At 44.9% G+C, this 144,179-nt stretch overlaps 2 protein-coding genes, 1 long non-coding RNA gene and 1 pseudogene across 4 annotated transcripts in view; all 4 read right to left on the bottom strand.

Moving 5' to 3' along the window:
- The window catches only part of LOC309559445 (class I histocompatibility antigen, F10 alpha chain-like), a 587,461-nt gene extending 570,150 nt beyond the window's left edge, over nucleotides 1-17,311 (bottom strand). Inside the window, exon 1 of the mRNA XM_082262705.1 lies at nucleotides 17,283-17,311. Coding sequence (XP_082118831.1) covers nucleotides 17,283-17,307 — 25 coding nt within the window. The 5' untranslated portion in view covers nucleotides 17,308-17,311. The remainder of the gene's footprint in view (nucleotides 1-17,282) is intronic.
- A 36,739-nt stretch (nucleotides 17,312-54,050) lies between these two features.
- On the bottom strand, nucleotides 54,051-109,388 carry LOC309560444 (class I histocompatibility antigen, F10 alpha chain-like; the record flags this gene model as incomplete). Its single annotated transcript, XM_082264077.1, has 10 exons — nucleotides 54,051-54,071; nucleotides 65,571-65,659; nucleotides 74,202-74,477; nucleotides 75,595-75,870; nucleotides 80,071-80,334; nucleotides 85,183-85,299; nucleotides 89,887-90,027; nucleotides 98,455-98,568; nucleotides 105,547-105,648; nucleotides 109,358-109,388. The coding sequence occupies 10 exons, from the start codon at nucleotides 109,386-109,388 to the stop codon at nucleotides 54,051-54,053; spliced, it is 1,431 nt and encodes a 476-aa protein (XP_082120203.1).
- Nucleotides 109,389-111,679: 2,291 nt separating this feature from the next.
- Nucleotides 111,680-121,471, bottom strand: LOC309559456. Its single transcript, XR_014225471.1, has 3 exons — nucleotides 121,389-121,471; nucleotides 120,539-120,598; nucleotides 111,680-111,690 (listed from the first exon to the last, which is right to left on the bottom strand). It is a non-coding gene; the product is annotated as an uncharacterized lncRNA (long non-coding RNA).
- A 14,976-nt stretch (nucleotides 121,472-136,447) lies between these two features.
- LOC309560443 lies at nucleotides 136,448-137,393 on the bottom strand (annotated as a pseudogene). The gene has a single exon. The product of its transcript is annotated as an uncharacterized misc_RNA (transcript).
- Nucleotides 137,394-144,179: the final 6,786 nt, after the last annotated feature.

The following is a 144,179-nucleotide window of genomic DNA, read 5'->3' as shown; positions in this document are numbered from 1 at the left end:
AGGACAGAGGGAAACCCAGGAGTGCGAGGGTCCCACCGTCCCAGGGAGAGGGCCCGCGTCCACCCCAAAATCCACCAGGGAAGGGGGGGGGGGACATTTACTCACCATCTCAGGAACACAGGCGGGAGCCAAATAGGAACGCTGCGACATCAGCCTAGACCCTGTCGTGTGCGTCCTGGCGAGACGTTTAACTCGCTGGGCCAGTCCCCGTCCAGTGGGACTATGTCGCGGTTGACCCAGCGCGGAGCTAAGGCCTGCATGCGCTCACTGGCCAGACTGGGGTGACCACTGGATATGGGGGTCCAGTCTGTCGCCCAGCCCGGCATAAGTGCTTGAATATCTCACAGGAAATAATTTCCGGAGAAAAAAAGGCTAGCTAAAAAAAAAAGAAATCTACATAAAAAAATACTTTTATGCCAGGACCAGAGATCCCAGCAAGGAACTAGGTCCTTACTCCTGACTAGGCAGATTAAAACTGGGACTGACATCCTATGCAGGATGAGAGAGGGTGTACCCTCCGTGACTGCCCATAGGCGTAGCCAGAACTTTTTCCTGCCTAGTGTCCTACTAATGTAGGGGGCAGTATAACCCTACTGATATGAATCAGAGAGAACTGCATCCATCAATGAACGATAGAGAAAATAATTATTTGTATCATACGTACTTATGGTATTTAACCACTTTCCACCCAGGCCAATTCTGACACTTCTCTCCTACATCTAAAGTTCATCATTTTTTTTTGCTAGAAAATTACTCAGAACCCCCAAACATTATCTATCTATCTATCTATCTATCTATCTATCTATCTATCTATCTATCTATCTATCTATCTATCTATCTATCTATCTATCTATCTATCTATCTATCTATCTATCTATCTATCTATCTATCTATCTATCTATATATATATATTAGTTGGTTTTGTTTCAACTTTTAGTGAATAACCCTGAATCCTTTATTGTTTACTTGTTTGTTTATTACTGTTATATTTCTGGCTTTAATAAATATAGAGACGTTTGATTTTTTCTACAGTCTTTATTTTGTCATCTTTGCTAATAATATTGTTTCCAGCATCAACAAAAGGGGTGACTGAAAAACATCTTAAAGGGACAGCGTTTGTAAATATTTTTGTTAAATGAGAACTAGTAGAACTACAATTGCCTACATAAGGAGAATCAAATACATAACTTGTGAATATGTAACCTGTGTGTATCTGGCTCTGATACTAACCAGTGCCTCGCCAACCACTGACCTCACCGCAAGTCCCTGGTGCCCCCATAACAGGCTGCTTGCTCTGGAAGCGCTTGGCAAGAGGGAGCTCCAGCGGGGGACCTGAGAAGAGGAGGATCGGGGCTGCTCTGTGCAAAACCAACTGCACAGAGGAGGTAAGTATGACATGCTTATTTACAAAAAAAAAAAATATATGCCTTAATTATCACTTTAAATTCTGCTTTAAGGCCCTGTTTACATCTGTGCGTTTTCTGTTCAATTTAGGTGTGGTGCATTAAAAAATGTTCTGCAGTGGATTAAAAAATGCTGCATTTTTTATGTGTTTTCAGCAAAACACATGTTCTATCGAGTTCAATGGTAACGCACATAAAAAGCATGTCAAATCACCTAAAATACAATGCACCAAGCAGATGTGAAAAGGCCCTAAAGATACAAGAAGGATAAGTGTTATGGTTACAGCAAGGATTAGTATAAAGGTTTCAGAGTGGGCCTGTGTTAGGGTTCAAGGCGGATTAGTGTGAGGGTTACAGGGAGAGTAAAGCCCCGTACACACGTACCGATTGTCAGCCGTAAATATTCGGCCGCCGAACGATCGGCCGATTGTAGGCTTGTTAGTATGATGCTTCCGACAGCTGACAGTGCATTTTCGGCCGAACAGAATATGTCGTGCAGACTTTAAAATATTTGTTGGCCGTCACCAGAACGGCCGATTGTTCGCCAGTCAGTACAGATTTCGGCCAACAGACAGCAGATTAGCAAGACTGGGCATGCTCAGAAAAGAAAAAAGACAAGGAAAGTTAACCATCACATGACATCACTTCTGCAGTCGGCTGTTGTTGGCCGACAAAATTCGTGTGCAGTCTTTTGCAGTTTTCAACAGACACGACAGCCCTGGACAAAAGATGGCCGATCGTTCGGCCGACAATCAGTACGTGTGTACGAGGCTTTAGTGTTGAGTTATAGGGTGGATTAGTATTAGGATTACAGGGAGAGGTAGTGTTATGGTTGGAGGAAGGGTTAATGTTAGGGTTATAGGGAGATTTGTTATTATGGTAATAGTTAGTGAGGGTTAGTGTGGCGGTTACACAGTGGGTTAGTGCATAGGTGTGCCCAGCCTATTGCCTTAGGGTGTATACCTCAAAACTCAAACACATACAGGTATGTGTGTGTGCATGTGTATATATGCTAATGGTGTCTGTAGAGCAGTGGACGGTGTCAGTAGTTTTAATTTGTATTACCGTATATACTCGTGTATAAGCTGACTTTTTCAGCACATTTTTTATGCTGAAAAAGCCCCCCTAGGCTTCCACTCGAGTGAGGGCAGTGGTGTCGGGAGGGGGGGGCTGACCGGGGCTATAGCCCCGAGTGGGCACCCAAAAAGCCCCGGGTCTCCTGTTGCTTATTTAAAATTATTAGCCCAGAGTCCCAAGGGGTTGGCCGGGAACTCAGGGCTACATACCTCAGCAGTGTAACATTTATAGAGCATCCAGTGATTGGTGGGCGATCTGGGGCAGCCACAAGGAGAGTGATTGTCAAGTTTAAGCATTGATGTCGGGTGTGGGTGGGGCCGGAATGTGGGGCTCTGCCCCTTTGTTCCGTGCATAGACAAACAGCAGCTGGCTGGGGAGGAAGGTGGCAGGGGGCGGGACCAATTGTAACTACTGTATGTGCACCCACAGTGGTGTATATTAAAACTGAATTACGCACCGCTGTGGATGCACATACAGTAGTTACAATTGGTCCCGTCCCCTGCCACCTTCCTTCCCGGCCAGCTGCTGTTTGTCTATGCACAGAACAAAGGGCAGAGCCCAACATACTGGCCCCGCCCACACCTGACATCAGTGTTTCAACTTGAAAGTTCCAATCACTCTCCTCGTAGCTGCCCCTGGATTGCCCACCAATCACTGGCTGCTGCATAAATGTTACACTGCTGCATGTCCTACTATAGGCTGCATTCTATGTTCCATCTGATGCCGCCATTCTTCCCTTGGCTCTTGTGTGCTGCTAATCAAGATTTTAAGATAAGTGTGCAATATTTAACTAATTGGTGTCTTTGCAGTTTAACTAATTCCTGAACCTTGCACCCTGTACAACACATTCCTGAACCTTGCACCCCATACAACGCACTCCTGAACCTTGCACCCCGTACAATGCATTCCTGAACCTTGCACTCCATACAACGCACTCCTGAACCTTGCACCCCGTACAATGCATTCCTGAACCTTGCACTCCATACAACGCATTCATGAACCTTGCACCCCATACAACGCATTCCTGAACCTTGCACCCCATACAACGCACTCCTGAACCTTGCACCCCATACAACGTATTTCTGAACCTTGCACCCCATACAACGCATTCCTGAACCTTGCAGTACCCGCCAGCATTAACATTTAACCTACTGATGCCTCAATTAATGTAATTTTATTGGTACCTATTTTTTTTTTTAATTTACCAGTAGCTGCTGCATTTCCCACCCTAGGCTTATACTCGAGTCAATAAGTTTTCCCAGATTTTTGTGGTAAAATTAGGTGCCTCGGCTTATATTCAGGTCAGCTTATACTTGAGTATATACGGTATTTTATTTTTTATTATTTTTTAAATTTTTTTTTATTTTTTTTTTTTTTTTTTTTAGGGGGCTTTGGTGAAATATCAGGGGGTTAAACAGGGGTAATCTGCGCCATACAGGGTGATTAGGATGTGCCTAGGCTCACCCTGTACACACGCCTATGGGTTAGTGTGAAGGTTAGAGCAAGTTTTGCATAGAGGGTTAAAATTAGGGTTGAAGTTACAGAGAAAGTTAGGGTATGGATTACTGGTAGGAAAAGAGTTAGGTTTATATGGAGGAATGTGTGAGGGTTATAGAGTGTATTAATGCTAGTTACAGGGAAAATTAGTGTTAGGATTACAAGGAGACACAGGGAGGAAAAGGGTTATGATTATAAGGAGAGTTTCAGGAAGGGTTGGGTTGAGGAAACAAACCAAGAAAAAAAAAAGCTAGCAGGATTTTTAATGCAGCTGAGGTTTCCATGTACAAATAAACATATACAGAACCAAATGACTACATCACACTACTTATTGTGAAGCTTTTCAAAATTTGCATATAACATAGTCATTAAAGTGATTGTAAAGTCTAGGTTTTTTTTTTTTTAGTTAAAAATGACAAACATGTCAAACTTACCTGCTCGGTGTAGCAGTTTTGCACAGAACAGCCCCGATCCTCCTCTTCCCGCATCCCTCTTCGGCTCTCCTGGCCCCTCCCTCCTGTTGAGTGCACCCAAACCAAGCTGCAGCTCCCTTTGTCAATTCAGATGCGGAGCTGTTGCTAAGCCCCGCCCCCTTTCTCTCCCCAGTGGCTGACTGCCTTTGATTGCCAGCAGCAGGAGCCAATGAGGAGGGGAGTCCCGGGCAGCCGAGACACTTCTGCAACATCGCTGGATAGAGATGGGCTCAGGCAAGTTTTAGGCCTCATGCACACTGGACGTTATCAAAGTGCCAGTAGAAAGCTGTAGCTGTAGAAAGAGAGTTTCAGCTTTTTTTGCAGTAGCATTTTTCAGCTTTTTTTTAGCTTTTTTTCAGCTGTAGCGTTTAGTTCTTTTTTTTTAGCAAAACTATACTCCCACAAAAGCGTATGGCTCAAAAATTTTGATGGCCGAAGAGCCGCGTTTTTTGGCAGTTTTCAGCGTTTGTCAGCTTTTATCAGAGTTAGAGTGTTTTTACAGCTTAAGTGTCCTTTCACACGGCCGCTCCGCTGCTTTAGTCCGCTGCAGGACATTTTTTTTTTTTTTTTCACGGAGCGGATGACATTTGTGTCATCCGCTCCGTGTGCCCGCATATCATCACATCCGTTTTACGGATGATATGCGGACATAATGTAAGTACAGTGGGTACGGAAAGTATTCAGACCCCCTTAAATTTTTCACTCTTTGTTATATTGCAGCCATTTGATAAAATCATTTAGGTTCATTCTTCTTCCTCATGAATGTACACATAGCACCCCATACTGACAGAAAAACACAGAATTGTTGACATTGTTGCAGATTTATTAAAAAAGAAAAACTGAAATATCACATGGTCCTAAGTATTCAGACCCTTTGCTGTGACACTCATATATTTAACTCAGGTGCTTTCCATTTCTTCCGATCATCCTTGAGATGGTTCTACACCTTCATTTGAGTCCAGCTGGGTTTGATTATACTGATTGGACTTGATTAGGAAAGCCACACACCTGTCTATATAAGACCTTCCAGATCACAATGCATGTCAGAGCAAATGAGAATCATGAGGTCAAAGGAACTGCCTGAAGAGCTCAGAGACAGAATTGTGGCAAGGCACAGATCTGGCCAAGGTTACAAAAATAATTCTGCTGCACTTAAGGTTCCTAAGAGCACAGTGGCCTCCATAATCCTCAAATGGAAGACGTTTGGGACGACCAGAACCCTTCCTAGAGCTGGCCGTCCGGCCAAACGGAGCTATCGGGGGAGAAGAGCCTTGGTGAGAGAGGTAAAGAAGAACCCAAAGATCACTGTGGCTGAGCTCCAGAGATGCAGTCAGGAGATGGGAGAAAGTTGTAGAAAGTCAACCATCACTGCAGCCCTCCACCAGTGGGGGCTTTATGGCAGAGTGGCCCGACGGAAGCCTCTCCTCAGTGTAAGACACATGAAAGCCCGCATGGAGTTTGCTAAAAAAACACCTGAAGGACTCCAAGATGGTGAGAAATAAGATTCTCTGGTCTGATGAGACCAAAATAGAACTTTTTGGCATTAATTCTAAGCGGTATGTGTGGAGAAAACCAGGCACTGCTCATCACCTGTCCAATACAGTCCCAACAGTGAAGCATGGTGGTGGCAGCATCATGCTGTGGGGGTGTTTTTCAGCTGCAGGGACAGGACGACTGGTTGCAATCGAGGGAAAGATGAATGCGGCAAAGTACAGGGATATCCTGGACAAAAACCTTCTCCAGAGTGCTCTGGACCTCAGACTGGGCCGAAGGTTTACCTTCCAACAAGACAATGACCCTAAGCACACAGCTAAAATAACGAAGGAGTGGCTTCACAACAACTCCGTGACTGTTCTTGAATGGCCCAGCCAGAGCCCTGACTTAAACTCAATTGAGCATCTCTGGAGAGACCTAAAAATGGCTGTCCACAAACGTTTACCATCCAACCTGACAGAACTGGAGAGGATCTGCAAGGAGGAATGGCAGAGGATCCCCAAATCCAGGTGTGAAAGACTTGTTGCATCTTTCCCAAAAAGACTCCTGGCTGTATTGGATCAAAAGGGGGCTTCTACTAAATACTGAGCAAAGGGTCTGAATACTTAGGACCATGTGATATTTCAGTTTTTCTTTTTTAATAAATCTGCAACAATGTCAACAATTCTGTGTTTTTCTGTCAGTATGGGGTGCTATGTGTACATTCATGAGGAAGAAGAATGAACCTAAATGATTTTAGCAAATGGCTGCAATATAACAAAGAGTGAAAAATTTAAGGGGGTCTGAATACTTTCCGTACCCACTGTATATGGCACTACGGATGTCAGCGGATGATACCGCTGACATCTGATTTTCCTTCCTTTCCGTTTTTTACACGGATGAAAAAAACAGAATTTTTGTAAAATCTTACCGTAAAATTCCTTTCTCTGAGTCCTCCGACAGTCGCCGCCTCCTCTAAGTCATCACAATGGGGTATTGTCCACCTGTCCGTAGGACCAGCTAGGCATATAGACTTAGTCAAAAGACAAAAAGCATTAGCATATACACACCCACGGGGGCTGTCCCATCTGGCCAATACCCCCCCTGCATCACCACTCCCAACTCAGTTTGGTAGCATAGCAGTAGGTAATAAGAACCCCACAAAGCCAGGTACCCAGAGAAAAAAACTCAAGGGTCCATCATGGCACAGCCGCACTGAAAACTTTGCGGCCAAAAGAAGCATCAGCTGATGCCAGAACGTCTACTTTGTAGAACTTGGAAAAACGTGTGCACCGACGACCAAGTCGCCGCCTTGCACACCTGGGCCACCGAGGCCCGATGCCAATAGGTCCAAGAAGTACTCAAAAACCTGGTAGAGGGCGCCCTAACAGGGAAGGGCGGAACCCGTTCCGTCAAGGCGTAAGCCTGTTCAATGGTCTGTCTGATCCTCTTGGCAATAGTCGCTGCGGACGCAGCCATGCCCTTCCGAGGTCCCTCAGGAAGGACAAAGAGGGAATCCGTCTTCCGAAAAGACTCCGTAGACGACAGGTAAACCCTGATCGCCCTGACAACATCCAAGGAATGCAAGGCAATCTCCTTTGGATGTATTGTCTTCGAACAAAGCGAAGGCAGGACAATGTCCTCATTAAGGTGATAATCCGAGATCACCTTGAGAAGGAAGGATGGGGGTGGTCGCAAAACCACCTTATCCCTGTGAATTATCAAGTAAGGGGAGCGGCAAGACAACGCCGCCAGCTCCGACACTCTGCGAGCCGAAGCGATCGCCACAAGAAAAGCAACTTTCTTCGACAGCAGAGGCAACGACATCTCCCTGATATATTCAAAGGGAGCCCGCTGCAACGCGGACAGGACCAAGTTCAGGTCCCATGGAGGTAAAGGCTCCTTCCTGGGAGGAGCCAAATGTCGCACACCTTGAATGAATGTGCGCACCAAGGAACGAGACGCCACAGGGCGTTGGAAAAGGACCGCCAGTGCTGACACCTGGCCCTTTATTGTGGCCAGCGCCAGCCGCTGATCCACTCCAGACTGGAGGAAAGCCAAGATTCTCGACCCCGAGTAAGAACGAGGGGAAAACCCCCTGGACTCACACCAGGTGAAGTAGGCCTTCCAGGTACGGTAATAGATCTTACCAGAGGAAGATTTCCTAGCCTTGATCAAGGTAGGAATAACCTCAGAGGATAGACCCTTGTCCTTCAAGACCTGGGTCTCAACAGCCAGGCCGTTAAAGCCAACGACTGTAAAGATGGATGGAAGATCGGACCTTGAGGCAGGAGATCTTCCCGCAGAGGCAGGCGCCACGAAGGCGCCACTGCCAGGCGAACAACATCGGCGTACCAGGACCGGCGAGGCCAGTCCGGTGCCACCAGAATCACCATGTGCGGTTCCGAGGCCAAACTGCGAAGAAACCGGGATAGCGACTGAATCGGAGGAAAGGCGAACAGCAGACGATACTGATGCCAAGGGGCCACCAACGCATCCGAGGCGTCTGCCAACGGACCGCGCGGTCTTGCCACGAAGCTTTCCACCTTTCGGGGTAGCCGGGATGCAAACAGATCCACATCTGGGGATCCCCAATTCGCACACAGCATCTGAAAGATCTCCGGGTGAAGGGACCATTCCCCCTGGTCCAGGGTCTGGCAGCTCAGATAGTCGGCCTGCCAATTTTTCACACCCGGAATGTATCGCTCTTAGTTCCAGTACATTTATCGGGAGGGAGGATTCCTCCTCCGACCAAGTGCCCTGGGCAGATAGGATGCCCAGGACTCCACCCCAGCCCGCCAGGCTGGTGTCCGTGGTAACCACTGTCCACACCACCGGGGCGGAAGGACTTGCCTTCCGCCACCGACGGGGACTGGATCCACCACAGAAGAGTCAATCTGGTCCGGCGACTCAAGGAGACATCCACATCCAAGGACTGAGGAAGTCTGTCCCACCTGGCCAGGATCTCCGTCTGGAGAGCCCGCGTGTGGAACTGGGCAAAGGGAATCGCCTCGAAGGTCGACACCATCAACCCCAGGCCCCGCATGCAGGTCCTGAGTGATGAGGACGGATTGTCCCCGAGGGACCCGAGTACGTCCCGCAAAGTCCGGAGCTGTCCTCCGGCAAGAACACCTTTGCCTGAGCAAAGTCCAGAACCATTCCCAGATAGGGAAGACGAAGCGACGGAGACAACGCTGATTCCTGAACGTCGATGGTCCATCCGAACTCCTGGAGCGTCTGTACCGTGATGGACAGATCGCGCACAAGGTCCTGGCTGGCTCTCGATCTCAGAAGCAGATCGTCCAGGTACCCCAGGACCGCAATGCCCTGGGCCCGTAGCAGGCCCAGGACCGGTACCAACACCTTGGTAAATACCCTTTGTGCCGAAGCGAGACCGAAAGGTAACGCCACAAACTGGTAGTGGTCCTTGCAATAGCAAACCAAAGGTACTGCTGATGACCCTCGAAAATGGGGACGTGCAGGTACGCATCCTTCAGATCTATCGAAGCCAGGAATTCTCCCGGCCTCAAGGAGGCCACAACCGAACGGAGAGACTCCATTCGAAGCCTTCGAACTCGCACGAAGCGGTTCAGTGCTTTCTGGTCCAGAATGGGACGCACTTTGCCCACTTTCCTGGGCACAGTGAACAGATTTGAATAAAAACCCCGAAACCTGTCCCAATGAGGCACCGGGACAACCACACCCTGAGCAAGCAGGTCCTGCACCGCCCGACGCAAATCCTGCAGACGCCCCGGAAGTAGATGGAGATTGGAGGGAAAGAATCTGTCTGCCGGCCTTGAAAGGAATTCGATTTTGCATCCTGATCGAACGATTTCCTGGACCCACCTGTCCGATATCCGGAGCAGCCAAGGTTTGGAGGAAACCACGCAAATGTCCCCCCACCCCAGAAACGGGTGAGGGCGCCCATTCAGGCAGAGGCGGAGTGTCCCGCCGAGCCGGTATTGCCGGCTTTCTGCTTACCCGCCCAGGGCTTCCTCTGGTTGCCCTGGGCCTTGAAAGGCTTGCCCATGGATTGGTTCCGAAAGGCACGAAAGGACCCCTGATTAGACCTAGGCGCAGAACCCCGCTTGCCTCGGAAGGACTTGTTCTTCGGGTTCTGGGGCAGTATAGTGCTCTTGCCCCCCGTGGCGCCTTTTACCAGGGTATCCAACGCCTCGCCAAAAAGACGAGAGCCAACATAGGGAAAATCAGCAACAGTTCACCGTGAGGACTGGTCGGCCGACCAGCTCTTCAGCCATATCAGTCGCCGGTTAAGCACCTCGACACTCGAGAGGCGAGCCACCAAGGGGGCCTCATTTAAGGCTGCATCACACAGACACATGACTCCTTGGTGGACCTGATCCACCATTTCCAGTCGGGCATGCGGCACGTCATCAGACACCAGGTAGCTACGACGCACCTTGATCCAATCAGCTACCGCTTGAGCCACCATAACGGACGCGAAAACGGGTTTGAGCAACGAACCCGCCACCGTATAGGAATGGCGGGCTAGAGACTCCAACCGCCGGTCCGTGAGATCCCGGAAAACCGGAGTATCCTCGATAGGAACTAAGGTAGCCTTGTTCAGCACGGCCACATGTGATCTACCTGTGGAGGCACACACCAACGCGAGTCCGTAGCCGGCGCAAAAGGATAAAGCAATTTGAACCGACTAGGCACCACGAAACGGACGTTTTAACGTGCGCCACATTTCATTAACAGTGTAATGAAAAGCAGCTGGGCAGGGAAAAATCTGCGCAGACTTGCGGGTTCTGCGCGTCCCAAAAGAGGACACAATGCCCGGAGGATCGGGCTCACCCTCTAAATGCAAAGTTTCTTTTACAGAAAACAATTAACTCATCCATGGTCGCCCGTTCATCAGGGGACCCTGGGGAGGATGTGTCAACACCCTCAATTTCAGCCTCCCCCTCAGACCCCGGGGGGTCCAGGGATGAGCGGGACCCTGAAAAGGGCACGCTCGCAGCAGCAGCAGCATCAGCCATATCCCCATCTGAATCAGAAGAGAGAGACAGCCTGGGCCGTTTTCTCGCAGCCCGTTCAGACATCAGCATTTCCACATTTGCCACCAAAGTCGCAACTACAGCAGCCAGATCAGGTCGCAGCGGGGCCACAGGAGAACTGGGGCCCCCCACCAAAGCTGGAGGAAACTTGTTTTCCTGAGAATCCATGGCTCAATACAGTAAAAAATTACAGTGCAAAAAAGATGTGTACTGATTAGATGTAAATAGCGCTGCGGAGTGCGCAGCCCACCGCTACTGTCACAGCAATGAAGACCCCCAAAGGAGAAAGAAAAACTGAGCCAGAAGCAGTATGCAGAAGAAGACTGAGAGGGATACACTGCAGAGCCCGCAGATCGTTGCTACCTGTGCCTGTGCTGTCGCAGAGAAAAAAGGAAATGCTGTTGGGAGGGGCTGGCTATAAGCCAGACCTCAGGGAAAATGGCTGCCCCATAGGGAAGCATAGGAGGCTTCACTAAAATGGGCGCCGACATGCGGCCGAACCGATCGTTCTCCCGCCCCTAAAATGGCGGCGGATGGCGCCAAAAACGAGCGGTATACTCGCCCCAGAGGGGCCACACAGTGTGCATAGTAAAAAACATGGTGGACCGCGCAAATTTTCGCCCGCAGCGGTTGCCGCACCAGACACACAGCTGTATCCCCAAACATGCACCTAAGGTGACACAGGGACAGGGACCCCCAGCAATCAGACATATCTGTACAAAGGCACAGACATGGGGACACACAGCAACACAGACTGCCACCCCAGACAGAGGCCCCACACAGAAAAGTACTTACCTGTACCCGATGGCGTGGGGGAGCCTCTATGCACGGATAAACCTCTGTCCTCATCTGACAGGGAGTGCCGTGAGCCAGGGACATGACGCTGCAATACGGCAGACGAGTCCTGTGAGGTAGCCACCTCACGGCTGCATCCCTGCATCGAACAGGGATGGGTCGTTCTTAGTGCCAGGGCGAACCATAGCTGAACGCTCGATGGCGGGCTGGGGGTCCATCTGACCCTCAGTGCCCTGGAGAACCAGGGCGGCCAGTCCGAATCCCAGCACCGCATGATCCATCTTCATCCGAAGACTAAACTAACACTAAAGCTGACAAAATAAACAGCTAGTAAAGTGAGAGAAAAAAACTGACATTTTCAAAGAAAATCAAATAAAAGATCAGGAAGGCTGAGACTAAAGTCCCAGCACAAGGAGAGCCTAACTAGTCCTGATGCTAGGCAGATTAAAACTGAGTTGGGAGTGGTGATGCAGAGGGGGTATTGGCCAGATGGGACAGCCCCCGTGGGTGTGTATATGCTAATGCTTTTTGTCTTTTGACTAAGTCTATATGCCTATATGCCTAGCTGGTCCTACAGACAGGTGGACAATACCCCATTGTGATGACTAAGAGGAGGCGGCGACTGTCGGAGGACGTAAGAGAAATAGGGTTCTGTTCCATTTGAAAAAACGGAACAGAACTGAAAGGAGGAAAATCAGATGTCAGCGGATGGTATTCCGCTGACATCCGCAGTGCCATTCACTTACATTATGTCCGCAAATCATCCGCAAAAAAATAGGATGATTTGCGGACACAAGGAGCGCCCGTGTGAAAGGGCCCAAAAACTCCTCTCTAAACCCACTAGTTCTGGGGTTTTTCCAGCCAGAAAACGCCCCTGCCAAAAACTGCTGATAACAGCCTATGTGTGTATGGACATATAGGATAACATGGGGGGAGTTTACTGGCTGCAGAAAAAAAATGTCTGATGTCAAAAACAGCCGTTGTAAAAATGTCCGGTGTGAATGAGGCCTTGGGGAGGCTGCTGCACACAGGTTTTTTTTTATCTTAAAGTAATTTTAAAGTATTGTTTTTTGTATTTAAAAAAAGAACAAACAAACATGTCATACTTACCTCCTCTGTGCAGTTGGTTTTGCACAGAGCAGCCCGGATTCTCCTCTTCTCAGGTCCCTCTTTGGCTCTCCTGGCCCCTCCCTCCTATCGAGTGCCCCAACAGCAAGCAGCTTGCTATGGGGGGGCACCCGAACCGAGCTGCAGCCCTGTGTGTCTATTTATACACAGAGCTGCTGTTTGGCCCCACCCCTTTCTCTCCTGATTGGCTCACTGACTTTTACAACTGTGGGAGCCGATCAGGAGGTGAGTCCCAGGATGGCCGAGGGACTCGCGGACATTGCTGGACAGAGAGGGGGCACAGGTAAGTATTAGGGGGTGCTGTGCTGGGGGGGCTGCTACAGACAGAAAGCGTTTTTTCTTAATGCATTGAATGCCCTCAGATGAAAAACCTTCTGCCTTTAAAACCACTTTAAGCATCAAATTACCTTCTTCTACAGCGTCACTTGTTACTTGAACCAGTACAATGACGCTCCATCGCTTCTCTCTCACTGCTGATTTCTATCCTCCATTAATCCAGGAAGTGACATCCATTAGGTAAAGTGGCAGTTCTACCAATTCTGCTGCTAGTGTGGGATTAGCTGAGTGAAATGAGTCATAAGAGTGTTCAACCGCAGGGATCAGAACATTTATTTTTAGTGATTTAGGCTCCATGCACACTGAGACTAAAAAAATGCCAGTTCCCTTGGCAGAAAAAAACGATCATATAGAGCGTTTTTTGTACAGAGTTTAGATGAGTTTTGCATTTTTTCTGGCAGAAAGCTCCAATGAGAAACGTAAACCAATAGAGTTTTTTTCTGCCTCTAAACGTTGAGCTCAAAATATGCCTCTAATCATCCTAATGTGCATGGAAACATAGGATAACATCAAGCTGCGTCTACAGGAAAAACACTAAACTCTTGTAGAAGCACTGATTTTTAGGCCAGTGTGCATGGAGCCTGTGTTTTTTTTTTTTTTTTTTTTTATAAAACCAAAATAAAAATTTAAATTGAGACAAAGCTTTGTTGTTGGTTTAGATATATTGGGGATGGTTCTAAGCACTGTGTCTTCCTGTACCGGAGACGCCCATCCCCGTCCAGTGTCTGCAGTACAGAAAGTGAGGTTAAATCACCCCAATGGGCAATATCCCCGCTCTCCCATCTGTTGAGTTACTGGAGGTGCTGAGAGGTCAAGATCACCTCAAACTAAATTCTCAATTGTATGATATGCTGGGGGTTAAACAGGTGACTGATCTGGCATTTGGTGTTCGGGCATCCTGGTTGGGAGATGTAGAGGAGCTGGAGGAAGAGGACTGGAGTGATGCCTTGGAGGCCTGCACGCTGGTTTCCCCAAATCTGTCGGACCGGCTCACACAAATATACATTACCCACAGATCGTACCTCACTCCGGTGAGGATTTAACCCCTCCCGCTCCTCTGCATGCCCCAAGTGCCTGCGCTCCTCGGGAACGTTTGGCCACATGATCTGGCATTGTCCAGACGTGCAGGGATTCTGGACCCAGGTGGTCCGGTTCCTCCATGACCGCATGGGCTGCCCAGTCTCCTTGGACCCTAAGTTGTGTATTTTTGGGATTTTCCCAGATGAAGACACGGACAAATACACGTTGCACTTTCTCCGTGAAACTATTTGTTGCCAGGAGGTTGATGGCTCAAAAGTGGATGCAGCCGGCTGTGCCTACTCTGTCCTCATGGATGGCGGCCGTCAATGCCACTCTCCTGTACAAAAAAGTCCTCTATGCTAATAGGAGGTGCCCAAAAAGGTATCATAAGATCTGGAACCGATGGCTCGAAGCCCCTGGGGTCATAGTAAGCAATAAATACCTCAAGAAGTTTTAATCCCTCTGGACCCAAAACTAAATGAAAAGGCTTTAAATCTCAATCCCCAATCACCCCCACAGCTCTCACTGATAGATTCATCCACACCTCAGTCTGAGTAAAATCGAAACTGTTTTTACACGATCAACACACTCATGCATAGAACAATCAGAGTCTCTTTTTTTATATAAACCATTTGACCCACAAAGTCCTAATAGGCAGAATCATCATAAACAGATTTGTGTTCTGCCTCCCAACTTTGAGGAGGGATAGCTTTAGGCTAGACTCATACCTGTGTGTCTGCCTTTTCATGTGTGCCCATAGTCTATGGGGCCACAACTGTCACAATAAAGAAGCAACTACTCCTTTTTCCAAGTCACATGGAAACACATTGCATAGATGTGAGCAAGCCATATAGACAATAGTGGGATTCCTCTAGTCTGCATTGTCACATAGGTGTGAATGGAGACTTTAGAAAAATGATATATAGGAAAAGGGCACACTCCAGTCATGCACCCATTTTACATGGGCCACAATGTATTAATACTCAAAAATAAAATGATTGGCTAAACCAAGGGTCCACAAACTTTTCAAGGGGCCAGTCTACTGTCCATCAGACTTTGGGGGGGGGGGGGGCGGATTGTAGCCAATGGGGGTAGAAAATGTCCCAGGATCATTGAGAATAAACATGGCCTCAGTGTTGGTGGTCAGTAGGAGTAGAGGAGTAGCACCCCATCTTTGGTATTGGTGGGAGGAATAGTGACTCGTTGTTGGTGTCAGAGGAAGGAATAGTGTCTCGTTGTAGGTGTCAGTGGACGGAATAGTGTCTCGTTGTTGGTGTCAGTGGAAGGAATAGTGTCTCGTTGTTGGTGTCAGTGGACGGAATAGTGTCTCGTTGTTGGTGTCAGAGGAAGGAAAAGTGTGTCTTGTTGTTGGTGTCAGTGGAAGGAATAGTGTCTCGTTGTTGGTGTCAGTGGAAGGAATAGTGTCTCGTTGTTGGTGTCAGTGGAAGGAATAGTGTCTCGTTGTTGGTGTAAGTGGAAGGAATAGTGTCTCGTTGTTGGTGTCAGAGGAAGGAATAGTGTCTCGTTGTTGGCGTCAGTGGAAGGAATAGTGTCTCGTTGTTGGTGTCAGAGGAAGGAATAGTGTCTCGTTGTTGGTGTCAGTGGAAGGAATAGTGTCTCGTTGTTGGTGTAAGTGGAAGGAATAGTGTCTCGTTGTTGGTGTCAGAGGAAGGAATAGTGTCTCGTTGTTGGCGTCAGTGGAAGGAATAGTGTCTCGTTGTTGGTGTCAGTGGAAGGAATAGTGTCTCGTTGTTGGTGTCAGTGGAAGGAATAGTGTCTCGTTGTTGGTGTCAGTGGAAGGAATAGTGTCTCGTTGTTGGTGTCAGTGGAAGGAATAGTGTCTCGTTGTTGGTGTAAGTGGAAGGAATAGTGTCTCGTTGTTGGTGTAAGTGGAAGGAATAGTGTCTCGTTGTTGGTGTCAGAGGAAGGAATAGTGTCTCGTTGTTGGTGTCAGTGGAAGGAATAGTGTCTCGTTGTTGGTGTCAGTGGAAGGAATAGTGTCTCGTTGTTGGTGTAAGTGGAAGGAATAGTGTCTCGTTGTTGGTGTAAGTGGAAGGAATAGTGTCTCGTTGTTGGTGTCAGAGGAAGGAATAGTGTCTCGTTGTTGGTGTCAGTGGAAAAAATAGTGTCTCGTTGTTGGTGTCAGAGGAAGGAATAGTGTCTCGTTGTTGGTGTCAGTGGAAGGAATAGTGTCTCGTTGTTGGTGTCAGAGGAAGGAATAGTGTCTCGTTGTTGGTGTCAGTGGAAGGAATAGTGTCTCGTTGTTGGTGTCAGAGGAAGGAATAGTGTCTCGTTGTTGGTGTCAGTGGAAGGAATAGTGTCTCGTTGTTGGTATCAGAGGGAGTAATAGAATATCGTTGTTGGTGTCATTTGGAGGACTAGTGCCCCCAGGGCTGAATAAAAGTTAGCAAGGGTCTGCAGTTTGGAGACCACTGGGTTAAACCAACAAGTCCTACTTTTCATCACTACATTTCTACTATTTTTGTTTTTTTAAATAAATTTGGACATTTAATGTTTAGTGTGCTATTACATATCTGATTGTTAAATAGTACATTTTTTAGAGGTCTGCACATCAGACCAAACAGAGGGACAGCCGAGGAAGAAAGTGGGACCGAGGGGTTAAAGGAGGTCAGAGATAAATCAAAATCGGTCTGGTTTAGCAGCGACCACCCAAATTTCGATCAGTGTGTGACCATCTCGGTTCAACAGAATGCTATCGTTTGATCAACTTCTGTCAAACAAATACGTTGAAAAATGCTCGTTGATGAGTGTACGGTCAGAGGGGAGTCTCGCTGTCAGAATACAATGTCCTGGTGGGCACATCGTTTGTGTGGATGGAGGAATCTGTCAGTTTTTTATTGTGTCCAGCCCATTGGCTGAATAAAAGAAGCTACTTATCTATGGCCAGCTTTAGTCACTGGGAGCTGTGCATTTATCACCTATCATTTGAAAAAAAATATTTTATGTATAGTAGTGTGTAGAGTACTGCCAATATGATAGATAGAATAACTCATACATGGCATGACAAAGACCCCCCCATATACAGATACTGTACTCACCAGAATGGACGCCTATGACAATCATAGAGATGAGTGTGAACAAAATGAGCCCCATTTTCTTCATTGCACAGAACACGAACTGTCCTATCACCTCACCCACTTCTACTGAAACTCTTTACAGGGGGAGGCGGAGACTCTATACACAGGACACTGCTGATTGGGTGAATATTACCTCTTATCCAATAGGAAAATTCATACACAAATGATCAGCAGTTGCTGGGCAGAGGCAGTGTGAAAAGGTTGGCTAGTTGAGCAATATAATGAGAGAAAGTGAAAGTAAAATGCTGAGATGTCAGACAAACATGATAACAGAGGAGTCAGTGTGGGGGAATTCCAGATCCTGAGCCATGGTCACTGTGCGGGGAGATGTGATTGGTTGGCACAGAAACTGAAGCTGTGTTACTAGCAGACATTTTGTAATTCGCAGTTCAGAATTCTTTTCAAGAAGAAAATATTATTTTTTTCATTATCATAACAAACACCTGAAGCCCAAATACAGACACTTTTTTTAGGTACTGGACAGGAAAAGAAGTTATGTTTAGGTTAGAAGAAGTGAAGTAAAATCTTCTGCTGGAGCTCTCAAGTGTCCCCATGTCCTCCCCCACCCCTCTATTGCTTCCTCTATCCCAGATAGCAAGGATAACTTGCCACACATTTCTAGCAGTGTTGAATTGTAAGTATTAATAACTTGCTGCACATTTTCACTGGCAGGTTGTACACTTACAGAGCACTTCAAGCACGAGTTCTAGTTCAGGGGTCCCAACCACCGGGCTGCGGCGGGTTGGCGAGCAGGACCTGCCAGCATAGAGATGACATCTCTCACCACCCAATCTGCATCACCACAGTTCCGCTGTCAGACATCCCAAGTCTCCCACGACTTGCGGGAGTCTCCCGCCTTTGGCCGGCTGCTCACGGACACCAGCAAATGCTGTGCAATCTCCCAGCTGCTGCAGGAGACTTAGGATGTCTGCAGTTATTAGCAGGGCCGGCGCCAGCATAAGACAGCTCAGGCGGCTGCCTTAGGGCAGCAGGAGAGAGGGGCGCTAAAGCTGAGGGTCCCTCAAGTGCTTATGCTTGCACCGCCCTGCTTACACCTGCTCAGCACAGCCGACCGGTGACAGGCAGCACAGAGCCCGGAACTCCGCTTTAACTCATGGAAGGCATAGGTTTTACACTGTTCTCTCAACTCAAAGACCTAAAAGCACTAATTGAGTTCTGGCAGGGTGTCTGTTCTTCCAACCAGGCCTGTCGTAAAACTTTGAACAAATCCATTAAGGCCCCTTTCACACAGCCCGTCCGTCGGACGGACTCCGTTTATCTAAGCGGGGGATCGATCCGCCGATCCCCCGCTGAGCAGGAGGATGACAGCTGTTCTCCGCACGGAGACACAGCTGTCTGTTCCCCATACATCTCTATGGGGGATTCGGATGGGAACGGACCGTCGGACGGATAGAAAATAGGGTTTCCATCCAGATTTGACAGATCGGATCGGATGTCCCATAGGGATGCATGGCGGATCCATTCAGATCCGCCAGAAAAATGAACAGGCGGATCTGAACGGTCCGCCTGTGTGAAAGGGGCCTAAGGATAACCAGAACTATATGGGTAGTCGTAAATAGCAATCAGCAGTTCTGCTCATTAAAAACTTAACAAATACACACATGATTCATAAATGCAGACAGGAACAGGACACATTAACAATAAGCATATATTTGGATGAGAAATGTCATACTGATCGAATTAAGACCATGCATGACCACCCTATCACATATAGACTAGAAGAAAGCTGCCAGATATTCCCTGGGTGAGATATTGTGTGTGGTATCCCTGGATGCAAAATTACATGCTGCATGCTGAATGATATACTATCAGTTTAAAGAATGTAACCAATACATATTTAGAGATATGAATAGTGGTATAAAACTGTCCAAAGAGGAGGGATCTGATATTGTCATAACCCCTAGACAGCCCATTTTAATTGGTCAGGGGCATCTGTCAACACCCCTTTGGTCCCAGAGAAAAAATTGATTTTTGTAAAATCTTACCGTAAAATCCTTTTCTCTTAGCTCATTGACAGACGTAGTCCTCGGTGATTCAACACCCTCGGGTTATGCTGCCCTCTACAGGAGTAGGACTAGACAGGAAAGAAAACGTTCTGGCCACACCCTAAGGGCAGTCCCAGAGGGTATATCCTCTCACTTCCTGCCCTAGCACATCAGTTATGTCACAAAGCAGTGTTTAGAGAATTTAACCCAACCCAACTCAAAAACAGAGGGGCGGGTACTACGTCTGTCAATGAGCTAAGAGAAAAGGATTTTACGGTAAGATTTTACAAAAATCCATTTTTCTCTATCGCTCATTGACAGACGTAGTCCTCGGTGATTCAACACCCTCGGGACGTCCCAAAGCAGTACCACAAATGAGGGTTGGGAAAATGGAAATCAAATCCAATCTAGAAGGCCCAACCGGTGCCAACTAGAAGTGTACAATGCTCATCCTCAATGATGAGACTCAACAGAAATCTTTCAACAGAAAAAAACCCCAGAGGTAGACCACCGGTCTCCTCAAATTGCGGCCTGCAAAACCCTGCGGCCAAATGAGGCATCCGCCGATGCCATCACATCAATCTTATAAAATTTTGTAAAGGTATGTACCGACGACCAGGTGGCCGCCTTACATACCTGGACCACTGACGCCTGATGGCGATAGGCCCAGGAAGTACTGAGCGCTCGAGTGAAGTGCGCCCTAACAGGGAACGGAGGATTCCGACCCTTAATAGAATAAGCCTGTGTACCACCGTCTGACTGATCCATCTAGATATGGTCGCGGCAGACACAGGCAATCCCCTTCAAGGGCTATCCGTGATCACAAAAAGTAAGTCCGTCTTACGAAAACCACTTTAGGAAGGAAGGATGGATTCGGAAGAAGAACCACCTTATCCCTATGAACCACCAGATCTGGGGAACGACAGGATAATGCGGCCAGTTCTGACACCCTGCGTACAGAAGTAATGGCCACCAAGAAGGCCACCTTCTGGGATAATGTAAGCAAGGGAATCTCCCTAATATCTTCAAAGAGAAGTTTCTGAAGAACCGACCACACTAAATTAAGATCCCAGGCGGTAAGGGTGCGCGCACTGGCGGAGCCAGATGTCGCACCCCCTGGATGAAATTCCGCACCAAGGAATGATTAGCCAAAGGTTCCTTGAAACAAGATTGCTAACGCCGAAAACCTGACCCTTGATGGTGCTCAAGGATAGTTTCTGCTCAACCCCTTGTTGCAGACAGACCAAAATTCGGGTCACCGAATAGGTATGTGGGGGAAATCCAATAGATTCACACCACGCAATATAAGACTTCCATGTGCTGGAAGTCGCTTTCCTTGCTTTAACTGCAGGTAGGAATAACTGAAGCTGACACTCCCTTGTCCTTCAGTACCTGGGTCTCAATGGCCAGGCCATTAAGCCAGCGACTGTAAAGCAAGATAGAAGATCGGTCCCTGAGACCGCAAATCCTCCCTGAGAGGAAGTCTCCAAGGAGCGTCCGCGACTAGCCTCACCAAGTCGGCGTACCAGGCTCGACGAGGTCAGTCTGGAATTTCCAGAATAACTGGAATTCCCTCCACCTCTATCCTGCGAAGAAGTTCCCTCAGCAACTTAAGAGGATGGAAGGCATGCCGTAGCTGATACTGCCCCCACGGGGCGATCAGCGTTTCTGCTGCGTCCGCTAGAGGATCGCGGTGCGAGCTACAAACCTCCGCACCTTCCTGTTGAGCCAAGGTGCCAACAGGTCCACATCCGGGATGTCCCAATGAAGGGACAATGAAAAAACAAGAATATCAGCGCAAGCATGAATAAATAAATGGATGGAAATAGATAAAAGCAGCTGACACCAAGGTAAAAAATATGTAAAACCCAATGTAAAACTGATAATGAAAAGTGCAGCGCTAAAACAATAAGACAATAAAAACATCAATGGATAAATGAAGAGTCTATGAATGGCACACAGTAGTCTTGTAAAAAAGAGGAGAAAACAATCCAATAAGAAATCCCAATGAAAGTGCTCAGTGCTGATCAGTAAACAGGACACAAGTGCTTGTTCAGTGCAATCCTTCACCAGAGGTGCTAGCCTCTCACCTGTAGGCTGTGAAAAGACAGCCTTAAAAGTACACTCCCAGCAATGTGAAAATCCTGACCAGGACAGCAATCACAGAGGGCATCTCTCCTTTTTGTTAAGGTGTTCACAACGATCCCCATTTAATAGAAAGGGGGCAGACCATAGTGCAATATGTTTCAAACACCACAATTTATTGATAAAACAAATGGACAGCCTCTTACTTCAAGGTAATGCAAAAACGAGCAGTACAGCAATCCAGCTGGTCTCCAGACAGAGCGGAACGCTCTGCTGACAGGGGCTACGAGTGACGTCACGATCTCCTCTCCCTTGCGCACGCGTATCGTCCGTGGGTGGGACTTCCTCAGCGTGAAGGGACAGCTAGTGAAAAACCTCTGGATGAAGAGGCCATATGCGATTGGATCCGAATCGGGCTGCTCTAGAGCTGCTCGATCCAGTAAATCAGACAAAATCTGATCGCTCTCAGTTCCGATACCCTTATTGGTAATCTGGATACTATCGGAAGAAATTACTTCCCCTGGTTGAGCATCGGAGACTTCCTGGTCCGCTCGCTCAACCGGATCCGATTGTCCAGGGAATCGGAATTCTGATTCCATTAAAAAAGAATCTCCTTCAGGAGAATTTGGGTATAAGACTGGGTATACGGTACTGCCTCTAAGAAGGCCACCATCAGTCCCAGCCAATTGATGGACAGCAACATCCGAATCGTTGACTGAACCTTCTGGAGTTTCTCCACAAGGAGAAACTCTCTTGCCCAGGATGTATCCAACCTTAGGCCCAGATAGTTCAGTCTCCTGGTGGGAACCAGGGATGATCTTTGGGAAAGCGAAAAAACGCTGATGTCCTGCGATGATGGGGATATAAAGATAGGCCCCCTAAATGTCTATGGACGCCAGGAAATCCCCCTGATGCAGGGAGGCCACCACTGTACGGATGGACTCTATTTCTTCCCAAGTCCAGATTTGGACGCACCTTGCCCTCTTTCCTGGGCATTGTGAACAGGTTCGAATAGAACCCCTGAAACCATTCAATGTTAGAAGGGAAGAATCGCATCGGTGGAAGTGATCGAAACTCGATCCTGTGTCCTCCAGAAACCGGTGAAGACATCCCCCCCACCCCAGGGATGGGTAGGGGCGCATCAGGCTGTATTCTTCAGGCTTGGCTGAGCCGGACTTTTTGTTTAGCCGACCAGCGCCCTTTGAAACCCCTCTAAAGGGGCTTTGGAGGGTTTCGCCTTATCGCCCACCCTCGCGGAACGAACAACTCTTTATGAGCAGAAAAAGAAAGGTCCTCGTTAGTTACGAGGTCCTTTTATCCTAACAGTCTGTGGCAAGACAGCAGGTGGTACCGTCTATCCTATAAAGAGGAATTCCTCAAACGGATAGCACCTAGCCATGCGTATGGAAATAACAGGGGTTTGTTTCAAAACGACCCCATTTGGGTAAAGGAAAATCCTTCGCCCTTTTGGTAGGCTAACAAGTACCAAAAAGGAATCTCAGTCTCAGCTACCTCTGCCGGTGTAACCTCAAGACTAAAGGTTTCCCGGACGGACACAACGAGTGCATCCACCACTCTTGTGCTATGGCGGAGGCAGAAACGTTCTCCTCACTGCTGAGGAGACATTACCTGAAACAACAGCCCCATAAGAGGGACCTGCAGCTGCATTGACCAGCTCCGAATCCGTATCTGAAGTATCAGATAAAAAATAGAGGTAGGCGGGGGTCGCTTTTTGACCCCCGTCCCTGACAGGCCACCTCCACCCGGGATACCAAAGACTCCAAAACTGCCGATAATGCATTAAAAACAAGTGGGGTACTGCGGCCACCTTGAGGGGATCAGGTGGGGATACCTATGCGGCAGGGTCAATGATTATACAAGACACTTGCCAGCGACAAAAAATGACAAAGTAAAAAACTTTTTTTTTTTTTTTCCCCCCCAGTCGCAACAGCGCCCCTCAGTGTTACCTGCCTTTTTGGACCCCACAGAGAGAGAGAGAGAGACCCCAAGGCTCATCCCTGATGCACAGAAGTTTTCATCAGCTTGCTCAGTGCTGTCCTGTTACAGACAGGAAGTCTTTGGCCCTATTTCCTGGGTAAAGGAGGCGGCTCCGCCCCTTAACACGCCTGCCGGCGCCTCCCCCTGGCTCCACGAGGTGTTTGAGTCACCTCAAACATGGCCGCCCCCATGATGGAGACACGAGGCTACACCAAAATGGCGGCCTCGTGCGATCTACCAGACAATGGTGGCGGCCTGCACAGAATAGCGGCATGTCTGCAGAAGGATCTCGGCCTCACAACCCTTCACCCTCATGGTGGTCAGCATGGTCGGCGGTACCGGACCCTGGCGGGCCGTATGCGGTCCGTGGCCGTCGGGAGGCATCTGCTTAGCTGGAGGAATGATCTGGAATGCAGTATACATGTATAGACATCGCCCTGTGGCTTCTGACAGGTAGGATACCTTATACTATCACAGTAAAGTTCTAGTACTGCCACTGACTACAATCATTTCCACATTTTTACAATTAGATTGTCAGCTCCCAAACCAAGCCTCCTGGCTTCTTGTACACAAAAATCACACTCAATTAGGGGGATCTGTGACATGTTATAGGATAGAGGGGAACCTATCCTTACCATTACAGAGAGGGGCCCGCGTTCACCACAAGACCCGTCAGGGGAAAAGGGGGAACATACTACTCACCATACCGGAACCAGGCGGGCGCCAACTCCTGACAGTACCCCTCTCCACCGAGGTAGGAGGGCTGTCGACCAATACGGACGCCGTGACATGGTCTTTGGCGTTTCAGCGAGACGTTTAACTCGCAGGGTCAGTCCCCGTCCAGTGGGACTATGTCGCGGCCGACCCAGCGCGGAGCTATGGCCTGCACGCGCTCGTAGGCTGAACTGGGGTGACCACTGGATCTCAACATCCAGCCCGTCGCCCAGTTCAGCTTTCTTGCTTGAAGATCTCACAGGAACACTGGAGAAAAAAAGCTGTCTAAAAAATCTTTTCTAAGAAAAAAATCCTGCCAGGACCGAAGATCCCAGCAAGGTATGTAGGTCCTTACTCCTAACTAGACAGAAAAAAACTGATGTGCTAGGGCAGGAGGTGAGAGGATATACCCTCTGGGACTGCCCCTAGGGTGTGGCCAGAACATTTTCTTTCCTGTCTAGTCCTACTCCTGTAGAGGGCAGCATAACCCGAGGGTGTTGAATCACCGAGGACTACGTCTGTCAATGAGCGATAGAGAAAAGGGAGACTCCTAACCAGTGATGAGTTCTCATGGTAACATCAAAGAAGGAACATCTATCAAGTTTGAGAACCGATCACAACTGGCTCATCGATTGAACTCTGATAACCCAGGACATTGACTGCAAGTATTCTTCCTCCTCAATTCTACCTTATTTTTCTAATTGCTGAATTGTGTCTCTATTTCTTTGAACACCTTTTTTCTGTAAATATTTTATTTGCACCAACTTTGACCTTTTCATTATTAAAACTTTATGTTGAAAAGTGTAACCTTGTCCCTAAGCTTCTAATGCACGCTAACAAAGAACCTGTCTCTTTAAGAGTGCTACTGTATAGAATAAATCCTATGAGCATTCCTGTCTGTGGTGACAGTGTGTGTAACAGATGATAATTCTAAAATCATAATTGGTATTTCTAAAATTATGAGCCTTCTCCCGCTCTGAACGGAGGTGGTGGCATTGAAAGGGTTAATTGCTTAATTAGCCCAGTGACAATCGCTCTCAGCCTGCTGGTACCTAGATTGCGATCCCGCAAGCTGGAAAATCTTTTGTGCAGGGTGCAGCTGAGAGTGGCATTGTTACGTAAGTGACGGCAGGGATGTGGGATTGGCTGGTCCTTTGTCATGAGTTAGTGAGAAGGACAGGGATCTGATATCCGTGTCCATCACAGGGGTAGTTAGAGAGTACATGGGGGCAGAGAGCAGAGGAGATGGGTCAAAAAGACATCAACATTAAGGCCCCTTTCACATAGGACAGACTTTGCTTTGCTCTGAAGGGAATCTGTCTGCTGATCTCCCCCCCCCCCCCCCCCCCTGAGCAGAGCAGGAGGTTAAAGATCCGTGTCCACTCCAATAATGCCATGCAGACACAGCCCACTTTGCTCTGTGGGCAGTCAAATTTAAATGGACTGCCTGTCCGTTTACACCTAACTGGCATCCGTCCTGATCTGCTAAAAAAGAGGGTAACGGATCCCCCTTCCATTTGTTTTTGTCAGATCGGATTGGAGGTAGGTGTGATCCGTTGCCCTCTTTTTTGGCAGATCAGGCTTCAGTGTATCATCACCAAGACAAAGCACAAACCATCTGCTTACCAAAAAATGTGACTCCTAAAACTTATGAAGTGATATACACTTGTCATCTGCCAGATATTTACAGCCGCGTCACTCAAAAGTGACAATGCATGAATAGTATATATAAAACGTATTGCTGCGCTCAACTTAATAAATGACAATATCCCTTTAAAATTGAAAAGCAGCTGACACATGATCCTGAATGCAAAAGTAGGTCAATCAACAATTAATTAATTGTGTAGCGCTGATCCAAAACATGTGCAAACAGACGCCCAAGTCCATATATGGAAGGAAGAAAGTGCCAAATAAAGTATCCACTCCACACCGATAAATTGCTTAGGGTGCAACCAGAAGAGCCACCACCAAGTTCAATAACACTGACTCAGATAACCAAGACCCTCCTCACAAAGGTCATGGAAAGCAGAGATCTGTAGTAGTTTGTAGTCCTTTCTTATAACTGAAGTCCTCCAATCCACTTAATACAGTGGTTCTCAAAAAGTTTAGACACATAGCGGGAGGGGGGCCGCAGGAGGAGCAGCGGCGATTGCCGCTGCCCTCCCGCTATCGTCAGAAAAAACGAGAGAAGACCCGCCTGCTTATGTAAACAAAGTAGGTGGATCTTCTCTCAGACAGGCAGGGACAGATCAGCAGTTTCAGCTAAGCTGAAACTGCATCTCTCTGTGCCTGTCACAGAACCCCCACACACAGTCAGTAAGCATATTAGGCATACATTTGACCCCTTTGATCACCCCAGTATTAACCCCTTCCCTGCCAGTGTCATTTATACAGTAACAGTGCATATTATTTAGCACTGATTACTGTATTAGTGTCACTGGTTCCCCAAAAAGTGTCAAAAATGTCAGTTAGGGGTCCGATCTGTCCCCTGCAATGTAGCAGTCCCACTAAAAATCGCTGATCGCCGCCATTAATAATAAAAAAATGAATAAATAAAAAGTCCAAAAATCTATCCCATAGTTTGTAAACGCTATAACTTTTGCGCAAACCAATTAAAATACGCTCTTTGGGATTTTTTTTACCAAAAATATGTAGCAGAATACAAATTGGCCTAAACTGATAAAAAAAATTTAATTATTTAAAATTTTTTATTGGGAATGTTTTATAGCAGAAGGTAAAAATATGGGTTTTTTTTTTGTTTTTTTTCAAAATTGTCGCTCTTTTTTTATTTATAGCGCAAAATCTAAAAACCGCAGAGGTGATCAAATACCACCAATAGAAAGCTCTATTTGTGGGAAAAAAGGACATCAATTGTATTTGGGTACAGTTTAGTACGACCGTGCAATTTGCCATTAAAATAACGCAGTGCCGAATCGCAAAAAATGGCCTGGTCATTAAGGGGGTAAAACCTTCTGAAGTGGTTAATATGGGAACCATACCTGATTGTATTGTGTGTGTTCTGCCCATATTGGTCATAGTAATGTGCTGTTACAGATTATACTGCAATGTTGTTGATTTTGCTGCCATCTAGTGGTCAGAGTTATTATAGTTATTATTTGCCAGAGCTTATAGGAAGTAATGTTTTCCCTCATAGGAAGAGGCTGTAACCTTTAACCTGGAAGTGTATTTGCTAGAGCTTGACAGGAAAAGGTATTCCCCTCAGAGGGAAGGGCAGTAACCTTTAACCTGGAACTGTATTTCCTCCATTTCACAACTGACTCCCTGATACTGCAGACTGTAGCAGAAAAGCTCATATCTATTCAGGACTAATGGTGGAATCGTCTGTAAGTACATTCACTGATGGAGTGAGGCTGCTGTATAATGTTTAATGTACTGACACATATGTTTTGTTTATGCTTATGTTGTAGTTTTACAAAGTTATTCAGAAAAAAGAATACATACAGATTTGATGTCTCACGTTTCTTGACTTCTGAATTATTGTTAAGCTGTCTGACTAGTGTTATACAACAGTTCAATAACGCGAAGCAGAACAGTAAAAAGACAACCACGTCCGGTCTGGAATAAACTGAGACGCCATTACTGCAGCATGAGTCTAAGATCAGGAACAAAGTACAAGGCTGATGTCACGACACAGCCGACACAGCAAGGCAGAGAGAACATTCCCGGCGCCCAGCAAGACGATGCACAATCGCATGCATCCAGATCTTCACGGGCTAGCAAGATGTCCTCAGCGGCTAGAGCTCGTGCCAAGGCAGAAGCTGCCCGTGTCCAGCTACAGTACGCAGAAAAAGAAGCAAAGATGATGCAGGAGTTAGCAGCAAAGAAAGCTGTCATGGCACAAGAAGATGCGGAATTAGAATCAAAATTGCTCATCCTGCAGCGACAGGCTGCAGTTGCAGTTGCTCAAGCAGAGGCCGATGCCTACATAAGAACAAGTCGATCAGGAAGTGAAAAATCATATAAAGGCGCAGAGGTTCCAGAAAAACCTCTATTCTCTGCAGATCGTACAAGTGAGTACATCCAGAACCTTACTGATGCACACACAAAGGAACAGTCTCTTAAACCTGAAGCAAAGGAAGTCAGGCCGAGATCAACAGAGCCCCTGAGCAGGCCCAATCAACCACATGAGGTCAGCGGCTGCCAGCAAATCAAGAATGAAGCATCAGAAACCCCTAACAACAAAAAACAAGTGTTCCCATCGCCTCAACCTATAGATTACATGCGCGAACAACAATGTGCAGTGGACGTCACCAAATATCTCATCCGCAAAGAAATGGTTAGCTCAGGCTTTCTCCAATTCGATGACTGTCCTGAAAACTATTGGGCATGGAAATTTTCCTTTCTGAATGCCACTGAAGGCCTGAACTTATCACCAGCAGAAATGCTTAATTTAATGATAAAATGGCTTGGTACCGAGTCAGTAGAGCATGCGAAGAGGATGAGAAGAGCAAACCTCTTCAATCCTGAAGCAGTACTCAACATGTCCTGGAAAAGACTAGAAGAAACGTATGGATCCCCAGAGGTAATAGAAGGAGCACTGTTGAGAAAACTTGAAGTCTTTTCCAAGGTGGGCTACAGAGACAACGTGCGGCTACAAGAACTAAGTGATCTTCTACTAGAGATAGAATATGCCAAAGAGGATGGCTACTTACCAGGACTTTCATATCTAGATACAGCTAGAGGCACTAATCCCATAGTAGAGAAACTACCCTCAAATCTGCAAGACAAGTGGATGTCTGTGGGAGGTAAATTCAAAGAAGATTATGGAGTTGCCTTTCCCCCTTTCTTTGTGTTTTCTAGGTTTGTCTGACAGCAAGCGAAAATCCGAAGTGATCCCAGTTTCGCCTTCACCACCAGTGGCAATCAATCACACAGACCTGAGAGACCTCACAGACCTCACGGTAGGACCTCTGTATCCACACACAAAACAACTGTATCTTCAGAAGTCACAGACTACCAAAGCACCCACAAGGTACACACCATAGAAAACCCTGATAGACATTGCCCAATACACAAAAAAACACATCCACTAAAGAAATGCAAAGGCTTTAGAAGCAAACCCATTGCAGAGCGGATGTCCTTCCTTAAACAAAACGGCATCTGTTTCAAGTGCTGTGGATCTACCTGTCACATTGCCAAAGACTGCAAAATACCAGTAGAATGTACAGAATGTGGCAGTGAGAGACATATTGCAGTTTTACACCCTGGCCCTGCTCCTGCTCCACTAGAGACTGTAGAACCCAGGAAAGATCAGGGCAGGGAGCAACAAGAGACCCCACTCTCCTCAGTAATGTCTAATTGCACTGAAGTATGTGGACAAGGCAAGAGTGCACGATCATGCTCAAAAATCTGTTTAGTGACTGTGTATCCCACTGGCAAGAGAGAAAGAGCAGTGAAAATGTATGCAGTGCTAGATGAACAGAGCAACAGATCCCTTGCAAAGTCAGATTTCTTTGATATCTTTAACCTTAAGGCAAGTGCAGTTCCATACACTCTAAGGACATGTGCGGGGACAATTGAAACCACAGGGAGAAGAGCTACTGACTTAACCATTGAATCCTTCAATAAGAAAGTGCAGATCCCGCTTCCTACCCTAATAGAGTGTGGCATGATACCTGACGACAAAACTGAGATTCCCTCTCCAAAAGTAGCCCATCACCACCCTCACCTCCGCTCAATTGCTCACCTTATCCCAGCTGTTGAGCCAGATGTTTCTATCCTTCTACTTCTTGGGAGAGACATCCTTCAGGTACACAAGGTGCGCCAGCAAATAAATGGACCTTATAATGCCCCCTATGCACAGAGACTGGACCTGGGGTGGGTCATTGTAGGAGAAGTTTGCCTGGGGACAGTGCACCAGCCTGACAACATTAGCACTCTGAAGACGTCTGTGTTAACAAATGGACGCACATCCCTTCTCAGTCCCTGTCACAACAGCTTCGTTGTCAAGGAAAGCTTTGGCGTGTCAACACAACACTGTGACTCTTTTACACTATATGGTAAAGAAGAAGTCAATTCCAACATTGAAACAGACAGTCTAGGGATTACAGTGTTCCAGAAAACTAAAGATGATGACAAACAGGCCCTCTCTATAGAGGATCAGACCTTCTTGCAGATTATGGATAGAGAGGCTTACCAAGATGACAATCACAGTTGGGTGGCCCCTGTCCCCTTTCGCACACCCAGACGTGTTTTGCCTAGTAACAGGGAACAAGCCATGAAGCGTTTGCATTCACTCAGCAAAACACTGCAGAGAAAGCCAGAGGTGAAAAGAGATTTCATTGAATTCATTAAAGGGATGCTAGACAACGATCACGCTGAAGTTGCAGAACCACTTGAGACAGACAGGGAACACTGGTATCTACCAATGTTTGGTGTCTACCATCCACACAAACCTAACCAAATCAGAATAGTTTTTGATTCCAGAGTATAAAGGAGTCTCTTTAAATGACGTACTGTTGAGTGGCCCTGACCTAAACAATACTTTGCTAGGTGTCCTCATGCACTTCAGAAAAGAGCCTGTTGCTTTCACAGCAGATGTGCGACAAATGTTTTATTGTTTTCTTGTCAGAGAAGACCACAGAGACTTTCTACGTTTTCTCTGGTACAAAGACAATGATATAGACAAAGAAATTGTCGAGTACAGAATGAAAGTGCACGTATTTGGCAATAGCCAATCTCCTTCTGTCGCTATATACTGCATGCAAAAAGCTGCCCAGAAAGATGCAGAGCGCTATGGACAAGAAGCCAAACGCTTTGTATTGAGACATTTCTATGTAGATGATGGACTCGCTTCTGCTAGCACACCTGAAGATGCAATTTCCATCCTCAGTAAAGCAAAGCAAATGCTGGCAGAATCCAACCTGTGTCTTCATAAAATTGCTTCCAATAGCCAAAAAGTAATGGAAGCCTTCCCTGTAGCAGACAGAGCTAAGGACCTTAAAGATCTTTGCCTGGGTACAGACACTCTTCCCTGCAGAAAAGCCTAGGCCTAAGTTGGGATCTAGAATCAGATAGTTTTGTTTTCAGAGTTTCCTCAGAGGAAAAGCCTTTTACGCATAGAGGCATTCTATCTACCGTAAATAGCCTCTATGATCCCCTAGGGTTTGTATCACCTGTGACAATAAGAGGTAAGGTCCTAGTTCGGGAACTGTCATCTGGGAAAAGTGAATGGGATGCATTGCTTCCACAGGAGAGACTAAGTGAGTGGGTTCAATGGACAGAATCCTTGCAAACGTTAGAGCACCTAAAGATAGCCAGATGCTATGTGCCCGTATCTCTATCATCAGCTTGCAGGAAGGAACTGTGTATCTTTTCAGACGCATCCACCACAGCTATAGGTGCAGTAGCTTACATGAAAGTAATTGATGCAGAAAATGTGTGTCATGTTGGATTTGTCATGGGAAAGTCCAAATTAAGCCCTAAACCAGCCCACACTATTCCTCGTTTAGAGTTGTGTGCTGCTGTACTTGCAGTCGAAATGTCTGAGCTAATCACAGATGAACTAGACACTGACTTTGATGCTGTGAAATTCTTCACCGATAGCAAGACTGTCCTAGGGTACATTTGCAACACCACTAGGAGGTTCTATCTGTACTTGAGGAGATTCTTCTAAATTCGTGGCCCAGCAAAACTGCTCAGTTCTGACAGAGGATGTACATGGGTCTTTAATCCTCCACACTCCTCACACATGGGTGGTGTCTGGGAGAGACTTATAGGTATTGCCAGGCAAATCTTGGACGCTATGTTGCTACAAACCAAACCTGCTAACTTGACCCATGAGACTTTAAGCACCTTTATGGCAAGGTTAGAAAGGTAGAGGTCAAGATTGTAAAAAATGAGACTGCCAGAATTTATCTCAGACCTATAACTGACATTATAGTTTTGATTTCAGACTAACTATGATTCCATTTACCTGTTTATGTTTTTTCTGCATAGCAGTAATTGTTTGAGTAGTGACATAATAAATTATGCCAGACAGGGAGTGTTCTGCCCATATTGGTCATAGTAATGTGCTGTTACAGATTATACTGCAATGTTGTTGATTTTGCTGCCATCTAGTGGTCAGAGTTATTATAGTTATTATTTGCCAGAGCTTATAGGAAGTAATGTTTTCCCTCATAGGAAGAGGCTGTAACCTTTAACCTGGAAGTGTATTTGCTAGAGCTTGACAGGAAAAGGTATTCCCCTCAGAGGGAAGGGCAGTAACCTTTAACCTGGAACTGTATTTCCTCCATTTCACAACTGACTCCCTGATACTGCAGACTGTAGCAGAAAAGCTCATATCTATTCAGGACTAATGGTGGAATCGTCTGTAAGTACATTCACTGATGGAGTGAGGCTGCTGTATAATGTTTAATGTACTGACACATATGTTTTGTTTATGCTTATGTTGTAGTTTTACAAAGTTATTCAGAAAAAAGAATACATACAGATTTGATGTCTCACATTTCTTGACTTCTGAATTATTGTTAAGCTGTCTGACTAGTGTTATACAACAGTTCAATAACACGAAGCAGAACAGTGTGATTTTAGACATATAATTGTACTCACTTTTATAGGTAGGGAGTAGCTCTCTCACAATTGACACTCTGGGATTCACTGTGCTGGCCTGGAGCCTAGAGAAGCTGGAGGGAGGAGGTGGGTGGAGTCAACACTCCACTAGGTGTGCGGCGGAGGAGGAAGAAGGCTCCGCTGTGAATGCTGGGGCCTCGCTCTCTTCCTCCTCAGGCCGTCGTGACGTCACTGGTTGCTAGACGCGAGATGGCGATAGAAACCAGTGCACTGCAGTATAGGCCAGCGGCACAGCTGGGGCGGTACTACAACAACAGAAGCTTTCGGCTCCGCCACCACTGCTGGCCTGGGACTCGGACACTAGGAGACTGGAGTGGGTAATATTTTCGGGGGAGGTGTCAGGAAAGGAATTGCCATTCAGCAACAATAGAACGCTGGAGGCAGATCAGGTGTGTCACCACGCCCATCTCCCCAGCCCTGGCCCTATATAAAGCACTCTCTGGCTGTGCTTCAGTGCTGGTTTATCATCAGCTCTAGTACCTGTGTCCTGTTTGTTTATCTGCGTTCCTGCTTTTGACCCGGCTTGCTCCTTGACCCATCTGCACTTCTCCTTGTTTGACCTCGGCTTGCCTGACGACTCTTTGCCTGAACCATACCTCTGCTGGATATTCTGTGTACCTACATCGGCCTGGATTCCACGGATTCTCTCCTTGTCTTACCCCTCTGTACCTCCATTTCCTCGGACTGATTCACTGTGTATGACCCTCGGCCTGGCATTAACCTTGTTTCTTTTCTCTGAGCATCTATAGATCTCCTGGAAGTGGTCCTAATCACCATCCATCCATCCATCCATCCGGGATCCATCCGCATCCAGTGCTCCTTGGGACGTGTCATCTCCTGTTTCACCACCAGGGGTGATCCGCACCGAGCTGCAAGGGAAGCCCTCTCAGCACTTCGGCCTCCACCAAGGTAACTGACAGCATAAACCAGCCATGTCAGAGGCCGACAGAGGTGCTTCCCAGCTCGAGGCCCTATGCCAGCAGGTTTCAGCCCTGACCCAAGCTGTGCAAAGGCTACAAGATGGGTACTTCCAGCTAGAGGGTCGAGTACTCAACATGGCCGGCCCTTCTCCTCCACCTGATCCGAATCAGCCATCCACTAGCTCGCTGCCAGCTCCGGCCCAACCGGACCAAGCTAGCTCCGGCCATTCGGCTTCAGCTCCGCCCCCGGAACCACGGGTGCCCACGCCGGAACGCTTCCGTGGGGAGCGTAGGAAATTCAGGGCCTTCAAGAATGCTTGTTTATTATACCTAGCCCTTCAACCTAGGACCTTTTCCTCTGAGTCCGTCAAGGTGGGATTCATAATTTCCCTACTGGCCGAAGAACCTCAGACTTGGGCACACAATCTCTTGGAACAGAAGAGTCCAATCCTGAATTCCACAAACTCTTTTTTTGAGGCTATGGCCCAATTATACGAGGATCCCCAGCGTACGGTCACAGCAGAATCGGCCCTGCATGCCCTCCAGCAAAACAAACGCCCGGCCGAGGACTATACGGTAGACTTCCGTAGATGGGCAGCCGACACGGACTGGAACGAGGCAGCATTAAAATACCAGTACCGTCATGGCCTCTCGGAAACTTTAAAAGACGAGCTGGCTCGGGTAGAATCACCTGCATCCTTAGAGGATCTAATCGCTCTTGCCATCCAAATGGATAGGCGTCTGCGGGAGCGACGCTCAGAACGCCTTCAAGGGTCTCGAGCCACATGGGTCATGCCAAAGGTCCCATTTATGGCCTCTCCTCTACCAGGACCAGCTGTCAATGCCCCGGCAGACGGGGAACCTATGCAAATTGGGCTCATTCGTTCCTCCTTGACCCCCGAAGAGAGACAACGCCGTCGCCAGGCGAACCTCTGTCTATACTGCGGAGCTTCCGGCCACTTCCTCCGCAATTGCCCTGTGAGGCCTAGTAAGTGCTGTTCACGGTCTGTCCCGAACTGTCAGGTCTCTGAGCCATCCCCTGCTCACCTTATCCTTCCTGTCTCCCTACAGGTAGCAGAAGAGAGGATCCAGCTCACGGCAATTATTGATTCCGGAGCTTGCAGTTGCTTCCTGGATTGTACACTAGCTGCGAAGCTAGGGGTACCCCTGCAAGCCAAGGAGCAACAGCTTCAAGTTTTCCTGGCTGACGGATCCCTGCCTAGTTCCGGACCCGTGACCAGGGAGACCTACCCGGTCCTTACTACCACGGACTCGGGTCATCAAGAGCTCCTCCGCTTCGATGTCCTGTCCTCTCCCTTATTCCCGGTCATCCTAGGCCTACCATGGCTCCAAGCCCACAATCCACAGATTGATTGGATTAAGAAGAGGATTTCCTTCTCATCCAAATACTGCCTGGATCATTGCTTCCCTTCTGAATCCCAAGCTCCTGCCACTTGCCTAGCCGTCCAGCCGGCCTCAGATTCCTCCGAAGACATTCCTGCAGCTTACCGGGAACTCAACAAAGTTACCATTAAAAACCGCTACCCTCTCCCGCTAATTCCAGAATTGTTCCAGCGCTTCCGGAATGCTCGAGTCTTTACTAAACTAGACCTCCGAGGGGCATACAATCTTATCCGCATCCGAGAGGGGGATGAGTGGAAAACTGCATTTAGAACCCGTTTTGGCCACTATGAATATTTGGTCATGCCATTCGGGCTGTGCAATGCCCCGGCCACTTTCCAACATCTGGTAAATGACATTTTCCGTGAATTTCTGGATAACTTCTTAATTGTTTACCTAGATGACATCCTGATCTTCTCCCCCTCTCTAGAACTTCATCGGATTCATGTTAAAAAAGTTCTAACCACCCTGAGGAAACATGGGCTCTACGTGAAACTGGAGAAGTGTGAATTTGAGAGAGGATCTATTCAGTTTCTGGGGCTTATCATTTCAACAGAGGGCGTCTCGATGGATCCTCAGAAGGTGAAGGCAATTTTGGAGTGGCCAGCCCCCACGGATAAGAAAGGAGTTCAGCGATTTGTGGGCTTCGCTAACTTCTACAGAAGATTCGTAAAAGGCTTCTCAACAATTGTCACACCCATCACCCAGCTAACACGTCAGCAGATCCGTTTCCGCTGGTCGCCAGAGGCCCAGTTAGCCTTTGATAAATTAAAGAGCCTGTTCGTGACCGCTCCGATTCTTCAACATCCAGATCCAGCTTTACCCTACATTCTCGAGGTAGATGCCTCAGAAGTAGCCACGGGGGCTATTCTGTCCCAGCGACAAGGCACAAAGGCCTTACTACACCCAGTAGCATTTTTCTCTCGGAAGATGTCACCTCCTGAGAGGAATTATGATGTGGGGGATCGAGAACTTCTAGCCATTAAATCTGCCCTGGAGGAATGGAGGTACCTGTTGGAAGGGGCAGTGCACCCTATTATGATATTCACGGACCACAAGAATCTCGAATATCTGAGGGCCGCCAAACGGTTGAGACCTCGGCAAGCCAGGTGGGCCTTATTTTTCTCCCGCTTCAATTTCCACATTACCTACAGGCCAGGGTCTAAGAATGGAAAAGCGGATGCCCTGTCCCGGATGTTTCCAGACACTCCCGATACAACAGAGCCCAATACCATCCTGTCGGCTCAAAACTTTTTTCTGATCCATACGGACTTACGGTCCTCAATTCAGCAAGCCTCTACCCATTATACAGGACAAGAAGCCGAATCTCTACATAAGCGGGAAGGGTTCCTCTGGTTTCAGGAGAAAATTTTTGTTCCCACACAAGTGAGATTGATGGTCCTCAAGACCTTGCATGACCACAAACTTGCAGGGCATTTTGGGGTAAGGAAGACCTTCGAACTCATTCAACGCCACTTTTGGTGGCCTAAATTACACCAGGACTGCAAAACATATGTAGATTCCTGCATCACCTGTCAACGCAACAAGGGGGCAAAAGTAAAGTCATGGGGACTGTTAAGACCATTGCCAATTCCGGAACTACCCTGGAAGGGTCTATCTATGGACTTTATAGTCGAGCTTCCACCCTCAGAAGGGTTTACTACCATCTTAGTGGTCGTAGACCGACTCACTAAAATGGCTCACTTCCTACCAATGATGGGTACCCCTTCTGCCTTGGAGACAGCCAATACATTTATCAAAGAGGTGGTCAGGCTTCATGGACTTCCGAACAATATAGTCTCGGATCGAGGCGTTCAATTTACCTCTAGGTTCTGGAAGGAGCTCTGTAAATCTTTGGCGGTTGAAGTGTCCCTGTCATCTGCTTATCATCCACAAAGCAACGGGCAAACTGAAAGAACAAATCAAACCCTGGAACAGTACCTCCGATGCTTCTGCACCAGTGCTCAGGACAACTGGACCTCCCTGCTTCCATGCGCGGAGTTCGCCTATAATAATTCTGTGCACTCCGCAACCAACCAAACCCCATTTTGGGCTAATTATGGCTTCCATCCTTCCTTTTTGCCCAATCTGGATCAGGAAATTACGGTTCCCGCAGTCCATGATCGGCTAGCGGCCATTGCAGCTAATCTCCAGTTGTTACGGGACAATATTCTGAAGGCACAACAGGCCTATAAAAAGTTCTGTGATCTCAAACGGAAGGAGAACCCAGCATACAAGGTGGGAGACAAGGTTTGGCTTTCGTCAGTTAATCTAAGATTGTCTTGCCCATCCAAGAAGTTGGGGCCCCGATTCATCGGTCCTTTTGAGGTCAAAAGAATAGTGAATCCTGTAGCCTTTGAGTTAATCCTGCCTGGCTCTCTTAAGATCCATCCGGTGTTTCATGCTTCGCTGCTTAAACCGGCGATACCAAGCCCCTACCCTGGAAGAGAAGAGTTACCACCTCCTCCAGTTTCGGTAGAAGGGGAGACTGAATTCGAGGTTGAGACCATCCTAGATTGTCGACAGAAAGGCAATCGCACTCAATATCTAATCAAATGGAAAGGATACCCGCCGGAAGACAATTCTTGGGAACCATTAGGCAACATACATGCTCCTAAACTCCTGAGAGAGTTTCACAACAAGTTTCCGGGAAAGTGTGGTCGTAGGGCATCCAGAGGCTGCCCCTCGGGGGGGGGCACTGTCAGGAAAGGAATTGCCATTCAGCAACAATAGAACGCTGGAGGCAGATCAGGTGTGTCACCACGCCCATCTCCCCAGCCCTGGCCCTATATAAAGCACTCTCTGGCTGTGCTTCAGTGCTGGTTTATCATCAGCTCTAGTACCTGTGTCCTGTTTGTTTATCTGCGTTCCTGCTTTTGACCCGGCTTGCTCCTTGACCCATCTGCACTTCTCCTTGTTTGACCTCGGCTTGCCTGACGACTCTTTGCCTGAACCATACCTCTGCTGGATATTCTGTGTACCTACATCGGCCTGGATTCCACGGATTCTCTCCTTGTCTTACCCCTCTGTACCTCCATTTCCTCGGACTGATTCACTGTGTATGACCCTCGGCCTGGCATTAACCTTGTTTCTTTTCTCTGAGCATCTATAGATCTCCTGGAAGTGGTCCTAATCACCATCCATCCATCCATCCATCCGGGATCCATCCGCATCCAGTGCTCCTTGGGACGTGTCATCTCCTGTTTCACCACCAGGGGTGATCCGCACCGAGCTGCAAGGGAAGCCCTCTCAGCACTTCGGCCTCCACCAAGGTAACTGACAGGAGGGGGCAATTGACCCATTGCCCCCCCTCCCCGATCCACCACTGCACTTTGTCTCCTCAAAATAACTATTATCCCTTTGTCGTCGTCTCCCGCCGGCCCCTTAACGGGTTTGGATTTCCAGGAGGCAGATGGGGCTTATGACCATGTGACCACCATGGTTGGCTGTCACAGTGGTCACATGATCAGAAAACTACCAATCGCAAGAATCTAGTGGCCGCCAGTCACTGTGCCAGAAGCGTGCAGGGCGTGCGCTCTTGGCACAGCTGGTGCTAATGCATGCAAATATGGGGCCTCTTGGCGCACAGGTTAAAGGGCAAGGCACGCATGAAACTATTTACAGCATAGGTCAATGTCCATAGGTAAGCAGATGGTGTGTCAGGTGACGGAGCACAAATGGTGTATATTGGTTAAGAATCACACAGACGCAAAGCGGAAGATTTGTGCACTTTATTATAAATGTTAGAATAATTAATTACACATTAATTTACACATTAACTTATACAGTATCTCACAAAAGTGAGTACACCCCTCACATTTTTGTAAATATTTTATTCTAACTTTTCATGTGACAAAACCTAAGAAAGACACTTTGCTACAATGTAAAGTAGTGAGTGTACAGCTTGTATAACAGTGTAAATTTGCTGTCCCCTCAAAATAACTCCACACACAGCCATTAATGTCTAAACCACTGGCAACAAAAGTGAGTACACCCCTAAGTGAAAATGGCCAAATTGGGCCTAATTAGCCATTTCCCCTCCCCGTTGTCATGTGACCCATTAGTGTTATAAGGTCTCAGGTGTGAATAGGGAGCAGGTGTGTTAAATTTGGTGTTATTGCTCTCACTCTTTCATACTGGTCACTGGAAGTTCAACATGGCACCTCATGGCAAAGAACTCTCTGAGGATCTGAAAAAAAAAAAAAAGAATTGTTGCTCTACATAAAGATGGCCTAGGCCAGTGATGGCAAACCTTGGCACCCCAGATGTTTTGGAACTACATTTCCCATGATCCTCAACTATACTGCAGAGTGCATGAGCATCATGGGAAATGTAGTTCCAAAACATCTGGGGTGCCAAGGTTCCCCATCACTGGCCTAGTCTATAAGAAGATTGCCAAGACCCTGAAACTGAGCTGCAGAATGGTAGCCAAGACCATACAGCGGTTTAACAGGACAGGTTCCACTCAGAACAGGCCTCGCCATGGTCGACCAAAGAGGTCAAGTGCACATGCTCAGCGTCATATCCAGAGGTTGTCTTTGGGAAATAGACGTATGAGTGCTGCCAGCAATGCTGCAGAGGTTGAAAGGGTTTGTTGAAACAGTTTGCTGAAGACAAGCAGACTAAGGACATGGATTGCTGGAACCATGTTCTGTGGTATGATAAGACCAAGATAAACTTATTTGGTTCAGATGGTGTCAAGTGTGCGTGGTGGCAACCAGGTGTGGAGTACAAGTACAAGTGTGTCTTGCCTACAGTCAAGCATGGTGGTGGGAGTGTCGTGGTCTTTGGCTGCATAAATGCTGCCGGCACTGGGGAGCTACAGTTCATTGAGGGAACCATGAATGCCAACATGTACTGTGACATACTAAAGCAGAGCATAATCCCCTCCCTTTGGCGACTGGCCCACAGGGCAGTATTCCAACATGATAACGACCCCAAACACACCTCCAAGACGACCACTGCCTTGCTAATGAAGCTGAGGGTAAAGGTGATGGACTGGCAAACTATGTCTGCAGAACTAAACCCTATTGAGCATCTGTAAGGCATTCTCAAACAGAAGGTGGAGGAGCCCAAGGTCTCTCACATCCACTAGCTCCGTGATGTCTTCATGGAGGAGTGGAAGAGGACTCCAGTGGCAACCTGTGAAGCTTTGGTGAACACCATGCCCAAGTGGGTTAAGACAGTGCTGGAAAATAATGGTGGCCACACAAAATATTGACACTTTGGGCCCAATTTGGCCATTTTCACTTAGGGGTGTACTCACTTTTGTTGCCAGCAGTTTAGTCATTAATGGCTGTTTGTAAAGTTATTTTGAGGGGACAGAAAATTTACACTGTTATACAAGCTGTACACTCACTACTTTACATTGTAGCAGGGGGGGGCACGTTTGCTCTCGGGGGGCTCTCTTCTCGAAGTGGGGGACGATTTCGCTAAGTGGGACACACTTCTGAATCTGCATAGGTCATCTCAATGTGTCATCTGAAAACCTTCTTCTGTTTCTTCACAGGTATGTCCATCTATGACTGCAACCCAAACTGAATATTTCTGTACCCTGCGTTTTCTATACAGTTTATGTGGTATGTCCATCTATGACTGCAACCCAAACTGAATATTTCTGTACCCTGCGTTTTCTATACAGTTTATGTGGTATGTCCATCTATGACTGCAACCCAAACTGAATATTTCTGTACCCTGCGTTTTCGATACAGTTTATGTGGTATGTCCATCTATGACTGCAACCCAAACTGAATATTTCTGTACCCTGCGTTTTCTATACAGTTTATGTGGTATGCTTACTTGTTTATCCATCCGTAGCCTATCCTTCCTATGTTTTCTTACCTTAAATTTACAACCATTATAGCCTTTAACCTTTAGGGGTATCTGCCAGTTATCTTGAAATCTTTGTGAAGTGAAACTGCAGTATATGTCCAGCCTTAATTTATCAATTCCTGATTACTAATTGGATAAGCCCCCACCCCAGGTCTAATAGTATAAAATCAGCACATTACTTGGGGAAGGCACGTATGCAGGGGGGGGCACGTTTGCTCTCGGGGGGCTCTCTTCTCGAAGTGGGGGACGATTTCGCTAAGTGGGACACACTTCTGAATCTGCACTTCAGAGAATGCACAAAGTGAGGGAACACAGGAAAGGCTGAGATATACACCACATATACTGCAGGTGATCTCCTCTTTTTTTTTTTTTTTTTTTTTTTTTTAAACCTCGTTCAGCTCTATCCTGGTAAAATGCACTCTCTGGCACTTCTTCTGACTGCCCTATCCTCCATCCTTAAATTCTCTCTACTTCACCCCTCTTCTCCACCCCACAGCTTATATATATCACCCTCACTTCTGTCCTCACCTTATTACTGCACTCACCATCTCCTGCTACTTCTAAATCCACATGCACACAAATCCTCCAGGAAACTGGGGCATGTCCCCTCATATAAATCACACTCTCATATTACCACCCTCACCTTTCTGCTTCTCCTGGCCTCTGGAGACATATCCCCAAACCCTGGGCCTCCATCTACCCATGCTCAATACACCACGTACCCTACACCCTCTGGCTGCAGTCGCAGTCAGCACAATCTAGTTCCAATCTCTCTTCTTCCCAAAACCGGACTCCCTTTCTCTTGCGCCCTTTGGAACGCCCGCTCTGTCTGTAATAAACTCACCTCTCTTCATGACCTTTTCATCGCTAACTCACTTAATCTACTCGCCATCACCGAAACCTGGCTGCACGAATCCAACACTTTGCTTCTGCTGCCCTATCCCAAGGTGGTCTTCTATGGACTCACTCCCCTAGACCCAACGGACGCAAGGGAGGGGGTGTCGGGATCCTTCTAGCCCCACATAGCTCCTTTCAGGTAATTCAGCCGCCTCCCTCTCTGTCACTCTCCTCATTTGAGGTACACTGCATTCGTCTTTTCTCCCCTGTCTCTCTAAGGATAGCTGTGATCTACCGCCCCCCTGGACCAGTATCAACCTTTCTTGATGACTTCTCCGCCTGGCTACCCTACTTTCTCTCTTCTGAAATCCCCACAATCATTCTCGGCGACTTCAACATCCCTGTTAATACTAACACTCCTACCACTTCCAAACTTCTCAATCTAACCTCCTCCTATGACCTGAAGCAATGGATACACAATTCTACTCACTCTGAAGGCAATATCCTTGACCTTGTTTTCTCCCACCTATGCACCCCGCACAACCTTTCCAACAATCCTTTCCCTCTCTCTGATCACTACCTTATTAGTTTCACTCTCTCCCTCTACTCCACCTCCTCTCCCTCCAGCTACCGTACAGTTACCCGCAGAAACCTACGCCATCTCAACCCTTCTCTTCTCTGCTACCGGCCACCTCTATGACAATATTGCACCCCTGTCCTGCACCAACCTAGCCACTTCTGTCTACAACACTTCACTCTTAGCCTCCCTGGACACATTGGCCCCCCTCACCACACACCGAATCAGGCCCCGACCCCTTCAACCTTGGCAAACCGATAACACTAGAAGTCTGAAAAAGCATAGCCGTGCTCTTGAGCGCCTATGGCGTAAGACTCGGTCTCAGAAGGATTTCAACCAATATAAATCCGCCCTCCAAAAATACAATTCCAGTCTCCACACTGCCAAACAGACCTATTTTATCACTCTCATTAACAGCCTGTCATCACGCCCCCGGCAACTCTTCGCTACCTTTAACTCTCTACTCCGTCCTCCACTACCCCCTCCCACTGACTCACTCACTGTCCAGGAGGTTGCCAACCACTTCAAACAGAAGATTGACACAATTCGTAAGGAGATCGTTGCTGTTCAGATACCTTCCTCCATGCCTTATGCTTCACGCCCACAAGTGCGATCATTACTTCCCTCATTCAACCCCGCCACTACAGACGAGGTTGCTACACTACTTGCTAACGTCCACTTAACAACCTGCCCTCTGGATCCTGTTCCCTCGCAAATGCTACGTTCACCTTCTGGCCCTATTCTACACTCTCTAACCCACATCTTCCATCTCTCCCTCTCTTCTGGCATCTTCCCCAACTCTCTAAAACATGCACTAGTCAGCCCCATACTTAAAAAGCCCTCACTGGACCCAACCGATCTGAACAACCTACACCCTATTTCCTTGCTCCCCTTTTCATCCAAACTCCTCGAACGTCTAGTCTACAACCGACTGTGCGACCACCTTGCCGAGAATAGCCTCCTTGATCCTCTTCAGTCTGGATTTCGGCCTCAACACTCAACTGAAACTGCACTCCTAAAGCTGACAAACGATCTGCTAACGGCCAAAACCAATGGACACTATTCTGTACTCCTACTTCTGGACCTTTCTGCTGCCTTTGATACGGTTGACCATCCCCTCCTCCTCAAAAAAGTCCATGCCTTTGGTCTCCGTTACTCTACTCTTCACTGGTTATCTTCTTACTTATCTAACCGCACCTTTAGCGTTAGCTACAATTCTACTTCCTCCTCTCCTCTTCCCTTCTCTGTTGGAGTCCCCCAAGGCTCTGTTCTTGGACCCCTCCTATTTTCAATCTACACCTCCTCTCTAGGTCAGTTGATAGCCTCCCACGGCTTCCAATACCACCTCTACGCTGACGATACCCAAATCTACCTATCCACTCCTCAGCTCTCTCCCTCAGTCTCCTCACGCATCACTAATTTACTATCAGATATATCGGTCTGGATGTCTCACCACTTCCTCAAACTAAATCCATCCAAAACCGAGCTTATAATTTTTCCTCCACCGCGTGCCCCTTCCCCTGATTTCTCAGTCAATATCAATGGCATTACCATCAGCCCATCCCCACATGCCAAGGTCTTAGGTGTTGTCCTAGACTCTGAACTCTCCTTCAAACCCCACATCCAATCGCTGTCCAAATCTTGCCGCCTCAGCCTCCGCAACATCTCCAAAATACGCCCCTTTCTAACCAAAGACACAACAAAACTCCTAGTTCACTCCCTGGTCATCTCGCGCCTTGACTACTGCAATTCCCTTCTCATTGGCTTACCTCTACACAGGCTATCCCCCCTTCAATCCATCATGAATGCTGCCGCCAGACTCATCCACCTCACCAATCGCTCAGTGTCCGCCGCTCCTCTCTGTGAAGCCCTCCACTGGCTTCCACTCACCCAACGAATTCAATTCAAAATACTTACAACATCTTACAAAGCAATCCACAGCCTAGCCCCCAGCTACATCACCAGCCTCATCTCAAAATACCAACCTAATCGCTCTCTTCGTTCTTCTCAAAACCTCCTGCTCTCTAGCTCACTCATCACCTCCTCCCATGCTCGCCTCCAGAACTTTTCCAGAGCCTCTCCAATCCTATGGAACTCCTTACCCTTATCTGTCCGATTATCCCCCACTCTATTAGCTTTTAGGCGATCTCTGAAAACCCTCCTCTTCAGAGAAGCCTATCCTACCAACCCGTAACAAATGTACCTCCTTTTTCTCCATCAACCCATCCCCCACAGTTATTGCCTTTTGTTTCACTTGACCCTCCCTTCTAGATTGTAAGCTCTAACGAGCAGGGCCCTCTAGTTCCTCCTGTTTTGAACTGTATTGTAACTGTATTGTCTTCCTTCACATTGTAAAGCGCTGCGCAAACTGTTGGCGCTATATAAATCCTGTATAATAATAATAATAATTGTAGCAAAGTGTCATTTCTTCAGTTTTGTCACATGAAAAGATATAATAAAATATTTACAAAAATGTGAGGGGTGTACTGACTTTTGTGAGATACTGTATGAAGATAATTTAGTGGAAATATTGGTATTACATGGAGCACATGTCAGTTGCCCTCTATGGAGCGGTGATGGTCAACAGACATGTGTCCATTCACACCTGCACACATCCTATCTGCCAAAAACAGACAGATGGGGATCTTCCCCATTTGTCTGGCAGATCGAATGGCCATCATTTACACCTGGATCGGAAGGCCATTTACATCCGACTACACAAAGAGGACAGTGGGCTGTGTCTGTGTCTGCTTTGAATGACGGAGCAGACATGGACAAGTAATCTGCCTGCTCAGCGGGGATCAAAGGACAGTTTTCCTGCTGAACAGGCAGATTTCTGGCAGAGTCCACCTCATGTGAACGGGGCCTAATATAAGAAGAGATTAATAACAGTATATACTGTACATCCAGTGGACAAACAGGTATTATCAGCAAAGGGTCTAATAGGAGTTCTTGTGTAATTGTGCACATACAGGACTGATGTTAGAAATTACGGGGCCCCCCCATACAGCCTACATGACAGGGCCCCCCTGAAAATTTCAAAATCATATTCACTATAAATCAAATTCAATAAACAATATACTAAAATCAATATTAGGTGACACAGACACAACATAACTTAAAAATTTACTGCTAACTCTAAAAGACAATAACTAGAGTATATTGAAGTAATAAAGCTCTGTGTGAGTGAATGAGGTCTCGGGACTCATTCACATGAGAGCTGTTGCCTATGTAGTGTGAATCAGTGTTTTTTTTTTTTTTTTTTTAATGTAGCTTGAGCTCTGTGTTGGCAGGCTATGTTATGCTTTGGGGACACAGCAGCTGTATGAATGCAGCCACAGGTCCCAATTTGACTGATGTACACTACTCAAAAGAATTAAAGGAACACTTTTTAATCAGGGTATAGCAGCAAGTTAATTAAACTCCTGGGATATCAATCTGGTCAGTTAAGTAGCAGAGGGGGTTGTTAATCAGTTTCAGCTGCTTTGGTGTTAATGAAATTAACAACAGGGGCACTAGATGGGCAACAATGAGACAACCTCCAAAACAGCATGGCTTTACAGGTGGAGGCCACTGCAATTTTTTTCTCTACTCATCTTTTCTGACTGTTTTTCACTAGTTTTGCATTTGGCTGAGGTCAGTGTCATTACTGGTAGAATGAGGCGATACCTGGACCCTATAGAGGTTGCACAGGCACTCCAACTCCTCCAGGATGGCACATCAATACGTGCCATTTGCCAGAAGGTTAGCTGTGTCTCCCACCAGTCTCAAGAGCATGAAGGAGATTCCAGGAGACAGGCAGTTACTGTAGGAGAGCTGGACAGGGCCAAAGAAGGAACACCAAAATTGTCAGGTTCGCCACTGGCACCCTGTGCTTTTCACAGATGAGAGCAAGTTCACCCTGAGCACATGTTACAGAAGTGAAGGGGTCTGGAGAAACTGTGGAGAATGTTATGCTGCCTGTAACATTTTTCAGCATGACCAGTTGGATGGTGGGTTTGTAATGGTTCAGGGAGGCATATCCATAGAGGGCACAAACCTCTACAACCTAGACAATGGCACCCTGACTGCCATTAGGATGAAAGCTTTGGACCCATTGTCAGACACTATATGCTGGTGCAGTGGGTCCTGGGTTCCTCATGGTGCACAACAATGCCCGCCCTCATGTGGGGAGAGTATGCAGCCAGTTCCTGGAGTATGAAAGAATTGATACCATTGAATGGCCCCCATGCTCGCCTGACCTAAATACAATAGAACACCTCTGGGACAGTGGCATCTTAAGAGCATTATAGGCCCCCGGGCAATGCAGTGCACTAGGGCCCCGTCTACACAATCACCCACCAGAATAAAAATGCAAATTATCGATAAGGTGATATTTATTGGTACAGCAGTGCCAGGCTAATGACAGCTCCCAAGTTCGCGGCTGGATCCGGTGAACACACACATGGACGGGAGTCAGACTTGACTGTCCTGTGTGTGCCTGTACCCGTGGAGGCAGACAGGCATTCCTGCAGTTGTGGGCTCCCCCTTTACGGCCCAAGTGGCCTGACAGTAGCACAGGGCCGACATGCGCTTGCCAACTGCTAAGTTTGCCGGAGGGATGCACACGGGAATCAGGACTAATGCTTGGCTGGGGCTGGGTCACTGGGCAAGTGGGGCCCCTGGGCAACTGCCCAGAGTGCCCATTCGGTAAGATGGCCCTGCTCTGGGACATTATGTTTTGGTCCATCTGACGCTACCAGGTTGCACCTCAGTTCGTTCAGGAGCTCAGTGATGCCCTGGTCCAGATCTGGGATGAAATACCCCAGGACACCATCCGTCGTCTCATTAGGAGTATGCCCCGACGTTGTCAGGCATGCATACAAACACTGCAAACAAAGAAAGGGCGCACGGGCCTAGCGCATTATCCTCAGTAAGGCTTTATTAGTACAAGATAAAAATGGCTACTCACAAACAGAAGTAGTAAACCAGCATATCAAATTCAAAAATCAGAGTCCATTGTTGCAAAGTCCACTGTCTTTGATAGAATGACGGCTGACGCGTTTCGAGGCTTCACCTCTTCCTCAGAGCCAAGGGGCCATGTCTAGACTACCAGTTTATATAGCAGAAGGGATTTGTACCTCACCCATGGAGCCTTGAAATGGCTCCTCCCTCATGGGTGTGGTTGCAGTGGGGTTTAACCCCTACCACACATTTACTTTTTTTTCCGGCCTAGAGTACTGTTAATTCATAATGCACACAATTCCTTACAGCTGGTCTAATAAGACATGCAAACAATAAATCCACAATAATATTATAAAACAATCAGTTAAAAAATAATTTTTGATAAAACATCTTTTTTTTTTATTAAAAGACTCTGATTAGAAAACCTCTTTGACAAGAGAAAAACAAAAAAAAAAAGGGGGGAGTTGGTAGAAAATTATTAATGGCAAGACCTACCCGCACTATTCCAAGGAGATGCTGGTGCACCAGATCCATAGTAGGCTGCACCCCAGGAAACCATCCATCTTCTCATTAGGAGAATGCCACGACGTTGTCAGGCATCCATTCAAACACGTGGGGGACATACAAAACATTCTCCTCTGCAATCATTAATGTGAGCGTGAGTTATGTGTCAAAATGAAAAAATCCCAGTTTTCCTCCCTTTATTCTGCAGTATTCAGTGCTGTCACATGACTTCAATTCCTCTTCCTTCTGAGTTCAAGAGCAGCAAGTGGTGTGATTACTGAAAGCCAGTGACATCACTTCCAGGGAAGGGCACTGTGCCTGTGTAGCCAGTGGGCGTATACAGAATGGGAGGAGCTAATCATAGGTTCCCGTACAGTGTTCTCTCATCAGTAAGGAGGATGCATTGTACATCCTAATTCATAAGAAAATGAAGAAATAATTCACACAGGACAAGGGGGCATATACAGTATAGCTGTGCTGGGGGGAGGGGCACATATACAGTAAAGCTGTGCTGGGGGGAGGGGCACATATACAGTAAAGCTGTGCTGGGGGGGAGGGGCACATATACAGTATAGCTGTGCTGGGCTGTGAATGAAGACTACCATAGGAGAAGGAAGCTGGGCACAGGGGAGGGAGGGGGAAGGGGGATGTGTCAGTGTAGCTGGAAGTGCTCGGGGGTCTCAGCTCACAGTCTACAATGATCATAATACAGGCAACCTCACTAGGTCTACGTTTCCACTAGTGTGACTTGTCATGTGACTTTGGATACACAAAGTCACATTTCAAGTCACAGCCCATTGATTTCAAAGGCACCTGTTTCAATTTATGCAACTTTGAAAATCAGCGACTTTGAAAAGGTACCTTGTAACGGATCAACTGCCACCCTGACTGGTTACCTCCGTTGACGGATGCTCCTAGTGCTTCCTGAGGGCTCTAAGCACTCCACCAGACACTATAACCACCGCAGACCCCACGAAACACCGCAGCTTGGTTGGGGTCTAGCCGTCTCCTACCCACCCTGGACCTACAACAAGGCTCCAGGTTCCAGTGGGTGAACCTCTGTTTCCCCAGAGAGCAGGAACAGGAACAAGCTCTTACAAGAGCTTAGTGATTATCCAAGGGAGTATGAAGAGCATAGCAATCCCTTGTAGCAGATTCCCCCAAAAGGAGACAGGACTCTAGATTGAGGGTGAAGTAGAACTCAAGGTTTAATGGTACAGCTGCTCTTTTATACAGTTTACCGCACAGGTGAAGAGGACATGAAATTCACAATCCAATAAAAACAGTTTTAGACTCAGTCACTCCCATACAGTGTACACAATCCCTCCCCTCTGCCTGATTACATTATCATATGCAGATGAAATTGTATACAGAAATAGAATTAACCTGAACTAATTATCTAGCCATCTGGACAGAACAATGTGAGGTCATTAACATTTAACAATGGGACAGGCAGACTTCACACAATACACATCCTAACTCAAAACAGACAATAGGACAAGACTGTCGATGACAGTCTGAACGCCTCCTACATTGAAGTACATGGAATACACATCTATTTATTGCTATGATAATTTAGGTGTCACAGACTTCCTGGCAACAGGCTATAGGTCTCACAGTGTAAAGTGGGATCAAATCTTCATATTGATTGAGAGATATTGTTGATAAATATTACTCTCCCATTTGAAGTTATCAAAATAATTTTCCTAATGTCCCTTAAGTATCTGTCTTTCACTCCCAGTGACGGTGAGTACCGTCACATACCTGCACTACTTTGATGCAACTTTTGACGCCACTTTGATCCAGAGAGTGTAAAGTTGTATCAAAGTTGCACGCTAAATCACGCAACTTTGTGGTCGCAATAGTGAAAAGTAGACTTAAGCTCTGTTTTCACTAGTGCGACTTGTCATTCAGCTTTGGACACACAAAGTCACATGCCAGGTAAAAGCCATTGATTTCAATAGCACCTGTTCCAATCTATGCGACTTTGAAAAGGTACCTGCACTACTTTGGTGTAACTTTTGATGCGACTTTGATCCAGAGAGTGTAAAGTTGGATCAAAGTCGCACTCTCCACTGTTTAGACCCCAAAATCGTGCGATTTAGAGTGCAATTTTGATCCAACTTTACACTCTCTGGATCAAAGTTGCATCAAAAGTTGCATCAAAGTAGTGCAGGTACCTTTTCAAAGTCGCTGTTTTTCAAAGTCGAATAGATGGGAACAGGTGCCATTGAAATCAATGTTATATGCTGCTGGAAACCTGAAGAGTGGACATAACATACTTACAATACCTGCTCTCTGCCTCTCTCTCAGGAAAAGCCGCTAGCCTAAACGAGGCTATGAAGACTATGTTTGGTGAAGGATAGGAGGGATGGGGGGTGGGGCTGGGCAGGTCTAGGCATGCCTGTCTAAGAAAGACTGACAACCTTTTCAGGAAGTGAAATACAGATTAGCAAATTCAGATAAAGGGAGATAGCGTTGTCGGTGAAGAACAGGAAGAAGCTGTTTGTCTAGTTTAGATAAGACTTTCTAAGCTTCACAAGCTGCTAGCCAGAAAATGAATAATATCAAAGATAAAGATATTTAATACACTATTATTTGTATTTGAGTATATGATATATGTTTTTTTCCCTCCAAATACATAAGGTGTCTAATTGTACAAAAACAGGTATGTTTGCTCCTCACCGGTGCTGGATATAACGAGGACCCCTTTTAATAATAACTAATACAATTTCATCTTTACAATTTCCATTATGATGTTATATACGTCTTAATAGTTAATCATTATTGACTGTTATTTAATATGATTTACAACTTCTATTGATATATTTAATTGCGTTTCCTTTCAGGCAGTTGATGAGGTTGTGCGTCCCTCTTCATTCGGGCAACCCGGTGTTCTAAAATTTCCTCGGACCCATGAAAAAATCGGACCTCGTCACTTCCGGTGGTCCTACGTCATGAAACAGCTGATGGAGTCTCAAGTGCGCATGCGCACAAGACATTATCTTGGTTTGGTAAAATTATAACACATAGCGGGCAGCTGACTGAGAGAAGGCGGGGCTGAGGTGGGACGGAAGACACCGCCGCATCATCTGCAGAGCTGAATAGAGGAGGCGGGACGGAGGTGCGGCCGTGTAATAAATGCAGGGCTTAAGCGACTCCTTCTGTTTTATTATCTTTAGTAATTATCGTATTATTTATCCTTAGGATTTCATTACATTTAGTATTTCTTATTTTGTATTATAGAAATACTAAATGTAATGAAATCCTAAGGATAAATAATACAATAAATACTAAAGATAATAAAACAGAAGGAGTCGCTTAAGCCCTGCATCTATTACGGCCGCACCTCCGTCCCGCCTCCTCTATCAGCTCTGCAGATGTGCCTCCGTCCCTGTAATGTTTCAGTGAAGCGGCGGTGTCCTCCGTCGCACCTCAGCCCCGCCTCCTCTCAATCAGCTGTCCGCTTTCTGTTATAATTTTGCCAAACCTCGAAAAATTTCTTCTGCGCATGCGCACGGACGACTCCCATCAGCTGTTTTGTGATGCTCTGTCCACCGGAAGTGGCGAGGTCCGATTTTTTCACGGGTCCGACAAAATTTTACAACAGCGGCACTAGATGAGGCGTCCCATAGGGCGCCGTTCAGGCAGCGTAGGTCCTTCACTGCTGACACTTCCTAAGTGTCCACCGCGCTTCCCCTGACAGCTCCGCCTGCGCATGACGCAGCGGTAGCTTCACTTCCGTGCCGGTGGGACGTGAGTAGCCGGCCACGCCCCCATGTCGTCAACGTGGGTCAGCGGTGGGGGCTGGTTCGGCACACACGACCCAAGGAGCCCTTAGCTGGCATCAATTACAGACCAATCTGACAAGTGTCTGCACCTGTATAAGCACTATTTAACCTAACTCCCGGCGGCGGTCATTTGCACAGTCCACCGCGGGGAGCAGGAGAACACACACCACTCTGATTTTTTTTGTTACATATATTGTTCTCAGGTAAGAGACTTTAAGATCCCATTTAATAGCCTCTAATTAATTACTTTGTGACTTAGTGCACTGTTGAGGTTTTCCTTATTGGATGCCTCACTTTACACATTTTTTATCCCCATATTGAACTTTTCTACATTTTGGACCTTTTGTCTTTAAAGATAATTTGATACTATTATTATCAGCATCTGATATATCACTATTTCTGACATAATTATTACACCTAACCCTCTAGTTTTTCCAATCTTTGCATATCAAACACCTAGATTGCAATAGATTTGTTTATTGTCAATTCTTTATGAATCGACATAAATTATTACAACTTCTTGAGGCAAAAAAATACATTGTCAGTGTGCTTCCTATGCTTATCCCATTGCAGCTTTGCATGATTTGGTCTGAATTGAATGCTAATGCCCCATACACACGTGCAGATTATCTGCAGACTTTTGTCTGCAGACTTACCTTTTCTATGTAGTGCAAGGGCCTGCCGGATTGCATACAAATTGAAAGTGTTTAGGTTTGACCTCATATTATATGGTTTTGGTAAGTCTGCAGATAATCTGCAAGTGTGTATGGGGCATTAGCCTCATTGCACTCCAGCTGTTCCGAGTGTCTCAGGGGCGCATCATCCATTAACTCCTTGTGTCTGGTTACAACTATCCATATGGGTTTCATTTCATGACCGTGCAGCACCGACTGGGCTCAACCTTTCCCTGTTTTTATTCAAGCAAGCACTCTGTTACTTGTTATGCAACCAACCATGTAAGTGAAATATGTCTTTATATGACTCTTTATGACCATTTGAGTTATTGTTTATTTTGCATAATTTTTGTACTATATTGCATTAACAGATATTTGTTATATACTATACATTGTTATACATATTTTTCAATACTTACAGAAATACTTTCCAGAGTTACCCCTGATGAAGAGGTGTTTTTTATCTCGAAACGCGTCGGGCACTCACTTTGGACTGGATGGTTGAGTTCTTAAATTTTGCACATGTCACTGATGCCTGCTCATGTTTTAAATTTGATACCATTGTCTTTCTTTTTGTATATTGTATGTGTTAATAAATTATAGCATTTTAATACTACCTTTTTGGTATCTACATTTTGTCGTGCCTATAAAGTCCCACCCTTTGGGGAACCACAATTTTTTGCTTTCCAATAAGGGATGTGGCACACACTTTTTAGAGGACCACAACAGGAGCACACAAAGACTTTAACACATTATTAGTTCATTTTTGACTGGAGTTTCTCTCCTAATGAATTCCCCCAAATAGGTGTATTGGTCCTATAGATTACAGAAACAGATCTGACTGATTCCTTTACTTTGGATGCATTCCTGAAAACAATGACCCTTTGAGTGATCTGTGTTGGTGCAGATTCCTACCTTCTTCTGTCCTAAAGAAAAAGCTGTTCATTTCAACATGTGCGTCCTATTGTCATTATTCAGTATAATCACCTGGCACACTCTCTGTGTTCTGATGAGTAAAATTGCAGTGTCTGTATCCCCTTAGAAGTAGTCAATCATTAGAGAGTATCTCACTTAAAGCGGAGTTCCACTCTAAGTGGAACTTCCGCTTATCTGTCTCCTCCGCCCTCTGGTGCCCTATTTGGCCCCTTTTCAGGGGGAAGGGGGGGGCGGATACCTGTTTTTGACAGGTACCCTGATCCCACTTCCGTCGGACCTCGCCGTGGCGAGGTATGTCTGAGGTTTGGCCCCCTACTCCTCCCTCTGTTTCCTGGCCAATTACCGAGCGCAGTGCACTTTGCGCATGCGCAGTAGGGACCTGACCGTGAAGCCGCAAGGCTTCACTGCTGGGTTCCTATACCAGCGATGGCGGCAGCAGCACCCGGCAGCCGATGGAAACATCAGCTGCGGTGCCAACATCGTTGGACTCCGGGACAGGTACTGTAAGTGTCCTAATATTAAAAGTCAGAAGCTACAGTATGTGTAGCTGCTGACTTTTAATTTTTGGAAGGGGGGGCAGAACACCACTTTAAAGTGAAATTCCTATTGCAGGGGATGCCTAAAACGTATCTTAGTGCAGACTTATGAGAAAATCAGAAAGCCAGTTTCACAAGCAAGTTTCCCAAAATCACACTGATGAAATTTTTGGGGGCATTTCATACACCAATACTGTGCAGAACAACTCCAGGTTGATATGCTGAATTGCATTTTTTAAATATTTTTTTTTTGTTTAATAGTTTAAAAAAAATCACAGCGGCTACAGATCAAAATGTAAATGTAAACTTTATTCACAAATAGCTTGTGCAGCAATTTTACAGACTTTATTAATTGCTTTAATGTAAGTCGAATTCTCCTTTAAGCGCTCAAATCGATACCCTGGAAAACAAGAAGACAACATTATCTGTATGTTAATGATGGATGCATCTTTCTGTACCAGCCATGATATGGAGGGGGAATAATTGGATGAAGCTTAAGGAACAAATTTGCTTTCAGTGAAGTTTCTCCTTAATTTTTCCCCCAGCCCCCTTCAGTGGTAGTGACAAAATGAAATACAGTACTTCCCTTCAGCCCTTACTACCTAGATCTCCACTGTGCCACCCTGCCTGGCACTGCACAAAGTCATTGTCACAGCTATTCATTTCTATGGCTGGGGTCTCACAGTATGTGGCTACCACTGAGGGGGAAATCGTCCATTAACCCTTTCAATGCCAGTCATTTTTTCATTTTGTGCACACGTTAAAAAAATAATTTTAGGCCTGAAGATTACCTAAACCCACCAAGACATTAAACATTTTCTGAAAGTAGAGACGGTAAAAAAAAAATAGTGGTAGTTCCAGTTAATTTTAGGACACACAAATAAAATAGGGAGAGTGCAAAATCTGTTGCAGCTCTGCACAGGAACCAATCAGCTTCCATTTTTTTTTTGTCAAGCTTAACCACTTTAGAACCGCTCACAGTAATACTACTGCGGCAGAGTGGTTCGTTATCGTCCAGTCACGTAGTATTAACGTCGTTGGACACTCCCCCTTCTGGGCGGCGCTTGCACACCGCCGGAGGCTCGCTCCCGCTGTTTTCATTCACAGCGGGAGTCGGGCCAGGGGAGGAGATCGCCGCTGCTCTTACCCGATCGTCGGGGATCGAGTCTGGAGATCCGCCCGCTGTGTGTCTTAACACAGCGGGCGGATCTCCATAGTGACAGGGAGTGACAGATCGGACTGTTCAGCATAGCTGGACATCCGATCTGTCCATGACTCACACAGTCACCTCCCCCCCTACACGTCAGTAAGCACCAGGCATACATTAACCCCTCCCTCTCCAATAAAATTAACCCCTTCCCTGCCAGTGTCATTTTTACAGTAACAGTGCATATATATAGCACTGATTACTGCAGTAATGTCACTGGTACCCCCAAAAGTGTCAAAATTGTCAGTCAAGGGTCCGATCTGTCCGCCGCAATGTCGCAGTCCCGCAAAAAAAAATCGCAGATCGCCGCCATTACGCGTTAAAAAAAAAACACCAAAAATGACAGAAATCTTTCCCTTTGTTAGTAAACGCAATAACTTTTGCGCAAACCAATCAAAATACGCTTATTGCGATTTTTTTTTACCAAACATATGTAGCATAAAACAAATTGGCCAAAATTTTTTAAAAAAATTGGTTTTTACATCTTTTTTGGGGGGAATTTCATATAAAAAAAATGTTAAAAATATTGTTATTTTTTCAAAATAAACGCTCTTTTTTTGTTTATAGCGCAAAAAGTAAAAATCGCACAGGTGATCAAATACCACCAAAAGAAAGCTCTGTTTGTGGGAAAAAAAGGACGTAAATTTCGTTTGGGTACGGCGTCGCACGACCGCGCAATTGTCAGTTGAAGTCGCACAGCGCCGAATCGCAAAAAGTGGCCTGGACGGAAGACAGCAAAATCCTCCGGTGGTAAAGTGGTTAATGGAACAAAGTTACAGTAGAAGATCATTGGCTATCATGCAGTGCTGAACCAGTTGTACCCTCCAGTTTTAATAAATAAACTTTTATATTACCCAATTTTTGGTATAATATAAAATATGAGAGTAAATAAAATTGAGTAAATAGCTACCCAACATGTGAAGCCCCAAAATTGTGTGTGCCCATAAACAGGGACGAATTTCTGTACACAACATTTTCCATTGGTGATGCTGTAAAAGCACATACATAGTTACATAGTAAATGGTCTATAACTCTCGCGCTATCACTGATAAAGTGGATGATAGCCTAGATACAGCGGGCAGCACCAATAGAGCAAACCCAAACTATTGTAATAAAAAAAGGAAGTGGTAAAGTGTTGCTCTGTGTGGCTGTGTTAATAGAGGTGAATGATTGAAACACATATGACAAATAAAATCTTCAATAATGTGACAATAAACCTACGTGAGGTGATGAGGTAAAAAACAATAATTATTGACATAAAAAATTATTTGCAAAATTAATTACAGAATACATTAAGAACAAAAATGGATACAGTGTGCAATAAACCAGTGACTAAAATCATATAATATAAAATAGTGAGTCTTCAGTGTGACCAATCCAGTGAGAATCTTCAGAGTGAGTCACACCTCACACCACTACTGTAAGGTAACAGCATTGAATATATCTTCTAATGTAATGGAACGTGTCCTCTATGCTCCTCGTCCTTTGGTTTTATTACTCTCCGTGGCATGTGTAAAAAAAGTAATAAAGCTCCATAGCATTATCCCGTTTGATATGTTTAAAGTTTAATAAGCGACAGCAGGGTACTCACTTTTTAAAAACTTTCAAATGCAATACATCCATGAGCACCGAGCTCGTTCGCACATCTTTCGGTATACTGGTGCCCTGCGCATTACATCGCAGCAGGTGACTTCATCCCCATGCTTGGATAGGGGTCTGGAATGAATTTTGGGAGGAACCCCATGCTATTTTTTTTTTTATTTTGGCATGGGACTCCACTTAAAATCCATAGTAGACCCAAAGGGCCTGGTATGGTTTGGGGAGGACCCACAGGCTGTTTTTAAAAAAAATAAATGTTTTGTTTAAATTCTGCTGACAGTGGGGAAAAGTTGTGAAGGATGAGGCGGCCAGCCGCTCCCAACAACCAGTGCTGTTCCGAATTAAACAAAATAAATGTCAAAAATATTAAACTGATTCCGAAAATGAATCAGTCCATCAACGAATGCATCCAAAAACAAATTCTTCACCTAATGAACAGATCCCAAAACTTAAAACAAAATTTTTCGGCATGCACATGTCTACTTGTCACTGCCAGGATTCAACAGGGACCCCACTTTATTGATGCAAGCAATTAAGTCCCCTTTCACACATGAAGTCCGTCAGGCGGAGTCCGTTTATCTCAGTGGGGGATCGAACCACCGATCCCCCGCTGAGCAGGCGGATGACAGCTCTGTCTCCGGAGACACAGCTGTCATGTCCCGCTGTTCTCTATGGGGGAATCGGATGGGAACGGACCGTCTGTCCGTTCTCATCCGATCCGATCCGCTGGACGGATGGAAAATAGGGTTTCCATCCCTCCAGATTTGATGGATCCGATCGGATGTCAGCGGACATGTCTCCGCTGACATCCGATGCCCCGTAGGGATGCATGGGGCATCCGTTCAGATCCGTCAAAAAACTCAGTGTGAAAGGGGCCTAAAGGACAAGATTCCCCTCCTCCTGTGAAACACTTTACTTCGTTATGAGGTCCTAGTAACACTAGAATGTGAGCTATCTATAGGGAAAGACTGCTGCATACTTTGTGCTGAATAATGTCACATGCTTTGCCTTTTAGTGTGTGTTGAAAATACTTGAGTTGAAGTGATTTTTTAACGTGTTGCATTGTATTACCTTGATGAGCATTTTGTCAGAGCAGAAGAAAAAACACTTTATTTTGTTTTCCTTAACATACAATATGCTGTAGCAGGCTGTGATGAGCTGTAGGCGGAGTATTTTTTAGGGGTGGGGCATTCATTTGTGGACCTGACCTAGCTGGAAAGAGAAAATGTGGCACTCGAAGCGAAGACGAAAAGTGGGCGTAGTTGAAATTACGCTAAATATTGGGCGCGGCTTAAAGGGGTGTGGTTAGAGTCTGAGATGATTTACATCAGTGGTTCTCAACTGGGGTTTCATACTGTTCCTTCCAGACCCACTTATACTGTTTCCTCCTGGCCTCCCTATACTGTTCCCTCCTGGCTCCTCTATACTGTTTCCTCCTGGTCCCCTGTGCTATACTGTTCCCCCTGGCCCCATGTTACTGTTCCCTCCTGGCCCCCCCCGTTACTGTTCCTTCTTGGCACCCCGTTACAGTTCTCTCTTGGCCCCCGTTACTGTTCCCTCTTGGCTCCCGTTACTGTTCCCTCTTGGCCCCCGTTACTGTTCCCTCTTGGCCCCGTTACTGTTCCCTCTTGGCCCCCCGTAACTGTTCCCTCTTGGCCCCCCGTAACTGTTCCCTCTTGGCCCCCCGTAACTATTCCCTCTTGGCCCCCAGTTAGTGTTCCCTCCTGGTCCCCCAGTTAGTGTTCTCTCCTGGCCCCCAACTACTGTTCTCTCCCGCTCCCCCAACTACTGTTCCCTCCTGGCCCCCCATTAGTGTTCTCTCCTGGCCCCTCCATTACTGTTCTCTCCTGGCCCCCAATTACTGTTCCCTCCCGGCCCACCATTAGTGTTCCCTCCCGGCCCCCATTACTGTTTCTCCTGCCCCCCCCCTTACTCATCCCTCCTGGCCCCCCAGGTTGCGAACAACCAATAGGCAAGCACTGCCCTTTGCTGCAGTCTGACAGCATTTAGGATGAAAGCAGAGTGGGAATTGTTTAGAATGGCAATTGCGGTTGAGGACAATGGTATTTGTAATCTTCCCATCCCCTGCTTTACACTCTCTCCTCAGCTCAGGCTGCCCTCACCCTCCCGGCAGGCCCCTCTCTCAGACACGACTGAAATAGGCACTATTTTACCTCTGGTCGGGTCCACTCTCTCTGTGTTGCCACAGCCTGCTCCTTCCTCACACGCATGCTGCACCTGGCCAGACTCAAGGTGCACTGGAGTGATCTCACCTCAGAGGCGGAGTCCCACCTAATCCCACTGCGAGGCAGGCTCCACCTAATACTAAGCCGCTGCTGGGGGAGCTGGAGGAGATAGGGGGAGGGATCTGGGTTTGTTCGATTTGGGGATTTTGGGACTGTTGGCATGCTGAGACTATGCATGTATTGTTTGCACCCTGCACACATCAACATAGTGCATTGCTATGAAATTAGCCTAATGGATAAAACAGATTTCAGCTTGTCATTACACTGAGCCTGCATTAAAGGGATATTAAAGTATTTTTCTTTCTTTCTCTTTAAAATACCAAACATGTTATACTTACCTCCTCTGTGCAATGGCTTTTCACAGAGCAGCCCCAAGCCTCCTCTTTTAGGATCCCACGCTGGCGCTAGTGGCTCCTTCCTCCTTTCAGGTGCCCCCACAGCAAGCAGCTTGCTGTGGTGGCACCCATGCAGGCACACTCCCGACCTGCAGCTGTGTGTGTCCACTCACACAGGGAGCTGTGACTTGTCCCCGTCCCCTCTGTCTCCTGATTGGTTTACTGTCTGATTAACAGCAGTGGGAGCCAAATGTCTCCTTCTGCTGCCAAAAGCCAATCAGGAGTGCAAGTCCCCTGAGAGAAAAGGCTCTTGTGGACATTGCTGGATCAAGAGTGGGGCTTGGGTAAGTATTAGGGGAGCTTCTGCCCAGAAGCTGTTTAGAAGGGGATGACGCGCGCGACCCGGAACTGACGTCGGGGCCGGTGCAGGCGCAATGATTCCTGGGAGCTATGACGTTCAGCTCCCAGGAATCATTGCAGAGCCAGGAAGTGACGACGGGCCGCGGCCGAGGAAGGAGGAAGAAGGAAGTAAGGTAAGTATTTTTTCTTCGCTACGAGGTAAGTAAAAAAAAATAAAATATGCGATTATCCATTTCTTTTTCAGGTGACCCGGAGCGAGAAGATGGAGGTAAGTATAAAAATAGGGTGGAACTCCACTTTAAGCAAACCTTGCATGAAAATGCAAGGTACAGGCAGTCCCTGAGTTACAAACATCTGACTTACATACGACCCATATTAACAAACAATGGGAGACAACAGGAAGTGAGGGGAAATCTACCCCTAGGAATGGAAATTCACTGCTATAAGAGTTCTCATGGGGAAAAAGCGTCTCCACCAAAGCTTTATCATCAATCCTTGTTTCCACAACAACCCAAATTTTTCAGAGTCCAATTGTCACAAGGACAGAAACTGAGATGAAATCTTTTGAACAGGGGTACAGACAGCAAAATAAATGTTACAGGGGTATTAACCCTTCCTTATCTATCAAAAAAAACAATTTTTTTTTTTATTGGAACTACACTTACAAATTGTACCTGTTCCAACTTACATGCAAATTCAACATAAGGCCCCTTTCACACAAGCGGACCGTTCAGATCCGCCTGTCCATTTTTCAGGTGGATCTGAATGGATGCCTCGTGCATCTCTATGGGGCATCGGATGTCAGCGGAGACATGTCCACTGACATCCGATCCGTCAAATCCGGACGGATGGAAACGTCTGTCCGTTCTCATCCGATTCTCCCATAGAGAAGAATGGGGACCCAACAGCTGTGTCTCCGCACAAAGTGCGGAGACACAGCTGTCATCCTCCTGCTTGGCGGGGGATCGGCGGATCGATCCCCCGCTGAGAAAAACGGAGTCCGCCGACAGACTGCCGTGTGCGAAAGGGGCCTAAGAACAAACCTACAAAACCTTTGTTTTTAAACTGGGGGCGGCCTGTACTGCAATTACAGTAAGTAGACCCTACATGTAAACACATTATAAAAAATAAAATTACATTTTTTAGAAAGTTATTTACCTGTAGGGGTGCATTCTCATGAGAATGTGTGAGGTAAGCATCTTTCCCTTTTTTCTCTCAATTTGTTTACTTTTTTTTTTTTTTTTTTTTATGGGGTTTATTAATAAATTTGATGCAAGGTCTGCTTTAAGTAAACTTCTTCCTTGGCTCACTGTTGGAGCTCAATGACTGAGTGGCATCATCCAATAACCCAGCAACATAACCTCATCCAGATTTGATGTAAATTCAGGTTTCTGCAAATTGACTCCCTTATCCCTAGCTACAATAGCTGAGTTTAGGGGAAAAATCATTTATTTTGACCTTCTAGCCATAGAAAGGGTGAAATGTATTCCCTAGATTTGAGATGGAGTTTGATTTCACCAAGACCTCAGAGAAAATTCGTAATCACTCAGTCAACATTCAACAGTTACTACTTACCGGGTCAGCACTATAGGGGGGCCGTCTTACCTGAAACTGAGAAATAAACATTTATCAAGGCAGCCTTATAGAATACGGTGACCATATTTTCAAAATAAAGTCCTAGGACTCCCTACTGACCACACCCACTTTTAGTCACACCCACAAAAAAATCACTTGCATGGGTATCCTCGGGGTACTTTGGTTTCCTTTTCAAAGACATGCTGGTAGGTTATATGGCTCCTATTTAAATTAGCCGTAATATGTGTATGAATGAATGTGAGTTAGGGACCTTAGATTGTAAGCTCCTTGAGGGCAGGGACTGATGTGAATGTAAAATATATATGTAAAGCATTGTGTAGATTGACAGTGCTATATACAGTAAGTACCTGTAATAATTAAGAAATATGTAAACAATATAAAAAAAGTGTAAATGCTAATAATACCCATAAATGGTATTCTGTCTTTACCATTAACCTCCCTGGCGGTATGATTCTTTTGGATTTTAGGTGCTGAAAGCGGTACCATTATTTTGCATGTAATTCTTGTGAATGAGCAGCCCAAACCAACTGTATACATTTATTTTATATATATATATATATATATATATATATATATATATATATATATATATATATATATATATACTGTGTATATATATATACACACACACACACACACGTATGTATATATATATATATATATATATATATATATATACATATATTTACATAAAAAGTACAGTAAAACTGCAGGAAAGGGCACTGGGGGGCAATGTAGTGTGATTTTTTTTTTATTTTGAACGGTATCAGTGTGTTTGGTGTGTTTTACATTCGAATTTGCCGCCGGTTCCACCCCCCGGCAGACGTCACGTCGCCGAAGATGGAAGCCGGGGCTCGCAGACGATCGGGAGAGAGCTCCGCCGCCGCATACAGCTCGCAGTCTTCGCTGGATCCCGGAAAAAAGGTAAGTAAAACCTCTTCCAGCATCCAGCGATCTTCCTAGCGCTACCCCGAGTGTGACTCGGGGTTATCGCTTTTTGCTCTAAAATCTTACCCCGAGTCACACTCGGGAATACCGCTAGGAAGGTTAAAGCATAAGGCAGTATGACACAATTTTGTTCTTTATTAAAATGTACAAAAACTACTAAATTTATAAATAATATAAAATACTAACTACTACATACAGATAACCATATAAAAACATATAGAAGATCATCATTAGCATCCTCATGAAGTCAATATGTAGATCTGACTAATTGTAAATATTATACAGCTCCAAAAAAATTTCATAGACACCTGTTAGATTTCTGTTGGGTTGCCGCATCAACATTGATGGTTCTTGTGTCCAATTCATGTACCTGTCAGAGACAGGTACATGAATCCCTCAGAGCACAATACAGAGGTCAGGCTGTCCATACTGGACACTTCTTCCTCAGTGCGCTCCCTCCCAGCCACTGCATCCATCACTTTGACAGGTGCATGGCCCAGGAGTTTTGTAGTGTGGTAGATGGAACCGGTTGGAGAATTGAGAGACTAGCTGCCCATCAGGTCCACCTTGTTGTTCCTTGACAGTGGATGGCAGTGGGTAAATCCATAGCAGCTATTTTGTCCAGTAGCGGTTTTTAAATCTACTCACTGCTTTCTGCAGTCAATCAAAAATAAGATGAACCTGATAAGGAACTAGTGTCTTCATTATCCATCAAGCTCTGCCTACCTGACTTGACTCTCTGGCCATGGAGACATGTTCCCCATCAGGTCTGCCTCCCCGGTGATTCAAGTCCATTCTCAAATATGGGCATTGCCATATTTGGGTAATAACATCACCACTTTCCCTGGCCCCTTTGTTTACATTCAGTTCTAAATATCTCAGCTGGCAGCTAAATGGGGCCATGGATAGAGGCCTGTGCACATCCCAACACAGTCATGCCCCACTTTGAATACTGGTATACCTCTGTACGCAAGCTTAAAGTTGGTCTTAACTACCTCTGGTTTCCTAATCTGCAAACTGAGGGTAATTGTTTAGGAATCTGTATCTGCCATCACTGCAGGGTCATAAAGTGGCAGTAATTAGTACTACCTGAATTTGGCGCACATGTTGGTATTATTACTGAAACTGGCATAAATGCTTGTCTAAATTAGAAGTAGGTAGTTCTAAGGAGACTACTGTCAGAAAACAGCCATAAATGCTTTACTGAATTCCTCCCATTAATTTCATTAGGACTTTTTTTTTATTATGTTCTTCACCTAGAAGGCTTTTTTTAACATTTCATTTGTTTCAAACTCTATAGGGGCCTGTTGAGGTGAGGCCACTCGCCCTACACGTGGTGGTGCCTTTTACGATCGGTCATGTGAAAGTCAATTAATGCAGTTCCCTGACTTAGAGATGAGCCGTAATACTGTGTAGTAGAAATGTACAGAGTTCCTCCTAAAAGTACTGTCCCATGTCACTACACACCTTAACTTGATGAATGTTGCATTTAGGAGGCACACAGCTGAGCCTATACCCTCTCCACCAGTCCAGCGTAAGCCTCACTCCCAGTAACAGAATATGGTTCCGCTGTCCACTTAGCATGGACCTCATGCATGCACTTGGTAATTCCTTCCTCCCTGTACTTATGTGACCAGGCCATGGATCTCCGTAATGCACATTCAGTTCCGGTTGCTACAGGAAACCGACCACTAGTGGAGGGAGTCAAGTCACTGACCCCTCACTACCGGAGGACTTGTCGCCTATACTAGGTACCACGATTTGTGACCGGCTGCATGTATCTTAGACCTCTTACAGTAGCTTTGCTTCAAAACCCACATGTGTTATACTGACCCAAGTTCTTTTAAATACACCAGGACCAACATGCACCCCTTTGAATAACTTCAGAGCAGGCTTAGAACAGTTGATGCCACTTTGCTTTAGGAGTTTCTTGTAATACAGTCCAACATGAACAGTGTCAATATCCTGACTCTAACCAAAACTGAATGGCTGCCCAGGAATACTTCTAAGAGATGGCAGTCCATATGTGCATCCTTCAACTGCTGGTTGATCTCCCGATCCCCGGTGTCTCTGATGGACTGCAAGGCCCAGCAGCCCTCCTCCACATGTCCTGCTTGATGTGGCTCATCTAACAACCCTTAACCCAGCCTTCCCCTATATTTATAATATTGGTGGGTAGCCTGGATCAAAAAAGCCCAGGAACCACAACTCTCTCTACCCACCCCAGTGTGGACCAGCCACTAACTAAAACTAGTATACCTGTAGGCAACCTGCCTACAGGCCCACTTATACCTGTACGTTTTATGTGGGTTTTGGGTGTGGTACATTAAAAAGAACACCACTTGCTGCATCTTTAACCGCCTTAGCGGTAAACCCGAGCGTGACTCGGGGTAGGAATTTTCTGCTATTAGCGGTATCCCCGAGTCACGCTCGGGGTCAATGGGCAGAGCGTGCAGACAGCGCAGCGGAGCTTCTCTTACCTTATCCTGGCGATCCAGCGATGAGCTCTCATTGCTGTGACCGCCAGCGAGATCTCCGCCGCTCGTCTGTCGGTAGGAGGACTTCCTAGTTCCGTTCCCTGCAGCAGCAATGCTGCATGGGAGCGGAACTAGGGAGGGAAATTCAAAAAAAAAAAAAAAAAAAAAAACGTTGCACAAAACACATAACACATTTTATATTATATATATATATATATATGCAAATATATATATATATATATGCAAATATTATATATATATATACACATATATACACACACACACACACACACACACACACATATATACATATATATATATATATATATATATATATACACACACACACACATATATATATATATATATATATATATATCTATATACACACATATATATATAATATATAGCGCATGAATTATAATCTAATCAATAATATAATTTTATTATATATATTATATATTAAATAATAAAATAATATTATTGATTCAATTATAATTCACTTGTTTGTGTTTCAAATTTATCACATCTGGGATGTCTACTAGACTCTTGTTTTGGTCAGGTTTAAGTCAGTAATTACTAAGAATTGTAGGCCTATAATACATAACGCCAAATTTCCATGAAAAGAATTGTACCGCTTTTGGAACAGAATTCCTGACAGAATCATACCGCCAGGGAGGTTAATACACTTTCATGAAAAAGCATGTTCTATACAGTTCAATAGAATGCACCTAAAACACATGTAAAACACACCTTAAGCACAGTTTACCTAAGATGCACCACACAAATGTGAACTGGCCCTTACAGTCAGAGATAACTTCATCATAACCCAACATTATACTCATGGGCGTGGATTTACTAAAGTCAAATAGACTGTGCACCGTGCAAGTGCACTTCCACTCATTTTCCCAAGGGCTTAGTAAATGTGGTAACGCTCTTCTGATTTCCATCATCCAGTCATGTGTAAGCAAAAATGCTGTTTTTTTATTTTCTTGTACCTGATTGGGTATTCTTTACAAAGCAAAGCTTTACCACATTTATATTTACTAAAGAAAATGAGTACAACTGCACTTGCAAAGTGCACAGTCTATTTACCTTTAGTAAATGCACCCCAATATATACCAAACTTACCATTCCAATGAAGAATATTATTATTAAAATATAGATGAATGAAGCAGACAGTGAAACCAAACGTACTTTTGTATTATATTTGGTGGGTTCTGAAAAGAACAATAAACACATTTTTAATAATAAGAAGAACAATAATGAAATATTATAAGTATGAATAAAAACTTTTTGCACCATTTATTATTTGCCATTTTGTGTGAACAGATCGTAGCTACTTATTCACAAAAATATTATTTTTGGTGTAATTCACTTGTTACACCGTTCCAGGCAACAAGGGTTTCACTTATTAAGTGACACTTTGCAATTTGAGCATTCACGATTAGTGATGGGCTGACCATTTGAGTCGAACGTAAGTTCGACTCGAACATCATGTTTTCGCTGAACACATGAACAAATGTGGCACTCGGCGGAACGTTTGCCCGCCAATGAGCGCCCCATAATGCACTGCACGATTGCAGCGCATTAAGTGCTTGTGATTGGCCAAAGCATGCACCTGACCTGTATGCTTCGGCCAATCACAGCACAATGTCCTGTCAGAGCCATGATTGGCCAAAGGCAGGGTGCTTTTAGCCAAACATGGCTCAGAGGCAAAGTCCACGCCCCACACTATATAAGGCTGCTTATACACGGCAGCCGGGTATAGTGTGTTAGTGGAGGTTAGGCAGGTAGTTAGTGGAGGTTAGGCAGGTAGTTAGTGGATTGTGCTTTCATATTTAATGCAGTCAGTGCAGTGCAGTGTAGGGCTGATTCTTGTGTAACACAGTGTAGTGCAGTCAGTGTAGTGTAGTGCTGTGCTGATCCATCTTGTGTAACACAGTGTACTGCAGTGCAGTGTAATGTAGGGCTGATTATTGTGTAAAACAGTGTAGTGCAGTCAGTGTAGTGCTGTGATTCTTGTGTAACACAGTGTAGTGGGGCCACTGAAGTGTTGGTGTATACAACACATCTGTGTCACCCCACTGACCCCATGTTTTTTTTCATTGATATTTTTTCTTTTTTCTTTTCAATTTTTTTTTGCAACATTTGGTTTTGTTCCTGCAAAATTAGTACCCCCCTTCTGTGTCAGCAGTGTTTTTTTTTTTCCGTGACGCAGGACCACTAATTATATTTTCGGCATAATTGCTGTCCTCCCTTTTGTGTTGCAGGCGCTATTCCTTCTGCGTTAGCAGTGGGTTTTTTTGTGGTGCAGCAGCAATAATTATATTTTGGGCACAATTGCTGTCTCCCCTTTTGTGTTGCAGGCGCTATTCCTTTTGCGTCAGCAGTGGGTGTTTTTTTGTGGTGCAGCAGCACTAATTTTATTTAGGGCATAATTGCTGTCCCCACTTTTGTGTCACAGGTGCTCTTCCTTATGTGTCGGCAGTGGGGTTTTTTTTTTTGGCTTTATTAAGTTTTTCGTTTAAAAAAAAAAATATAACAGTTTTTAGTGCGATAAAAAGTTTTAAAAATCCCAGCCACAAAATTAAAAACAATAATAAAACAGTTTATAGTGCACCAAGCACAAAAGAATTGCACCCAAGCATCATATTTCCATTGTACATTCTGTAATAAAAAGTTATAAAAACCCCCCAAAAATACCCATCATGTCCAAAAGGCCAACAAGGAGAGGCAGACGCTCACAGGCCACTAAAAGAGGGCAAGCACCCTCTGTGTCCACAGTGAAAAGTGGAGGTCGCGGACATGGTGCATCCTCTGCAGCCGGGGCACGCTTGTCCTTTTTTTCCGGTGCTGGCCGTGTTATTGAGGCACAACATGCAGAAGAGTTGGTAGAGTAGATAACTATGCTGTCCTCATCCTCACCAACCTCTGTCACCCAGGCTCATACTAGTTTGCCTTCCACGGCTGCTGCCAAAGCACCTATTTCATAAGCTCCTTGTCCACAGCTACTCCTTCCGTAGCCTCACCACCATGCACAGAGGAGTCATCTGAATTATTCGATCATAGTGTGAGTTACATGATGCTGGAGGATGCACAGCAATTTGAATGCTCCGATGTTGGTTGCCAGGTTGAGGAAGGGAATAACGTGAGCCTAAAGAGAGGGGGTGACAATGACGGACAAGAAACTCGCAGTCATGTTCCAAAAGCTGCAGCATACTGCCAAGTTTGCTCCAGTGACGGGGAGGGAAGGGATGATGAGGTCACTGACCGTACTTGGGTGCCTGAGAGAACAGAGGAGGAAAGTGAGGAGGAGGAGGCAGAACAACTCCAACGAGGCAGGATGTTCTCCAGGGACCGGCTTAAGGGCAGTCATCCTATTGCATCACACCGCAGAGCTCAACAAGTGCAGGGTGCTGCTAACCCCCTGCTGACTTTCAAAAGTTCATTAGTGTAGGCTACACATGTGCAGCAGACCGCAGCGTTGCTGTTTGCAATCTCTGTCTGAAGCGGATCAAGTGTGGCCAGAACACCAGCCGCTTGGGCACCACATGCTTGATAAGACATATGACGACCTGCAATGCAGTCCATTGGCAACAGCACCTGAAAGACCCGCATCATAATAAAATGCAGACTTCTCCTTGCTCCTCATCTTGGATCTCTACCCCTACTATACCTCAAGTCCTCTCAAAAACCTGCACTGAGAGGGATGATGGTATAGCAATGGGTATCACAGGTACTTGCACCCACTCTGCTAGCAGTACACCACCTGTTGATTTGACCAGCAGGCAAATATCGCTACCTCAGTTGATGAACCTTAAAAAAAAAATACTGTCCCAGCCTTCCACACAGTGGTGGGATTCAAAAATTTTAGTAACCAGTTCCGACTTTGTCTGCAATGTCGCAGTCACGCAAAAAATCCCAGATCGCCGCCATTGCTTAAACAAAAATGACATTAAACGTTCCCCTAGTTGCAGACGTGATAACTTTTGTGCAAACCAATCAAAATACGTTTATTCCATTTTTTTTTTTTACCACAAATATGTAGCAGAATACATATATATTGCAGTGAGGTAGGTGAACCAGGTGTATACATATAGGAGGGGTGTAGGGAGGCAAGTGTCTTAGGTGTGTGTATAGAGAGAGAGGAGGGGTGCAGTGAGGTAGGTACTCTAGGTATATATACTGTATATGATGCAGAAGGATGACAGCATCGCTCTCAGGGTTGATGACATCACCGGATGAAGTCACACACATCTGGATGCTCCCACACATGACGTCATGGACACACACTCCCAGGCTCTGCGCATCTCTCCTCCCAGGGACGTCCTGTCACACACAGACATCTTGTCCATCAAACTGGGTACACACGGTAGGTAACTCGGTCTCACCTATAGCCCCAGGCCCCCGCTGTCACGCAGCTCCTCCCTCCCCGGGGCTCGACACCACAGAGCGGCGGAGAAATCAGATACACGGCATGTCTCCGCCTGCTTCTGACATGCAATAGAGACGACCAATGACGTGGCTGAGTTCAACAGATTGATTATTACATCCGCCTATGAAAAGCCAAACCAGTGACAGCGGAACGGAGCAATGAACGCCGCAAGTGCAACCAATCAGGGATCAGACAGGGAATCCTGGGCCAATTGGCGATGCGCATAATGACAGGTGGGCCGGATTTTACGAGGGTGGTATTTGCATTGGGGCTTCTGGAGGAGCTCTGGGTACTCTCTCAGCATGCACACTCCCTCGCCTCCTGTCCGCGCAGCAGAGAGAGAGAGCGCCGCGGCCACAGGCAGAGAGCCAGCAGAGTCGGAACCGGGATAACGGTTCGGTGAACTTGCAAAGTTTTAGTAACAGGTTCTGTGGAACCGGTGCGAACCGGCTGAATCCCACCACTGCTTCCACATGCTCAGCGTCAAAATGCTAACTTGGCCAAATTGCTAGCACTACAACTGCTGCATTTTCATCTGGTAGATCCTGCCCCCTTTCCTGAATTTTATGAATGTGCTGTACCACAGTGGCAGGTTCCAAAAAGAAATTTCTTTGCACGTAAGGTCATTCCAGCTCTGTACCATCATGTGGAAAGCAATGTTTTGGCCTCGTTGGATAGAGCGGTCAGCAGAAAGGTTTACATTAACCTGCTGATAAAGGATGCATGCACTGTCCTGTCACCATTTAAAGAGGTCACAAGGATGGTGAGCCACGACAATGCATGCATCAGTGACACTGTCCCTCTAGTCTTCCTGCTGGAGCACACGCTTCATGGAATCATGGACAGGGCATTTGAGGAAGAACAGCGGGAGGAAAAGGAGGGCTTCCTTTCTTCACAAGGCCCCCTTTATACAGATAACACTCCTGCGGGGCCATAAAACACACAGAAGGAAGAGGAGGAGGAGGAGGAGGAGGATAGTGGCAGCATGGATGTAGAGCAGTCTTTAAGGGATGATTTTCATTCCCCAGAAACCCCAGGAGTTGTATATGACTGGGGAGAGGTTGCTCCTGACAATGTCATCCTTAGTGACCCAGAGGACTCAGAATCTCATGCTCCTCAAACTTACGCTGCATGGGCTCCCTGATGCTGCAAAGCCTGCGAAAGGACCAGAGGATTCGTGGTATCAAGGAGAGGGATCATTACTGGTTGGCAACCCTTCCTAATCCATGTTACAAGGGTAAAGTTGCAGAGCTCATCCTGCCTTCGCAGAGCGAGCAGAGGATGAAACATCTTAAGGACGCCTTGAAGAAAAACTTGTGTAACATCTATCCAGACACTGGGAGGTTACCATTTCCTGGACAATGTGTTTCTGAGGCTTCATTCGGTCAAAGGAGAAGCGGTGGAGAAGGCAGCCGGCTAACCGATGCCTTTAAAAAATTCTTTAGTCTTCAGCGCCCAGGGCTGTTAGGTTTAAGCAACCAACATCTGCAGCATATGGTGCAGGACTATCTAGGGCAGTGGTTCTTAACCTGGGTTCGATCGAACCCCAGGGGTTCGGTGAGTCAGTCTCATGGGTTCGGCGGAGGACTCATATGATTCTTGATGACATGCACACCCTCCGCTAGTACCACTTCGCTGTCAGGAACTATTTCTCCAATTTTGGGCGTGTCCTTCAGCTCCCGCTCCGCGCCGTCATCATGGAAACACACAACATCCTCACAGTACAGAGCCCGGACCTGGCGGAGTGATTCACATGTCATGTGACACTGACACACTGTTAATCAGTGCACTGATGGCGAGGACAAGGACAGACTGAGCGGAGTGAGAGCGGGGACTCGGAGACTAGAGGGGTGAGAGGTCCAACTCCTAGGCCTAGGAGGAGGCTTAGTGAGTGGTGGCTCACTCAAGTGACTCACTGAGTGAGTCTGACACCAGTCTGGCACCAGACCCAGGCCAGAGCAGACCGCCCACAGGCCACGCACTACTAGGCCAGCGCAGCAGCCAGACCAGAATCAGGAGGACTAAGGTAGGTAGATGTGGTGGTGTGGTGTTCTCTGCAAAGAAGTGTTTTACTAAAAAGGTGCCCACCCACTGTGTATAACAGTTATAGTGAGTGAGTGTGCAGTATTGGTATGGCATTTTTTTTTTTTTTTTTAAGTTAGGAGAGCCTTCTTTTTTTTTTTTTGGTTAGTTGGTTGGTAATGCAAATGGTCAGTGCTCAGTATTAATGCAAATTGTCAGCGGTCAGTGTTAATACAAATGGTCAGCGGTCAGTGTTAATGCAAATGGTCAGCGGTCATCAGCGGTCAGTGTTAATGCAAATGGTTTTGTTCTTTAATGGTTTTGTTCCTTTTGTGCACCTATTTATAAATATATACCGTCCTAAATATATACCTATGTTTTGAATTTGAAAAAATCATGTTTTATTTTTCCAATTAAGAAGGGTTCGGTGAATGCGCATATGAAACTGGTGGGGTTCAGTACCTCCAACAAGGTTAAGAACCACTGATCTAGGGTCAATAGCAGACTTGGAGACCTTTCCAACTGAGCATCCACTGGGTTACTGGGTCTTGAGGATGGACCACTGGCTAGAACTTGTTCAATATGCAATTGAGCTACTGGCCTGTCCTGCTTCCAGCGTGCTATCCGAACGGACATTCAGTGCTGCTGGAGGTTTTGTGATGGATTAAAGAGTGCGTCTGTCCACAGACTCCGTTCATCGGCTGACATTTATCAAAATGAATTAGTCCTGGATCAACAGCAGCTTTTAAGCCCCTGATGCAGCTGATTGATTTTTTCTAGGGATCTGGGATCCCTTAAAGACTGTCTATGCTGCCTATCCTATTTCTTAATCTTGATTATGCTAGCTTCCAACAATTTTTGGTTTACGGCACCACCAACACCCAAGGCCCAATTTTTCTGCACCTGTAACACAGGTGCATGTCATTTCAATTGTTGTTCCTAATATATAACAGTAGGGCCCATTCCTGCCCCCAGCAAGAGTAACTGTGAGGGGTTACAGTGTTCAGGCACCCCTGACACCCAAGGCCCAATTTTTCTGCACCTGTATGACAAGTGCATGTAATTTCAATTATTGTTTCTAACTTTTAACAACAGGTCCTGTTCCTGTGCCCAGAAAGAGTAACTGTGAGGGGTTACAGTGTTCAGGCACCACCAACACCCAAGGCCCAATTTTTCTGCACCTGTATGGCAAGTGCTTGTAATTTCAATTTTTGTACCTCATTTTTAACAGCAGGGCCTGTTCCTGCGCCCAGCAAGAGTAACTGTTAGGGTTTACAATGTTCAGGCACTACTAAGGATGGGTGAATGGTTTGGGCCGAGCAGAAGATTGACCTAAACATCACCCATTCAGGTATTCGCCTAACAACTGAACTTTCTTGGCACTTAGCGATATGTTCGCCCGCCGAGCACACAGTCAAAATGTCACAAACAGGCATCAGGCTCGAAGACCAGTTGCTATAGCAGTGGAAGCCCACACATGAACCAGAGATGGGAACACAGGCAGGTCAACCTGGCAGATGACGCAGGCTCACCTGAGGTGCGGAATCTAAGTACTAACCGGTATTCACCACAGCTCCTGATGGTGGAGATGGACTTTGCTGTGTGTTAGCACCAGGTTGCGGTCCTCAGGATCGCCCCACCAGGAGATGAGCAAGCCAGGGTCCAGTAGCAGATATAGCAGATAGGGATCAAGCAGAAGGAGCAAGCCGGTAACGAATGGTAGTGAAGATATGGACGGCAGCAGGAGAGACAAGCGAGATATTTGCTGGTGAAGGCATGATATTCTGGCAACCAGGAACTGCAGAGACAAGGCTTAAATCAGGAAGTTCATATGGTATGGATTTTGAGGGGGACCCTACACTGTTTTTTTTTTTTTACATTTTGGTATGGGGTTCCCCTTAAAATCCATACCAGACCCTGACTGTGAAGGGGCACATCTCCGATGCAAAGAAAATATTGCAGAAGCACTGACATTTGCAAATTACATATTTTTCCCAGCTTTATTTTACACCACACAGACCTCTCCAAGGGTCTGGTATGTATTTTGAGTACCTTTGGAGGGGTCTGTGTTTTTTTAGAAGCTGGCAATGATTGTCACATGTCAGCAATGTAAACTGTATAATTTTTTTTCTTTGTAAATGTCACTTTGCTGTAGCACATTCTACATCAAGCATATGCAAGAATTGCATAGTGTCCCCCCAAAATATATACCAGATGCTTTGAGTCTGGTGACAAATTTAAGGGGGACTCCACAATAAAAAATGTGTGAAGGTCCCCTAAATAACCATAACAGGCCCTTAATCTGAGCATGCAGCCTGGCTAGCCAGGAAGGGGGGGAATGAGTAATATCTAGAACTATGCCAGGCCACATGCTTATAAAATAGGGGATGCCACAAGGCAAAGCCCTCCATGTTGATGAGCACAAGGGCCTCTTCCCCAAAATCCTGGCCAGTGGCTGCAGGGGTAAGCTAGTGATTTTGGTGCTATTCCTTCCCCTTTGCTTAAGTGGCAGGGAATCCTGGTAACATCAGTTGTTCCTACGGACGTTACCGATGCAAGCACTCATGGCTTCCTTAGGAACCAGTGACAACAGAAGGCTGTCATATATAGAATTGGTAGAAAAACAGAGGGCCAAACAGGCAAAAGTTTGGGCTTTCAACAGTTACTCTTTTGCATCATTAAGCCAACTTTCTGTAAGCCCAGGCTGTCATAGACAGTCCAAACATAAAAATTCTCCTGTGCTTGAGTGGTATGTAACAAAGGATAAATAATATTAGACAGTCTTTGTTGGCTTCACTTGTGGTCTTGCCGTCCCCTCAGGACCAAGAGTATCCAAAAACACTAAAAGACAACGAGAGGGGAGCACTGACCTAGTGGCACTTTTAGCTCTGAGGAAGAGGGTTCTCCCTTGAAACGCGTCAGCCTAACCAGATTAGTGTGGACACCAGCACATTATCCAGCACTATAGGAGTGCCTTGGCTATTTTGGAGACGATTAGTCCGATCGTGTTTATATGTGTGCTATCTACAATTGTTTGTGAGTGTAATGTATGTCGTTTTTGGATTTTAAATAAACCATTTTAGTGGTAATGCACTAGGTCTGTGCGCCCCTCTTTTGTTGTTGTCTTGTCATGGACAGTCCCCCTGGGGATGCATTATCATGCTGCCCTGGGTTCACAGTGTGCTTAAAAAGTATAGAACAGTTGAAGTTGGGCATTAACAATATACAGTATTTGCAGGATGTGCCTGACACATTGGACAAGCTCAAAACATCTTTTGACTTCTCAACTCATATTTACTTACCCCATTTTACAGTGAGAGTCTCCTCCAGGCTGCTGTGGTCCACATCACAGTAAAAAAGATCTCCCACCGTGGTTGGCACTTTCACACTGATTCTGATCTGATAGGTGCCATCAGGATGGGGGAGAATTGGAGTCATTTCATCTGAAGGAACACGGTCCTCTCCATTCCTCATCCACTTCACATCCACAGGTCGGGGGTGAAACCCGTACACCAGGCACTGAAGTCTGGTAAAACCATCCGACTGACGATGACCCCACACCTTCACCTCTGGACGCACTAAGAAAAACAATTAAAATATATACATTGTACTTCTACTCATTCACCAAAAAAAAGTGACAAAAATAAATAAAGACAGGAGGCAGTTTTAGACAATTCCTTTATTAAAAAAACATCCCCCAATATAGATCTATCATCCATCACGATGCCCCCACACCGCCGGACTCGAAAAAAGAAACAATCTACCTACAATTAAGGCTGACCGTCGAATGTCTGCTCTGCCATGTGACAGTTCTTAAATAGGCCCTTTGTGACGTCACTGATCCAGCATGCACAAGTCGGTGACGTCACCAGATGGCCCTGCCCCTTACCTATTTAAGAACGGTCACATGGCTGAGTAGGCATTCGGCAGTTAGCCTTCATCGAGGGGGGAGCGATTTTTTTCTTTTTTCGGGTCCAGCGGTGCGGCACCAGAACGGGCAATGTTCAAGCCACACTTAGGCTTGGCCCGAACTGTTCGCCCATTCTTATTCATCAGCAAGGGATGAACACCTCCTTAATCTGACCAGCAGGTGATGTCATCAGGTTGCCCTGCACTTTACCTATTTAAGAACTGTCACATGGCGGAGTAGGCATTCGGCAGTTAGCCTTCGTTGAGGGGGAAGCGTTTTTTTTTCTTTTTTCGGGTCCGGCGTTGCAGGACCCGAATGGGCAATGTTCAGGTCACACTTATGCTCAGCCCAAAGCGTTTGCCCATCCCCATTCTTCAGCAAGGGATGAACACCTCCCTGATCTGACCAGCAAGGGAGTGACACATGCAAGCAGTTTGGTGGGACATCTGCCTTAAGCCGGCCATAGATAATTCGAACCATATATGGGCAGGTCGAATGTATCCACGTTGAACGATCAATTAACTGGGGTACAACCAGCCTGTCTGATTTTACATGTGGTTATTGCTAGCGGCTATTTTAGGCTGTGTGGGAGGGATTCCCCAATCAACACAGACTATGGTTGCAGGAAAGAAATTCCCCCTGTCTATGGTTAGCTTTATTCTCCCTGCTCTAAAGTGAACTTACCTTCCATTAACCACCTCTTTTGCAGAATGTTTTTCTGCTATGATGTGACAGGTGCATATTAAGGACAGGTATACTTTGTTCTGTGTGTAGCACCACCTCACCTTTCTTGTTCAGCTCTGGTTCACCCAAGCTTATGTATTTTTCCAGAGCATTAGTGCAGTGCTGTGTAAGATAGCCTTTCACACTCTTGGCAATTATTGGGTCGCTGTTCCATCTATCAGCACTTATCTGTGCTTCGTACATAGCCGGTTGCCACAACAATGACTTTTCATCTAGGTACAAGAAGTCTCTGCCATTCAGGGCATACTGATAAAGGCCTCTGACACTTCCATCTTTGTTTCTTTTACAACCATACATAAGCTGGAGAGTGAGGAAAACTGTAAAGAGCAAAGTACATGCAATTAAAAAGAACCGTCTTCACCACGTCTAGATGCCTAAAAGCATTGAGTTGTTGTCATGTGATTGGCTGATTAGCAATTTGTGTTACCAAGCAATTGAACAGGTGTACCCAATAAAGTGACCAATACGTTTATATGCGATCAGGTATCTTTTATACCCCAAAGAGGCTTTGTTATGATACTTAATAATACATTTCTACAGTATACGAGTTATTTTCAAGCTGAGAAAATTTGAGGTTGGCTACCAAGGATAAAAGCATGCCACAATATACACTCTCTTTTGCTGGTTGTATTTACAGTGCCTTGAAAAAGTATTCATACTCCTTGAAATTTTCCACATTTTATAATGTTACAACCAAAAACATTAATTTATTTTATTGGGATTTTTTGTGATAGACCAACATAAAGTGGCACATAATTGTGGCGTGCATTTGTATTCAACCCCATTTACTCGCAGCCCCCCTGCTCCAATCCAATGCTCTCTGTGCACTGAGGCAGGTGGCGACAGTCAGTGTAGGAGCTCCATGCAATAGGCAGCTCCCCTCATCACAGGGCTCCGCCTCCGCCCACATGACATCATCAGTCGACTCCTCCAGGCATGAATGTACTGCAGCAACGGAAGGTCTGGCTGGCCTCTCAGGCACCAGAAGCATTCTCTCCCTGTCATCCCCCTCTCTCCTTGTAACCCCCCCTTTCCCTGTCACCCCCCCTCTCCCTGTCACCCCCCCTCTCCCTGTCACCCCCTCTCTCCCTGTCACCTCCCCTCTCTCCCTGTCATCCCCCTCACTCGCTGTCATCCCCCTCTCTCTCCCCATCACACCCCTCTCTCTCCCCGTCACACCCCTCTCTCTCCCCGTCACACCCCTCTCTCTCCCCGTCACCCACTCTCTCTCCCCGTCACCCACTCTCTCTCCCCGTCACCCACTCTCTCTCCCTGTCACCCCCCTCTCTCTCCCTGTCACCCCCCTCTCTCTCCCTGTCACCCCCCTCTCTCCCTGTCACCCCCCCTCTCTCCCTGTCACCCCCCTCTCTCCCTGTCACCCCCCTCTCTTCCTGTCACCCCCCCTCTCTCCCTGTCACCCCCCTCTCTCCCTATCACCCCCCTCTCTCTCCCTGTCATCCTTCCTGTCACCCCCCTCTCTCTCCCTGTCACCCCCATCTCTTCCTGTCACCCTCCCTGTCACCCCCTCTCTCCCTGTCACCCTCTCTGTCACCCCCCTCTCTCCCTGTCACCCTCCCTCTCACCCCCCTCTCTCCCTGTCACCCCCCCTCTCTCCCTGTCACCCCCCACTCTCCCTGTCACCCCCTCTCTTCCCGTCACCCCCCTCTCTCCCTTTCACCTTCCCTGTCACCCCCCTCTCTCTCTGTCACCCTCCCTCTCACCCCCTCTCTCCCTGTCACCCTCCCTGTCGCCCCCCTCTCTCCCTGTCACCTCCCTGTCACCCCCCTCTCTCTCCCTCTCCCTGCCAACCCCTCTCTCCCTGTCACCCCCCTCTCACTCCCTGTCCTCCCTCTCTCTCCCTGTCACCCCCTCTCTCTCCCTGTCACCCCCTCTCTCTCCCTGTCACCCCCTCTCTCTCCCTGTCACCCCCTTCTTTCTCTCTCTCTGTCACCCCCTTCTTTCTCTCTCTCTGTCACCCCCTTCTCTCGCTCTGTCACCCCCTTCTCTCGCTCTGTCACCCCCTTCTCTCGCTCTGTCACCCCCTCTCTCGGACAACCCCCCCCCCCGTCTCTCTCTGTTTAAACCCCCTCTCTCCTGCTGGAGACCCTAGGTACGCCTCTGAAGACAAATAGGCAAAAATTTCACTCTCTAGATGTGCAAAGCTGGTAGAGACATCCCCAAAAAGACTTGCAGCTGTAATTGCAGCGAAAGTTGGTTCTACAAAGTATTGACTCTGGGGGGCTGAATACAAAATGTACACCACACTTTTCACATGTATTTGTAAAAAAAATGTGAAGACTATTTATAATTTTCCTTCTACTTCACATTTATGTGCCACTTTGTGTTGGTCTATCACATAAAATCCCAATAAAATACATTTCTATTTTTGGTTGTAACATGACAAAATGTGGAAACTTTCAAGGGGTATGAATACTTTTGGCACGGTATGCTATATGACAGGCATCACTAAAATGGCGGACCACGGGTCGGATCCAGACCAAGTCACTGTCTCATCCAGACCTGCGGTCGCGCCATTTAGGAGCCGCTTCTGTTACCCAGCCTCAGCAGGTGTAATTCTCCGCATGTCGGGAGGCACAAATATTCCAAGCGAGGGAGGTACAGCTCTGCATTGGGGGCGGCTAATAGGCTGAGTGCTGGTATTAAGCTGACTTTGGGAAGCACGGCTCTGCATTGGGGGCAGTTAATAGGCTGAGTGCTGGTATTAAGCTGACTTTGGGAGGCACGGCTCTGCATTGGACGGGAGCGATTGCTGCTGGCTGCTTTTCATATTAACCAGCAAGTGATTGGTAGTTAGGACCGCCCTGCATCCTAACCACCAATTACTTGCTGGTTAATATGAAAAGCAGCAAGCAGCTCTTGCTCCCGTCCAATGCAGATCTGTGCAAAGGGGGCAGTGCTGTAGGGGAGTGAAGAGGGCAGATCACAATACTGTGGGTGGAGGGATTTGTGATGTGAGGGGGCAGTGCTGGGGGGGATGATGTGAAGGGGGCAGCGCTGTGTGTGTGGGTTAATGTAACGGGGGCCGATGATATGTAGGGAGCCAGTGATGTGAAGAGGGGCAGTGCTGTAGGGAGGAGGGGTGATGTGAAGGGTTTGGGGCAGGTGATATGAAGGGGGGCAATGCTGTGGGGTGGTGATGTGGAGGGGGGTTGGGGCAGGGGATGTGAAGGAGAGCAGTGCTGTGGAGGAAGGGGGGTGATGTAAAGAGGGGCAGTGCTGTGGAAGGGGGGGGGGGTGATGTGGAAGGGGGTTGGGGCAGGTGATGTGAAGGACAGTGCTGTGGGGGACAAATGATGTGAAGGGGGCAGAACACACTACTGTTTAGGGGGGGTTGTGATGTGAGGGGGGTGATGTAAAGAGGGCAGTGCTGTGGGGGAGGAGGGGCAGAGGACAGTACTGTAGGGGGAGGGGGTGATGATTTAAAAGGGGGAGTGAGAACTGCTTTGAATAAATAGGTTGTGTTATGTACATGATATATACATTGAAGGGAAAACTGTCATGTGAAGTGGGGACTGTAATGTGTAAAGGACTGAGGACACTGATGTAAGAACGGGATTGTGATACAAGGGGGGCTGTGATGTACAGGAGTCTTCGCACAAACGTGCAATTCGGATCTCTGCTGGAAGAAAATTTAACTAATGGAACCTCCGCAAAATCAAATTCAATACCCCTGCTATATATGACAATGATTTGAGAGTCAAAAATATTTTTATTAAAATATTAAGGCAATACAAACAGATGTACTATACACAACGACAAAAAACAAGAAAACAAGAAAACGTGAAAAAGAGTCATAGGGTGAAGTGCAGACCCAGCTGATGGCTATCGCCCATAGCCAGCCTGCACAGTCACCATAAATGGAACAATACGATTATAAATTTTAAGTCTAGAGGTTGAAAATAAGGTCAAGCAATTGAAAAATATAAAGTGAGGTACCAACCAGAAGAGAGATCCTGGTAAGCAATATAAACAGTAAAAGTAGGATTGTATAACTCATCTCAAGGTAGGGAGAAATTTGCAATCGGTTTAAGGTACGCTAATAGCATCAACCAAATCTCATGACATAAACAGAAGAAAGAGAAGGAAAAAAGGAAGGAAAATGAGAAGCAGCCCAAGGAGGCCGAAGAAAAGGGAAAGGGGGAAAATGGAAAAAGGGACAGAAAGAAAAGATAAAGGGAAGGGAGTAGGAGAATAGGGAGTCTGGGACCAATTACATAAGAAATACACAGTAAGTTACGAGTGAACAATTATTTTTTAAAATGGTTATATTTTAACATAATGTAACAATAAAAATGAATTTTTGTAGGATTTAGTGGTTCTTTATTGCCATCTAAAAAGTCCCACTCATCTAATAAATGGATGCGAGTCTTGACAGAGAGGAAGAGAAGACTTCTGAAGGTTTTCTCACTATAAACTATAACATCTCAAACAATAATCCAAAAAATTGTGTAACTTTTGTAGTGAATAAGCTACACAAAGCAGTATACAATACTCACCAGAAGAATCATTGAGCCTATGTTTCAGTATACGGAGGTTGTCGTTGAAGACTTTCTCCCAGCCTTGGCGATAAGTTGTTTCCCTGTCCCAATAACTTTCATCCTTGTTCTTTTCCATCCAGGAAGCCACAGGGACATCACACTTTCTATCATGGTCATATTTGTCTATCTGCTGATCATTCACGAAGCCCACAGCTTCAAATTTGAAAGGACATTTGTCTTGCTGAAATACTCCAGTGTGGTAATACATCAGACTCTGGGTTTCTTAGAAAGAGAAGAGAGGCATGTTATACTGCAAGACAGCAGAGGAAACTTGATGAAAAGTGATTTCTGATTAGTTGTTCTAAGTCAGCCTTTCTCAACCAGTGTGCCGCGGCACACTGGTGTGCCGCCAGAGGTTCTGAGGTGTGCCACAGGATCATGGGAGAGAAGGGCTATCAGATGAGCCCTATCTCCTGATCCCCTGCCAAACTCTTCATTAGCACTAATAGACAGCTCCGTCAGCCTCAAAAGTGAAAGTAAAGGGGGGGGGGAGGGGGAGTGTGCTGTGCTCTCTGCTTCCCCCTACAGTGGCAAGAATTTATGGCATCCCTAAAGAGCAGAGCATTTGTCTGCCAGGAACAAGCGCGATTGTGCGCATGTTCCACGACACACAGTAACATGACTCAAGCCTTAGACAGGGGTGCCTCAAGACTGAAAATACTTTTCAAGGGTGCCCCAACTGGAAAAAGGTTGAGAAACACTGTTCTGCATGTTACATCTCATCAATGATGTCTGAAATGTCTTACTGAATAAAACTTAGAGAATGGGGCTAATTTACTAAAGGCAAATAGACGGTGCACTCTGCAAGTGCAGTTACGCCAGAGCTTAGTAAATGAGGGGGAAGCTCTGCTGATTTCCTTCATCCAATCATGTGTGTAGCTGCCCCCTAGGGAGCTGCTGAGATTGGATTCCCCTGGGTTACCCATAGCAACAGTCCGTAGAAACGTATGCTTGGCTCAGACAATGATCAGTCCAGGGGATTTGGTTTTTGTGTTTTATTCTGAACTAGGATGGGAGAAGGGATGAGTGGGATACTCCAACTATGAACTATGCACAAATCTTCAGGACAACTGACTGTAGTGTGTGTGGCAAGGCCACTGCTTCACCTTGCCACTGAAGTGAAGTAGAAGATAGGTTCCTGAATTGATTCCTCTTCAGGGTCCTTACCTGGCACCCCCTTTCTCACTTCCAGTGCATGCTAGCCCCTTGTCCACTGACTCTTCACTGGAGTGGTCCCCTTCCTGGGCAGATCCCTGGCAAGCTTCCCGTACTCACGGACACTGTTTTTGCCTGGGTTGCTCTGCCTCCAACTCCACTTGTCAGTATCCTGGACCTCCTGGCTCAGCATCACACACTTGGTCCACTAGGCCGACTGCCTGTGACCACCTTTCACACTGATAGGAGGAGAGACAGCCGTCACCCTCCTCCTAGGACCTGGCTTCCCCCCCAAAGACACCCTGTCACATGTGCCCTTGGCTTTTATGACGTATCCCAGGATGCACCGCTGCTTGTGCCAACCCACTGGGACAGCCACAAAAGCCTGTGTGTCACTGGCTGGGTTTCCTCCACTGTCCAACAGGCTTCCCTATTGGATACAGTGCAGATGAATCACAGATTGACACATGCAACAGGCCTAACTACTGATCAGGCTCCCCTGATAAGTAGATGGAGCAAACTATCGTTTACCTAGCACCCATCTAGGAAGGTGTTATACGTGCAAGGAAAATTGTTTTTTTTTAATTTATTTATTATTTTCTTTGCATGCGATTGGGTATTCTTTGCAAAGAGAAGCCTCAGTTTATTTACTAAGCTCTGAAGCATCTGCACTTGCAAAGTGCACAGTCTATTTGCCTTTGGGATTGTTTCACACTAATGTGTTTTTTCATGTTTTTTGCAGAAACGCAGGACATTATTTTTTAACATAGGTTCCTATAGAAGACGTTCCCAACTTCCCATCAATATATTTTTGTGCCTCTGTTTTTGGAAAGGGTCAGGGACTTTTTTAAATGCAAAACACAGCCTTTTGTTTTGTTTTTTGTTTTAATTGACTTTAATAGAGACGCAGCAGAAAAGCACTAGTAGTGCACTTTTAGCCTGTTTTTGACGTGTTTTGCATTATTTACTCTGCCCAACAACAAATTTTACCAAATAAAAAGAAAAAAGAATAAAAAAAAAACAAAAAAAAAACGCAAAATGCATCAAAACGCGTGTCCGAAAACGGGGAAAGCACAGCAAAAAGCACTGCTAAAACACTCAAAAGCAACATGCATAGATGTGAATCGAGCCTTAGTAAGGGCTAGTTCACTCTAGAAATGATACTGTAGGACTGTGTTGGGCGGCTATTCCAGCGCAATCCCTCCGTATAGACAAGGCAAAATGCTTTGTCTCCTATTTGCCCTGCTCACACCACTGCGCTGCCATGGTTTGTGGGTGGTGTGACTAAAAAAAATATTGCATCCAGTACTTTTTCCAGCACAGTGCGAGGCAATTTAACGTCATGTGAGATTTGTGTAAAAAAGTTTGTTAAAAAAAAAACAAAAAAAAACTGTGTGTGATGAGATGTCATGAAAAGCTTCAATCATAGGGTCCCTGGGGCCCATACAGTGTAATTGAACTCTTTATTAATGAGTCTGGAACTGGATGCAAGCAACCTATGCTACTGAATGGGGAAGCAGGGGCTGTATGTAGATTATTTGAAAGCTGCACTAGGGTAGGTGCATGGCCCAAAATGCATACAGTGTGCATTTGGGCCCTTGACCTACCCCTGAACATGCGTCAGATTAGGACCTGTAGCTGTGTCCATATAGCTTCTGCATTCAAATTCAGTGACATAGGCTCCAGACTGCTCCAGTCACATAAACCTACAGCTCATTAATGCTGTATAGGACACAGTGCCTGTGTGAATAAGACCTAAAAGCTGACTTAGTTATCTGGATAACAGTAATGTCAACTGGCCTCAAAGGCAGACATTTACATGTACTTTTATGTAGTTTACTTCTTGAGCTTGATTTGCTTCATTGAATACCAACCAGAACTCACAAAGTCAATGCCTGGCCCAAACCCTTCAACACATTGTGTATAATGTGCAGAGTTGTATAAAGTACTCAAAACCCATACTTGAGTAAAAGTACAAGTGCTCGATCAAAAAGTGACTTGAGTAGAAGTGGAAGTGCTCGATCAAAAAGTGACTTGAGTAGAAGTACTAAAGTATTCAACATTTTTTGTACTTAAGTATTGCAAATAGTTTTTTTAAAAATTTTGCTACTCAAGTACTGAAAGTAAATGTACAAGTACTGTGTTATGTAGTTATTAAAGAAAGAAGTCAAAAGTTTGAACATCATATTGTTTTTTATTATTTCAAATGCAGCTTTTATTTATACATACAGTAGTATTTATTTTCGTATGCGCTGATAATACACATGTTTTTAGCTTCATGAAACCTGCCATCTACTGTTCTGGCAGTGGTCATTTTTATAATAGTAACGAGTAACTATGCAGCACAAAAAAAAAATATCGGAGTAGAAGTATTGAAATCATTGAAAAAATGTAGTGAAGTAAAAGTGGAAGTAGGAGAAAAAAATTCTACTCTAGGAAAGTACAGATACCGCCTTTCGGTACTTAACCGGTTGCCGACCGCCGCACGACTATATACTGCGGCGGTCAGCCCCGGCCAGGCAGAGTGACGTAGGGGTACGTCACTCGCCTGTCACTGACTTGTGAGCCAATTGCGGGCGGGCGCGCGCCCACCCCGGCTCGTTCACTGACAAGTCAGTGCGTGTGACCGGCGAACCCGATCGTCCGCCGGTCACTCACGATCGCTCCGGTGAAGGGAGAAAGGCGGACGGCTTATGTAAACAAACCGTCTGCCATTCTCCCTGGTGTAAAAATGAAGATCAGACGGTTCTACTATGTAGGACCGTTGATCTCTGTTTTTACACCAATAGCCATGTCCCTTTACAGTTAGAAACACGCCCCTAGGACACACTTAACCCCTCCCTCTCCAATACAGTTAACCCCTTCCCTGCCAGTGTAATTTTTGCAGTAACAGTGCATATGTATAGCACTGATTACTGCAGTAATGTCACTGGTAACCCCGAAAGTGTCAAAAATGTCAGTCAAGGGTCCGATCTGTCTGCTGCAATGTCGCAGTACCGCAAAAAAAAAAAAAAAAATCGCAGATCGCCGCTATTACGCGTTAAAAAAAAAACACCAAAAATGACAAAAATCTTTCACTTTGTTAGTAAACGCGATAACTTTTGCGCAAACCAATCAAAATACGCTTTTTGCGATTTTTTTTTTAACCAAACATATGTAGCATAAAACAAATTTGCCGAAAATGTTAAAAAATTTAGATTTTTACATTTTTTTTGGGGAATTTCATATAAAAAAATGTGAAAAATATTGTTATTTTTGCAAAATTGACGCTATTTTTTTGTTTATAGCGCATGATCAAAAAAATCGCACAGGTGATCAAATACCACCAAAAGAAAGCTCTGTTTGTGGGAAAAAAGGACATCAAATTAGTTTAGGTACAGCGTCGCACGACCGCGCAATTGTCCGTTAAAGTCACGCAGTAAAAAAAAAAAAATCGCAAAAAAAACCCTGGTCTTTTAGCAGCCAAATCCTCCGGGGCTTAAGTGGTTAAATACAGTAGTGAAGTAATTCTACTTAGTTACTATACATCTCTGATAATGTGACCCCAAGTTCTTTGCAGGAAAAGAGCAATGGGTGAGAATTTGGGGAAATGCTGTCCACCAGGTACCATTTCCTTGAAAAAAAGGCATTTGTATTTTTTGGGGAGTTTTAAAATTCATAGCTTTCTAAATACTGAAAGGTAAAGATGGTTTCTATAGTCCACGAAAAAAACCCCCCATCACAGTACGGTCATTAATGCTAGTGGAATACAGCCAAATAAAAATAGCCATGATTAGGCCCTAATGCATGTGTTTGAGCTCTGGGGTGCACACCCTAATGCAATAGGCTGCACACACCTATACATGCAGGTCTGCCTGTTGAATACCATCCAACATGTGTGTGGTTTCAGCTCTGAGAATGAATCTAGGTACTCACCAGAGATGACAGTCTGAAACAATGATGTTAATATTACTTTAAGCATTAAAGAAGAGGAAAGATAGGCAGCAGGAAGTAGATCTCTTAAGGATGTATCTGATTTTTTGAGTATACCATCTGTAATTAAACCAAAAAAAAAATATACATCAATGCATGCCTGCATATACTGTCTGGGGCCCCTCCTCCCCATGATAGCCTTCTGATAGTAGCTCCAAAATTGACATGTATAAAAACAAGATTGTACTGTTACCGTACCCCCTGTTGCTCCCCGAGTTGCCTAGGTGAAGATGTCATGGTATATAGGCAAGTTTTGGTCTGATGTATATCTGTTGATCTGACCGAGGTGCCATTTCCTCAGGCTGGCAGAAGACCATTGAGCACTAATTTGTCCCCTGCTATGGGCTCCAGGCAGCTATCTTGAGGGAACGCATATCTTATTGAATGCTGAAGGCCAGTGAGGTTTGGGCACACATTTCAACACAAAAGTCCTTCAATACGAGATTCTGCCTCATTCAGTGGGTCCACAGTGTGGGAGTAAGATATGGACAGAGCACCCGCTGTATAGGTAGTGAGTAGGAATAGTAATAGGGAGTGGTACATGTTGGAGCGAAAGAACACATTTTCCATTACAAGGTGTCTCCTCTGCCAGGTTCTCAGAACCGTTTCCCAGTGGCAGCCAGATATCTGCAGGGATTTTTGGGGATTGCAATTTGGCATGGTAACACCACAACCCCCTCCAAGGGAAATGCTCCTGTGGCATCCTGCAATCTTAAAGTGGATCTATACTATACTAGATTTGTATACTCTTTACTGTTTCTTTATATTGCATAGGTCTGATCCACCTGATACCCCCTAGGGAAGGTTATCTTTTTTTGGAAACGCATTGGGAGGAATTGATGGTTAGCTACAACTTCATATGTTTAACCACTTAAGCCCCAGCCCTATTTCTGACACTTTTTGTTTACAAGTTAAAACCAGTATTTTTTCCTAGAAAACTACTTAGAACCCCCAAACATAATATATATTTTTTTAGCAAAGACTCTGGAGAATAAAATGTCGGTCATTGCAATATTTTTTGTCACGCGGTATTTGCGCAGCGGTCTTTAAAACGCCATTTTTTTGGAAAAATTTAGAAAAATCACATTTCATTGCATTTAAAAAAAATACTAAACAGTAAAGTTAGGCAATTTTTTTTATATATTGTGAAAGATGATGTCACGCCGAGTAAATAGATACCCAACATGTTACGGTTTAAAATTGCGCCCCCCCGTGGGATGGCGACAAACTATGGTCAATAGAGATCTCAATAGGCGACGCTTTAAATTTTTTTAATGGTTACCAGTTTAGAGTTAGAGTGTAGCTCTTTCTTTTTAATTATTGCCCACGCTCTGGCGATCGCGGCGATACCTCACATGTGTGGTTTGAACAGCGATTTAATTCGCGGCTCGACTTCCATATACGTTTTTTTTGTGCGCGAGCTAACGGTGACGGGGGCGGCTAAAATTTTTTTTTTCCTATTTATTTATTTATTTTTTTAAACTTTATTACAGGTTTTTTAAAAAAAAAAAAAAAACCTGATCACTTTTATTGCTGTCACAAGCAATGTAAACATCCCTCGTGACACCAATAAATAGTGACAGGTACACTTTATGGAGGGATTGAGACCCTAGACCCGTCCACTACACTTCCATGTATGCAAAACGCCAAAAACAGCGTTTTTGCATACAGCCGTTTTTTAAATTTGCCGCCTTTTGCAGCACAGTAACCCGGAAGTGACGTCATGGATGCCGCCTCTGGGTTACATCATCGGATCTAAGCCGCTTCCGGCTTTTTTTTTCTGAATATAAAACTTTTATTCAGAAAAATGAAAAAACAAGAAATATTATGCAATACAATAGTAAAGTGCATTTCAATTTAAGCAGATTGTCGTTTCTGGCTTTGATCAGGACTCCATCCAGCCGGCGGACGTGCCGGCTGGGTGCTCGGGGCTCCCGGTGGGACGGGGGGGGGACGTCCCCTCCCGCTCACACGGGTAACGATCGAGCGGCTTCCGAGCTGCATCGGTCGTTACCGACGGAAAGCCGACTGTTGGCTCTAAACCACGGTACCGGGATGGTGTCTCTAGCTAGAGGCATCATCCCGGTATACTACCGCAAAGTTTGCCAACGTAGTCCTACGTCACTTTGCGGTAAGTGGTTAATGCACTTTCAGTCACTCCCAGTTTGGCAACTATTAGATTATTCTGTACAATGTCTAGACCAGATTTATTTGGTGTATAGATGTAACTTTTAATCTTGTGTATGAATGAGTATGAAAGTTTTCTTACTTTTAATTACATAGTTACATAATTACATAGTAGGTGAGGTTGAATAAAGACAATAGTCCATCCAGTTCAACCTGTGTAGGTGTGTGTGGCCGTACTCATCTCACAAACCCCTGAATGTTTTGATCTTTGAGATGTATGTCTAAGAGTCTTTTGGAAGCCACCATACTACCCGCAGAAACCACCTCTTGTGGTAGAGAATTCCACAATCTTGTAGCCCTAACAGTAAAGAACCCCCCACGTTGCCTGAGGGTAAAACGCTTCTCCTCTAATCGCATTGTATGCCCCCGAGTCCTCATGCAATCCCTCCGATTGAATAGCTTTTTTTCTATGCCGAGATTACCATTGAGATATTTATAAATTGCAATCATGTCCCCTCTCAGGCGTCTCTTCTCCAGGGAGAATAAATCAAGCGATTGCAGACGCTCTTCATAATTAAGGTCCTCCAATCCCCTAATTAGTTTAAATGCCCTTCTCTGGACTCTCTCCAGCTCCAACACATCCCTCCTGAGGACTGGCGACCAGAACTGGACAGAATACTCCAGATGCGGTCGGACCAGAGTTTTATAAAGTGGAAGGATTATAGTCTTATCTCTGGAATACATTCCTTTCTTTATGCATGCTAATATTTTGCTGGCTTTGGCAGCTGCCACTTGACATTGCATGCTGTTGCCTAGTCTATCCTCTACCAAGACTCCCAGATCCTTCTCCATTTTTGATTCCCCCAAGGGTTCCCCCCCTAAAGGGTATTGTGCTTTTATGTTTTTAGTCCCCAAGTGCAAAACCTTACACTTCTCCACATTAAACGTTATTTGCCATGTCGTTGCCCACTCCGTTATTTTGTCCAGGTCATTCTGTAGGATATCTGCTCCATGCTGTGCAGTTATTGCCCTGCCCAATTTTGTGTCATCTGCAAAAACTGATATCGAACTACTGATCCCGTCCTCAATGCTGTTTATGAATAAATTGAACAAGGTTGGTCCCAGGACTGAGCCTTGGGGGACCCCGCTTACATTGCTTAAAAAAAAAAAATTGTCTGCCATAAAGTCCCATGAGAGATACTTCCATTGTACCTCTTAAATTGGATCTAAACGCTAAAGATTTTTACCTTAATGCATATTTAATGCCTCTCTCTCTCTCCCTCCTCTTGGGCAGAAGTGGGGGCCATTGGCTCCTGCTGCTGTCAGCCACAGCCAGTCAGCAGAGAGAGGGGGGCGGGGCCGTGACATACATAGTATAGCATACATAGCATATCTAGTGTAGTGGAGGTAAGAGATCATTGATATCTAATATTTTGCCAAAATAGGAGCCCCACCTATTAACCACTTAAGAACCGCCCCACGTACATATACTGCGGCAAGGCGGCCCTTAAGCGTAAAATCACGTACCTGTATGGAATTTCTTCTTCCTGGTCTAGGGTGCGCACATCGTGGGAGACCCGCTCCCGCTGTGATCGGATACAGCGAGAGCCAATCAGAAAGTCCGGCGGCCGCTGTGTTCGCTGGGAACCCGACGATCGTTCAGAGAGAGGCAGAATGAAAACAAGGCAGATCACCGTTCTGCTGGTAAGGAAGACAGAGATCTTGTGTTTCTGTTAAGCAGGAACACTGATTTCTGTCTTCCTACAGGTCAACCCTCCCCCAAACAGTAAGAAAGCATTACCATAGAACACATTTAAACCTTTGCTCACCCCTGGTGTTAACCCCTTCTTCCCTTTCAGTGTCATTAGTACAGTGACAGTGCATTTTTTTTTAGCACTGATCACTGTATTGGTGTCACTGGTCCCCAAAAAGTGTCACTTAGTGTCAGAAGTGTCCACCGCAATGTTGCAGTCCCGCTAAAAATCACTGATCGCTGCCATTACTAGTAAAACATTTTTTAAAAAACAAAAAGTCTAAAAATCATTCCATAGTTTGTAGAGGCTATACCTTTTGTGCAAACCAATCAATATACCAAAAACGTAGCAGAATACATATTGGCCTAAATTGATGAAGAAATTAGATTTTTTAAATTTTTTTATTGGATAGCAGAAAGTAAAAAAAATACAGTTTTTATTTTTTTTTAAAAAGTTGTCGGTATTTGTTTGGTAATAGCACAAAAAATAAAAACCGCAGAGGTGATCAAATACCACCAAAATAAAGCTCTATTTTTGGGGAAAAACTGATTTTATTTAGGTGTCGCATGACCGCGCAATTATCCTATAAGTACCACAGTGCCGTATCGCAAAGAATAGCCTGGTCATATAGGGGGTAAATCTTCCGGTCAAGTGGTTAAAAAGTATATGTCTTTAGGTGCTAAACAATGGTATTCTAGATTATAATGCATTTATTGTATTGTAGTTACAGTTCCATTTAATTTGAGTGAACCAAAATTCAACTTACATGGGGATATGGAAAACAGTTTGCTAGCTGTCTTCTTTTGAGGACGTTTGTTATACTGGGAATTATGGCCAAAATCCAACTTGAAAAGTGTTTTAGACTGCATGACTCTCAAATATAATTTGCTCATGATGCCAAGATACACTGATTAAAAGAAATAAGAAGATATGATTACTAGTCAGTTATTGATTAAATACATAAAATGATTTTGGGTGTTACATTATAAAAATTGACACTTGTGGAAAGACTTCAGTTAACTACTGTAGTGCATTCAGAGAAACAGAAAACCATGAATACACAGTAAAAAAAAAAAAAAATAATAATAAAATATATATATATAATAGTAATAATCAGAATTTTCCCCAAAACAGCAAACAGTTTAATGTATTAATGTAGAACTCCAGCCAAAAAAAAAAAAATAATAAGAGTAGCACAATAAAAAAGGTAAGATAAAAAAAGCAGCTTTAGCTGAAATATTTTGCTTTATTCCAGATATTATCTCCACAGTAATTTTTTATTTTTACTAGATGTCTTCAGTCTGATGGTCAGCATCATCAAAACTACCTTCCCAGAGCTTAGGTCATCCTGGACCCGCTATTATCTGTCATACTGGACCCGTCTGTGCCTGTAATTGCATAGTAAAAAAGGAAGCAGCACAGTCATGAGCTCCTCTCTCTGTCACTCTGCTTCCTCCTTCTATCAGCATGCTTCTTGTCAGCGCATGAACTGACTGACTCTTTGTACTGCAAGTGACTGATATCCGGTTACATTCAGGTATATACAGTAAAACATACAAAAGTCCAACTCAAGGCTGCTTTTAAATGTACATGTGCAGTAGGGTCCCCTGATGCACTGCATGGGTTAAATGCTTGTCTGGATGAGGGGCAGGAATAAGTACAACTACCTACCTTATTGCTCACTCCCATAGGCTTCGTCTTTGTGCAATTCATTCCCTGAATTCACTTCACTTCGGTGCCTGGCTGGTTACGGTTTTCTGATATCACTACATACATACAGGAGTGGATCTACCACGAGGCAAAGAAGGCTTTGCCTTGGGCGGCATTTTTGAGTGGGGCGGCAACGCCCCCAGGCAGAAACGCAGAGGCGGCTCTGTAACCATTTTCCCACTGTGCTAAAGCAGAATAACAGCTACAGTGCAGTTGTCTAGTTCTGATTTTTTTTTCCGAAAAAAAAAATTACCTGTTTGAAAATTTTATAACAGAAACTAAGAAAAAGTTTTTTTTTCAAAATGTTTGGCCTTTTTTCATTTGTTTAGCAAAAAATAAAAAACCCAGTGGTGACCCTGTCCTATGCCCAGCTGACCCACTGACTACATGCTCTGCCCTACTGACCCTGTCCTCTGCCCTGCCGACCGCATCCCCTGCCCCACTGACCCCATGCTCTGCCCAACTGACCCCTGTCCTATACCCTGCTGACCCCATCCTCTGCCCTGCTGACCCCATCCTCTGCCCTGCTGACCCCCTCCTCTGCCCTGCTGACCCTGTCCTATGTCCCGCTGACCCTGTCCTCTGCCCCGGTGACCCTGTCCTATGTCCCGCTGACCCCCTCCTCTGCCCTGCTGACCCTGTCCTATGTCCCACTGACCCTGTCCTCTGCCCTGCTGACCCTGTCCTATGTCCCGCTGACCCCGTCCTCTGCCCTGCTGACCCTGTCCTCTGCCCTGCTGACCCCCTCCTCTGCCCCGCTGACCCTGTCCTATGTCCCGCTGACCCTGTCCTCTGCCCTGCTGACCCCGTCCTCTGCCCTGCTGACCCTGTCCTCTGCCCTGCTGACCCTGTCCTCTGCCCTGCTGACCCTGTCCTATGTCCCGCTGACCCTGTCCTCTGCCCTGCTGACCCTGTCCAATGTGCCGCTGACCCTGTCCTATATCCCGTTGACCCCGTCCTCTGCCCTGCTGACCACATATGTGGCACCTGGAAGAATCATGTTTCAGGGTCGGATGAGGAAGCTGAAGCTATTTACTGTGAACAGCTGCAATTGCCTCACCAGACCCTGAGACAAGAACAGTATACAGCAACACATTTGAATCTCCGAATAACCAATAATTCATCCAAATTAACATTCGGACCAAAACAAATTGCACAAGTCTATTAGCATCCCAAGTCCCCCTTTCACATCACAACCAGCCCTTAAAACCACATTCTCCCCCTTTACATTAGTGTCCACAGTTCCCCTTTACATCACTGACCCCCCCTTACAGCAGTATCACAGTAACCTCAGTTCCCCTTCACATAACAGCCCCCCCTTACATCACAGTGCCCTTTCAACATAAGCCTCCTCTGCCCAGTCCCACCTGTGATGATATTTTTACCGGCCCCTTCCCCCACTCTTCACCCCAAAACATTCCCTTGTGCCCACAGCAGCAGCCGGTGGCAGAGGAGAGTAGGGGAGCAACCAGCACTATGGGAGGGGGTGTTTAGGGGGTTTAGGCAGCAGATGAACTCTGCGCCGCATGGGGTAAAGAAAGGTGTGCCTCGGGATACCTCCTGTGCATGCCTATGCTTATATCTGTCTAGCGTTTAGCTATAAAGTGCAAGTTCAGGCAAATATTTATATAAATATTAATATTTCCCAACATTTTAATGTTTAGTTGTCCTGTAACTTTGTTGCCACAAGTGTTCAATCTGTCCGGTTTTTCATCTCTCTGTTGATGGATGAAAAATGGACATTGTTGCATGCCTATGGGCAAATACACCATATTAGCAAAAGTAACTGGACACCTGCCTTTACACGCACATGAACTTTATTGGCATCCCAGTCTTAGTCTGTAGGGTTTAATATTGAGTTGGTCCACCCTTTGCAGCTTTAACAGCTTCAACTCATCTGGGAAGGCTGTCCACAAGGTTTAGGAGTATGTCTATAGGAATGTTTGACCATTCTTCCAGAAGCACATTTGTAAGGTCAGGCACTGATGTGGATGAGAAGGCATGGCTCGCTTCATCCCAAAGGTGTTCTATGGGGTTAAGGTCAGGACTTTGTGCAGGCCAGTCAAGTTCCTCCACCCCAAGCTCGCTCATTTGCGTCTTTATGGATCTTGCTTTGTGCATCGGTCCAAAACATTTAGTGGAGGGGGGATTATGGTGTGGGGTTGTTTTTCAGGGGTTTGGCTTGACCCCTTAGTTCCAGTAGAGGGAATTCCTAAGGCATCAGCATACCAAGACATTTTGGACAATTTCATGCTCCCAACTTTGTGGGAACAGTTTGGAGATAGCCCCTTCAAGTTCCAACATGACTGCACACCAGTGCACAAAGCAAGGTCCATAAAGACATGGATGAGCGAGTTTGGGGTGGAGGAACTTGACTGGCCTGCACAGAGTCCTGACCTCAACCCAAGAATGGTCAATGGAAGAATGGTCAAACATTCCCATAGACACACTCCTAAACCTTGTGGACAGCTTTCCCAGGAGAGTTGAAGCTGTTATACCTGCAAAGGGTGGACCTGTTGGAGATACAACAGCTTTTAGCTTATCCGATAAACTGCAGTTCACAAATAGGACAGTAGATGTCGCTAATGCTAAGTGATATGCTATGCATTTTCTATGATGTGTGTTTCCTGTACACTGCACTGTATTTGTTGGTTCTCTCTTCCTGTCTGTGTTCTTATTACAAATGATGAGGTGACATGTTTGATTCCTGTGTTATGTTCCAATAAAGAAGCCAGTTCCTGTTTACTCCACAATGTCTGATCTGAATGGACTCGGCTGTACCCAGTGATCGCACTGTGCAACAGGTTATGGGCCCAGGATCCGGATAAAGTCTTATGACCAGGTGTGGCCCAGGCAGAACAAAGCCTTCAACGGGAGAGAGTGTGACTGATGCGGAGATCGACATAAGGAAGGTTTCCAGTGACATCGCCTATAGACAAGTAAGACTGTTTATATATAAAGGAGGGAAAAATGTCTGGAAACTCAGAATTTAAACTCTCAGTGGCCAAGCTGAACAATGACAATTATAAGCTATGGAAGTGTAAAGTAGAAATGCTATTATCTAGAGATGACTTATGGGAGGTTACCACTACAGAGAGGCCACAGGACAATAATCAGGACTGGGACAAGAAAAACAGACAGGCACGGGCCACCATAAGCTTACTAGTGGAGGATGATCAGCTCATACATATACGCCATGAGGACACAGCGAAAGGCATGTGGGATGTTCTAAAAAGACTGCATGAAAGATCCAGTTTAAACAGCAAGCTGTTTCTACTGCGGAAACTTTACAGAATGAGACTTAGCAGAGAACAGGACATGCAGGAGCACATAAACGCAATGCTGGAAGTGATTGCACAACTCAGATCAATCGGGGAGAATATAACAGACAGCCACGCAGCAGCCATGTTGTTATGCAGTTTGCCCGATACATATACTGCACTGATCAATGCACTGGAGACACGGCCTGAGACAGATCTGACGCTAACATTTGTAAAAACCAGGCTTATAGATGAGTATCAGAGAAGAAAGGAATTAGTGCATGACTCCACAGAAACCGACACCAGAACCGCTCTTAAAGTTACAGACGCAAGGTTACACAGGAAAGAGACCAGAGTGTGTTTCAGATGTCACAAACAGGGACACAAAGAAAGACTGTACTATATGGAAAGCAGAGCAAAGAAGAGAGCGTCCCTCTTATGCTAAACAAAAGGTCAAAGCCACAGTCAATGATCCATGGGAAGGAAACTGGAATGACACATTTAAAGCGACAGGCAACAATAAATGTCAAGGCTGGTGCATCGATTCGGGGGCAACCAGTCACATGACAAGTGATAGAAGTTTTTTCACAGAACTTGATCTGAACAACAAAGAAACTATTTATCTTGCAGATGGAAGCAAATACATGCAGAAGGATATGGGCATGGAACCCTTGTATGCCCTGATGATGCGGGACACAACCTAGCCATACCAGTGAAAGATGTGCTTTATGTTCCTAATCTAGAAGGAGGACTGTTATCTGTGAAGCGTCTGACAGCCAGAGGACTAACTGTAACATTCCAAGGTGACAAGTGTTCAATCCTAAACGGCAACCAGACAGTAGCAAGTGCCAAGCTGGATGATCATCTGTATCACCTCGACACAGTGAAGGAAAAAGTGAGACTATGTGCACACAAGCACAATGACTGTATACATATATGGCATAGACATCTAGGTCACAGACACCCAGAATGCATACAGGAACTACAGAGGAGGAATCTGACAAGGGATCTAACAATATCCCCTTGTCCAGTTACTGTTAAGTGTGAATGTTGCATTAAATCCAAAGCTACAAGAGCAACATTCCCAAAGTCAGTCAGAAGAGAGCTTCAAGACCACTTGAATTAGTTCACAGTGACGTGTGTGGTCCCCTAAACCCACCTACACCTGGAGGCAAAAGGTACATATTAACTTTCATAGACGACTATTCAAGATACACAGTCACCTACCTAATGCAACACAAGAGTGAAGTTTTTGACAAATTACAAGACTATATATTAAAGACCAGTAACAAGTTTCAGAGGAAGCCTCTCATACTTCGGAGTGACAATGGAGGTGAATTCACAGGATATAAGATACAAGAGTACTTAAAAGAGAATGGAATAGAACATCAAAAGACAGTCACATATACACCATAACAAAATGGAGTAGCTGAAAGAAAGAACAGAACTCTGACTGAAATGAACAGATGTATGCTGACAAACTCTGGACTACCACAAAAATACTGGGGTGAAGCAGCTATGACAGCTACATATTTGCAGAACAGACTTCTTTCCAGAACAATAGAGAAAACTCCATATGAACTTTGGCACAATGAGAAGCCAAATGTAAAACACCTAAGAGTTTTTGGATGCAAAGCATTCATCTACATACCTAAAGAAAAACGCACCAAACTCCAAAACAGAGCATTTGAAGGTATCTTTGTTGGATACAGTGACAATGTCAAAGGTTACAGAATCCTTAATCCCAAAACAGACAAGGTTACCATTAGCAACAGCATAACTTTTGTTGAAGATTTCAGAGACAATGTAATGACAACAGTAGAAGCAAGAATAGAAGAGAAAACTGACATTGACCAGCCCATCTCTGTAACTTCTGAACAGTTGAAGTGAGTGTAGACTCTACCAGTACTAAAGAGCAGACACAAGAAGGCTCAGACACAAAACCGAGACGTTCAACAAGAGAAAACAAAGGTAAACCACCTGTACGTCTCTCATACAAAGCAAGTACTGCCAATATCAATGAACCTGCAACCTGGGAAGAAATATCTCAGCTTTCAGAACAAGAAATGGATAAAGGCCACTGATGAAGAGATAAAATCCATGCATGACAATAAAACATGGACACTTACAGAACTACGACCCGGAAGGAAAGCCATAGGCTGTAAATGGACTTTTAAAGTGAAATACAATGCAGATGGCACAATTGAGCGATACAAAGCAAGACTAGTAGCTAAGGGCTATTCTTAAAAATACGGAGAGGACTATGACGAGACATTTGCACCAGTAGTCAAGCACACTACAATACGGACTTTACTGACAGTAGCCGTCACAAGGAAAATGCAAGTGAAACGTTTTGATGTGAAAACCGCGTTTCTACATGGCGAGCTAACAGAAGAAATTTACATGGAACAGCCGCCAGGGTTTAAAGATGAACAAAGACCAGACCTAGTTTGCAAACTTCGCAGGAGTATATATGGACTAAAGCAAGCAGCCAGAGCGTGGAATATAAAAATAAATGAAGTGCTTACACATCAGAACTTTCTGAGGAGTAAAGCAGACCCCTGCTTATACACAAAGAAATTGGCAGACAGATGGGTCTATATGCTTATTTATGTGGATGATATCCTGATTTGCTTTGAGCAAGAAGGGGATGAAGCAGAAATACTAGAAAAACTAAAATCAGAACTTCAACACCAAAGATCTTGGCAACATAAAGAATTACCTCGGCATCCAGATCGAGAGAGAGGAAGATGGCAGCTTTCTTCTGAACCAAAGTCACAAAATACAAGAAATAATTGAAACATTTGGAATGGAAGACGTCAAACCAGTAAAGTCTCCTATGGAAACCAACTACCTAAAGGAGATGAATTGCCAAGATAACCCATTACCTACTAATACTCAATACAGGAAGGCAATAGGGAAATTGCTATATCTTACCACTGCTACAAGGCCGGACATTGCAGCAACTGTTGGAATCCTATGCAGAAAGATTTCAATGCCAAGTCAAAAGGACTGGAATGCTGTAAAGCGAATCATTCGCTATCTTAAAGGGACTTCGCACTACAAGCTAAAGTTACCAGCAAGTGATGAAAGCACCTTGACAGGATATATGGATGCTGATTGGGCAGGAGACACCAGCGACAGGAAATCTACCAGTGGATACTTATTTTTTCTGTCAGGAGGTGCCATCAGTTGGACTAGTAAAAAGCAACTCTCTGTTTCACTGTCATCTACTGAAGCAGAATATGTTGCTGCAGTGCAGGCAAGCCAAGAAGTTATATGGCTGAGACAGCTATTAACAGACATGGGTCTACCACAGTTGGGACCAACAGAAATCTATGAGGACAATCAAGGATGCCTTGCACTTGCACGCATGGAAGGAGTTAATTCAAGAACCAAGCACATTGATGTGAAGTTCCACTTTCTAAGGGATCTTCAAGAGCAAGGTCTTCTTGAGTTACTTTATTGCCCAACCGAGGATATGACAGCAGATATCCTTACAAAGCCTCTGACTGCTGAAAGACACTCAAGGCTTACAAAGAACATGGGTTTAATAGACTAAGCCTTAGCTGTTGAGAAGGAGTGTTGGAGATACAACAGCTTTTAGCTTATCCGATATACTGCGGTTCACAAATAGGAAAGTAGATGTCGCTAATGCTAAGTGATATGCTATGCATTTTCTATGATGTGTGTTTCCTGTACACTGCACTGTACTTGTTGGTTATCTCTTCCTGTCTGTGTTCTTCTTATTACAAATGATGAGGTGACATGTTTGATTCCTATGTTATGTTCCAATAAAGAAGCCAGTTCCTGTTTACTCCACAATGTCTGATCTGAATGGACTCCGCTGTACCCAGTGATCGCACTCTGCAACAGGACCAACTCAATATTGAACCCTACAGACTAAGACTGGGATGCCATTAAAGTCAATGTGCGTGTAAAGGCAGGTGTCCCAATACTTTTGATAATATAGTGTATATGTAAGTGAGTGTCATCGGTTTACATCAGTTTTTTGCCAGCTTCCACTAAAGTCCGTTTTTTAAATGGAACAAGTCTGCATTTTTGCTGCTTTTTAAAAACTGCAGCCAACAAAAAATGGATGTAAATGGAACAGAACTGAACAGAAGATGGATGCTAACTGATGTAAACTGAATACATTTTTTAGCAAAAACATGATTGAACAGATAACGCCTATATGAAAGTGGCCTAAAAGTCAGCTATTGTGACTAAATTGTAGAAGCAGAATATGAGTAGATAGCAATACACTTTGCTATTATTTATTATTTGGAGATTACCAAAATTCTTGCTGCACTGAAATAGATCTGAAAGGTAGTTGCTAAATACATACATCTTTAAAATCTTACCATTTAGATGTGATCTGATTACTTTCGATTTAGGTTTAGGCTTTAACATTCGTAAACCACCATCATTTGATGTGACGGACTCAGGAGTTTCCTCTGGGCACTGCACAAATGTATCTTAAGGACCAAAGAAACAAATAAAATCAGTAAGACATACTGTAGCAGAAGCATAACATTTATTGTATACAGTGGGTATGGAAAGTATTCAGACCCCCTTAAATTTTTCACTCTTTGTTATATTGCAGCCATTTGCTAAAATCATTTAAGTTCATTCTTCTTCCTCATGAATGTACACATAGCACCCCATACTGACAGAAAAACACAGAATTGTTGACATTGTTGCAGATTTATTAAAAAAGAAAAACTGAAATATCACATGGTCCTAAGTATTCGGACCCTTTACTCAGTATTTAGTAGAAGCCCCCTTTTGATCTAATACAGCCAGGAGTCTTTTTGGGAAAGATGCAACAAGTCTTTCACACCTGGATTTGGGGATCCTCTGCCATTCCTCCTTGCAGATCCTCTCCAGTTCTGTCAGGTTGGATGGTAAACGTTGGTGGACAGCCATTTTTAGGTCTCTCCAGAGATGCTCAATTGGGTTTAAGTCAGGGCTCTGGCTGGGCCATTCAAGAACAGTCACGGAGTTGTTGTGAAGCCACTCCTTCGTTATTTTAGCTGTGTGCTTAGGGTCATTGTCTTGTTGGAAGGTAAACCTTCGGCCCAGTCTGAGGTCCAGAGCACTCTGGAGAAGGTTTTTGTCCAGGATATCCCTGTACTTGGCCGCATTCATCTTTCCCTCGATTGCAACCAGTCGTCCTGTCCCTGCAGCTGAAAAACACCCCCACAGCATGATGCTGCCACCACCATGCTTGACTGTTGGGACTGTATTGGACAGGTGATGAGCAGTGCCTGGTTTTCTCCACACATACCGCTTAGAATTAAGGCCAAAAAGTTCTATTTTGGTCTCATCAGACCAGAGAATCTTATTTCTCACCATCTTGGAGTCCTTCAGGTGTTTTTTAGCAAACTCCATGCGGGCTTTCATGTGTCTTACACTGAGGAGAGGCTTCCGTCGGGCCACTCTGCCATAAAGCCCCGACTGGTGAAGGGCTGCAGTGATGGTTGACTTTCTACAACTTTCTCCCATCTCCTGACTGCATCTCTGGAGCTCAGCCACAGTGATCTTTGGGTTCTTCTTTACCTCTCTCACCAAGGCTCTTCTCCCCCGATAGCTCAGTTTGGCCGGACGGCCAGCTCTAGGAAGGGTTCTGGTCGTCCCAAACGTCTTCCATTTGAGGATTATGGAGGCCACTGTGCTCTTAGGAACCTTAAGTGCAGCAGAAATCTTTTTGTAACCTTGGCCAGATCTGTGCCTTGCCACAATTCTGTCTCTGAGCTCTTCAGGCAGTTCCTTTGACCTCATGATTCTCATTTGCTCTGACATGCATTGTGATCTGGAAGGTCTTATATAGACAGGTGTGTGGCTTTCCTAATCAAGTCCAATCAGTATAATCAAACACAGCTGGACTTAAATGAAGGTGTAGAACCATCTCAAGGATGATCAGAAGAAATGGAAAGCACCTGAGTTAAATATATGAGTGTCACAGCAAAGGGTCTGAATACTTAGGACCATGTAATATTTCAGTTTTTCTTTTTTAATAAATCTGCAACAATGTCAACAATTCTGTGTTTTTCTGTCAGTATGGGGTGCTATGTGTACATTCATGAGGAAGAAGAATGAACTTAAATGATTTTAGCAAATGGCTGCAATATTACAAAGAGTGAAAAATTTAAGGGGGTCTGAATACTTTCCGTACCACTGTATACTGTAATCTGAAAAGGCCACTCGCTTATACAGGTCTGGTCTGGATACAGACAAGTAATTGTCCGATAGCAGCTCTTGTGATGAACTTAGACATGGACATTAAAGTAATCCCATCATGACAGAAATACAAGAGATGCCATTTCTGACCTCTTTCTGTTATTGCCTGGCTAATATTCTGACCCATTGGATCACTATTTTCTGAGTCACTGACCTAATGCACGTAAGAGCAAGAAAGTCAAAGAAAAATTACAAGTTCTTATGTTCATAGTACTTGTCCCAGTTCAAGGTCAAATGGGTCAGCAAAACAGCCAGGCCACTATTATTTTTAGAAAAGAAATCTACCATGTCAGACTTTGCCTTTCTTTTTTTAGCAGAATATGAATGAGTACATTCACTTAGATATATTAGGTGTGTCTAAAAAGTTTGGTGGACGGTATCAGAAAACAAAAAACAAAAAACAGAAGTTACAAACGGGCAACCCGAATGTGGCTCAGTCTCTGTCGTTTCCTTCCCGTCGCGAAAGCGGTTGACACATTTTCTGACCTGTAAACTTGCATCAACATTTCATGCGTCTCTGTCACCGTGGCACTTTTCCACTGCAAGTACCGGCTCGGCTCTACTCGGCCCTGCTTTTCCACTGCTGGTACCGCATGGTATGGTGTTGGAACGGTTCGGTACGGTACGGTATAGGTTTGCTTTTCCACTAAAGTAGTACTAAAGTTAAGTGGGTGGGATAACAACGGGGTGGGTGGGATTCTCTGACCAATCAGTGGCTAGAAGTGACTGCATGCCAAGGATTGTGGGATATGGTACCAGTTATGGTACCTGTTGGAACCACAATCGAGTAGGTACTGTTTTTTCAGAGCCGTACCGTGCCGTACTGTTCGGTTCCATGCAGTGGAAAAGCGCCGCCGTACCATACCGAACCGTTCCAACACTATACCATGTGGTACCAGCAGTGGAAAAGCACAAAAGCGTGCCGAACCGTTCGGTTCCATGCAGTGGAAAAGCGCCTTTATTGCTTGCTCAGTTGCACTGTGACCCTACCTCTTACACTGACTACGTTCGACTGCCCGCAGCGAGTTTACCTGGACAGTCACGTGTACTCCATGCTAGGTGGCGCTTCTCTACGTGTCTCTGGATAGCCATGTGCATGTGCGTGCCAGGTCCATGTTGCCGTTGAGATATCTGACCATTCACCAAACTTTAGACACACCTCATATGTTATTATCTATGAATCTTATGTGAATAAAAGTTGTAAAAGTATTTTTTTAATCTGTTTGCCCTTGCACACCAGTAAAAGTCCAAAGTGTCCATGTTATCAGGATGTAGTGCTGTCTAATAGTGCTTCCTCTACATATTAGACTATGAGGCCTTGGGTAATCTGCATCATAAAGGCCCGTACACACGCATCGAAAATTGGCAGGGAATTTTCGGCCAACGTCCGATCTGCCGATTTTCGGCTTGTTAGTATGATGCTTCCGACAACCGACTCCGACTTTTCGGCCGAAAAAAAACTGGTGTGCAGACTATAAAATTTTTGTTGGCCGTCAACACAATGGCCGATTTTCCATCAGTCAGTACAGATTTCCTCAGACAAAAATCTTATGAGCAAGTCTGGGCATGCTCAGAGAAGAAAAAACACAAAGAAAGCAAACCAACACATGACATCACTTCTGAAGTACATTTTTGTTGGGTGAGAAAATTCGTGTGCAGTCTAGGCACATTCCAACCAACAAAACACCACTCTGGACAAAAGTCGGACGATCGGTCGGCCGATAATCGTTGCTTGTGTACGGGGCTTTAGAGTTTTATTTTGTGGATACTGATTAATACATTATGCTGCACTGGGAACCGATGAGGCAGTTGTGGTCTATTCGGTAATCTTGTATGAGCATTGTACAATACTTAGGCTCCAAGGCTTGTAATCTGCCAAAAAAGAAGCTCATTTACTTTTTTGAGCTTCAGTTGACAAAACTCTCAAATGTGAACAGGGGTCATTGAGATGAATGGGATTTTGCTTGTTGGGCGTTTTGAGACTTCAGAGATGAGCGTTTTATGAGCTGAAATACGCTCAGGTGTGAACGGGCCTAAAGCTCAGCTTGACCTCTGGGCTTTGAGGTCTTTGCATCTGACGTTCCTTTTGAACATCATGGTGAAGGATTCTCTCATGATGTGGAACAGTTTTACTACTATCACTGTATATACATTAAAAGGGGTTGTAAAGAATTTTTTTTTAAATAAAAATTACAAACATGTAATACTTACCTGCTCTGTGCAAGCATTTTGCACAGAGCAGCCCCAATTCTCCACTTCTGGGGTGCCCGTGCCATACTCCTGGCTCCTCCTATTCATCAGGTGACCCCGCGGAAAGCCACTTTCCATGGGTGCACCCATGGGGGCGCGTACCCGAGTCCTGCTGCTGCGTCCATTAACACAGACAATGGGGCTCGGCCCCGCCCCCGTTCTGTGTCATTGGATTTGATTGACAGCAGCAAGAGCAATATCTGTCCAATGAGATGAGAGCCAGAGGCTGGAGCCGCTGGGCTTGTGCATGGCGCTGGAACGAATGGGATCAGGTAAGAAAAAGGGGGGTTCTGGGGGGGCTGCAGCAAAGAAGGTTTTTCACCCTAATGATTTGAATGCATTAGGGTGAAAATTGATGAGACTTTACAATCCATTTAAAGACTTTTAGGTTTTGTAAGAGCCTCACTACCATTGCTGCAATTTTTTACTAGCACTGCAGTTTTGTATATTATCATAATTCACACCATTAGCTATGTAAATTGAAGGATTAGCACATATTGCAGGCTTCCTAATACCATAGGATTGAATGATTTAATTAGAAAAGGGTGTTTTCACAAACTTTTAGGCCTCATGCACACAGACAAAATCTTACAGCTGCTGTTTGGGCCTTTGACGTTTTTTTTTTTTACTGCCTCTAAATGCCCCTCCATGTTATCCTATGTGTCCCTGCACACAAACTTTCAGAGGCCTTTTGAGGCATAAGCGTTTAGGGGCAGAGGCTGTTGAGCTGTAAAAACGAAAAATGCCAAAAATCGCTGCTAAATGCAATTTTACATTATAGGGAGTGTTTTTACTGAAAGAAACATCAAAAAACACCCATATATGCAGGTACCAGCGGCTTTTTAACTCAACTTTCTCCTGACTTCAGCACTAGTGATTTTTTAACGTTGTGTGTGCATGAGGCCTTACACCTCCCATCCTGTTTTTGGGCAATCTACGAAAGGAAGACAAAAGAAAAAGGGGCGCAACGACCTAGTGCATCACCACTAAAACCATTTATTAAAATATTAAAAAGTATACAATATACTCACAAGGCAGGTGTGATAGTACACACATCAATATTGCACATAAAATCTCCAAGGTAGCCAAAGTCCCACACAAAGCTGAATGGCATGCAGTGTGCCGCATGGGGCTGCTATGGCTGGGCTGATGCGTTTCAGGGGCGAGCCCCCTACCTCAGAGCCAGAAAAGTTGCTGCTGGGTCACACTCCGGAAAGGCCAGGGATTAAATGGGAGCTGGCCCCACCCCTTCCTGTATTTGATGGTTGCTTGTTTAGTCCTTCCTTTTTCTTTTGTCTTCCTTTCCCAGTTTGTTCTGGACACCCTTGATCCTGAGGGGGCAGCAAGACCACAGGCTTCTTTCCATTGGAGTCTGAAGTATCCCTTTTTCCTCCGTCATATTCTACTCGAGCGCAGGAGATTTGCTTTACTACTTTGGACAATCTACATCTGCCTTGACACATTCCGTGGAGATTGGATTCATTTGAATGAGCCACCCGTGTGCCTATAAATGCTAAATGCTTTGGTAAACTCCTGACACTAATTTGAACTAAAAAGCAGCTTAGATAAGCTATGATAGCCCCTCCCCGCCGCCTCTTCCTGGCCCCTTAAGAGGTTTTGAATGCCGAGAGGCGGAGGCGGGCATTCTGATTAAGTCACAGCTGGGATTGGCTGTCACAGCAGTCACATGATCAGAAAGCTCCCAATTGCAAATATGCATTGAGGGCTTTCCGATCCTCTCTGGTAACTGTGCTGGTAGTGCACACGGTGTGGGCTCTCAGTGCAGAAAATGATTACATAGGAACACATATATGCCGATTTTGGCATTTTGAATACTTTTATGTGCAGAGGAGAGATTTGGGGTCTTTTAGACTCCAGATCCCTCGATTACGAGTACCTGTCACTGCCAATTACTGTCACAAGGGATGTTTACATTCCTTGTGACAGCAATAAAAGTGATCAGATTTATTTATTTTTTTAAAGGAACAGTGAAAAAAATAAATACAATAAATGGGAAAAAAAAAAAATTTAAGCGCCCCTGTCTCCAAAGAAAACACATGTGTAAGTCGTCCCCTCAAATGTAAACGGTGTTCAAATCACACATGTGAGGTATCGCCGCGATTATCAAAGCGAGAGCAATAATTTTAGAAAAAGACCCCCTCTGTAACTTTAAACTTGTAACCGCTAAAAATGTTTAAAGTGGCACCTATGGAGATTTTCATGTACCATTGTTTCTTGCTATTCCAAGAGTACGCGCAATTTTAAACATGTTAGGTATCTATTTATATTATCTATATCTATTATCGTGACATCATCTTTCAAAAAATAAAAAATAAAAATTTAGGCTAACTTTACGGTTTCGTTTTTTTTTTTTTTTAATTCAATGAAGTCTATTTTTTCCAAAAAATTGCGTTTGAAAGACCGCTGTGCAAATACCATGTAACATAAAATATTGCAATGACCTTCATTTTTCCCCCAGAGTCTTTGCTAAAAAAATTATATAATGTTTGGGGGTTCTAAGTAATTTTCTAGCAAAAAATACTGATTTAACTTGAGTGGTTAACATTACAGAACAGGTCCAGTTCTACACTAGCTATACCATGACCTGAATAAATAATAACCTTCACAAGCATGTACCCCCTTCTCACAATACATTAAATTAAAAAGGTAAACCGTGGTGGTTTTGCAATTTTTTTGTTTTTATAAACTGATATTACCTATTTATATTTTGCATTATTTTTATTTCTATAAAATCCTTAGTTAAAAAACAAAATACAGTGTTTCTATACGTCAGTGTTTGTAGTATTGGATGGGTTGTCTAATAAAATGCCCCAAAACAAATTCTACATTTGTCAACAGCTCCTGCACCCATCTAGATGGTACCATCTCTCCAGGACAAGAAAATTAAGGTGTGTGTCCCTTTTTTAAGTAATTTAGCTGTGTTTATGTATTTTGTATCTTACCAGTTGAACGAAATTCCATTGGTTCATGTTTAAATGTTTGCAGACCATCATCATATGATTTGACGGACTCTGGAGGTTCTTCTGGACAAAGTACAAATACATCTTGAACAACATGGAAAAAAATAAAATTGGTGAGACAGATTGTAGAAGGAGAATGAAAGTATAACAAAAGGAAAAACTGTTTTCTTTTAGTTTTGGATATGTGGAAAGTGATTAGATCACCTATATAGTTTTACTTGAAGTCTAGATTTTGTTTACATTGTGAAAGAGTCTCCACTAATTATGGAAGTCTTGATGTGGTCAACTCCAGACCAGAGACTTCATCTATGGGTCATTTTATGGTGTAGTGAAGAATAGTGAAGATGAACTCTCATGGTGAAGATGGAGATAACACAACAAACATGCAAACACCCACTGAAGAATTATTTAGGACAAGTTTTAGACATAATGATAAACATGAACATTTGGACTCCTTGTGCATTTGAGTTGTCATCAGCACTCGTTCGTTTTGCAAACTGAAGATCCAGACCAGTGCATTTCTACTTGGTTTGGTCAGTTGTGTGTATATAGGATGAAAAGTAATTCAGCTGTGTCTGATTTTTTCCTACCAATTCTGCTTCATTCCACAATAGTAAGGCCCCTTTCACACGGGCGATCCGATCTGATCTTGCCAGTTTTTCAGGCAGACCTGATTGGATGCTCCGTGCAGCCCAATGGGGCAGCGGATGACAGTGGCGACATGACCGCAGACACCCACTGCTCTCTGATCCGATCCTGCCCGTGAAATGCGGAGGGATGGAAATCCTATTTTCCATCCGTCTGGAGGATCGGATCAGATGGGAATCGGATGACAAAGGACAGGCGGTCTGTTCTCATCCGATCTCCCCATGGAGGACAGCAGGGATCTGACAGCTCCGTCTCTGCACACAGAGCAGAGACGGAGCTGTCATCCGCCTGCTCAGCGGGGATCGGCGGATCGATCCCCCGCTAAGCAGAACGGACTCCGTCCCGTGTGAAAGGACCCTAACAGTACTACAGGTCAAGTGAGTAAATACAACTGGATGAGTACTCAATTGTCCACAACAGGGTTTGCAGTACCCTTCAAGGATTTATGGCAATTTGTGGAATGAAAAAATTGCAATGCCTCCAAACACAAAATATTGCATTGATTTTAATTTTTATTTTTCCAACGACAGTAATTTTTAAAGTGTACCCACCCTGTCCTAAAGGACCCTGTCCTAGCCCAGACTGATTGTATGGTCTTTTTAACTTGGTATTTTCCTTAGCTCAAGGTGAGTTGTGATTTCTCTGCTGTAAGTAGGTGTTACTGGTACCAGTGGCAATAGTATGGGATTTCACACACAGAATGTTTATATTTCCTTCAGCAAAACCAGTAGGAGGTGAAGGCCACTGGTGAATGCTGGGGGAGGATATAAATATTTGTGACAAATCTTGTAATCACTCTCTTGCCCTAGGCTGAGGCCAAGGGAGGTGCTACTGGATTAAGCTCTGCTTTTAGGCCCCATAGCCTATGTGAGCACTAACCAGTGGTAGTGGACAAGCACGCTGTGAGTCATGTGAAACGCGTCTACCATCCATCCATTTGCTGTACCTTACGTCCTTATTTAATAAAGCCTTTCATCTTGAGCCATCGTTTGGTGTGCAGCCATTTCTCTTGTATCCTGTTTGCGGTGGCGATCCGATGTCCTGCACTCATGGCTGGCTTAAAGTTCCAACTGCCTGAGCGGCGTACATCTCTTTCTCTGTGATAAGGAAGCTGTGCCATGGAGGGGACCCAGGGGAGGACCTTTGCTGGAGAAAGCCTGGATGAAGGCTAGTTTCTTGCAGGCCCTGGTGATTCACTTGGAGGACACACTGAGCTTAGGAAACAGCCTTAGGCCCTTTTCACACTTGTGCGACTTGTCCTGCGTCTTGGGACTGCAAAGTCGCATGACAAGTCCTACTCCATGATTTCCAATGAGTACCGTTCATATCTGTGCAACTTCAAGTCGCAACGACTTCAAAGTATTCCCTGCACTACTTTGGAACGACCGTGCATCCCAGTGCGGTTAAACACAGCCCGGGGATGAGGACAGGTACACATTGGTATACCCAGTGTGATAGAGACCTCAAAGTCCAACTAAAGTCACAGAGATGCAGTCAGATAGATATTATACTAACAACCTCTATTTTCATAGTCTTATCACCACTACTACTGTTACAGAAGTTGTGCGGGTTGTCTTAATAGAGCTGTACAGTCTAACAGAAACCTTAAAATACCCAGTGCACTCAGTAATCACATAGAAAAGTTTGGATTCACCCTCTGCCATTCTCTGAAATACAAGACTATACGGATAATTGTGATGAGGGGTGTGACTGCTACTCAGCTCTGCCAGCACAGAGCTCTGGAGTGTGAGTGTTTGAAGCAGCTTTTTCACTGACTATTTTAAAGCATTTCCAAGAAAAACTCATTTGCAAATTATAACATGTGGGTGTACAGCGCCATAAAGAGATAAAATGGTGCTAGACTTTAACCACTTGCCGACCGCCGCACGACTATATACTGCGGCGGTTAGCCCCCTACAGGCAAAGTGACGTATGGGTACGTCGCTCGCCCACGAGCCTGTAGGTCCGATGTCCGCTGGCCACTCGCGATCTCCCTCAGGAGACGGAGAAAGACAGACGGCTGATGTAAACACAGCCGTCTGTCATTCTCCCTGAAGTAATGACAGAGGCTATGCGATCCTGCTATGCAGGATCGTATGTCTCTGTGATTACTTCACTAGCCACACCCCCTAACAGTTAGAATCACGCCCCTAGGGACACACTTAACCCCTTGATCACCAATAAAGTTAACCCCCTCCCTGCCAGTGTCATTTTTACAGTAACAGTGCATATTTATAGCACAGATTACTGTAGTAATGTCACTGGTACCCCCAAAAGTGTCAAAAATGTCAGTTAGGGGTCTGATCTGTCCGCCACAATGTCCCTCAATTTAGATTTTTTACATTTTTTTTTGAGAATTTCATATAAAAAATGTGAAAAATATTGTTATTTTTTCAAAATTGTCGCGTTTTTTTGTTTATAGCGCAAACAATTAAAATCGCACAGGTGATTAAATACCACTAAAAGAAAGCTCATGTCACTGGTACCCCCAAAAGTGTCAAAAATGTCAGTTAGGGGTCTGATCTGTCCGCCACAATGTCCCTCAATTTAGATTTTTTACATTTTTTTTTGAGAATTTCATATAAAAAATGTGAAAAATATTGTTATTTTTTCAAAATTGTCGCGTTTTTTTGTTTATAGCGCAAACAATTAAAATCGCACAGGTGATTAAATACCACTAAAAGAAAGCTCTGTTTGTGGGGAAAAAAAGTAGTCAGATTCATTTAAGTACAGCGTCGCACGACTGCGCAATTGTCCGTTAAAAACACGCAGTGCCGAATCGCAAAATAGGGCCTGGTCATTGAGCAGCCAAATCCTCCGGGGCTTAAGTGGTTGATGAAGCTTTATAAAAATACAAATGTAGGTAAATTTAAATAATTCATTTTATGTCTACTTCAGATAGAAAACAGAAGTTTTGGGCTAAATGATGTGATGACACACCTAATGAGACCCAATGAGATAATTGATATTAGTGCACCACTCGCGCCACTGGAGTTTGTACTTAATTGAAATGGGAGGGTGAGCAGCTAGTTTCAAAAAGTACCTCAAAAGGTAAATATAAAATTGGAAGATATGTAAAAAACTGCGCTAAACCCAGTACTGGGTTTAGCGCAGTTTTTTACATATCTTTCAATGAGATAATTACCTGATTGTGCCAATACAACATGAGGTTTCATGCCGGACTATTCTGAATAAAAAGGAATGCTCTAGCCTGCTTGTAAGGGGACTTCTGATTGGCTGTGTGTTGGAGCCAAAGTGTGCTAGTACACCCCCAGCTTCTTGTATAGGACAATAACCCACCTGCTGGTAGTTGCATGCCTTCGCCATACTGTGTCAAACTCCTGACCGTAGGCCCACTCACGACATCCCTGGCCGTAGGCCTTAATATTTAAGAATAAAATAAATGTCCACACAAGAAATATGTTTTTTACACTTTACTGTAGCTTTTCAAAGATGGCATGATATCTAATGTCACATTACCTTACTGACAGAACTCTTCAGCATGGAGCACCATACACAGGAACAGACATTCAGTAGCAGTTATTTGGGTGTGGAATGGCAGCACATAATAAATAAGCCATCTTCCCTTGTAGCACCACGGTTTAGGGACCATTCTTCATGTATACAATTTCCCCAACATTCAGCCCCTGTCACTGATGTCCTTGGTGCTTTTCTTTAGTATACCAGTATCTCCCTCCATGTCCCATTCTATAGCTTTGCCCAGCCGGGCACAAAAATGTTCCTCTGACTCCCCCTTTTACTAGTACTCAAGTTAGAGAACACTTAGCATGGCCTCAAAGGCCTTTTACAGCGTCCTCGCAGTCCCCAGCAGAATGTAACAAGAGTAAAGGTGACTACAGCTGGTTCTTCTGGGTGTTAAACTGCCTCACCCAAGGTTTTAGCTCAGTGAAGTGACCTTGCAGTAGCTGACTATATCAACATGTGGTGTTCAGCTTCCATGCCCCATCTCTAAGAATTCTCCCATCCTGGCATTTATATAGACACTAGCTCCACCCACTACATCATTAGAAGAAGGTTTTCTCTAAAAGGGAACCTAACATCCAATGACATCATTCCCTTTACCATACTATGTTTGGACAATGCCACCTAGTGTCAAGACTAGCTAACTGCACCTGCTAACATACTCTCAATACCTGACATTCAGAATTACCATTTTGATCAGCGTATAACATTACATGTCTTATAAAACACACCTTAATTTTAAGAGGGAAGTTTCAGGAAAAAAATAAATTTTAAATAAAGAACTTTGAAGCAAAATAGGAGTCAGTGCCCATCAATGCAGCCTGATTAGTGGCAATCAATGCAGCCTTATCAGTGCCCATCAATGCAGCCTGATCATTGCCCATCAATGCAGCCTGATCATTGCCTATCAATGCAGCCTGATCAGTGCCCATCAATGCAGCCTGATCAGTGCCCATCACTGCAGCCTGATCAGTGCCCATCAATGCAGCCTTATCAGTGCCCATCAATGTAGCCTTATCAGTGCCTATCCATGTAGCCTGATCATTGCTCATCAATGCAGCCTGATCATTGCTCATCAATGCAGCCTGATCATTGCTCATCAATGCAGCCTGATCAGTGCCCATCAATGCAGCCTAATCAGTGCCCATCAATGCAGCCTGATCAGTGCCCATCAATGCAGCCTGATCAGTGCCCATCAATGCAGCCTGATCAGTGCCCATCAATGCAGCCTGATCATTGCTCATCAATGCAGCCTGATCATTGCTCATCAATGCAGCCTGATCATTACTCATCAATGCAGCCTGATCATTGCTCATCAATGCAGCCTGATCAGTGCCCATCAATGCAGCCTGATCAGTGCCCATCAATGCAGCCTGATCAGTGCCCATCAATGCAGCCTGATCAGTGCCCATCAATGCAGCCTGATCAGTACCCATCAATGCAGCCTGATCAGTACCCATCAATGCAGCCTGATCAGTGCCAATCAATGCAGTCTGATCAGTCCCCCTCTGCAGCCTCATCATAGCAGCCTGATCAGTACCCATCTGCAGCCTCAGGAGATTAGAGCTGCCAGATTAAACAGAGGGGGGGGGGATTAAACAGAGGGGGGGGGGTCCCCTGTTTACTCCGGTGCCACTGTTATACGAAGTCCCGCCACCTGGACTGACTCCTATGATAGACGTCACATGTCCCGGCATTGGACCAGTGTGCTGTCAATCATAGAAGTCGGTCCAGGATGTGGGACTGCATATAACGGGAGATCCCTACTCTGTGTAATCCAGCAGTACTCATCCCAAGTCCCTCCCCCCTTCCCCTCCGAGGCATATATCGGCGTATAACATGCACATTTTACTTTCACTTGAGAGTTATACACTGATAAATACGGTACTCACTATTGTCTCCTAAAAAAGTGCATAGTCATAGTAAGTAATGCTTGAAATCAGATTGAAAAAAGCCATGATTAGTTCTTACCTTCAAGAGTCTTCTCATCAGGTTCTAGAAAAAAGCACATGACAAAATAATCTTCTCATGTCACTATTGTAGTTGGATGTTAACAGAATTGATGAGACTGGCCCTTTCTATCCTACAATTTTCTTTTAACCAGTAATTATTTTTTATATAAAGGACCAGTCAGTTAAAAAAGGGAGAGTAGGCTGTTAAATTCGCAAAGCAAACATGCTCTACTCATCAACTTATTAAATAGAAAGGTTTCTGCTTGTGCATTGGTGATCAGTGTAAACTGCAGACAGACTGAACAACAACAAAGCAATATTTACACCAGTCTGCACTGTGAAAACCGCTCTCAAAGCACCATGAAAAAAACAGGTATCGGGTTTTATTTACATCCTTTCCTGATGTCTTTAACAATACCGAAAGAACTTGTGTATTTTAAAATTAACAGTATCCTTTTTTTTCAAAATAAATTGTCTATTTTCTGAAGATTACCTAAAACCCTCAACATAATGCATATTTTCTGAAAGGGGGGCAAGGGACTGAGGGGGACGCCACTAAGTGCAGTATTAAAAACAGTATTTTATTAGGCAGCTAAATGTGCACTCACAGCAATCCACAAGAAGGAACGCCTCTAATGTAACAGCAGCAAAATCTATGTGTAGATTGTCCATGATCCAGGATGTCAGCAGCAGTAGCAGAACCGCATAGATGGAAGAGGCCGGATGCTGCTCGTCAGATATGGTGGAAGGACATCCGGAACCACCGTGGAGCGCGGAACTTGGTAAAAAACACAAGGTATACGGAGATGTTTGGTGCTCCAAAATGCCTTTTAATATAGAAGTGACCTATATAGTATGATACACTTACAGTACCCTGTTACTACCCATGCCCATCTCTTCATATTTAATTCTACAGTTTATAAACACAACATCCGTGGGTCATACTTTGCCTGGTTTTCCTGTGTGCTCCAGTGTCGGCCCAGGGAGACTTTTACACATGCGTATTCTGGACAAGGTGAATATATATGTACAGTATATGTCTTTGATGTATACTGCATTCAGTGCACCTACAATTAGGTGGGTTGCTAGCTGTAAAATGTATGTAGTGAAACATGACTTTTATGTATACTGTATATATCTATATATCTCTCTCTCTATATCTATCTCTCTCTATCTCTCTATCTAGCTATCTATCTATCTAAATTCTATTTGTTCAGTGACCTGTTCCTTTCTTCCCCATTGTGTAGGCCTGAAGAAGCAGACACGCGAAACGCGTTAATGCTCAGGGGCTCACTTACCTCCAACTATGCAATAATAACTCACATAAAGCACAAGGTCCGGACTGGCCCATTGTTGTGCATATATTAATACATGTTTTAAGCTGATATTTGTCTATTAATATTTCCTTGTTTTTTATATTTTTGTCTATAAAAAAAATATGGATTTTATATAAATTTGGTAGTCCAACTTGCCTCTAAATTCTGACCTAGTGGTCCTTTTTTCTTTTTGCTTTCATCCATCCATTTGGTTCTGCTACTGACATCCTGGATCATGGAGAGGACGATCCACACATATGGCGCTTTTCCACTGCATGGAACCGTAACGGTTCGGCACGCTTTTGTGCTTTTCCACTGCTGGTACCGCATGGTATAGGGTCGGAACGGTTCGGTACGGTATAGGTTTGCTTTTCCACTGCATGGAACCGAACGGTACGGTACGGCTCTGAAAAAACAGTACCTACTCGATTGTGGTTCCAACAGGTACCAAACTGGTACCATATCCCACAATCCTTTGCATGCAGTCACTACTAGCCACTGATTGGTCAGAGAATCCCACCCACCCCGTTGTTATCCCACCCACTTAACTTTAGTACTACTTTAGTGGAAAAGCAAACCTATACCGTACCGTACCGAACCGTTCCGACACTATACCATGCGGTACCAGCAGTGGAAAAGCAAACCGGGCCAAGCAGGGCCGAGTAGAGCCGAGCCGGTACTAGCCGGTACTTGCAGTGGAAAAGTGCCATTAGATACTGCTGCTGTTACATCCTCGGTGTCCCTTCTTGTGGATTGATGCGAGTTCACATTTAGCTGCATTACTGTCCCTGGCTGTCATTTCAGAGAATTGTTCCCGTCTCTCGGTGGAGCTGCCTTTTGTGCAAAAACTTTGATTCTGGACTCGATTTATTATCATGGACTTTTTTATTTTATTTAGCACCCTGCTTTAGGTCTGTATAGGGATACCGAGTTTGTGTACATCTGTGATCGCGCCATATACCTTGTGGTTTTTATCATATTTTCTCAAAGCAGAGGGCCTATAGAATAAAATGATGGTAATTGCATTGTTTTCTTGTTTGATGTAATTGCATATATATATATATATATATATGTATATAGTGTTTGAATATTTTGATTACCAAAATTCTTTCTGTGCTAAGACGCAGCAGCTAACCCCTTCCATCTAATCGGACAGGTTGGGAGGGTGGCAACTCTAATCTAATCTCTAAAGTAGACCCTTGATACCTTCAATCACATCTTGGCCTTCAAAATTGAAGAGCGGGGCTACACTCAAAGAACAAGTACCTCTTACTCATTCACATAGGGAGCTAGTATCTGGTTTCCCCTTTTTTGTTAAAGGGGGCTTCCAGATACTGAAGAACCCCCACAACCACCAATCCAGGGTTGTAGGGAAAAGGCCCTTGTGCTCATCAACCTGGCAGGGTACTGCCTCTTTGAGGGCATGTGGCATGGTGTGGTTCAGGAGTGCATGCTTGGATAAGGGTCTGATATGCTTTTTTTTTTGCATGGTTTCACACTTAAAACAGCATACTAAACCCTCATTGAGGAATAAGCTCTGGTATATATTTTTAGGAAAACCCCACATCATTTTTGTGTGTAGGGACCCCCATGAAGATCTTATAGGCCTCTTTCACACGGGCGTTCCGTATATCACCCCATCCGTTTGTGGGTGATATACGGACATAATGCTTGTCAATGGGATTGTGGATGTCAGTGGATGACCATCCGCTGACATCCGATTTTCATCCTTTCAGTTCTGTTCCATTTTTTGGAATGGAACAGAACCCTATTTTTCTTCCATTTAAAAAACGGAAAGGACGCAAAATTGGATGTCAGCGGTGTCATCCGCTGACATCCGCAATCCCCATAGACATACATTATGTCCTTATATCATCCACAAACGGATGGGATGATATGCAGACATACGGACCAGATGACACGTGTCCTCCTTGTCTGTAAAAAAAAAAAAGTGCTGGAGCGGATAAAAATATGGTCCGCCCCATGTGAAAGAGGCCATACTCATCTAGGATAAGGGTCTAGTATAGGTAAAGGGAATCCCCAGCCATTTGTTTACAAACAGAAGTAAGGGAGGTGAAGCTGACATTTGCCAGTAATTTAGGCTAGGTTCACACACGTCCAGGGCAAATTTCCCCTCCGTTTTCACTGCAAATTCCCTAAGCAGCTGTTCAGTGGTTCATCTGCGATTTTAAATGCAGTTCAGATGCAGTGGGCATCGTTATTGACGATAGATGTACACTGGGGGGCATGGTTTATTTTTAATACAGGAATTGTCAAAAACCTGTGTCTGTGTTTTTATTTCTTTTTGACACTGGGTAGGGGTACAATATACCCCATACTCATTCACATAAGTGGGGTGGGATCTGGGGGCCCCCTTGTTAAAGGGGTTTCCAAATTTCGATAAGACCCTTGCCCGCAGACCCCCACAACCATCACCCATGGTTTTGGGGAAGAGGCTCTGTTCCCTATCAACATGGGGACAAGGTGCTTTGGGGTGGGGCAGAGCCCCCCTGTCCCAAAGCACCCACCCCCATGTTGAGGGCATGTGGCCTGGTAAGGTTCGGGAGCTGCCAGTCTGCATGCTCGGATAAGGGTCTGTTATATAATTTGGTAGGGACCCCACGCCATTTAAAAAAAAAAAAAATTGGGATGGGGTTCCCCTTAAAATCTGTACCAAACCCAAAAGGGCCTGGTATTGACTGGGGGGGGGACCCCACGTTTTTTTTTTTAAATCAAATTTGTGTTCAAAACGTATCCAATGTGCGGTTCAGATGCGTTCTTATAGAAGCCAACGAACCTGGAATTTGCATCTGAGCTGCACCACAGTGCTTCAAAATTGAAGAGCGGGGCTACACTCGAAGAACAAGTACCTCTTACTCATTCGCATAGGAAGCTAGTATCTCAAAAAGCGCACAGGACTCTTTTTCACACTGAAATCAAACTGGCGCTGCACTGCATATATATGAACCGACTCCATAGAAAGCCGGTTTAATTCATATGTCATGTGAATAGGATGCAGTTAAAAACACATCCAATTCACATATATGTAAATGGAGCCTTAAACTGCATCTTTCTTTCTGTGAAAATGTCAGTTTTGCTGTAGTAGGTTGTATACATCACACATATGTGCCATGTAAGGCATCCCCCAGACTTGTTATTTCTAGGAATTTTGCATTTCTAATGTTAATCTTAAAATATTACACTTTCTGCTCCCCTTAGAATATTTATTAAAAAAGTTTTGCATTGGTACATGTCCCTGAGGGCAGTGCCGAGCCCCCCGGCTATTGGTATGACAATCTTTTGCCTATTGGCCTAAATAAAATAACTGTTTTTTTAACATTCAACTCCCATTGACTTCAATAGGTTATGGATAACAGATCTGGGTTTGGTTCGAGGCAGGTTTGCATGACTACATTTTAGGTGAAAATGAAATGTAGTCATGTTCTGCAATCCTGCCTCAAACCGAACCCAGATCTGTTTTTGCTGATTTCTACATTTGACACTTCTGAGATTGTCAGATATCTGTGTTCCCTGCCATATCTGTGGCTCCTTTTACTGACCTGTATGTCACTACTATATCCACTACTAGTAATGAAGGAGCCGGTGGAAAGAAGCACAGCTAGCTGCAGTGGCTCAGACCTGTGACACACTCAAAGAACATCAAACATGAAGAACATAGGAGTGCGCGCAGGGTGTGCCTTCCTAATCACCACTTGCAGCGCAGATTCCCACTGTGCCCCCCCCCCCCCCAATGCTCCCCCCGCCTTGCTGCTTGTTAGTGTTGCGGGCACACAGGGGGGATGTTTCAGGATGGAGAGAAGGTAAGTCCCCTTCCTTTTCTGAATGAATCGGTACCGATCTCACACTGTGTTCTGCATAACTGAAGCATAGTAAACTGTTTACTATGTTTCAGTTTGTAAATGAGCAGGAAGCTGCTCAACATAGAGCACTTTCCATTTATTAACTTCCAGGGCAGCTGAGGCTGCAGAGAAAGGGAGTGGGGACCCACTGTTTAGACCCCTGATATTTTATCAAAGCCCCCCACCAACAGCGCTTCGAAAAAAAAATAAAGAACAATAATACTATTTTAAAATAATTTTAAAAATTGCAAAAAAAGAATAAAAACACATAATAAAATTACAGCTCTACTGACATGATCCATGTTTGAGCCTTGGTTCACATTCGATCACAGACATCACATGTGATTCGCACCTAACTGCTGTGCAAATCACATGCAATGTAAATTCAGCCATACAGATTGTATACAGATTGTATGGTTGAATTCGCATTGCATTCGGACCAAAGTAGTGCAGGGCCCTTCTTCTGGTCGGCACCAGAATCGGATTGCATGGGTGATTCCTGTCCGAATTGACAACTGATCTGAGGGTGTCATTAACTTTGTATTGACACTCCCAGGAGTTCGCATAGGGCAGTGTTAACTGTGTGTGTGTGTGTGTGTATATACATATAAACATACACGTGTGTTTGAGCTTTGGGGTGCACACCCTAAGACTCCGTTCACATACTGGCGTCTTGGATCGTGGGCAGAATCGCTGTGATCATTGCATCGCAGAATCATTGCAAATCATGGGATGCCGGTGCGATTCCCGTGACTTGCAATGGCACCCTAGATGTGGCGAGATTTTTGCCTCATTTGTCACCTGATGAATCGTGGTAAAATCATGCAAACAGAATAGTGGGGCGTCTGTCGCCCCAACAAAGTAGCTTCTTTTGGGCGACAGGGGTCTCACAATTCTGTTTGCACGATTTTACCGCAATTAATTGGCCGACATTTGCGGCAAAAATCACGACGCGTTTGGGATGCCATTGTAAGTCATGGGAATCACACGGGCATCCCATGATTTGCAATGATTCGGGATTCTGCCCGCGATCAGAGATGCCAGTATGTGAACGGAGCCTACAGCAATAGGCTGCACACATGTATGGTGAGGAGGCTGTTGAAGAGCATGACATAGAAGATCTGAGGAACGGACAGTAGAACAGGTAAGTGCAGGGCCGGAACAAGGGGTGGGCAGAAGAGGGAGCTGACCTGGGCACTGTGGTATCATAAAGGGTGGGGGGCTTTGTGAGGAGATGAGGGTGGAGGGGAAAATTAGGGGTGACAGGGGATATGAATTGTTCTAGGAGGGGGATTTGTGCTAGTAAGGATGATTGGGGGGAATTTGTATTAGGAGGATGGATGGGGGGGGGGGATATGTACTGGGAGGGGAAGTTTGAAGGTTAGAGGATTTGTGACAGGAGAAGTAATTTTTGGGGGGCCGATTTGTGCAGGGGGATTTGCGGAGAGAGAGGATTTGAGCTGGGAAGGGGGATGGGGAGGCAAAGATTAGTGTTGGGAGGGGGGATTTTAGCAGGGGGTGAATTTGTCATGGGGGTACGCATGTACATTAGTGCTCAATTGTTTTTTTTTTTTTGGGGGGGGGGGGGGGGTTGCTGACATTTGCTCATACATCTTGGAGGGGGGGGGGGGCAGTTTGGCATGTTTGCCCTGGGCTCTAGGTGACCTTCTCCTGGCACTGGGTAAGTGTAAACCTTCTTCTCTTCAGGTTCCAATTTTCTTTACATTTTTACCCCAGCGTCAAAGTAACTTTATGTTTGGACACAATAGTGGCCGGTGTTACAGTGGGCTTAGTATTTGGTTTTGAAACCTGCACCAGTTGATCCTGCAGCCTGTGTTCATTTCTGGTCAATGCTCAGCAAATTAAATGCTCTAAAGCAAGGCAGGGGTCTTTAAACTTTTCAAACAAAGGGCCAGTTTATTGTCCTTCACACTTTAGGAGGGCTGGATTGTGGCCAAAATAGATATGGCCTCAGGGTTGGTGGTTAATAGGAGGGGGAGTAGTAGCCCCTATTAGTAGGAGGAATAGTATCCCATTATTGGTATCAGTGGAAGAAATTGTGCCCCATTGTTGGTGTCAGTGGGAGGAATAGTGCCACATTGTTGGTGTCAGTGGGAGAAATAGTGCCCCATTGTTGGTGCCAGTGGGAGAAATAGTGCCCCATTGTTGGTGCCAGTGGGAGGAATAGTGCCCCATTGTTGGCGTCAGTGGGAGGAATAGTGCCCTATTGTTGGTGTCAGTGGGAGGAATAGTGCCCTATTGTTGGCGTCAGTGGGAGGAATAGTGACCCATTGTTGGTGTCAGTGGGAGGAATAGTGACCCATTGTTGGTGTCAGTGGGAGGAATAGTGACCCATTGTTGGTGTCAGTGGGAGGAATAGTGACCCATTGTTGGCATCAGTGGGAGGAATAGTGTCCCATTGTTGGTGTCAGTGGGAGGAATAGTGCCACATTGTTGGTGTCAGTGGGAGGAATAGTGCCCCATTGTTGGTGTCAGTGGAAGGAATAGTGCCACATTGTTGGTGTCAGTGGAAGGAATAGTGCCACATTGTTGGTGTCAGTAGGAGGAATAGTGCCCTATTGTTGGCGTCAGTGGAAGGAATAGTGTCCCATTGTTGGCGTCAGTGGGAGGAATAGTGTCCCATTGTTGGTGTCAGTGGGAGGAATAGTGCCCCATTGTTGGCGTCAGTGGGAGGAATAGTGCCCCATTGTTGGCGTCAGTGGGAGGAATAGTGTCCCATTGTTGGTGTCAGTGGGAGGAATAGTGTCCCATTGTTGGCGTCAGTGGGAGGAATAGTGCCCCATTGTTGGCGTCAGTGGGAGGAATAGTGCCCCATTGTTGGCGTCAGTGGGAGGAATAGTGACCCATTGTTGGCATCAGTGGGAGGAATAGTGTCCCATTGTTGGTGTCAGTGGGAGGAATAGTGCCACATTGTTGGTGTCAGTGGGAGGAATAGTGCCCCATTGTTGGTGTCAGTGGAAGGAATAGTGCCACATTGTTGGTGTCAGTGGAAGGAATAGTGCCACATTGTTGGTGTCAGTAGGAGGAATAGTGCCCTATTGTTGGCGTCAGTGGAAGGAATAGTGTCCCATTGTTGGCGTCAGTGGGAGGAATAGTGTCCCATTGTTGGTGTCAGTGGGAGGAATAGTGCCCCATTGTTGGCGTCAGTGGGAGGAATAGTGCCCCATTGTTGGCGTCAGTGGGAGGAATAGTGTCCCATTGTTGGTGTCAGTGGGAGGAATAGTGTCCCATTGTTGGCGTCAGTGGGAGGAATAGTGCCCCATTGTTGGCGTCAGTGGGAGGAATAGTGCCCCATTGTTGGCGTCAGTGGGAGGAATAGTGCCCCATTGTTGGCGTCAGTGGGAGGAATAGTGCCCCATTGTTGGCGTCAGTGGGAGGAATAGTGCCCCATTGTTGGCGTCAGTGGGAGGAATAGTGCCACAAGGGCAGGAGAAAGGCTAGCAAAGGGCCACGTCTGGACCTTGGGCCACGGTTTGGAGACCCCTGCTCTAAAGGATCCTCCATAAAGTAATCTAATTAGCAATAGGCACATCGATTCGTTAGGTCACAATAACAAACAAAATGTTTATCATTATAGAGTCATTAGCTGCTCAGCATGTATTGAAAGGCTGGGTTATAAATCTATTATAGTATTTTTAAGCACTGTATGTTATCTGTGGATTTGCATAATGAATATAAGCAAAATTTTACTCACGTGAATAACAGAATCGGATTGACCTCCCAGCGGTCTCTGGAACCGATAGCTTAATGTCATCTGTAGTAAAAAGTAGATACATATCCTAAGAAGCAAATCTAGCTAAGAAGTGACCTTACTTATGATCTATTTGTGTCAAACTAACGATACAAACTTGGAAAACCCTCCTAATTTTTTTCCTCATCACATGTTCTCCTCTGTAGAATCTTAAAGGGGAAGTACAGCCAAAGCTTGTTTGGCTGTGCGCATCCTATGGATCACAGGAGTGCACTTAGTTTTGCACTCCTGTGCCCCGTTTTCAGCAGAGAGCGGGTTAAAGTCCGCTCTCTGCTGATGTCACGGAATCAATCCAGGCTTCGCTTCATCACCACCACAGAGTCGGGATCCGCCCAGATCCCTGGACTGGCATCCGGCTTAGACTCTCAGTGAGCAGCTGCCCACCCCAGCACTCCAATGAGCGAGGAGGGGGCAGTGCAGAGTGCCGCTCATTGACAGTCAGCAGCTCTTTTGCTCAGGGAGCTGTGAGAACCGAGTTCAGTGAGAACCGAGGCAGTGTTAGATCGTTCGGTTCTCAGTGTAGAGGCGCCGGGGAGGGACAGATGCAGTGAGGGGATCCCACCCCCCAGCATTGCGGTATGAACAGGGCACATAGAAAATAATTGTTTACTATTTGTCCTAGTGGTGGCCTGCGTTTATCCAGTGCAGAAAAATGCAGGTCATTGCAAATAATGTGAACAAGTCCTAAAAGTTTGTTCCACATGTATTCACAAATGCAACAAAGAGAGGACCCCTTGATCACTTCCAGGGCTCCACAAAAATGGCTTTGCCAATATTCATGATTATCACTTACCATCAAATGTAGTGGCCATGCTTTATGATGTGACACAGATTTTCTGCAACACTTGTCCTGTCACTATGTAAAGGTTCCCTGCTAGTCCAGCTGCAAAGCAAACATTAATTAATTTAGTGACAGTATTTTCTTTTCAAAAATATTAAAGTCAACAAAAAACAGGTTTAGACAGGCATTGTTTTCCTGGGTTTGAGGTGCAGTCAGAACATATGGCAAACCCAGGTCAGCAAAATCCTACTGACTTCAAGTGAGCAGAACAATTACAAGGTGGTATCAAAAAGCTTCTCTGTTTACAAGAAAGTACTTTATCTACGTTTACACACTATCACCTTCAAAATAGTCCCCTTGCACAGCAATGCAGTGCTCCCAGCATTCCTGCTACTTCTGGAATGTGTCCTGGAAGTCTTCTCTTCGAAAAAGTGTGTCAAGCACTTTCTATGAAAGTCATCAGTGCTGCCCATCAGTGCCGTCTATTAGTGACCTTCACTGCTGCCTATCAGTGCCCATCAGTGCCACATATGAGTACTGCCTCATCAGTGCCCACCAGTGCTGCTCCATCAGTGCTGCTTCACCAGTGCAGCCTATCAGTGCCCATTAGTTCAGTCTATCAAAGCCCATCAGTGCAGCCTCATCATGGCAGTCTATCAGTACCCATCAGTGCAGCCTCATCACTGCCCATCAATGCAGCCTATAAGTGCCCATCAGTGTGCCCAAAAAACGCCTGAAAATGATACGCTCAGGTGTGAATGGAGCCTTAAAAGGTATTGCTGAATAAACAGGTTCATAGCAGAAACATTGTAAACATTGCTCTGGTCCATAGGGAATGAACAGGTTTGAGATGCGAAGTGGTTAAACCAGTTGCATGCATTTGAATAGCAAACTCAACAGCTGTTTCTCTCTATCTGCTTTTTGCGATTGGTTGCAGATTTGGGTGAAATAAATAATGTTCCAAAAGGTATTGTGTCTGAGATATAGACTTGTATCTGTGTCCCACACAGCAGCTAGCCAAGGGTCAGGATTGCTTCTCTCCTCATTCAATCCAGCAATGCACTGTCCTGGAACTCCCCGCCAGGCCGCTGACATCTTTTAATGGCCAGCTCCAGGCCTCGATCGCTGGCCACGGTCATTGGCTGGGGCGATATGACATCACTCCTACACATGAGCATGAATTCTGTCAGCTCTGGCATTGCCAAATTTGTGCAGTGAGCTGAGCATGTACTGGGGTGGAAAGGCAGGTAAGTGGCTTTAATGCAGAAAAGACAAAGTATGTCGATTTCTGCATTAAAAATCCTGCCTGCACACCCATTTTCACTTCTTAGCACAAAGTTCCACTTTAGCCACTTGCCGACCACGTTTTAGCAAAATTACGGCTACAGCGCGGTCAGCCGGTTCTTGGAGGGCATCATCCAGTCGCAGAGGCTCTTTACCATGTGATCAGCTGTGTTCAATCACAGCTGATCACGATGTAAACACAGTTGCTGGTTATCGGCATTCCTTTCCTCATGCTGTCATAATGTGAGGAGAGGAGAGGAGAGAGCTGGAAACGGGCTAGTGTCAAAGGGGATATCTGCACTTATAATCAGGGCACTGATCATCAGTGTCCTGATGATCAGTGCAGCTCCAACAGCAACCATCAGTGCTGCTAATCAGTGCCTCCTCCTCAGTGCTGCCCATCAGTGCCATCTATTAGTGACATTCACTGCTGCCTATCAGTGCACATTAGTGCCACATATAAGTGCTGCCTTATCAGTGCTTCCTCATTAGTGCCCACCAGTGCCACTCCATCAGTGCTGCTTCACCAGTGCCATCAGTGCAGCCTAGCAGTGCCCATCAGTTCAACCTATCAAAGCCCATAAGTGCAGCCTCATCAGTAAAGTCAATCAGTGCCCATCAGTGCAGTCTCATCACTGCCCATCAATGCAGCCTATCAGTGCCCATCATTGCTGCCTCATCAGAGCAGCCTATCAGTGCCCATCAGTTCAGTCTATCAAAGCCCATAAGTGCAGCCTATCAGTGCCATCTATCAGTGCCCATCAATGCAGCCTATCAGTGCAGCCTCATCAGCGCACATCAGTGAAGGAGAAAAATTACCTGTTTGCAAAATTGGATAACAGAAACTAAGAAAAACAACATTTTTTTCCCCAAAATCTTTGGTCTTTTTTCATTTGTTTAGCAAAAAATAAAAACACCCGTTGTGATTAAATACCACCAAAAGAAATCTCTATTTGTGTGGAAAAAAAAAAAAAGATAAACAGTCATATGGGTACAGTGTTGTATGACCGCATAATTGTCATTCAAAGTGTGACAGCCCTGAAAGCTAAAAATTGGCCTGGGCAGGAAGGGGGTGAAAGTACCCTGTAGGCAAGTGGTTAATCCAGCTTAAATAAGGGCAACGTAGTCAGTAAAAATGTTCAGCTGCACAACACAGGTGATGGCCTCTGGTAACTCTCATGTCACATTAAATTTGCAGTGTCCACGGTACAAAGTATATTAGACACTGCACGTCAGCAGCCACCTCCAGTTGTTTAGACTTTAGGTGGGTGGCTGAGGAGGAGCATTAAAACCGTGGCTCAGCTGCCTGTTTTTACTGCTCCTCCTGGCTGACCTTCTGAAAAATGTGTTGTCTGTAATGTGTGTGAATTGTGTTATTATAAGAACTTGTGTTCAGACATTTCCTGTTCTAGGCATAGCTGTGTATATATTTCTCATCCTCCTTTTAGTAACCTCTTGTCACAGTAATATTGTTTTTATTAGTTCATGCAATGTTTGTCTTACATACTTATTTATACTGCATACATATATATTTTTTAATGCTTAGTATTATTTAGAGATGAAGTAATGATATCACTGGGGTCTTCTTCCAGTAAGAAGCAGGGTGGGCCCATTTACAGAGCAAATTGTAAAACATACACAGCAAGGAGCACACACAAAGCACATAAAATGTAAAACAAATACACAATAAATGCAGCACAGAACATACACAGCATAGCACACAGACACTGTGCAACACAGAAAATACACAGCACACATCCCCCCAGCTGTCACTGATCCCAGGGGTCTGCCCTAATATTTGAACAAAATCTCACACTCCTATGGGACCGAGACGTGTTCCACCATGGAAGTAAAATGGTGACTACCGGGCCAAGCTGTAAAAAGTGAACAGGCGGATACCAGGCAGGGCCAGGACAAGGGGTGGGCAGGAGGGACGGCTGCCCTGGGCACTTCGGTATCATGTGAGGTGGGGGGGGGGGATTTGTGTTGGGAGGGAAAATTTGGGGGGCAAAAGGGGATAAAAATGGTTATAGGAGGGGAAATTTGGGGAGGTGTGCTAGGAGTGGTGATTTGAGGAAATTTGTGTTGGAAGGAGGGATGGGGGAAGGGGATTTTTTCTTGGAGGGGGATTGCACTAGAAAAGGTAATAAGGTAGGGGGAAGGGATTTGTGCTAGGAAAGGATTTTTTATTTTATTTTTTATTGGGAGGGGTGGGGTGGATTTGTTGTAGCAGGGATGACTAAAGGGATTTGTGCTAGGAGGGGAAATTTGGGGTGAGGGGGGGGGGGGATTTGTGCTAGAATGGAGTATTTGGGAGAATTTGTGCTGGGAGGGGGGATTTGGAGTGGTAGGAAAGGGGTAGAGGATTTGCATAGCTCCCAACTGTCCCTAATTTTGAGGGAATGTCCCCGATTTTGAACAAAGTCCCTCTATCCTCCTTATTTGTCCCTCATTTTGGTCTGATCTGTATAGTTGTATATACAGTAAAATGCACTTTTTATCTTTCAAAAAGTGTTTCCCAGTGGTAAATCTTTCATCAAATTTCTAAATTGCTGCATTTGTAAATTTCAAAAGCCAATATAAAGGAATAGTAATGGTAAAAAAGCACCTATGAGTTTTAAAATTTCTTTTAATATAATTCTCCTTTAAGGGGATGTGACAGGAGGTGTGTCCTATGCCTACATACCTTTGCTAATAGGTGCCCCTCGTTCCCATCTCAAAAGGTTGGGAGGTATGGATTGGTACTAGGATGAGGTTATTTTTTTCGGGGGGTTGGATTTGTCCTGGGGGATATGGTAAATGAGAGAATTTGAGTGGGGGGGTTGTACAAGGATTGGTGCTCAGAAGGCGGATTTGTAGTGGGAGGAGGGGGGGATTTATGCTTAGGGGGGGAAATCAGACGTTGTGTTCACGTACGATAAAAATTTTATAGCTTGCACATCCAGTTTTTGGATTACGGAAATTCCTAATCGGCTGTCCAAAGCACTATACTAACGATCCGAAAATCGGCAGATCGTTCATTGAACGAAATTTTATTTTCTTATCGTGTATACAGGCTTTTAGACTAAAAATGGTGAGAGTGAGGGATTTCTTTTCTATTTTCTATTTAAAATCCACTAGATGGCGATGCTGAGAAGTATCTATAAATAGAAGCCGTAGACAAGCTAAGTCACCATTTGACATGTGGAGGTTCCAGCACTTTTCATTTTGAGCGTTTATTTTATACAACCCAGACAAAGCGCTTTTTTAGAGTAAAACATGTGGGGTATTTTTCTTGGTGAGTTTGGGTGCACTGTCACGTTTAGATATGGTATGTTGGTTGGTGGGAGGGGTTTTATTTCCAAGTTGTTCTCATATCTCTTAGTTATCAGTGGTCAGAAGTCCATCTTTTATTGCAGTCAGGACACTTTTTCAATCCAGGAAGAATGGAAGTGTAGCGCTATTTTGTGGCTACTGGGGTATGATGACGCCACCTGTGTAGTATTTAGGAGCAGAGTCTATATAGCCTGTGAGATCAGGACAGGATTTGTAACAAGCGCCAGTGCCTCCACTCAATCAGGGCTTGTGATTAGCAAGTGAAATCCAATTAAGAAATATATCATCCATATAGACAGTAATCCACACAGCATAGTGTTTAAATGTCCATGTATTGAAGAAATAACATTCAGTGAACCAGAACCATACAACATAGGATATTTTCCTCATTAGGAACATGAAATCATTAGCAGTCTCTTTGTGTGTCTCAGTGAGGGAATATTTCAGCACTTACAGTCTGTTCTCTTAGCAGGAATTCACTGTGTCTCCATGTGCTCTCCTTTCTTACCCAGACATCCTTGCTCCGCTCTTTTTGATGACCTAATCGTTCTTGCAGAGGAGAAAGAGCATAGCAGCCATATTGAAAAAGGGCAAAGAAACACTGCAAGATGGGCAAATAAATTATCACATCACTACAAAAGTAATAGATTGAATTTAGGAGCATAGAGTAGGGTGATTTCTATCAGTTGATTAGAACCCCTATGCTTCCTTTTTGTACTTCCTTTAGTTGTTTACTGCAGTATAGGCAGAGCCACTAGGGGGAGATAGAGTTCAATAACAAATTGAGTAAGAGAGGTATCTCTCAATTCACCCCTTCCTAGAAGTAAAAAACAAATCTACTTTAACCACTTGCCGACCACTCACATGGAGCGTACTGCGGCAAAGTGGCTCGTTATCATCCAGCAACGTAGACCTCCCCTTGTGGGCGGCGCGCGTGTGCCGCCGGAAGCTCGCTCCCGCTGTATTCAGACACAGCGGGAGTCAGGCAGGGGATGAGAGGCGGTGATCACCGCTGCTCTTCCCCGATCGTCGGGGATCGAGTGAGGAGATCCACTCACTTGTGTAAACAAAGCAGGCGGATCTCCTATGTGACAGGCAGGGACAGATTACAGGATTCAGCATAGCTGAACCTGCGATCTGTCCCTGTGTCACACAGTCCCCTCCCCCCACACACGTCAGTAAGCACCAGGCATACATTAACCCCTTGATCATCAATAAAGTTAACCCCTTCCCTGCCAGTGTCATTATTACAGTAACAGTGCATATGTATAGCACTGATTACTGTAGTAATGTCATTGGTACCCCCAAAAGTGTCAAAAATGTCAGTTAGGGGTCCGATCTGTCCGCCGCAATGTCGCAGTCCAGCAAAAAAATCTCAGATCCCTGCCAGATCGCCGCTATTACTAGTTAAAAAAAAAAACCATAAAAATGACATAAATTTCCCGTAGTTAGTAGCTGCGATAACTTTTGCGCAAACCAATCAAAATATGCGCATTGCGATTTTTTTTTTTACCAAACATATGTAGCAGAAAACAAATTGGCCTAAAATGTTAAAAAATTTAGATTTTTACATTTTTTGGGGGGAATTTCATATAAAAAAATGTGAACAATATTGTTATTTTTTCAAAATTGTCGCTTTTTTTTTGTTAATAGCGCAAAAAGTAAAAATCGTACAGGTGATCAAATACCACCAAAATAAAGCTCTATTTGTGGGGGAAAAAAAAGGACATTAATTTAATTTGGTTACAACAGCGCCCGACCGCGCAATTGTCCGTTAAAATAATGCAGTGCTGAATCGCAAAATATGGCCTGGTCTGGAATGGGGTAAAATCTCCCGGTCTTAAAGCGGTTAAAAATACGCTCATTGAGAATTTTTTTGTCAAAGACATGTAGCTAAATACATTTTGGCCTAAATATATGACAAAAATTGAATATATTGGATATTTTTTTAACTGTCAAATTAGAAAAATATTGTTATTTTATCAAAATTGTCGCTCTTTTTTTATTAATATCGCAAAAAATGAAAAGCACAGAGGTGATCAAATACCACCAAAAGAAAGCTCTGTTTGTGGGAAAAAAAAGGACGTAAATTTTGTTTGGGTACGGCGTTGCATGACCGCGCAATTGTCAGTTAAATTCGCACAGTGCAAAGTTGCAAAAAGTGGCCTGGACGTAAAGCAGGAAAATCCTCTGGTCCTAAAGTGGTTAATAAAGTCCTAAACATTCTTAGGTGTGGTCCCCAGGTTTCCTGGTGCATAGACACACCCTGTAAGAGTTTATTAATGTCAGAATGTGAGCCGCAATATCGCTAACATTACTAAAAATAAATAAATAAAGAAATACAAATATTCCATAGTTTGTAGACGCTATAACTTTTGCGCAAACCAACCAATATACAATTATTTGTATTTATTTTTTTACCAAAAATATGTAGCAGAATTAGCCTAAATTGATGAAGAAATGTAATTTTTTTTTTTATTGGATTGGTTTTTATAGCAGAAAGTTTTTTGTTTTTTCAAAATTGTCATTCTTATTGTTTATAGAGCAAAAAACGTAGAGGTGATCAAAACCACCAAGATAAAGCTCTATTTATGGGGAAAAAGGACATCAATCTTATTTGGGTTCAGCGTTGCACAACTGCGTAATTATCAGTTAAAGTAACACAATGCCGTATCGCAAAAAATGGCCTGGTCATGAAGGGGGGTAAATCATCTGAAGGTCAAATAGTTAATACTCATCTTTAACCCCCTCCCACTGACAGTAGACACTCTGTATATGCAGCCTCACTGAACTGAGATTTTTTCTGTGGGGCTGTATGTATGTATATCTGTCTTTGTGCTGGGAGCCCTTCGCACAGCGAGCTCCTAGCACAGAGACTGGGCTCTCCCCGGAAGCCCCGGTTCCCGTACAAACAATTGGGACCTGCAACTCCCAGTTTCGGGTCACCTGAATGCTGTGATAGCCTCTGATTGGCTATCACAATGATCAGTCACTGTGCAGCCTGACCCAGTGTTTTATTTCTCTGTGAATGGAGGGGGGATACAGTACATTGTATCTCTCTCTCCATGCAGGGAGAAAAAAAAACAAAAGAAAAACAGAAAATAAAAAATTAGCTGGATCAAGATTGGATCTTGCTCAGTGCAAGGGTTAGTTTGGGTCAAGGTCTGGGTCAGTATATTTTGGGCAGGATTTTTTTCTTAACCACTTAAGCCCTAGCCCTATTTCGGACACTTTTTGTTTACAAGTTAAAACCAGTATTTTTTCCTATAAAACTACTTAGAACCACCAAACATTATATATATATATATATATATATATATTTTTTTTTTTTTAGCAAAGACTCTGGAGAATAAAATGTCGGTCATTGCAAAATTTTTTGTCACGCGGTATTTGCGCAGCGGTCTTTAAAACGCCATTTTTTTGGAAAAAATTAGAAAAATCACATTTCACTGCATTTAAAAAATACTTAACAGTAAAGTTAGCCCATTTTTTTTGTATATTGTGAAAGATGATGTCACGCCGAGTAAATAGATACCCAGCATGTTACGGTTTCAAAAATTGCGCCCCCAGTGGGATGGCGACAAACTACGGTCAATAGAGATCTCAAATGCTTTTTGACAGCACAATTATTTCTTATACACATTTTCTTGCACCAAGTGTTCAGGGTTTATTTTGTTGCAGCAGTCCTTTTATTCCCATTTAGTTAGTGCGCCTATTTTCCTTTGTTTTTAATACATTGGCATGGCTGTTCATTTTGTAGCTCAATATATTGTATATATTTATTTTACTAGCCATTCGATTCTAACCATTAGAGCATTTCCGTTTTTTTCTACTTCTAAAAACAGGAAATGTTTTTGTCACATGGTAGTGTTAAAACGATAATTTGTGGATATTAAGCTAGAAAGCTGGAGCTTGCATTGAATACCAGCTTCCAAGAATTGATAATGCCAGCTACATAATGATAGTTTGTGCATAACAATTACTTGGTGTTTTCTATACACCAGTTTTTATTGTATAGAAGCTCACATCTTTATTCCACAAAACTATGCCATGCGTTTTTGTACAAAACAAAGAAATACTGGAAGAGGGAAAGTATAAGGATATTGGGACAGAAGAATATGCTGAACTTCAAGAAAGTGGTAGAGGAGAAGATAATGATAGACAGAGCAGAGGTTGGTGGTGGACAGGCAGCAGAGTAATGGTGAACATGGGAGAGAATAATGGTGAACATGGGAGAGAATAATGGTGAACAGGTGGGAGGGTAATGGTGGGCAGGGGAAAGAATAGTGGTGGACAGGTGAGAGGGTAATGGTGGGGAGGGGAATGGTGGACAGGGGAGACGGTAATGGTGGACACGGGATAGGATAGTAGTGAACAGGTGACAGGGTAATGGTGAACAGGGAGAGGGTAATGATGGACAGGGGCAAGGAAAGTGGTAGACAGGAGAAAGGATAGTGGTGGACAGGGGAGAGGGTAATGGTGGACAGGGGAGAGGGTAATGGTGGACAGGGGAGAGGGTAATGGTGGACAGGGGAGAGGGTAATGGTGGACATGGGAGAAGATAGTAGTAGACAGGTGACAGGGGAATGGTGGACAGGGAGAGGGTAATGGTGGACAGGGAAAAGGATAGTAGTGGACAGGGAGATGGTAATGTCGAACATGGGAGAGAATAACGGTGGAAAGGAGAAAGGATGGTGGTGAACAGGTGAGAGGGTAATGGTGGGCAGAGGAATGGTGGACAGGGGGGAAGATAGTAGTGGACAGGGAAAAAGGTAATGGTGGACAATGGTGAGGATAGTGGTGGACAGAGGAGAGGGCAATGATCAATGCAGGGGGAGGATAATGTTGGACAGGGGAGAGGATAGTGATGGACAGGGGAAAAGATAGTGGTGCACAAGGGCAGGGTTGGTGCCAGCATAAACCTGCTTAGGAAGCCACCTTTGGGTTCCAGGCTAGGGGGGCAGAGAAATACGAATCCTCAGCCACTTGCTGGGAAATCTGACTCAACTAGTTCAGCTCTTTAATGAACCCCTAAGCACAAGCTGATGAGTGCAGTAGCAGCCATCAGCCTGTGCCCGTTTTGTTCACCCGGCTCCTGGCTTGAAAGTGAAAGTGTTTAAGTGGCTGTATAACCGCCAATCACTTTCACAGAGCCCCCCCCCCATCCTCCTCAATCATGGTTCCCAGGCTCTCCCACTCATTCTGCGGCCTCTCCTGCACACTCCCACACACAGGTAAGCCGTCGCTGATTGGACCAGAGTGGCTGCAGAACCGGTCAAGTTACTGTATAGATTTTTTTCAATAGGCGCGCATTGGAGGGCCAAGAGGCACCACATCCCAAGTAATATGAACTCAAAATGTGTACACAAACTACTATTTCACAACTGTATAGGGTTCAGGAAAAACATATGTTTTATTACATATAGAAAAAATTAAAATGTCATTATTAAAACCACCACTAAAGTTATGCGGTTTTGAACAGCAGTGCAGCATTCTTTCGCTCTACATGTTTCAGTGTAAAGGTTTCCTCAGGAATCTTATGGAAGCCGCAAATTGCTGATACAGAGTGCTCACAGAAGAAAAGGTGCTCCATCAATCGGGGTCCCGAAGGAAGAGAGCTAGACCAATGAGATATTAGAGGCCATAGGAGGGGCACACAAAACTGATGTTTTTACTGAACCCTATACAGTTGTGAGATTGTCCTTTCTAGCACCTTAAAAGTCCCGTTTATACACTTTTTTTTCTTTACAGGGCTACATAGAATAGGCTTAGTATGTGGTGGACAGAGGAGAGGCTGCAAGTAGGTTTAGCGTTTGGCAGATTTTGGCTAAACTTCCACTTTAACTTTGGTCCCTTCAGAACACAAAACTGTCCTGTGGGATGGGATGGGATCCCCCCCCTCAGGGTTGATTGGCCAAGGGCCCAGATCCAGAATCCATAAATTGCGGAGCATGAGGCATGGTGGTGTGCTTCACACAGAGCTAGTCCAATGGGTGAATTGTGGACATTTCTGACATGCTCCTGTGACAGGATAAACTTTGGTAAAAGTTTTGTTGTAATTTTTTGTAATTCTTTTTTTTTTTTGTGCATATTATATGCACTGCCTACTTTCAGGATATTAAATTAGAAAATTATTAAGTGGTTTCTGTGTACTAAGCTAGGATTAAAGGAGTTGTTAAGTCAGAAGGTTTTTTTATCTTTTTTTTTTATATCCAAACAAGAACTTTATTGAATCAGGAATAATAACATGAACATTTAACAACAATCCAGTACCAGTGTTAACCACTTCCATACAGAGCAGTTAGACACCCTTCCTTCCCAGACCAATTTTCAGCTTTCAGCACTCTCACACTTTGAATGACAATTGCTCAGTCATGCTACACTGTAACCAAACAAAATTTTTATCATTTTGTTCACACAAATAGAGCTTTCTTTTGGTGGTATTTGATCACAACTGGGTTTTTTTTTCTTCGTGATATAAGCAAAAAAAGAGCAAAAATTTTGAAAAAAAAACACTTTTTTTTAGTTTCTATTATATAATTTTGCAAAAAATTAATTTTTCTTCATACATTTGGGCCAAAATTTATACTGCTACATATCTCTGGTAAAATGAACCCAAATTAGTGTATATTATTTAGTCTGTGTGAAAGTTATTGAGTCTAGAAGCGATGGTACCAATTACTGAAAATTGATCACACCAGATGTACTGGGCTGCCTATCTCCTTTCTTGAGGCCCTGAAATGTCAGGACAGTACAAATACCCCCCAAATGACCCATTTTTGTAAAGTAGACAGTCCAAGGTATTTAGTAAGAGGCATGGTGAGTTTTTTGAAGTTATAATTTTTTCCCACAATTCTTGGGAAAATTAAGAAAAAAAAATTTTTTTCTTTTTTTTCCCAAAACGTTGTCAATTTATAAGCTATTTCTAACACATAGCATGTACACAGCAAAAATGACACCCCGAAATTCATTCTGTTACTCCTTCTGAGTATGGTGATACCACATGTGTGAGCCTTTTACACAGCCTGGCCACAAAAAGAGACTCCACGTCCAAGTAGCACCATAAGGCGTTTTAGGAGCATAAATACACATAAAACTTTCTTACTACCTATCACACTTTTCAAGGCCCTAGAGCACCAATACAATGGAAAAGTCCACAAAATGACCCCATTTTGGAAAGCAAACACTCCAACGTATATTCTATGAGGCATTATGGGTCCTTTGAACATGTCATTTTTTTCCACAAGTTTTTGGAAAATGTGGGAAAAAAATAAAAACTTTTTTTTTTTTTACACAAAGTTGTCAATTTATAGGATATTCCTAACACATAGCATGTACACAGCAAAAATGACACCCCAAAATACATTCTGCCACTCCTCCTGAGTATGGCAATACCACATGTGTGAGACTTTTTCACAGCCTAGCCATATAGAGGGGCCTAACATCCAAGGCGCATCATCATGCATCTTAGCCACTTGCCTAGGCCTATTTTTGACATTTGGTGTTTACAAGCTAAAATCAGTTGTTTTGCTAGAAAACTGCTTAGAACCCCCAAACATTATATATTTTTTTTTTAGCAGAGACCCTAGAGATTAAAGTGGAGATTATTGCAATATTTTTTATCACACCGTATTTGCGCAGCGGTCTTCCAAACGCAATTTTTTTGGAAAAAATTCACTTTTTTTAATTAAAAAATAAGAAACCAGTAAAGTTAGCCCGATTTTTTTCCATAATGTGAAAGATAATGTTACGCCGAGTAAATAGATACCCAACATGTCATGTTTCAAAATTGCGCACGCTCACGGAATGGCGACAAACTTTGGTACTTAAAAATCCCCATAGGCGACAATTTAAAAATTTCTACAGGTTGCCATCTTTGAGTCACAGAGGAGGTCTAGGGCTCAAATTATTCCCCTTGCTCTAACGATCGCGGCGATACCTCACATGTGTGGTTTGAACACCGTTTACATATGTGGGCGGGGTTTCCATATGCGTCGCTTCTGCGCGCGAGCTAACGGGGACTTTAATTTTTTTTTTTTTTTTTTACTATTTATTTTATTTATTATTTTTTATTTTTACACCGTTTAACAAAAAAAAAAAAAAAATTGATCATTTTTATTTCTATTACAAGAAATGTAAACATTACTAGTAATAGAAAAAGGCATGACAGGACCTCTTTTTGTGAGATCTGGGGTCAAAAAGTCCTCAGATCTCACAAGTACACTAAAAGATAGAAAAAAAAAAAAAAATTATTATATAAAATGAAAAAAAAAAAAAAAAAAAAGGACATTTAAACCGGTTGCTAGGCAACAACATTTTCCGTAGCTCCGGTCCTCCAAGACCATAGAGTCAAGTGAGGGCAAGCTTGCCCTCACTCGACATCCTGTCTGTGAGGATCCGGGACCGGATCGTTTTCCCCGCTTCCGGCGGGTCCGGTAAGCGGGGAAAAGGACCGGACGCGGCGGGAGGGGGGGGGGGGCACCTCTTCCGCCATCCCGGAAGGGTGAACCCACGGCGAATCCGCCGCTGGGACCACCCTTATCGGAAAGCCAACCGTCCACCGTTTAAAAAAATACCAGGGTTATTGCAGCTATCTGCTGCCATAACACCGGTATTTAGGTTTAAACGGAGGACGTATATAAACCTTTTTGGACTTGGACATGGTGGCTGTATGAAGGGTGACAGGTACTCGGGTACTTTGTTGGGCAGGTGACAGGTACTCTGGTACTGATGAGCAGGTGGCAGGTACTCGGGTACTCCGATAGGCAGGTGACAGGTACTCGGGTACTCTGATGGGCAGGTGACAGGCAGGTGATAGGTACTGATGAGTAGTACTGATACTGATAGGTGATACTGTACTGATGGGTACTGATGATCAGTACTGATACGTGATAGGTACTGATGAGTAGTGATGGGTACTGATAAGCAGGCGGCAAGTACTCAGGTACTTCAGGCGTCAGGTACTCTGATGAGCAGGTGGAAGGTACTCGGGTACTCTGATGGGTAGGTGACAGGTACTCAGGTACTCTGATGATGGGTACTCCGTTGACAGGTAATCAAAGTATCCGAGTACCTGTCATCAGAGTACCCGAGTATCCGTCATCAGAGTACCCGTCATCAGAGTACCCGAGTACCTTTCATCAGAGTACCCGAGTACCTTTCATCAGAGTACCCGAGTACCTTTCATCAGAGTACCCGAGTACCTTTCATCAGAGTACCCGAGTACCTTTCATCAGAGTACCCGAGTACCTGTCATCAGAGTACCCGAGTACCTGTCATCAGAGTACCCGAGTACCTGTCATCAGAGTACCCGAGTACCTGTCATCAGAGTATCCGAGTACCTGTCATCAGAGTACCTGCGTACCTGTCATCAGAGTACCCGAGTATCTGTCATCAGAGTACCCAAGTACCCGTCATCAGAGTACCCGAATACCTGTCATCAGAGTACCCGAGTACCTGTCATCAGAGTACCTGTCATCAGAGTACCCGAATACCTGTCATCAGAGTACCCGAGTACCTGTCATCAGAGTACCCAAGTACCTGTCACCAGCCCATCAGAGTATCCGAGTACCTGTCATCAGAGTACCTGATGGGCTGGTGACAGGTACTCGGGTACTTTGATGGGCTAGTGACAGGTACTCTTTATTGGGGGGGGGCAATCAGTGTGTTTGGGATGCACTGTATTTGGTAACTAGCTGTTACCACACTCTCTTCCTCACACAGGATCAGTGTGTGAGGAGGAGAACACGGTGACAGCTAGTTACCGTGTTCTCTGTTGACATTTGTGACCGGCTGTGATTGGACACAGCCGGTCACGTGGTAAAGAGCCAATTTCATTGGCTCTTTACCTAGATCGGGGATCGACTCTGTCTGAGGGACGAGCCTCGTCCCCGATCGCTGCTCTGCGCGCCCCCGGGGGCGCGCATTGCAGAGAGAACGAGCGGCTCGTGCAGGAGCCGCTCATGTGATCGGCTGTGACTGACACAGCCGATCACATGGTAAACAGCCAATTTCTATTGGCTGTTTACCTTGATCAGGGATGGGCTATGTCCGAGGGACAAACCTCACCCCCGATAGCCGCGCTGCGCGCCCCCGGGGGCGCGCAGTAGCAGCTAGAGCGGGCGGACGTCATATGACGGCCGCCCGGAACGGTAAAGCCATCCTGCCGGCGTCATATTACTATGCGCCGGTATGGATGTGGTTAAATAACATAACAAACACGGATACACATAGGCAACAGCACATCATCCCAGCTCAGCAACATATGTAGAACAACACAGTCCTGCAGAGTTCCACCCATCCAAACCAATAGGTTTAACCCAATAACCTACCCATCACCAGATCTACCGGGGCGAGCCCCGGGGTATCCAGCCATGGAGCGCACAATTTCTCAGATTTGGACATAGTTCCCCTGTGTTGGTAAATAACCCTTTCCATTCTCAGAACACCACTCCTTGCCGCAATTCAGTTTGTCAAAGTCGGGGGGGGTTCTCAGATTTCCAATGTACCATGATCAATCTCCTAGCTTGAAATAAAGCTCTATGAATCGCTTCCTTGCCATATTTATCCCAATCATATTCACCCAGTATACCAAGCAAACATTCCAACGAAGCAACCTTCAAGGATACCTGAAACACATTATTAAGAAGCTGCACCACACCCATCCAGTAGGGATGCGGCTTCGGGCATCTCCAAAGCAGGTGGATAAGGTCGCCATGGTCTCTCCGGCACCGCACGCAAGTTGGGTCCACCGGAAGTCCCATGTAGTGCAGTTGATGAGGGGTATAGTAAACTCTAAGTGTTATGTACAACTGTGTCAGTCTCTGGGCAACATTCAGGGAGCATATCGCTACCGTCTGAAGGCCTCCTCCCACTGCTCAGTGTCCATTGGGCCCAGATCCCTCTCCCACTTTGCCAACATCCCCAACGAGTGCTGCTTCAAATGCAAACGTAGCAAGTGGGAGTAAGACTGGGAAATGAACCCCCTGGACACGTCGGTGGTCCCAACCATGTCAAATATAGGGACCTGGGACAACACCCAGGTGTTCAGATGATGCACTCTGGGCTCTGACCGCATGTCTAAGCTGTAGGTATAAAAAGTACATAGACGAAGGACTATGATATGTAGCCTGTAGTTCAGAAAACGTCAATAGGATCCCATTACGAGAAATGTGTTTAAAGTGCGTCACACCAAACTTCTTCCAGCGAGCCCCAGACTGCAGTTTAGCGATTTTCCAAATAAGTATCGTTAAGCCATATGGGGCTATGCTCAGTGTATCCCTCTGCCCCCTGCAAATACTTAGTTTTGTTCCAAACTTTCTGAATGAGATTGTAGGTGGGGAAGGCCTTATGAGGTTTACCGAAAGCTTGTGCCTCTAAAGTTGTGAATAAGGGCCCCTCACGGGTTATGTATCTCATTATTCCCCGGGACGGGTTGTAAGACAGAGCGTCTACCTCCCCCCCTATCATCCGCCGCCCCTGCGCCCAGCTAAATAATATAGCCAGGGGTTGGGCACAGCCAGACCCCCCTCATCCTTGGGCCTTTGCAAGTGCTCTAGTTTAATCCTGGGCATCCCAGATTTCCAAATCAGTAAGTGAAAAATATAATTAATCAGTCTAAAAGTCTTTAAGGGGATCACCATAGGGGAGTTATGAAGCAGGTACAATAATTGTGGCATAAGTATCATTTTGATCAAATTAACCCTACCGGCAACCAACAGGTACAGAGAGCTCCATGTTTTATTTACGATCTCTAAACCTGAAGAAGGGGGGAAATGTTTAGTCTGCTAAAGTCACGCACCAAGGGGGAAATTTGTACACATCTGTGACAGGGACAGGGCAAGAGGGCGTCACTCGTTGAGACCCATCCCCGTCAAGGAGCATCAGTGCAGATTTGGACCAGTTAATCAGGAGTCCAGAGTACTTCCCAAATTCCTCTAGCGCAGCCATGGCCGCCCTAAGTGAGGTATCTGTATCTCCTAGTAAGAGCAAGTATTGTCACCGTAAAGCATCACTTTTTCATGAATATCACCGTAGCGGAAGCCCTGAATGTCTTATCCAAATCACCAGAGGCTCAATGGCAAAGGCAAAGAGGAGAGGGGACATGGGGCACCCCTGCCTAGTACCCGTACCTAACTCAAAGTAGTGCAAGACATGACCTAAGTTTCTAATAGCTGCCTGCGGTTTAGCATAGAGAAGTTTCACCCATAATATATAGATCGGGCCAAAACCAAATCTCCCCAAAACTTCCCACACGTAAGCCCAGTCCACGCTGTCAAAAGCTTTTGCGGCATCAAGAGACAGCAAGGCTCTGGATCCCATATTGTCGGCACAGGACTGCATATTCAGGAACAACCTCCGAATGTTAATCGCAGTGGATTTTTGGGTCATGAATCCCGCCTGGTCAGAGTGTATAAGGGACGTAATTACCCTATTTAATCTAAGTGCCAGAACCTTCGCTAAAATTTTGACATCACACTGTAGTAAAGAAATTGGCCTATAGGACCCAGGATCAACCGGATCTTTGCCGGATTTCAAAAGTAGAACCACAGTTGCCTTGCACATAGACGGGGGTAGAGCACCAGACTCTCTAGCCTCATTAAGTACCTGTAACAACCTTGGTAGTATATCGTCAGCATGTTGCTTGTACACCTCCATAGGGATACCATCCTCCCCTGGTTTTAAATAGTAAAACATTGTTTTTCTACCAGAAATACAGCCCACCTCCTCTTTCTTGTCTGGTAATTAGCCTAGGCTAATGACATGCACAGCTCTCTCTTTCTCACTCTTGTGAGAGTTTGCCAGTTAGTGATGACCAGTTCATGAACGGATCGTTCTTTCGAATCTATTATTTTCCGTGAACTGGATGACTCAGTTCATCTGACTCAACTGACTCATATGAAACAGTTCACTTGTGACTTACTCAATAGGAGAGACAGGTCTGGTAATCTGATCCTAGAGTGAGAGAGTTTAGCTCCACCCTGTAACCAATCAGACGGCTTCCAGCACACTGACATGCTGGAAACAACCTATCACAGTTCCGAGTCAAGAGTACTCAGTACACCAGAGCAGTTACAGCAGATTCAAAGAATTGTCACATATGAGTCAGTCTCGGTTAGAACAGAACACACTAGTATGAGTCTCAGAACCGAGTACAGTAAAATAAGTATTCAACACCAGTAAAACAATACATCAAATAAATGATCAGGTGGCAGCAGCGATGAGGCACAGACAGCAGGGGGCACAGACAGCGGGGACACACAGTCTGGATGAGAAGAGATCAAAATTCAGATTTATTATTTAACTCTTTAGCTAGAGTGTTAGCTCTGCAGGACACACATCTCTCTATATACTGTCTCTGTATGCTCTCTAGATATTAGAGCATCAGCTCTGCAGGAAACACATCTCTAATATACAGAGAGGATACAGATACAGTATATAGAGAGGTGAGAGAGGTGTGTGTCCTGCAGAGCTGACACTCTAAAATACAGAGAGGATACATATACAGTATATAGAGAGGTGTGTGTCCTTCAGAACTAACACTCTAATATACAGAGAGGATACAAATACAGTATATAGAGAGGTGTGTATCCTGCAGAGCTAACACTCTAATATGCAGAGAGGATACAGTATATAGAGTGTTAGCTCTGCAGGACACACATCTCTCTATATACTGTAACCTCTCTCTGTATATTAGAGTGTCAGCTCTGTGGGTTAGTTCTCTGTATATGGTTTACAGTGGTTGCTGTATGAAGTAAGGGTGAGTCAGAGCTTCGGTTCACTTGCTTGTCAGCAGACTCAGCAAGTGAACCGAAGAATCGATTCATGAATCGGTTAATTTCAATGAGTAGTTCCAAATGAACCGATTCGATTAAAAGAATCAAACTTCCCATCACTATTGCCAGCAAGGGAGGAGGGACGAGTCATAAGAGAGAGAGCCTCTGTGTAAATACAGGAAGTTATAAGGCAGCTTCAGCTGCCCACAGTTAAAATGGCTGCAGCCAGACTTAGTGGAGGGAGATTTCTGCAGCATATTTGGCAACTACAGAATCCCAGTATATATAAAATAATATGCAAAGTGGTTGGAGAGAAGCTTCAGAATGACAAATATGTTTTTATTACAAATTATGTGAGCAAACTGCAGTTCCTCTTTAAAGCGGCTCTTCAGTCATTTTTTCATCTTTCCATCTAATAAATCCTCTGCCCTTGTTTTAACTTTGGATAGTAAAACAGTTTTTTTTTCTGCCAGTAAATACCTTATACAGCCCACTTCCTCTTTCTTGTCTGGTAATTTGCCTAGGCTAATGACTTCATGCACAGATCTCTCTCTCACTTTCATGAAAGTTTGCCAGCAAGGGAGGAGGGGTGAGTCATAGAAAAGCCAATGAGAGCTGCAGAGCTGGAGAGGGCTGGATGAGGGCAGAGATAACAGGAGACTGCAGAGATCCACGAGTATTCATCAAGAAAGGAAAAATGTGCAGGCAAGCAGAGGTATGAGTGTGTCTGTCTGTATATATAAGTGTATATATATTTATATGTGTATGTGTGTGTGTGTGTGTGTATGTATATATATATATATATATATATATATATATATATATATATATATGTGTGTGTGTGTGTGTGTCGGTGTAAATCCAGGAAGTGAACAGTCAGCAGCTTCAGCTGCCCATAGTTAAAATGGCTGCAGCCAGACTTAGTGGAGGGAGACTTCTACAGTATATTTGGCAAGTACAGAATCCCAGTATATATAAAATAATATGCAAAGTGGTTGGAGGGAACCTTCAGAATAGCAAAGATGTTTTTATACAAATTATGTGAGCAGATTGCAGTTCCTCTTTTTATTTAACAGCTTTTTTTTTTTTGTCTCCATAACAAATTCTATACGTATTACTTAGCACCACAAAATGATACTTGGTTCTGTATTCTCTAAAAGGGGGCGATACTGGGAGGTGGGTAGCTGGGTACAACCAAGAGATGATGCTCGGGGGGTGAAGACAAGGGGTTACTGGGAAGGGGGGGGGGGGGGGGGAGTACCTACACTTATGCCCTGAGAAAAAAAAAGCCCTGGTTTTACTTCATGCATAATGGTTTAACCTGTTGCCGACCACACGCCGCCTATTTACTGTGGCAGTGTGGCTCTCCCAGGCAAACCGACGTAGGTCTACGTTGGTCGCGCGCCTGCAGGTAGGAGGCGAGCGCGCACTGCTGGCGGCGCGCATCCGTTTGTCAGCGAGGAAGCCCATACACGGGGCAGGTGGCTCTGATTGCTGCCTGACACGCGTGATCGCTCCCCGCTTAGAGAGAAGAATGGTCAGCTGTTGTAAACACAGCTGACCGTTCTTCTCCCTGGAATGATGACAGAGCCCATGTGATCCTTCTATATAGGATTACAGGTCTCTATGGTCATTCCACAAGCCCCCCCCCACTGTTAGAAACACACCCCTAGGTACACATTTAACCCCTTGATTACCCACATAAATCTTTCCCGTAGTTAGTAGACGCGATAACATTTGTGCAAACCAATCAAAATACGCTTATTGCGATTTTTTTTTTTTTACCAAGAATATGTAGCCGAAAACAAATTGGCCTTAAATGTTAAAAAATTTTGATTTTTAATTTTTTATAATAATGTTATATAGCAGAATCTGAGAAATATTGTTTTTTTTTTTTTTCAGAATTGTCGCTCTTTTTTCATTTATAGCGCAAAAAAAAAAAAAAAAATCGCAGAGGTGATGAAATACCACCAAAAGAAAGTTCTATTTGTGGGAAAAAAGGACATCAATTTTATTTTGGTACAGCGTCGCACGACTGCGCAATTGTCCGTTAAAGTAACACAGTGCCGAATCGCAAAATATAACCTAGTCATTAAGCGGGAAAATCTTCCGGTCCAGAAGTGGTTAAGAAGTAACTCCATAAAAGATCTCCAATGGGGCAGACCAGAGGAGTATGGGGGGGGGGGGGGCGATCATCACAGACAATTTCTGCCATACAGCGTGTAGACTACTTTGTCAGCCAGGCCTATCTGGCAAGCGCACACTTCACCTGATGTGTGGAGGAAACACTTACCATTGCACTAAGAAGAGGTAAGTTGTAATTAGTCAAGCATGGTGGACACGGTGGTGATTGGGTCTTTCTCCTAGCAATTAGCCATGTTTCTATGTTTCATCACATATGGACTGTTCTAGCCTATGACTATATAGTAATTGTAGCACTACATGTGCATGCTTAGTACAATATTGTACATGTATATTGAATAACTCATTGGTTATTTTTTACATTGGTTTAAAACCGCATATCTATAATAAGCAACCAAGCACCTGCTTTATTGTTTTTTGGTATCTCTAGTGGTGGTGTTTCTAGCTGATTGGCATTGTAGCTATTCCTTCAAATTTCTGCTCTAACAACATCCAGGGTGGCTCCCTCCTTTGTGGTTTTGTCTAAAAATTATACACAGGAAGCCATTAGTACAACACAAAATAAATATACAACATATTCATGTTACCTTTTACAGCAGTAACAGCTCGGTTCTGTTGCCTTTTGTCTGAACAAGTTGAAAGCATGCCACTGAACGCATGCAAATTGTTGCCGCCTCTTCCTCTCTAAAAAAAAAAAAAAAAAAAAAAGTTTATATGAACATCTCATCCCAAAATCTACTAGTGTATGGTCAGCATAAGTCATTTTGTCCTTATTTTCTTCTCAGTTGTCCCTCTGTTTTGTCAAATGTATATATCGCTATACAAAATGTATTATTTAACCACTTAAGCCCCGGAAGATTTTACCCTCTTCCTGACCAGGGCCTATTTTGCGATTCGGCACTGCGTGACTTTAACGGACAATTGCGTGGTCGTGCGACGCTGTACCCAAATTAAATTGATGTCCTTTTTTTCCCCACAAACAGAGCTTTCTTTTGGTGCTATTTGATCACCTGTGCGATTTTTTTTTTTTTTGATCGTGCGCTATAAACAAAAAAAGAGCGTCAATTTTGCAAAAATAATATTTTTCACATTTTTTTATATGAAATCCCCCCCCCCCCAAAAATGTAAAAATCAAAATTTAACATTTTAGGCCAATTTGTTTTCTGCTACATATGTTTGGTAAAAAAAAAAAAAAAAAAAAACGCAAAAAGCGTATTTTGATTGGTTTGCGCAAAAGTTATTGCGTTTACTAACTAAGGGAAAGATTTTTGTCATTTTTGCAGTTTTTTTTTTTTTAACGAGTAATGCCGGCGATCTGCGATTTTTTTTTGTGGCACTGCGACATTGCAGCGGACAGATCGGACCCTTGACTGACATTTTTGACACTTTTGGGGGTACCAGTGACATTACTACAGTAATCAGTGCTATAAATATGCACTGTTATTGTAAAAATGACACTGGGAGGGAAGGGGTTAACTTTATTAGAGAGGGAGGGGTTAAGTGTGTCCCTAGGGGCGTGCTTCTAACTGTGAGTGGATGTGGCTGTGTGTGTGTAACAGCAGAGATCTACGGTCCTACATAGCAGGACCGAGTGATCAGTGCTTTTACACAGGGGAGAGTGACAAGTGGCTTTGTTTACATTAGCCGCCTGCCTTTCTCCCTCTCCACCCGACAATCGCGAGTGACTGGCAGACATCGGGTCCGCCGGTCACACGCGCTGGCTTCTTCGGGTACGAGCGGGGGCGCCCCCTATTCCCTCCCAGGCTAGTGACGTACCGGTACGTCACTTTGCCTGGGAGGGGCTGGCCGCCACCGTATATAGTCGGGCGGTGGTCGGCAAGTGGTTAAATATTAAAATGATTGTAAACAATCACCTTGTAAAACAACCCATTCAGTTTTAGTCCCGGTTCACACTTCTGCGATGCGGGAACGCTGCGAATATGCAGCGTGTTCCCGCATTGCATCCGCACCCCTGGCAGTTCACACTGCCATATGCGATACGCAGGGGGTGTCAATTAAAAGTTAACAACACCCCCAGTTGAGATCCCATATCGTAGTGCGATCTGCAAGTTCGCCCAGAATCGGATCGCACTAGTGTGAACCACCATGCGATTCAATTCTGCTGTGGATAAAAAAAAGGGTCATGTGCGTGTTTAGTGCGATTGCGGTGCGAATTCAGCCATACAAACTCTATGGCTGATATTTGCACCGCACAGAGATCGCATGTAATTTAGGAGCAGTGTGCTCCGAATTACATGCGATCTCTGTGATCGCACTAATGTGAACC

Source organism: Pelophylax lessonae (genome assembly GCF_965119305.1).
Source record: "Pelophylax lessonae genome assembly, chromosome: 7".
Taxonomy (NCBI): Eukaryota; Metazoa; Chordata; class Amphibia; order Anura; family Ranidae; genus Pelophylax; species Pelophylax lessonae.
This window is presented reverse-complemented; position numbering and strand designations above follow the sequence as displayed.